We start from the raw sequence: 144,179 nt of genomic DNA on the forward strand, positions 1-144,179 counted from the left end.
TGAGGAGCCAGGCTGTTGTGGCTGTGTATGGTTCTTCCACATGTTACTGAGGCTTTCCAGCAGTGATTTATTGCCAAGAAGCATATTTACAACAAAGAGAAAAAAATGACTAAGCACTAACTGTCTCACTTTTTGTGCTCAGTTAATATTTGTAAAAATTAGACATTGTCACAATCTGGCCAAAGCAGACTGTAGGGGTTGACAAAAAGGACCCAAAACGCAGACTCCAAGAAACAGGGAACAAAACTTGAATGTTAACAAAAAGTGAGCCGTTTAATGAGGCTGATGAAAGGTAAAAACAAAGGGCAAAGCAAACCGAAGCAAAATTAACATAAACCGGGAGAACTAAACAAAGAACATGAAAAACCTGGCCATGAAACATGGCGTGGAGAACAGACGACCTGACAAAGAATGAACAGAAACACAGACTAAATACACACAAGGGTGATTAGGGGGAGTGGAAACACATGGGGAAAACAGCTGACACTAGACTGACATGATGAGACAAAGGAAGCAAAGCTGACTACACTAACATAGGACACAGACTTTCAAAATAAAACAGGAAACATGCGACGAGGACATGACAATATACTCTTGACATCATAAGACACAACTTGAACACATAAAGGGCAAAGGGAGACTAAAACACAGCTGTAGAAGACACAAGGGGAATTGAAATAAACAAATGAGCTCAGATAACCTAAAGAACTTAAACATAACATCCAAATAAACTAAAACTCAAAACGCTGGGTCAATAGACCCAGGAACGTGACAGACATGAAGTCACTCAGTTTTATGATAAGGGGTGATATTATGTAAAGGTGAAGCAAGCATTAGGTCTCCCTGCAACCCTATGGGAGGAAGCCCATGTTGCACAGGCTAGGAGAGGTACCAGGGAGGTTAGACTAGATGGCACGCTTCTGATACTCACTAATATCCAATGAAACTTGTGGGAGAGATACGAACTTCTTACTCCAATGCAAGATTTAGCCTTCTTCAAGGTTTAGTGTGATAATAAAAGGCCGCTGGGGATAATTTCTGCTGTATGGCAGCACACATGGTGTCCAAAGTTTTCCAGAATTGGACAAACTGCAGAATGCCTGAATATGTATTTATTAAAAGTGCAGTCATTTTTCACTGTTTCGCTTCAGAAGCATACATCTTTGCACAGATGATGTTTATATGTTGATTACTGACTTACTGGATTAAAATGTGAACTAAAGCACATTTTAAAGGGTTTATATGCTAAAAAATAAATAAATAAATTAGGTGAAGGAAAAGATCTACAGTCTACAGTAACATCTGGTGTAATATTCACACCTCTGATGAAATCTCACAAGTGTTAGCCCTATTTTGATACCACGATTGTTTACAGTTTGTAATTGGAGAGAAATACTCCATTTATTTTGGGCATGTCATTTTTGAGCAGGAAGCTCAGAAAGCCCTTTGGGGCTTAACAGGTTAATTAGGCCTTTATTTTTTCTATTTCACCAAGTTCTTTTTTTCCATGTAGTTTTTGTCCAATAATTTTTTTTAAATAATCAGATTAATGTTTATTTTAGAATTAAGAAATATTTATATTTTTTATATTTGCTATATACGCAAGCTTGTTACAGCCACCGAATTATTTTGAATTTTTTTGTCATCTGTAGGACAAAATGTTGAATTAAATTAGCGTTAGGGCTAATCTGAGACTTACTAACTCGAAACACTGAGAAAAAAAAATCTAAATTTTGAGATTTTGACCAACAAACATTTTTTTCAACTTCCATGCCTGTAATTATGAAGTCAGTAAAAAAAAAAAAAAAAAAGCAGGTGCTTTTAAAAAAAAAAGTGACTTGTTTTATATACAGCGACTCGGTTGGAGACTTAAAATGGAGCTGAAACATCCTTCTGTGTAGTCATGTAACACATTATTTTAAAATAATATATTTTAAACAGGTGGATGCAGGTATTAAGAGTTAAAACAGAGTCTTGTTCCATTTAAGCTATCTTTATTTCACATTTATTTGTACACAATAAATACAGTTAAACATCCATGGGTGTGTAAATACGACGCCTGGCAGCCGACGCATAGCCGACGCTGTAAAACGTGGGAGGTTTTACGTCCTTTACAAAAAAAAAAAAAAGAATGTCAGATTCTGACTTGATGCATAATCAAGACCAGTAAACAGGTTAACAAAAAATTCTCTAATGGAAAAGAAACTTTAGTTATTCTTTTAATACAACAGGGTAAATGCAAACTTCAAAAATAAGTTTGATGTCATTCAGATCTCAAGGAGATCAACGAGAGCGCAGCGTCACGGCTGACGGATACCTCTTTTCCTCTGATCAGATTCAGCTACAGTTTAATTGCTTTTGTTTTCTTAAAATCCTAATTCTAAAAACAAAAAAGGGGAAAAAAGCTGTGCCATTACTTGCACAGATATCCATCTCTAAGCTCTCTGTAAACTATCAATACGATCGACAAGTCATATCTCAATCAAAGACACTACAATGGCTATTTACGGCTAAATAACAGGAAGTATTGATACCAATACGGCTGGTAAACAAACATCAAACAGGAAATATTGAACAAAACATCCACAATACTGAAAAGGAATAAGAAGACATCAGAAAGTGCTTCACTATAGATTTTAAACTGGACAGCTAGCAGCTCAGGATGGTTTCCTCCTTAAAAATAAAAGGCATCTTTAAACTGCACATGCTCAGTGTAAACTGTCCTCCCCAACAGCGACTGTTACTGGCATCATTAGTGTCGTAAAAACAGTTTTTTTCTGTATTATGCAACATAAAAACAAAAGAGTTAGACTGTGTGTTTGTGTGTTTACGTGCTATGTTTCCCACTTTAAACTTTTCCTAAACATTAGAAGGGGAAAAAAAGATAAGGGATCCAAAACAATCACAGGTAAAAATTGCCACTTTTCCCTTGTTTGTGTAACCGCGAGCGGTCACGTGTGTCGGCGGAGAGGACCAGCCTCTTTTCGAGACTTTTGGTTTGCTCACAAGTGCAGCTCTGTTGCATAGACGTGAATCTGATGGTGGTAACAAAGAGCTACGATGTGAGACACAACGGGGGCGAAATCATAACTATAACATAAAAAATTCTTTCTTCAATCCATAAACGAGGAGAAATTCTGCAGCTAAGGCATTCATAACACGATCAGTTAGAAGTGATGTTTTCCGACGAGCTGAAGGAAGAACTTATCTGTTTTCTTGCAGAGACTTTAATGCGAAACCGGAGCCAGGAGGCAGTTTATCTTAAACATAATCGACTAATGAAGCCAAAAAACAAGTGAAAACATGTGCAATACCTGTGTGGAGCACGGGCAGCCTAAAGATCGCTCAGGTGGAAACAGAAAATTGATTTATGGTTTGCTGATGATGTAATTAGCGATTATCAGACTATTTTTGTCGATTACTGCTCACAATTTCTTTGTATTTTGACCTCAAACAACATTTTTTTGCAATTTAGTGACAACAGAGATACAGAAAAGTGGTTACACCTAAAAAGCAAGGTCACTGAAGGCAGCGGTGTGGTTGTACAATGGTGCTGTAACCTTGTCCTGTCACCAGGGGGCGACGTCAAAATATCTGCTGTTGTCTTGTTGGCCCTTGGCTTACGGTGCATTCCAGATTGAGTTGGAAGTCGGAATTCCTGAGTTTCCAGTAGTAATTTTCATCTGGAACTCCCCCTCAACTAGTATTTCCTTCTTGGAAAGTCAGAGCAGCCTCAACAATCCAAGATGGTGACTGAGAACATAAACATAATCTGCTCTTCAACTCACCTGTATTTGTGACTCGTGATATAAGCCACACGCTAAGCACTTACCACATTCTATCAATGAACGTGCTGCAGCTAAAATAAATCCCATCTTACTTTGCTTTTCTGACTTTCCTGCTGGAATGCAGAAACTCGGGAATGACGTCACTGCCAAAAAGGACCACAGACATCAGAACATTGACACAGCTGCCAGGTTGGAAAAGTGAACAATCAAAAAACCTGTATTTTATTTACAGGCCACCAGGGGGCGACCCCTGCGTCTGTAAAAGACTTCTGGTCCTATAGAGGTCTCTGGGACCTCTGTGAACAGTTCCCTGATGTGTTCACGGGTTCAGTTCTCATTTCAGAACAGCTGAAATGATCAAGACTCACTGAAGGGGTGTGAAATGTGTCTAAATCTAGGGAACAGAGGCCTGATCGACGATATGTTCTGCAGACTCGTGTCTTTGTTCATAAACAGAAAAATGAAGGTAAAACACAAACACTTCCTTCAGTTTGACCTCTCAAAGGTCAAGGTCAGTCCAGTCTAACATGTTTTACTTTAACATGAAACGCTGCTACGACCGAGTCTCAAACAACTGAAAATCCAGGGTCTGCTCGTCAGCTAACGACTCTGTTTTATGCTGTCGGTGCTCGAACTGATGAATGATACCACACGGAGCTCTCTGCAAGGGAACGAATGAGCTCGACTCCCTAAAATATCAGTCAGCGAGTCCAAACACACTGATTTTTACAAACGGATAAAATGATGTTAACTTTTCTATCAACTTCTTTTGCTCGTTATCACCTTATTAACTGTTCGGGGGTGAGAATGAAGCCTTGTACAAACTCTGGGTAAAGTAGTGTTGAGAAACGAGAACACTGAACAGGAAGTTAAAAGAAAAAGGCGCAGCGGTGTTCCTTCTCCGAGTGGGGGGGCTTCTTCCGTCTCCAGGCGTCTTCAGGAGTTTTTAAGTTTCCTTGGGTTTCCTTTGGGAGTGTTTTTACGAGTCCCTGCTCGAGGGGGTGCCACTTTCACACCAGTGTGATCTCAACCTCCTCTCGCCGCTTCACCTGCCCGCGAGGATGCTGCTTCGGGGGCGGAGGTGCGGCGCGTACCTGTAAAAACCCACCGGCTCAGTTAAAATGAAGATAAAAAAGGTCTGCTGTCATTTACGTCACCGCAGAAGGTTTTACTCACGGGTCGGATGGTGCCACCGCCGCTCTCCGGGTATTTGGGGGGTTGGGGGGAGCTTTGTGCTGGGCCTGAAGAGGGCAGAGGAGGCAGATTATTATTCACACCGGCCTTTTTTCTTACAGATAACCACTCACAGACAAACCAGGATTCTTACTGTGAAAGGGGCTTTTGTGTGGAGCTGGCGGCGGTCTGTGGTGTCCGTTGTGATAGGAGGGTGGTCGGCCAATGGGAGAGGCTGTGGCGCTGCAGGGACTCGACACTGGAGAGGACACGGTGGGGGTCTGAAGGGGGCTGCTGTGGAGAGGTCCCGGCTGGAAGGGACCACGAGGGGAGCGCTCGCACTGAGAGAGTGTGGACGGGGAAGCCTTCAACACAAACAGTGGACAGGTGTGCAAACTTTAATATTTTATATAAAATAAAAAGAAATAAATTATTTAACAACACAGGACTTAGTGTCATAAATAAGTTGCTACAGTAGATTCGTACTGCGCTGATGTAGAGGCAGCTGATCCAGGGGGGGGACGCAGTGTGTGTGCGTTCAACCAGAAGAACTTTAATTGTGTAGAAGCGGCTAAGTCAGCGTGAGCCTACCTGTGCGCTGCCGTCTCTTTGCCCATCTCCATTCTCGCTGGTCACGGTGAGATCCTCCACAAGAACCGCGGGGAACACACCAACGACGCCGTTAAACTCGCCCTCCCAGAAGCCATCGTCCTCGTGGGTCTCTCTGCTCAGGATGCGGATGATGGCGCCTTCTGGGAACGACAGCTCATCTTCCGTTTGTCCCGCGTAGTCGTACAAAGCCTTTGCGAATGAAACTGCAACACAGACAGTGGCAACGAGGGTATTAAACAAAGCAGGAAATCAAAACTCTGATATTATCTGGTGGAGGCGGATCTCACCACTGGAGTCTCCGTTGACGGAGCCGGTTGGGAGTTCGGTTTCAGGTTCGGTGGAGTTGCTGGAGGAATGGGATCGGGCGTCCAGCGCGGCCAGCGACTGCAGCATGCTCAGCAGGCTGTTGGAGGAGGGCAGCTGCAGGTATTTCTCTGGGACGTAGCCCACCTGTCCGCTACGGTTTCTGGCCTGGAAACACAGACGATGACAACAGCCAAAAATGTTTCAACAGGAAAACTCCTAATGAGAAAAAATAAAGTCAGATGTAAAGAGTAGGGCTGTAACAATATCACTGCATCGTCGCCAGAATTTAATAACAGCCACAAAGAGAATAATAGGACAGCTTTTGTTCTCTCTTCCTGAATTAACGAGACATCTAAAATCCTAAACAAGCCTCCGCTGAATTCATGAAGCTTGAACCTCCCCTCCCACTGCTTACTTATTTTCATTCAGATTGAAAACACTCAGAGGTATTGGGATCTCTGTTGGGGCATGCTGTGGGGAATCACAGCACTAAAACAGATCTATATATAATTAAAATAAATACCCCATTAAAAACACTATATCTGTATATGAAAAGATAATCACCTAAGTAAATATACATAAAATATTGGCTCAACACGTGGAACATTTGCACAATGGCTCACAGGGAAGCCAGACTTACACAATAAACCAAAGTAAAACAGCAACAATGCACAATGTTCCTTCAGGGAAATGATCTGAAAACAACCACACACAAAGTACACAATGACTACACACCAGCTGCTCTGCAGAGGCTTTTATAAAAGAATGACTTCTCACAATGATGGGAGCATCCACAGATGACATTTCTACATTTAAGTGTACACCACTGACCACCCGAAAAATGCCCTCAAAGACTTCTCAAAATTTCTCCCAAAGGTCCAGGAGCAACTTTGTAGCAGTCTGTGACAAACAAAGTGAAAATGATAACTAAGTAGCTGGGAGATCATCAAATTAACATTTTATATCCATGACCAGGTCACTCCGCAGATCTAAAACCGATCAAGAGTCCACTAACCGCTGTTAAAAAGCAGAAGCTGACAAACTGTGATCAAACCGGAGCGCTGCTGAGGCAGGATTGGATCACCATCAATCAGGTTTTGGCCCAGATTTTCAGTAGCTGCACTTAAGCTATGAATTTAAAAACTGCCTCATTCATGAATTATTGCATTCACAAACTTGGGTGCCATGCCCACCCACCTGCCTGCCCGGCTGGGTGACGAGAATCTCCCATCAGCTCTTTACGGCTGCGGGGCCAAAAAACGAAGCCGAGAACTGTGTATTTGTACATTTTTTGATTTGTCTTTATGTTCAGCAGAGCTTCTACCACCCAGGCCAACCTGACCTGCCTCAATGCACCGCAAGCATTTTAGTTGAATTATTCTCATTCCTGAAGCCACATCAGTCCAACTGATCCCAGAGAAACACTAAAACATCCAGCAGATAGTCTGTACCGGTGCGAGTTCTTATAAAAACTGAAACTAAATGTTTGTCAAACAGTCTAAGAGCCAGAGAGTGAACTAATACACAAAACAACCAACCCTCAAACATGAGAGTGCTTCTGCTACACAACTGTGTTTGTGTTATTTTTGTACCTTGACCCAGTCCTCCATGTCGCCATCATCGATGACCTCCAAGATTTCCTGCTCCTCGATGGTCAGCTCGTCCGGCTGAGAAGCCTGCAGACAGACAAACACGTTAATTCAATTAAAGCTGCGATGCAACAGTTTAACCATCTTTATTTCATCCGTGATGTATATTTTTCAAATACCGCCACACTGGTGAACGGACAAAAATGCTCACTGTGGCTTCAATGACATCAGCCAGAACACTGAAGAAAACACTGAGACCATGCCTGCATTAATACCACACTTTACTCAGGACTCAGGTAATATAAAACAACGAATACTCCAAAGCAGCACAAAACTCAGACTTACACTAGAATTTCTGTACAAATTCAGAGAGCAGGTGTTTTAAACCTGGACACGGAATCATTAATGCCACAAAGTTTGGGAAAGTAAATCCAAATGGGGGTTAAACACGACTGGAACTGATTAAAAACAGCCAAAACAAAAAGTGGCTTTACTTCAAAGTCAGAATTATAATTGGTGACATGTTAAAGATCTACGTCCAATCCAAATATTTAAATCATGTGTGGAGAGGTTAACCGTATTTACATCTTAATAGATTTTATGACGATATCCATCCAGCAGGGATGGAGGAAATCCCAGCCAGCTTTGTAGGCTAACACAGAGAGCATCCACATTATAATGCACCACACAGACAGCAGACTTCAACCACACTTTTAGAAAATATAACAGGAATGAACACTCAGCCATCGAGTCTCCAGCTGTCTGTGTCAGTAACAGAAGCTTTAATCTAACAGGTTTGTCTTTTACTGAAGGAGGAACCTGAAGAGAACCACAGAGGCACAGGAGAACATGACAAGACACTTAAAAATATTTAAATATTAATCATATAATTACCAGAAAATAAGGTTAAACCTACAGAATCCTAAAAATACCTTTCCTTTCACTTCCAGCCGTTTTATGTATTCTGCATGAAAATGAGGTTTACGGAGGACAGAAAGTGTAACTCTGCAAGTCACTGTTCTTCCAAAAACACATTTTTTGTGGCTCCTGAATCTTCATCCAACAATATCCAGCTACGCCAGCTTCCTGCATTTTCTAATAATGACTGCTTCTGTAACTCCCAACAAACACTCCCCGTGCCTCGAGCTCGAGGCAAGGCCGGCCTCTACACGTTAACGAGTTGTCAATACAGAAAGCGCAGAGATGCTGCAACAGCAATCAAACAGTATTTTTTTCAGAGCAGTGACACTGGTGGTTTAGAAGACTAAACTCAGACTCGACTCGCTGCAAACACATCAGGCTTTGTAGATGTCACCATTTCTCTGGGCACTGACCGACTCATCGGCTACGACCCTGCTTAAGCGTGTGTCGTTACCTTGTAGGAGTAGAGCACTTTGCAGGTGAGTGGATAGTTTTTCAAGGTGCTGGAGGGGCTGGAGCTGCTGTCGTCCAACACTTCACCGCTGTCCTCCATCTCCTCTTCGTCCTCTCGCTCCAAATCTGCTGTTACCTACGGATGTTAGACCGACATCTGCGTGAAGGGCACAAATCTACAGCGCATATACTTCAAAACTACAGCACTGTGGCATCGGAGTTTTTGTCTTACGGAGAGTGAAGGATCGTGGGTACTGAGGTTGTTCCAGCGCTCGTTCTCCAGCTCCTCCATCACCTGGTTCATCGCACTCTTCAGCCACGTTTCAACCGGGACTCCCGCCTCCCTTAGCAGGTCCAGCCGGGCCTCGGCTTTCGCTTTCACCGTCTAGCAGCAAAAAAAATAAATAAATAAAGGTGAGTTAAAGACCACCAGACTTTCACAACCCACTGACAAGCCCCCCACCCCCCAAAGAATAAAGAAAACACAATGAGATTAGTATGAAAATAAAATAAATACTTGTGTAATGTGTTTTAAACACCTCTGCTCTCTTCTAACAGAACATTAATCCTTTAAATCTGTCACTTCACCTTTCAAACCAGCAGGTGGCGCACTGGGGCAACTTTAAATAAGGAGAAACTGATTCAGAAGATGGAGAAATCGCTGATCTAGAAGTTCAAAGGTTACCTCTGCCCTCCGGAGACTCTGCCTGGCCACCTCCATCTTGGTCTCCAGCTCGCTGTTGTTTGGCTCCGAAGCTTCCTGGGTCCCGTACTCCTCCAGGGCCTGAAAACAAAACAATTACAACCATTGTGGTGACGTATACAAAGGAACACACGGAATAGATGGAAACGGTCCAACAATAAAGCGATCAACATAACCAGGGACATCTGGAAACAGGTCGCTGCACGAGCTGTGCTCACTTATCTTAAACCGGCTTTCGCAATAAACCAGTGAGACGGAGCTCTTATCACTTTTAACCTTTCATGCTGCTGTAAAATATGGAGGAGTTTATGATGTCGAGGTTTATTATTATCATCCAGCTGACCGGCTACGCTGCATTAAAGGCCAAATTCCAGTTTAATGGGAAAAAGTGACACATCAGTGCATTTTGTACACTTCCTGCAAAGATTTTCCAGGGATTGTGTGAGTAAGGGGTGACAAACCACATCAGAATAACTCCAAACCCAAACACAGACACAACACGCACGTTTAGATTCAGAGACTTAAACTTCCCAGAGGATTTCCTTCTCTTTGCAGAACGTCACACTCATCATGTCCAAAGGGTAATTTTGACTCCTCTGGAATTGTAAAAACTGTTAAATTAAAATCCCGTGATCATCATATTTCGTGACTTTTCCTTATATGGGTTTATTCATTATATAGTGAAAGCAAAAGTAACAAAAATTACCACCACTCATACCTTTAACTGCTGAGGATATCATTTTGATAGGCATCAAAATTTATGTCAATGCCAATTTTACTTATAGAGCACATTTCATTACATGCAAACTGTGCTTAAACAGAAGAGGCTCAAGGCTGTGAGAACAAGAAAATAAAATTTAAAATAGAGATTGCAAATGCATTTTGATTAGAAGGCTACAGTAACGTGAGCCAAAGCTACCTAGACATGACTGATGGGTAAATATATTGCCTCAACTGCTGCTGTTGCAGGATGGGGGCAAGACTAGCATTACATTTTTTCCCCAATATGAAAACATGGACCAGCTAATTTTAACATATTTTTAAATCCACAGATTCTCCAAAAAAGCTACAGGATCTATTTTTAACAATAGAGGGCTCAACAAGTAATCTGTAGCTCTAAAACTAGCAGATTTTTACACCCTAAAAGAGAATTTAAACATCTTAAACATAAACAACTTTGTGGAACTTTATTTTTAATGGTGTTTTATGTTTAAAACCAGAATTTGCCAATTTTTTTGCTTCGCTTTATGAATCTAACAAAACACAGAAAAGTTGTTTCTGTTGTGAAACAGCAGATGGTGCTACGCTGGCACTGACCGGATTGTAACAGATGGACTTTCAGGACGTTTCTGTGTCGAACAGCCATCCAGTCAGATCGTCTCTTACACAACAAGAAAAGAACATGCTTATGTCATTACAATAAAGAAAACCTATCTGCTATGTGTGTCTGCTGTTTTAAATATAACATCTTATTTGACTGACTGATTGATTCGATTTGAACTAATTAGATTACTGGATCGCTGTGAATAACGATTACACGCTTTACTCGGAGCACAAGGACCAGTGTTACCTGCTGTGTTTTCAAATATCAACACCGTGCTTTAATCATTTACATACACCATGTGTAACTTAATTCACTGCACGGTGTCTGGACTGTTACACCACGTCAGCATTATAAACCCTTTCTTAGTCGTCTCATGAATGACATGGTTATATTTGTTTCTATTTTCTTCTAATCAATAAAAATATAATTAAACAATTTCAGCCCCCCCGCTAGAAAGCACAATAAGGACATGAAGCAAGGAGAAGTTTCTATATATGGCTATTTTACGTCACACCGTGGCACATCTTTCACTCTGGAACGAGTTTATATTTTTAATTCTTAATTAATTTTTTTTTTATTGTCAACATCTAACTGTTTGCTTGGTGTTCGAAGTGTCTCAGGCTGATATTTGCATAAGTCGCATTTGATCTCATTCTGATGTTCCGGTTCAAACTAGAAAGGATATGATGAAGTGTTTAACATGACAACATGATTTATGTCCTGACACTTTGCCTGTAGAGTCAACAGCAACAGAGTTAACAGCCACGAGTTTAAAAGTGTTCATTAAAACACCTTTGAACTTCTCTCAACATTAACAGACCACAGAAAAATAACGCAAAAAGAACTCAATAACAATTACTACCTCACAGCAAACATGCACTACAACTGTAACACTGCATGACCTGCTGCATTTTATGACCCATTTGCACCAGATGCATACAGAACAGAAAATTGTACTTATTGTTTTATTGTAATATAAGGAACTAATTGTATTACAGGGAGAAGTTGTGCACTGGATATGTGCACAATGAAAATAAAGTACTTCAGTAAACACACAGACTGACATGGTTACACCATCTTTGTCCTGATGCCTGCAGAAACTGTCTGTGTTTGATGAGGTTCTCACCTTCTGAGTGTGGATGATGCTCTTGTATTCTCGGGCCACGCGGCTCGCCCATTTCCTCGCCTCCTTATCCAGAGTGTGCTCCTCCGCCGTCCCACTCTCTTTCTGCAGTTGCACCACCTACAGCGAAGACAAACACACCAGCGTATAACAAAGAATGTTTTTACTAATAAGTAAATTTCATAACATTATCATTCAGACAGTTTTTGAAGTGTTTTATTCTGAAATGTAAGTTACAGCTTTTTCCCCAGTGATACAGATACAGGCTTTAAACTAACCGCCCTGATTTGCTCCAGGATGGCTGGTGAGTTTCAAGACTTCTGACGAGCCAGGTTTATATTTGTTGACTTTAAGGTGTGACGGTCTTCAGTTTTTATTTTCTTCTAAACCCCGACAAAATGAGTTAAGCCATTTCCACATGACATCAGCTGTGTGTCTGAATATGGAGGGGAGAGGCTGGGTGGAGGGAGTGTGGGGGTCAGTGCACTCTGGTGAGGCCCGCTCACAATGCCTCCTTTTCACAGATGGGCTGTTCACAGGGCCCGGCCTACCTCCTGCCCCTCCCTCCCTCCCAAACTCAGCTCTATTCCTTACCGGATCCCTCCGTCTGGTGCAAGTGGTATGAAGGGTGGGTGCAGGGGGAGGCAGGGGAGGCTCTCCACCACTAATGTTTTCTTTAGGAACAGGCTGCTGCTTGTTTGACTTCCAATGAAAACAACACCAGCGTTTGCAGTTTGAACAAATTGTCTAGTGTTGTCCGGCGGGGCAGAGGAGAAAAGGAGCGGCGGAGCTGGGCGGCAGACTCGGACTTTTTTACATCCACGAACGGGAGTCGTCACACTTCGCTTGGCAGACCTGCGGCGTCACCTTACAGCCTGATAGGAAAATATTTTTGGACCAAAGCTGACATTTACATTAATTTTTATAGTGGGCAAAGAATCCAATAAAAGCCAAATGTGGCTGTAAAATTATTTAAAATAGACTTAAGGCCACAAGCAGACACTGCGGGCTTCATGAGCAGGTGCACCTGAATTAGCATGTCTGCAATGGGACTCATAAAGGAGTTTAGGATGTGTATTTTATATACGGATATATACTTTTATCACATAAAGTGCAGCTCCCAGGGCAGATTTTGACCACAGCAGGGGTTTCAGACCTGAACTGGCACTGAAAAACAATCCAGGCAGTCAAGTTGAACTGAGAAATCCATAAAGCTGAGAGCGTAACAGATGCAAAACAGTCGGAGGGAAGCAAAGAAGGAAGGAAGAATTTAGCAACTCTGGCAAGTCATCTCAGCAGCATCATTTCACCAGCCATATTGTGGCAATCATGAGGTGAACAGCAGCATTTGATTTTCTGTAAACTTCTTACCTAACTTTAAAGGCCTGTTACATGTTACATGACCTGTTACATGTTACATGACCTGTTGCACAGGGCTATCAGGTAGAAAGGGAGGTTCAGACCTGCGGGTGTTTTATAAAATAAAAATCCTGGGTCATTCCACACACACATGACCCCACATGACCCCGTTACAATCAGCTGAATGTATATGTGTAATAACTTTAGTACATTTAATGAAGTCATGAATAAATATTACCTTCATTCTACTTATTTTTTTTATGAATTATAGGCCCAGAAAGTGCATAGTGGTGGGTTGAAATGTAAAACTTTTTCAACTTTTGAAGATTTATAATTTTGTAAGTACAGGAGATATCTATGTGAAATTAACAGGGCTGGAAAAACACATTAAAGCTCTGGTAAAAAACAAACAAAAAAAAAAACTGCAAATAATCAACTTTAACCCTCATGCCACAATCTAAAGCCAAAATCTTGTTTCCTTTAATCAACTTTGAGTTGTTTCAAGTAGTTTCAAACAGCAATTTAATCTCTATGATGTGGAGAAACAGAAGCAAACATCGGTGCTGCCGGATGTTTTGTGTGTTTTCTATTAATTCACCGGCGAATACAGCATTTTGAGTAAAACTCTCAAAGCTCTTAACATGTGTGCTACCAAGTGAGTGCAAATGAAACTTCTCCATATTGTTTTACAACATTAACATTTTTTTGTATCGAAACCGTGAATTTTGTGTATCGTTGCACCCCTAATATATATATGTACTGAAGTGCAAATTAAAAGTAGAGGTTGTGCATTTATTTAGGAAGATAAACAGTCTGATAAAGTCGGAACAAACACGAGCTGGAAATAGTCCCACGGTGAGGAAATGAGACGACACATCTGTAAATAAAAACTAAAAATGGGAAATAATCTAAGTTCCTGTGCAGGGCGAGGAGTACAGTACAAAGTCAAGAGTTCACTGTTCTGCCTTCAGGCTCATAGTTCAGACTAACAAAGATAAAGACCAATCACGCAGGACTTATTATGTTTCCTGCTTTGACTTCTTACCCAGACTGTTCCATAATGTGTGTGCAGCACTTTTGTGATTAAAATCTATTTAAATTAGTCATTTATTTCAGTGCAGACAGATTATTGACACTCAAACAATGGAGCTACTTTGTCTGTTACTTACAATTTTTTTAGAAAATTAGAAAAATTTGAACATTTTTTCCTGCTTGTGTATCAATTTAGAGGAAAAGTCATCGCCCAGCTTCTCAAGCTTCACAATCCAGTGATCATGAATGTCTAAAAACAAAAAATATTTTCTGCATCTGGTATTGTTGAGATGATTAACTCCAAAATGGTGGATCTGCTCTGCCTAAAGCCACTTTGAGCATCAAGGTCCTGAGCTGAGTCCAGTCCGGGCTTTTGTGGCCACGTGGCTCGGCCAGCTCAGCTTTCAGGATGCCCGTGAGCTGCTTGTTCCACTCGTCTGATTTTGTATTGATTGTTGTCTAAACAAATTAATCTGTCATCTGTTGAGCTTTGTTCCACTTCTCAACAATCTCCTCTGATCTGTTTTCATTACAGCATTTTATCTGTGGTTTCCAACCTGTGCAGTCCAAACCTGAAGGATCCACATTTTCACTTCACTTTTCTGTAGAAATTGATTTTCTGGTAAACTGATCAACACCTCCTGCCAACTAAATTAGTCAAACACGAACCTTATTTTATGCTACAAAATTTGTATTAAAAGCAACCCAAACACTTTGAGATTTGGATTTTAATCGTTTCAAAAATTATTCTTCAAGTTTTACTTGAACATTTTAGAGAAATCATGTTAAGTTCTAGATTTTTAAGGTTGGGGATTTCATTCCATGCATAATAAATATGAGTTTATCTTCCCCAATAATCACTAAAAGCAATCGCATGTGATATTTTATGCATTTAATAATGAATAAAAAGAGAAAAACATCAGGATTTACCGTGTCTGAGTCGACAGGCTGGAACATGAAGTCTGGTGCTTGCTGGAACGCCATGTTCTTCTGCACAAACAGCTGCTGGTGAAACTCCTGCAGAACCTGCATGCGTTTCAAGGGAACAGACAAAAATATACATATATACTTATTTAAGGTTTATCACAAGATTACAAATCAGCCCATGTCTAAACCTGCATAATTAACACTTAGTAAAGCCTTTAGGGTTCAGGCTTGCTCCCTATTAAGTTTTCATTTCTTGCCCACATTTTCTTCTATTTAAAATTAACTTTAGAAAAAAAGACCTCCAGCTGAATGAATTGTGGTCAGTGATCTGTGTAGCTTAGGGCCACATTTATAATTTTTTATTTTCCATTACTCTGTCAGTTTATTTCTGTCGTATTAAGTTATTTAATTTGCTTATAAAATGAACTCAAATCAGCTTTTTATTATTTTACACAAGTCAAATAAAAGAAAACGCCAATAACAATTAAGAGAATGACCATAAAGCCGTTTCTGGTTACTATCAGCTGATCTGAATGCTGATGACCACTCTGGTGTTTGTGGTCACAGCCTGACATTAAAGACGTATCACAGGCTCGAATTCACCGCCTGCCTATTTTCACACAGACTATTTTTAACCCTCCAGCTGCTGAAAGCTTAAAGAGACAGTTAACAAATTATATAACATATCACTGTAAGTAACACAGGTGAAGGTACAAACAGTTTTAATTCTAATTTCAGGTTTTTTCTAAAGCCAGCTAAAGAAGCCGGGGACTGGACCACCACCTGGACCACAAAGCTCTCTGCCCACCCGAGGGAGGACGAAGTACCTGTGTGGATATTTTAAGCTGAACTCATGGGGCACAGCTATCAGCTGTTCTGGAAAAAAAAAGAAACCTCCCCAGTACTGGTCCCAGGCTGGTAACTTTGGTCTTTTAAATTGTACTTAAGTTTGGCCCCTCATCAAGAACCAGTTGGGGAAACCATACCAGGGGACAGCATAGCTTCTCCTCCTCAACTGTGATCATTCACAGAAAGGAAAGGAGCCAGTGTAGGTGGTTTGACTGGCATCTGAAATAGGAGGCCTCCAGAATGTCTCCGAGACGAGCTGGTAAGGGCAGACCAAACACACACTGGACACATTGGGACACATTATGTATCTCGGCCGGCTCGCCGTGGTATCCCAGTATTCGCTGCCTGTCTGTTGTCAGACGCATTTGTGTCAATACCGCTTAAGTGGGAAAAGGAACTTCTGGACATCTCTGCTTGGACTGCTGACTCAAGTGTCAAAAAATGATTTGATAGAGGAACTTGTATTGGAAAAAAGAGGAGCAGGGTATTGATCCCTGTTGATTTACCCGTCAGTCTACAGTCATACCTTTACCTATGGCTAAAATCTGACACAAATGAGCATCTTCTGAAGGATGTCTGAGCTCTGCCTTAGAAACATGATGAAGAGCTACTCGTTTACACTGAAAGGCACCAGAGTGGTGGCTCACTGTTCTCCAGGAAGAGCAGGAGTAGGTGGCTAGGGAGGGGGACGTCTGGGCATCTGCTTAGATTGCTGCCCCATGACCGGACTCAGATAAGCAGCAGAAAATAGATGGAAGGAAATCAGGTTTAGTAATATCAGTTTTATATTCTTTAAATCAAAATCTCTGATGTATCATGACAAATGTGTCTTATTAAGGTCTTTATCCACTTTTATCTTTATCTCCACACAGTAACATTACATTATATTTTCTCATATCAGTATGAGATTACAACAACAGCTTTTTTTGGCCCCCAAACTCCAGATAAACAGGAAAAAGGAGCATTTGGACAGTCGTTTGTCACAGCTTGGGTCAAATCTGGACAGAGCAGGCGGTGTATACACAACATTCTCAGCTTACTACTGAACTGAAACTAAAGAGGAGAAAGAACTGGAGTATAAAAAATGAAACATTAATGCACTGTTGGGAGTAAACTGTGATAATAGTAATCTAAGTTCAACAATTGTATTTATCTGAGAGGCATTACTTTCCTTCCATCAGACCCATAGAATACAATTTAAACTCACTTTAAACATGCTGTTGTGCAACCCCTGCTTTAAAAAACTCAGCTTAGATCCTTCTGTGAAATGTCAAACCAAACTCCAAACTAACTTTTCAGTCTAAACTGGAAAAAAAAAAATCTTTTAGACCCAAATGAAGTCCTTCCTGGATGAACAAGCAATTTTGGAAGTGTTCCAATCTGGCACTAAAACTCACTGCAGCACTGAGTCCGCTCTGTTAAGACTTTTTAATTACATTTTTTAGCAGCTGACTCGGGTGACTGTGTGCTGCTTGTGTTATTGGACTTAACAGCTGCCTTTGACACCATGGACCATGAGATCTTTATCTATAGGTTGGTGTGGTGGGTGGGCATCACTGGCTAAGCTCTCTGGTGGTTTACGTCCTACCTCTCTGATAGAAGTTTCTGTGTCAGCACTGATGATTTTACCTCCACCTTTACTCCCATCCCTGGAGTGGGGGGCCACAAGGCTGAATTCTTGGACCTCTACTTTTCTCTCTGTACCTGCTGCCTCTTATTATTTTTCAGAAACACAGCATTTCTTTTCCTTGTTACAAGGAAGTCAAGTTTATTTCCCAGTAAAGCACATTGCTGTGTTCCCTGTTCAGCCTCACCTTGACCTCCTTATTGACATTGAGATGGACTATCATTACATATTTGGGTGATGATACCCAGTAGTAAAATACTGTCAAAATTAAGACCCTTCTCTTTAAATGCAATCTTAAAACAGTAACGCTTGCTCTTATAATAATCTCCTCCCACTACTGCAATATGCTTCTTATTGGAAGAAGCCAGGCCTCCTTTGCTGACCTACAGACGCTCGATTTGTAACAGGTACAAGTAAAGAAGAGCACATCACGCCAACTTTGGCTTCCCTTTACTAGCTTAAGGTTCATTTAAAAATACACTTACATTATTTTTAATAGTTATGCCCCATTAAAATGGGGAAAAACTATTAAAAATGAGATGTTGACTGTGACCATACCTTTCTCTTTAAGCACTCCTTTATTGTTAACTTCTACATCTCTTATGTATCTTTTACTCTCTGGCCTGTGTTTGTCTTTCATGTTTGGTTTTATTGTGTGGCCCTGTTGTTTTAAAGTGCTTTATAAATAAAAATTGGATGCTATGGTATATTTAGACCACAGAACTCAAAACAAACAATAAAACATTCATGAGAGTTTCGTCTAGTCAAATCAGAACGTCACTTTACGCAGCGCACACATAAGATCTGTTTCTGTGTTGACACAGGAAGCACATGGGCTGTAATGTAAGCCCTGCCAAAAACCGCTGCACCCACCGCTTCCCTCACTCTTCCCTCTGATTTGTTCAGATTCAGGCCTGAGCAGCAACAAGATGCCCCTCTGAAGGTGACCTGAGAGGCCAACGGGAGCTCAGCAGCGTGTAACCAAGGAGCGGCAACGTAACTCAACCCATTTAAATTAATTAGCAGTTAGTGAGGCGCTCGACTTCAGCTCTTCTAAGGTTCGCAAAGCAAGTTACTGAATTTTTAGAGCCCTCCAAAAGTGATCAAAAGAAGGACTGATCCACATTTACAATAACAGACCTAATGACTACAGCACTGCACTGGGATCAACAATAGGACTGCATGAACATAAAAAACTGGGTCATCAGAGAAAGGTCAAAAACATAGATGGTATCTGAGAGATGGACTCAAAGTGAGCTTTTGCCCTCTGCCACGTTACATTGCTGTAGCCAGAAGTTACCAAATTCGGATGAGAGTGTGGATTGCTATCATGCATATATATGTATATATATATGTACTGCTAAGTGGCAGATTAAAAACTATAGTATATAGTATAGAAGTATAAGAAGTATAGACTTCTTGGATGGTCTGTGTTAGGGTTAAACATCAATCAAACCAGTCACAACACAGTCAACTCCAGTCTCTACATGGAATAAAGTCACCCCTCCCAGAGTTCTTAGAAAATTAGAAAATATCCATAAAGACCAAACTACTTTATATACTAGGCTGTAAACATGCTTATAAGTGTATGGAGACTGACTCATTTACTTTGAGACTGACTCCAACAACCTTGTGACATGACTGGTGAGCTTCCCAGTGTGTCAAAAGTAGGCATAACCAGTGCCAGTGTTTATTTTACTCCTACATCATAAGTGTCATCATTGCAAAGCTGTATCAAACACAGCTTGTTCAAGCATAACTATGCATATTTTTGGAAAAACTGTTTTGGTTTTGCCAAAATTACGTTTGTGTCCGAAGTAACTTGTGTCCAAGTAAATTTTGAATTTTAGGACCAGATGCAGTAAACACCTTAAGGCATAAACTGACTGACAAAAAATATTTTTACACAGAAAGCCAAGTGGTTTAACAAAATCCAGTCTATTATACACAAAAAAGTGCTGCACAGGTTCCAGTTTTATTCCTGGAAAATGTGGTGGACACAGTTTATAATATAGTCTGACTCATCTTTCATTTAATATCAGTCTGTAGTCCTTAGCGGTAACTTTAAACCTTACTCTAATGACATACAACCAGAGCGGCCAGGCCTTTCAAACAACAGCTGAAGTTACAGAAAAACAAAACAAACATGCAGCTGCACACCTGAAGATACGTTGATATCTTTGGTACAAGCATTTATTTCAGGATAAAATTAAAAATCTATTTATTTACAGTGTGATTTTCTGGTCTTACTGACCCACTACAAGCCACAGTCACCCTTTTTTTGACACAGCGCTTTATCTTAACTAACACTGGGTTGTGGGAAGGCTGGAGTCTATCACAGGGTGAGAGGCGGGGTTACACCCTGGACACCCTGACAGTCCAGTGCAGTCCAGTCGAGTTTTTGCAAACCTAAAAAACGTATGCTTAGCTGTTACATCTGACAATCAAACACTCTCACATCCACACCTACAACCACAGTGTTACGGTTAATCACAGCACCACCATGCTGTCTTACTCCACATTCAGCTAGCAGGTTATGCAGGTTAAGTAACTACAAACGGGTCTGTGTACCTGCCTATTTGGTACAAACATGGGTGTGAGGTGGTGGATGTCCTGCAGGCTTTAAGACTCACCCCATTTGAGCTGTTGAGGATCTGATTGAAGATGTTGTGGACAGCCTGGTAGGCTTCTAGCTCTGTCTGACACAGTGACACCAGGTAATCCTTTACCTGCTCGTAGATCCTCCCATCTAAAATCTGTATACAGTGATAGAAAGGTTTGTTTAGATTTATGCCATGTCTCCTTTCACCCACCAATTCAGATGTATATATGCTCACCTTGATGCAGTCAATGAGGTCTGTGTTGTAGTAGCGCTGCTGGTGCGCATTCGCGGCTGCAAGCATGAGAAGGTAGTCATTTCTGGCGTGCGTGGCTTTGGAGTTGCACTCGCTCCGCTTTGCTTTCAGCTAGAAGAGGAAGAAAAGTTTAAACAGCTCATACAACAAAAACGCCACTAAACGTTGGGCTCGTGGACTCATGATCTTATACCTTTACGCTGGCCCTCTGAAGACTGGATCTGGACTGGAAGAGACTCAGCTTTGACCTGCGGAGAAGATACAAAATCATTTCTCTTTGGTTTTTAACATGAGCATCAATGTTTTGCCTCAAACATCAAATTTAGGCGGACAACATAAAAAAGGAGCCTCAGTTGGATGTTCAATTACAATAAGTAAGTACAAAAATGTACCAAAAGGTGTCAATACCTCACATGGAGGAGAGGTCAAGTTCAGGGACAGTTATTTAAGGTGAGCCCAATAACTGCCTATGTAGAAACATCTATCAATCAAACCGGCCACGCCCCTAAATCCAATAGCCAGGTACTTACAAAACAAATAAATAATTAAAACAAAATAAAACTCATTCTCTATGCTGTTAGGAAAATGAAAAATACCCACAGAGGCAAAAGCTGTGAATGGCACTTTACATTAGTTAGCCATCAAGGGTAGATAAGCTGAGGTTGCAGTAAAGTAATTAATGAAACAGAAGAGTGTTGATAAACTACGAAACAAGCCTGACTCTAGAAGGAGATTATACTCTGTGGTCATGGATGAGAGGCCTTTCGTTTTATAATTTTATCAAATCTGCTTCATGTCTGCTTGAGAGACACAGGAGCAGCTCATGAACTATAGCGCTGTATCTTATTTGTCTCATTATGACAAATTAAAACCTACATTAGAAGGAAGTAAAAATCTAAAGACAGCAGAACAATCAAAACAATGGAATCAGTGTAATGATCATTAACACTATTACAGTGACACATTTAATACCCACGTTACTCTGCTGGAACCGGATTGTTTACAAAATTAACATATGTGCATTTTGAACATGATATTCCCTTTTAATTTTAATGCTTGTTTAATGTTTGATGGTAATTACCTTTGTCCACCTATAGTAAATCAAAAATTAAATTCCATGCTCTTGTTTAATCAGGTAACTCAGTCAGATGACTTTTATCTAATGCAGTTTGAGCCTCAATATTTATTTCCAAATAATTATTGGAATTTTAACCTCATGGCACACCTGCAGTAATGTTGAAAACTACAAGAGATTTCTTTCCACAGTGTGACCATGAACAAAGATATCACTATAGTCATTTCACATTGCTTCTTTTTTTCCTCTGATTTATAGTTTGAACCCAACTTTCGACATATTGTAAACAAGAAACACATCATCATCACCTGTTTAACTCCTGGAGAATAACACGATATATATACAAATAACCAGGTCTCTCATCTGATTTTTATGCATGCGCAGGGTGGATGAAACGACGGCAGGAAGAAGAGTAAATAATCGTTTCCACTGCTGAATGTTTAAACCGAGATGCTATCATAATGCAAATCTGAGCAAAGGCTGGAACTGATTACAGACCTGCTGCTTCCAATTTAAACCCTGATGATGTGCAACAACAGCTGCATGAGTGTAAACAATTGTGAGCAGAGCAGTTTGTGTGAAATTATTAAACTTTAGTCTTCTCTTCTTACTGGAGTGTTTCATTCTGCAGAATTTCAAAAGGCAAACCTGAGAGGAGTCATCTGAGAATGTGTGCATGTGTGGACACAACAGACCAGAAAAACACAGCATTTATAGTATTATTTGTAAGTGGTGGCCCAGCTATCAATCCTCTCCGACAGCCTGGTAATAAACTTTCCTGATGAGCAGAAAAATGTCTGCTATGTGGTGAGTCAAAGTACCAGCTGTTCATGTCGTGCCAGGACAAAGTGCCTCCATCGAGTCATGCAAAGAGTCTGAGAGCTGCTTGTTTGATAAAACTGAAAAATTTTGTTTTTTAGAATTTTCTTCTCTCGACTAAAATGTGCTTTGATTTTCGTTGGAACTTTTGATCCACTCAGAGCAAAATAATGTGCTCAGATCTGAATTTAAGAGCTGATTTGGAAACTATTTCTGTTAACTTAAACCTCAGAAATTTCTCTTGTTTTCAGTGAAATAGGAGAGATTATGTCGAAGTTTTGCAAGTTTTTAATACGAAGGAGTTTTCATTGACAGAAGGAAGGCAAATCCAGATAATTGTTTGCTGTGCTTTTCAGCACATCTGGAGTTCGTTTTAATTAACTGATCTGCAAACAGGCGTCAACAACATCACCGTCATATTATTAATCAGTTTATTTCCAGTGCAGCATGGCGGTCTGCTTTTTCTGACTCCCTTTGAGTGACTTCAAGACACTTTTCAATTTAGTCAAGGAGAAATAATTGTAAAAATACACAAGAGGTTTTTATTTCTGATCTGACTGAGAAACTGAGAAACACATATTGGCTCACAGGTTGTGGAAAAAAGCAGATAGCCCATGACAATACCTCTTTCTGACTCTTAGGATCACTGTAATTTACCAAATGCACTTTATGTTTCATTCAGTGTGATCTAAAATTAGACACTGAGTCTATGAGTCTATGTGTGGATCAAACGTTACAGTAAGAAGCGCTGCCAATGAGAGAGAGGTGAAAGTTTTTCAAAATAAATGACAGAAAGTCATGAATCTGTCTGATTTTTGGTACAGAAAAGAAAGATACCATTTTTACGATTACTACCCTGATCTACTGAGGACATTTTCCACAAACAAATACTTATCATTAAAATGTAGGGTTTTTACTTTAGCATAGTCTAACAAAGAGAGTAGAGTAATTTGGATCATACTTTGCGTCCAGCTCTGCCTTCTCTCGGACTGCCTGCGCCATCGTCTCAGCCTCCTGGTACTTCTTCCTGCTCTTGGTCAGCTCCTTCACCGACTCCTGCAGCTCAGCTTGGACCACAGTCAGCTGCTCAATACACTGATGACATCAAATTGGAGACATCGAGAACAAAAAACAAAACAAATAAGGGCTTTTACATCAAATTCCTGCAACCACTGAGAAATATGCAACACATGGAGTGAGTAATGACATCATGGCACACGCTACATACAGGAGCTTTGATGGAAACTCCCAAAAAGGTGAGGCCAAACAAGAGCAGCACTGTAGGCTGCAGGCATTGGAACGTGGCCATTAGAAACCAGAACGTGGCACAGAGGCGTCAGACATTACGATGAGGAAAAAAACTCCAGACGTGCAGAGCTAACTGCAGAGCTGATAGCAGCTCTAAATGATAATAGGAGACATATTGTGAACTCTGCCCTTCAAAGGCTGACTGTTTATTACACCGTTTACAAGAACCTGCGCACAGAGTTTCCACTGGGTAGTAACACTGACCTGAAGACAAGGAAGATGTGACTGTCTACTCTGCAACGTCATCATTGTGATGGATTTTTACCAGAAAGTGACGTTGCGTTCCAGGAGCACCATAACGGCAAGCCTGTCTGAAGTTATGAAGTTTCTTTTTTAGTGACTCGCCTGCTCAGATGTTTGCTCCCTCCTGTGAGCACTCTTTTCCCATTAACCTTCATTTTGTGTGTCTTGAACAGTCCTCCTTTCAGTACATACACCCTCTCGTCTCAAAAACTGCCTGACTTTCAAAATAAACTTTAACTAGGAATACATAAAGTTATGTGAAAATACAAAGTTTTGTGTATCAGAGCACAACAAAAATTAAGAAAATCATCTGGTCCTTACCAAGTCCTAATAAATTAGATAATTACAACCTCAGATGAATAATAACACATGACATTTTCCACTGTCATTTATTTACAAAGATCTATACACACCCTTACCTCCTCTGTGCGAATTAAGAGGGTAAGTAGTAGCCAGGTGCTACTTAATCGACTGTGATCACCTCAATTAAAGCAGAAGTTTTTGAAAGTTTGCAGGTCTGAAGCTTTCAGGTGTGTGATAACACAAAGCCCCAAACTTACCAGGAGTCAGTGTTCCAGCAGAATCACCACAAGGTCAGACTATCAGCACAAACACCTCAAACCAACTGTCAGCACAGCAGTTGAAGGGTCATGATCTGGGCTTGTTTTGCAGCCACAGAAACTGGGCACTTTCCAGAACTCCTCCGTATAACAAAGTACTCTAGATTTAGAGCTGTTCAATAGCTGAAGCTTGGCTGAATTTAAATCATGCAGCAGGACAATGATTATGAGCACAGAAGTAAATCTACAACCGAATGACTTAATAAGAAATGAATCATAATGTTGGAATGGCCCATCAAAGTCCAGACCTCAACTTGACTGAAAAACTGTGGTGGGAGCTTAATAGAGCTGCACATAAATGAATGCCTGCAAATCCCAACTTTTCAAGAAGAGAGGGTTACAATTCCCCTATGATGTGAGAGACTGAATAATTCAGAAAACAATTACTTCAAGTTATACATCCACCTTTAGCAGCTACTGAATCACGCAGTGTACTTAGTTTTTCTACACACTTCATAAGCATGTTTACTTAGTGTTTACACAACGACACAGTTCAATATGATTATTTTATATTATGTTTTCTTTCAGTTTAGGCTGGACTGACATGGTCACCATATGGGCAAACCCATGTGTGTCTTAAACCACATCTGTGTGGTCCTGTGTGTAGCCACAGGTTCAGCCACTGGTAACTGATAATTACCGATGCCTGCTCCTTATCAGACACTTTCACATAATGCAAACAGTCTGACAGATTCTGTTGAAGTCGGCCATGGTTCTCTCAGAAGTGGCATTTAACTTGTGGCACCACAACCTAATGTCTCCAGACACTTGGGCTGAGGGCTGTTGAAGCCAAACGTTAGGAAGCTTTAGGTGTTATGTTGTCCTTTGATTTGCCCATAAAAGAAAGGGATTAATTTTCCATCTTATCAACCTTACTGATGTTAAACAGGGCCCTTTCATGTGTCACAATTAAATAACCCCCACCATGCAGAAGGTACATAAACAAACTGGGGTTAACATCATATTTTTAAACTATTTTTCAGGATAATTAGAACTATATAGCAATTTAACAACTTTATCACAACATTTCTTTCCCATTTTGTGCTGCAATCATAACTGATGCACACTATCTGGGATGACAGCACTAAACGAAATGGAAAAAAGGGCAGATAAAAATGACATCAGGGAAAACTGCAGTCGAGCAGTCTGTGATTTCATCATTGTTTTACAGAAACAGGCAAGTATGAAAAGCAGAACTTTATCAATAGTGTGTGGGCATGTCACACCATTTGTGTGTTGTGTGTTAAAAATAATAAAAGCCACTTTGTTCCTGTTGCTGTGCATGAAATAGGAAGCCAGCAGATCGCTTGACTTCAGCTTCCACTGTCACAATTTTCAGGTGGTTGTTTGAGGACAGAAGGCGTCTTCGGATTTAGTTCACGAGAGCCATTAACATCTGGTTAAACAGCCTCATTTAGTGTCTGAAGGTCTAAACAGTAACCAATGTGAGCATCATGCTTCTAAAACCATCAACTTCCCTTTTTCACTTTGGGGAAACAAGATAAACACCCTGCATTGCATCAGTACAGCAGTGCACGTCAATGTAAGGACAGAAGTGAGACCTGCAATACCTTCCTAAGCTGCTGCTCCTTCTGCAGTCGTGCCGTCTTGGCTGCGTCGGCCACCTGGACTTTGTAGTTGTCGCAGGTGCTTGTTCTGGACTGCGTTGCCTGGACCATACCCTCCAAATAGGCCCTCCAAACACAATACATGTTCCTAAAAACAAACAAACGCAGATTGATGCAGTGAGACATTTTTCGCCATAACAAATGCTAAGTGAGCAACTAAACAGCTAGAGATGCACTATTAAACCAAATAGGATATGGTCTGACGTCCCATCGGGCTATTGCGTGAACTCAAATGTATGACGACCCTGCAAACAAGCAAACAATCCAAAATTCCCCCTGATTTGAACCAACAATGATAAATGTGTGAGTAAATACAGGCAACAACCTGCATACAGGAAGGATGGAAAGTCAAGGCTTCATTATTTACTAACATAATTATTTAAGACTAGATGTTTAGTCTGTTTGTGATTAATGAGAAATGTGTGTTATAAATTCCCACAGGCCAAAATGACGCCTCGAGATGCAGAGTCCATGCCCGATATAATCAGCTCACTGTTATGTGACATTTGACAAGCTGGATTTCAGTGTTTCAGACGCCCAGCTGTTTTAACCGCCACCCAAATATATTTTATGCTTCTTTTTTTTTCAATAACCCGAGATAACATCGTCATTGACTTATTGTCGAACAATACCCATGCTTTTACTTTGAAAGTTCAGCCGCTGCTATCAAGCTGTTGGAATGCTGGTTAGGTCATTGCTGTGGTGGTCCTCTGTCAAATAAAGGAAGAACAACTTTAACTACAACCTGAAGCAGGTGGAGAGCTGGTGATATATCTGATACCCTGAGCTCAGAGCAGAATAAACTACTGCAAAAATTAAACATATTTACTGTTTTTTCTGTATCTTCTCTCAGAGTTATGAAGTAGAGTAAAGACAGTTTAGTGATCTAAACCAAAGGGATGGAAATAGGAGTCTGAGGCTGGCTCTTAAAGCTGGATCAGGTATCAGTGACAATGGTCAGATCTATTTAATTCAACTCTATGCTGTTCTTTGTTTTATGTGCTTACGCTGCAGGGCAGCTGAGTAAAGGATGGAGGAAAGCATGGCAACCTGCAGGTATTTCCTACCTGCTCCAACAGATTTTATTTCTCTTTTTTAAAATTTAACTGCAAACTGTGGTCGAAGCGAGCTGACACGACGTAGAAGATCTGGTGACAACAATGCTTTGGTTCGCCTTCTTTCCCTAGTTTACTTTCACTGTCATTGTGTTCGTCCAGGTAGACGTTATCTCTAGACTATATTCTCGACAACGTCATAAAGGGGGAAATAAATGTCCTATTCTGATTGCACAGAGTTAGTGTTTCCACTGATGACTTGAGATCAAAGGGTTAATGTCAGAGGTAGAATCCAGGAAGGCGTTGGCGTGTTGTACACTTGTTGTAATGCTTTTATTGCGCTTACTGTATGACAACATGTTGTCACCTCAGTTAATGCTATTTCCTTTCAGCTGTGTCTGTCAGCTTCACACCCAACGCATGAATGTGAGAAAGTTCAGGAAAGGGAGAAACCGTGTGACCGTAAATGACAGCAGTGTGCAGCAGACTGATGACTCGCTCTCTCAGTTTATTAATTTTATATATTTGGATGTATTGTTCAGTCATATCTTATTTTACAAAGTTAGGAAAGCCATTTTATGTTGCATTACATGTAAAGGAATGATTCAAAACTTAGCACTAGTTTTAGATCAAATAGCCAAAGCGAGGCGCTGGTATCGTTGCAGAAAAGGAAAAAGTTGTACTTTTGTGCACGTCTATAATAATAATGAGACCAGAAAATATTAAATTTAAGAGAAATTATTGTCATAGTATGAGATGAGCGTGCCATGTTTCATCTTTTCTTGATGTGATTGAGAGTGCACAAATTGTAACAAGGACCCCTCACCACAGCTTAACCCCCCCAACCCCACACACAAAAAAAACAATAAACAAAATCAATAAACAATAAACAGTCCAAAGCAGCATCTGTGTGTTTTGGAGAAGGAATTTACCTGTGGTCTGACGGTTCTTCTGTCTCTGGCCATTCTCTCTTTAAATACTGATTTGCCAGCTTCTGCAGGGCCTGCAAAAGAGGAAGTGAAAAACAAAAGCAGCGGTGACCTTTCACCTTTGACACCACTCCACATTTCACACGTCTCTTCTTCACAGAAGATGCACTCAGAGGACTGTGACCCTCCCTGACCTTGTCCTATAAACCAGCGGGTGAGCAGAGCACGAAGAGACAAACTCTGCTCTACCCTTCAGGCACAGATAGAGTAAACTAGTAAAAACAGCTGTGATAAAAGTCAGCCATATGAAACTGTCCACATTCACTATAAAGTATGTTCTCTATGAAATGACTTCACAGTGCATGGACTCGTTCACCTGTCAGCCAGAGCCTTGTTTGGATGCTGGATCACTTGCTGGGTTTATGCTGACGTGGGCTCCTTTTTTTTTTAGCAGAAAAATGTAATTTATTTAGACCACATTCAGCCCTGGAGATATATTAGGTTCCTCCACCACAGCCAATGGTGAGGTTAACCTTTGAAGGGCCAAAATAGCAGGACAGGGTGAGAGCAGGAGAAGACTGAGTATGTTTGGTATGTCAGAGAGGTGCGCTAACCTGAATAAACTGACGAAAAGCAAACATAAATATCTTTAGCAGCAGACATATAATGTTGGAGCGACAGTATTCGTATTAAAAATAATCAACACTTTAAATAATAAGGCTGGAGTATTAGTACTAGTTATTTATCCTACAAACATATCTGTGTGATGAGAATCTGTAGGCGAGTAGCAGCCTGAGCTACACTGAAAACTGGCATTTAAGTGAAATATGAAGGAAATTCAGCATATCCAGGTCACCTTATCTGGCTTCCCTTAACCTAACATCATGAATCAGGCTAAGTGGTCACATGTAGTTGGCTATCAACTGAATAACTCAATGCAATGTTTCCCAATTTGGCTACAAGCGAGTTAAGATGGAAAAGGCGCTGTTGGCAGCAGAAACATGGATATGTCTACTGGGCTTATATTTATTTTATTGTATTCTTTTAAACAAACAAAGATAAAACTGTAATTTTAGAAAAATATTTGGCAGTATAACACATAATACAGGCTGAAAGCAGCACAGCTGCTGCAGACAAAGCAGCAGTATGACTTAGAGGGAAAGCGTATTATTAAAAATGTTGTCTAAATGTGTGTAAGCCTTAATCAGTACGACTGGAAAAGTGCTCGACTGTGTAAGTTAGCAGTCTTATCACAGCTCTGCCATTAAAGGCAATGGATAATCTGATGTATAATTACAATTTTTATTTTGTTAAATTAATGTTTACACGACTGTTCAATCTTCCAGCTCGGTAGCATTTAACAGTCTGACACAGAGTAAAGAATAGAAAACAACATTAAAACACAGGCTTAGACTGCTTCCAAATTTAATTTAAGAGCTATGAGGCTTATAGAATAAAACTGTTTTAAAACTGCAGCCAAGAGGAGTATGAGAGGAATAAAAGACGAGGAAGAATTCATGTTTCATGCTGATGCTCATCAGGGAAAGAACCTCTCACTATCTGCACACAGTGGTCTGAGAGATCTTCCTGGATTGGATCGATATTTTCCAGAGTAGTAGGTGGTTTTGTACCTGCTGACCTCTAATCCCGAACACAACCTGTTCCACAGCAGGTTAGGTCTGCAACAGAGCTTACCATGGCGATCTAACATGGAAAAAAGTGAGCTGTTTTCTGAAAACTGAGGGTTACACCTGAAGCTACCTTCACTAAGCCCCAATTCTTGCCTTGTACTCCAAGGCTTCGGTTTTGTCCCATGTAGGTAAACACTTGTGTGGAGAGCAGAAAAGGGAACACATTTCCCAAATTACAACCTGGGAAACAAATCTAATCTCACCCTGGACACAAATGAAAACCCAAATCTTGTCTGTTGTCTCCAGATAACAGCCTCAGGTAGCCTGTTAGTGGTGTACTTGAAGCATTTGCTACTGTTTTCAAATGGTATGTGCAGACATTTATCTCATACAGCAATATATGAATCCCACAAAAGTAAAAGAAATACCTAAAATGTATTTGTATTAATTTCATGCCAGAATCAAACTCATTATTTTCAATATAGTGACACATGTGAGAACACCAGGAGGGGAAAAAAACAGCAAAATTTCATTTATAAATCAGTTATAATAGTAATAACAGGTTGGCTTCACTTCATTTAAACGTCTTATTTTGTGAGGATTACCGGGCTTAAACTGGGGAACAATACCACCAGAACAGAGTTTAGAGTGGATAGATCTGGGTGCAGACAAACCGACTTTCCACTTCATGTCAACATTTTCTTTTTATTTAACTTTTGTGACTCGTGCCTATCAAGAATGTGAGCCCGTCTATCCTCTCTCTGTCCACTGTGAAAAGACAGGCCCTGTCATGCGCTCCTGAGGCAGGCTAGGCCGGGACTCTGAACCCACTGGTCTTGGTGATCTTGGTGCCAAAGCTTCAAAGGCACTACAGACCAGGCCATTGTGAGCTGCAGATAGAGAGATTCGCCTACTGAGCTAGCATCGCAGACACGCCTGAATGGTGTGATGGGAAAAGGGACAGGGGAGGAGGAGGAGGGATGTGAGGATGGCAGAGGAAGAGCCACACAGAGGGGGACATTTAAATCACACCGTGTGGTCTGAATAGCAATCGGCTAATGGCTATAGCAGCTTGCAGGTGTAAGGGACCAAGAAAAAAGGCGCGTAAAGAAAAGAGATTTGGTAGAAAAAACTGGAAAGAGGGGGGTGTTACCAAAAGGAACAAGAGATCCAGAGACACTCTGACCCACTTTGATTCAACCATTGGCAGCGGGTCCCTAACTGATCACATAACTGAGAGGCAGCGCAACCCAGGCACACAGAACACCTTTGAACCTAATGCAGCACTCAATGAAGACATTTACTTCATTTCAGGCCTGCAACGAAAGATTAATGAGTCTGCCAAATTTACAATACACATACGATACGATATTATTAAGTGTGTTTAGTCAACTTATTTTTCTTCTGTTTAAGGCTCATTTTTGACATGTAAAGAAGCAAAAGAGCCAACGAAGAAACTTCATATGATGTTTAAACAGGTCACAAAACGTTGGACTTTTGATTATGGATGTTTTGTGCTGTGGTATTTTCTGGCATCAGTTAATCTAGGGATCATTTTCTCCATTAATTGGTTAATCCTTTAGCCTGTAAAACATCTGAAAATTTGAAAAACAGCTTATCAGATCATCTCAGAGCTCAAGGAAACGATTTCTACTTATCAAATACTCAAATAAAGGAAAATATGATGCTGTCAGTTGTAGGGATGGGTATCGAAAACCGGTTCTTGTTGAGAACCGGTTCCCACTGTTTCAATTCCTTGGAATTGTTTGCCATTTTTGCAAACGATTCCCTTATCGATTCCAGTCGCCCCGAATGACGTCACCACGTTGCGGAGCGTCATTTACCTGGCAGGAAACATGGCGCGTAAGCGGCTCAAACGCTCAAAAGTTTGGTTATACTTTACGAGAACGGATGACAACAGGGCAACTTGCAATACTTGCAAAGTAGATATTTCATTTAAGGAAGGAAACACTACGAATATGCAAAAGCATTTGCTCACAAAACACGTGATAACCTTAAATGAATGTCGTGTTTTTAATTCCGCTCCAGACTCGTGAATCTCAACCCAGCAGCAGCGGTAACGTTTGCACGTCCTCTCCCGTTAATACGGCAGGTAAATAATCAACTAACAGTGCATATTATGTTAGCGCGATCTGCCTTATTACAAAACCTGCCATTACTGTGCGTTTAGGTGACCATGATGAGAGAGACAGACAGAGTCTGGCTCAGATGCTGGCAGTTCTCGCTGCAGTCTACCGGTAGCATCTCCTTTCAGGCCAGGATAGACGAATGTCACCGAGCAGTGACTAAGTTTGTGGTCAAAGGCTTGCACCCATTTGCCACAGCAGATGATTTTCAGTAAGTGAATGTGTTTAATTGTAGGCAGGGACATTACTGGATATTCTTGTGTAATTGCTACTGAATAATTTATGTTATACTTTGTTATTGCTACAGAAGAATATTTATTTTATTATTTTACATTTACAATTTTTTTTTCCTGGGGACCCAGTGACACCCCATTGAAGAGCCGTAGGCTGTGGATCTCTTAAGATCTCACTGTTGGGTTTGTAAGGCCATGTTACTCCTAAATTTCTATCTTGTTCAAAGAGAAGATATAAAACAAAGTTCTAAGCTAATCGAACTTAATGTTCTCCTTTTTTTTTTAAAAAGAATCGATAAGAGAATCGATAAAGAATCGAATCGTTAAACAGAATCGAAAATGGAATCGGAATCGTGAAAATCTTATCAATACCCATCCCTAGTCAGTTGTCTTATTTGCCAAGTTTGGCTTATAAATAACATAAAGACACTGAGAAAAATCAGATTATGCATACAGTTAGTGAAGAACAACGGATTATCATTTTGGAGACACGGACGCCATAATTTACTCCCCTACAAACAGACTGGGTTTGATTACCGTTCTCCTGTTTATGGCTCAAAGTAACATTTCATTAAGCGTCTGATCCTTTAAATCTTTGAATACAGCAAAAAATAAATGCCAGATTCCCACGCAGACATTAATCCAACCTCTTTTTTCTGTCTGATCAAACACTTAAAGCCCAAGACATTTAGCTTACTGCCATAATATTTACAAATATCAGACAAAAAAAAATCCTGAACTTTGCACACCTGAAAATCTGGAACAACTAAGTTTTTAAAAACCCAGGTGATTCATTATTAATCAAAATACTTTCTCACAGTTATGTTATAAAAGACCACCTGATGTGCTCTCATCTGACAGAGATCTGTCAAGGTCTCGTGTTTATTAAACATGCGAGGATAAAATGTTTAAAACGTTGTGGCATGCATATCCAATAAAACACACATGCACCGGGTTACTGAAGCTCATCTGCAGCCTGAGCTCAACTCTCAGCTGGATACTCACACGTTTCTATTTGAATGTCCTCTCTGCATTTGTGTCAACAGGGATTTTTATTTAAAAGCTTCACTTCCTCTTAGTCTACCTACAGATCAGCTGATAAGTACCTTTAAATATTAATATCACATGCACATAATTTTAACAGCCTGTGAGGCTATAAGCCCAAATTCATTTTGTGATGTTATAGATGAATTTATAATTGGAGACACATTAATCTATTGTTGTTCAGTGGTTTTGAAGTTTGCTATTTTCTTGGTATAGGAAAATGTATTTTGTGTGAGGTGACGTTTCCTCTTTTACAATCTGTAAAGAACACTATATTTGAATGTGTGTGTGTTTTGTCCACATGACGGGTATTGAAGCTGTCTAATTCAGTGTGGCCCGTACACACCTAGTACATTTAAACCTGGTTTATTAAGTCAGGTTTATTTAACAGCTTATTTCAAATACTCATCTCTCACAAAGAAGTTTAAATAAATATTTCTCTTAGTTCACCACAAAAATATTCACCTTCACACTAACCCGGTTCTGTTGTCATGCCTCTTACAATCAAGTTCCTCCACAAAAGTCCCTTTTTACTTCTGCATTGTTAAAAAATTGTGTGAAGCCAATCGAGCAACTATTATGTACCCACACTGGAAGTTTTGACTGCTTCAATGGAGGAAATTGGTCCATAGACCTGCATTAACAACAACAACAAGAAAAAAACCCCCACACAAATCAAAACTTCAAACTTTAAAGCCCAAACAATCATTGATTAATCTGGTAATACATAAATAATTAAATAAAATCAAGCGTTTATGTGCCTCAACCAATCTGACCGGATTAAAGAATCTGCAGAGGATCCCAGTACGTTATACTTGTAATACCTGTATTCCAGTTAAAATCTTAAAGGCTGGGTAATTTACACATTTTCAGCTTTACTAGACAAAAATAGGTCTTCCACTTGCGAGTGAATGTGTATAAAAGCCAAAGGTCAAGATTCACTCATTTGTACGCACATTAATTAAGGGGAGAGCTACAGGTAGGGTTGACTGATTATGGGAAAAATCTAAATCCAAATAATAAAGATTAAATGTAACTTTCTTTTCTTTTCTTTTTGGGGTCAACACAAAAATCGAGTATTAAACATCGTGATCTCAGTACTCACACCTTCTGATTGTCTCCTTGAGGATCACAAATAGGATACAGCAGACAAGGGGGTGAAACTGGCCAACAGCCAGTGAGAATGTGCTTGACTCTGTGCCAAGGACACCAACACAGCTCACACTTAAGTTATACAAAGACTGATGTTGTGTAACACTGACCCCAGTACCCTGTAGCCCAAAAAGATTGCCTGGGGAACCTCACAGATCCATAAAACGCATGCAAACTGTACAGTCAAACTCCTATGACCCCTCCAGGAGTTCTGCAAAGGCAATGAGCGGGGTTCACATATATCAATTAACTGAACAGCCTTGGCTGCAAGAGCGTTTCTTTCCTTCTACAGAGTTCGACTGCAGCTTCTCATCTCTGACATACAGCGAGCAGCAAAGATGCAACAGCACAACTACGACAACAAACCCAGGTGGAGTGACAGAAAACACTTTTCTAGAGTCGACAACAGCTGTGATCACAACCAAAACCTCTGTTAATAAAAAGCCAGTGGGGTTCTTAATAAAACCAACTTTTCAATGGAGTTTAAGGGAAAAGAAAAACAGTCTTTGGTTAGATTGCCACGATCATTTTCATTGGCATTTCCCTTGTAATTTTTCCAGGCTAACGGTGTCTATCCTCTCTGCAAGTCAAAAAAAGGGGCACAGAGTATACTCCATTCATTTCAAAGCTTGATCAGCTTATTTTACCCAACAGTGTATGAAGTAAAAGAAATTAGCTTCTTAAACAAAAGGCTAGTAAAGTTGACATAAAATACTGACACTGCACTGTCTAGTGGAATGTTAACCAAAGCTCTGTAAGGACGATAAGCTCTTGAGCATGACAGAACAATCAGGAACAGATATACACACTGCAGAAAAGCATTAATTTTCTCTTCTTCTGCTGATGTTCTTTCCCTTCAGCTACCAGCTGGGCTTATAAAACAGATTAATCCTGTTTCCGTTTGTTTGACTTTTCACAATAAACCTCTTGAGCACCAGACACACATGGGCAAACACACATGTAAGGTTGCTGATTAGATAACTACAGATGAGTCCCCTCTTTTCACAGAGCTGGTGGACATTCCTCACAGGGCTGCAAGACCTGAACAGAGAGGGGATTTTCAAACATTCGACTGGCGTCTCTAGGAAGCTGCGGGCAAAAACAACAGAGCGAGGAGGAAACGAGCCAGCGGATGGCTGGTGGATGTCGTTCTTCTCTCTGTTGTGGTGTTTTTTTCTGCGGCTGGTTTCCATTCATGAGCTATCTGGCCACATGAGAACTAAAAGCTTTCTTAGGGCCACATCCTCAACCTCACTGTCATATGGTGTGTTTGGTGGGCTGCATCGTAACAAATAAATGTATTTTTAGCAACAGAAATGACAAGGCAGCACAGCAGCGATGCTAACGAGCATCAGTAGTGGCGTGAAAATGACGACAAAGAGATTTACTTACCTGGGCGTAGTCCCGCTCCATAGCTGCCCTCTTTTGGCTGAAAGTCCTAAAGAGAAGAAAAGGGAGTACATTTGTAAAACAGCGCAGCACAATTATGGATAAGACAACATACAACAAATCTACTGTTTGCATCCATAAATAAAAACAGGATTGCAGAGGCAGCATGAGTTGTGTTTACTTGAACTTCAGATTTTTTTGCCAGTATATACAGATTTCCAGTCAAAATGATCTTTCACTGTCATCTAATAACACACAGACATACATTGCTTTCATAGCGTGGTCAGAATGACACTTTGAGGTATGTGCCAGTTTGCCTTCTTCTTGTTGAGTGTATGTACCTGTCCTTGTGGCAAAATGTGGTTCTGGAGAGACCTACTACAGTGGGAATTACCACAAAGTATTATTGGATTTTGGATATACAATAGACTGATATATCAGCATGGCCAATATGTTGGCTGATATTAGCTATACGCCTATATATTGGTATTATATTGGTATCCTTTCCACTAGTAAGCACTCGGTTTGGCCTGACTCGGTTTCAGTCATTTTCCATTAGTACTGAGTACCACCTCAAGGTGGATGGGGTCGTCATAGCAACGCAGCCAAAAGTCACAACAATGGAGGACGGCAAAGCGATGGTGTATTTGCTGCTCGTTCTAAGCCTTTTTGTCAGATCGGGCGACAACAGAACACATGCCACCGAATGGCTAGTCAGTGGCGTCACGCGATGAATCATGAGAGCGTCCTACTTTTGCAGAACACAGACTCTCTTAATATTGCACCTTAAAATCTAGAAACAATAATGTAAACACATAACTTCTACTGTTGTAAGACATGTTTCTACTAGATATATCAGACAAGTTCACTCGAAAACCAAAAAAAAAAAATTCACAGCTAGACCTGCTAATTTTAGCCACACTAACATTAGCAGTAGCTCATAATCAGACATGCAATATTTGTACACATCTACAATTGAATGAGTTGACTGATTTTTTTCTTCAGTTTAATCGACCAGTCTCCTGTTCAAGACAAAGTGACAACACTTGACAATAAAGGTCCAAGAAATCATTAAGAATCTGCTGATGTAAACATATCCCACGTATCCCATACAAACCTATCCCATCTAGCATTTTTCAGGTATTTTATACCCGCATTACTAAAGTTGGGTACAGGAACCTGGTATTAGGCAGGTATTACAGACTAAAGCACTGATCATTTTTGACCTCAGTACTGAAAAATGATTGTGGATATAGTGAACTTTGTCATCCATGTGTGAAAGCAACATTCTTTTGTGATACTACACAAGAAATGCTAACATAATTGCCTCCTGAGAAGTCATTAAACCTATATAAAGATAACAGTGGCAATAACATCAGAAACCACCAGAATCTGAAAACATACTGTGATAAAAAAAAAACACTCTCAAACCAAATGACCACACTTCCTGATTATTCTTAAGCTTTTATTACTCCCCCCACTCCACGCCATCTCCTTAGCTGCCACCCTCTTTCTGTGATAATTAACATGGATGTTTCTAATGACACCACCTAGAAAAAGCCCTACATTTGTATCCTACATATCAGAGGCGCCGCTCTTTTTTTTATTGCCATTTCAATTATGGTTTTCTGTGAGATGCTCATGGAAAACCAGCATTTTTTACTCACAATAACAGGAAGTCAATCACAATTCAACTTAAGTTTATGCAAAGTCTAAGAAAAGAAGAGAGGTCAGTGCCCTGGGAAAAATTCGAGTGAAGCAAAATCATCATTAAGTCGTTAAACATGTTGAGACTTGACTTCCATGCTCCACCCTGCCTCCAAACAATCTGCTGTACTTCCTGGGAGCTTCCCTCTCTTCCTCTTCACTGCATTTCCAAGGCTCCCTTTATCTACTGACCCCCACACTTACTTCCTGCCATTTTCCCAACCAGAGCTTTTGCTGACAGCCAGACGTAATTTCAAGTTTGCTGAATCATTTCTTGTCAGTGATTGAGGAGCGACCCTTAAAAAAATCTGTACCAGCAGAGTTTCACATTGTTCCTGGCTGAGTAAAGTTGCTCACCCTCCCACAGCGAATGGTTCAGGGTAGTCAGAACATCTGGCAGCTCTCTGTGACCTTGACTTCCAGCTGTTTGGAGGTCCACAGCTCCACCACCAACCACAGACAGGAAGCGGGGAGCCAGTAGGCTGTCAAATCTAAGGCTCATGATACAACCACAACCTTTGGCTTTTAACTTTTAAAATGCCTACGCATCTGAACACAGAGCTCTCTGTGTCACTATTTGTTTACTTGGCCCAATCCTCAGTTTTATAGACTAATCCACTTTGACTTTTGGATTTGGTTTCTTTAAAAAGTGAAAAACAACCTTCAAATAGCCTCAGAAAAACGTAAGAAGAAATAATTGGTTTAATTTCTACTTTAAGGTGTGTAAAACGAAAACATGAGAATGATAATACAGAATAAAATCACATCATATTGTCATTTTGTAGGTAGATAATGGTGCCATTATCAAGAGATTAAATAAAAAAAGAAAGAAAAGATTAACAAAAACTAGTCTTTGGCTATAAATTGATTTAAATTAGTTGCAGCTTTTGGCAGAGCTAAATGTGCTTAAATGTGTTCTGAGGGCTCAAAAAAGATGAAAAAAAGGCAAATAAGAAAAGCAACACATTTTGGCCCACCCCTCTGTGCTTCAAGAGACTGTAATTTCTAAAATGTTTATAGTATAAAAAGAAAACTTGCATCCCAAGAAAAGGTCATTGTTCAGAATAAATCTGCTGATTCTGAGGAGCTTTGACTGACTTTTTATGGACACTTATTCATTCACATATTTACAACAGCAGATGCCTGAATCGGCACTGAATAATGGCTTACAGTTATGTGTTTTTGCTGTAGCCCGTACATGAAGCCAGAAGTTTGCTAACTTAGCTAAGCACAAAGCTTCACTTTGTCCAAACATAACAACAAACAGGCTAATTTTAATGTTTATAGACACCAGCTTTGACTAACCAATCCTGCGTGCCAGGAAAAACTATAAGGAAAAATTTAAAAATACAATGCACATTTGTGTTTTTAATTTAGTGCTTGAACTTGTGGCGGTAGAAGGAATCTCAGGGCATAAGAGGGACTACCAATACCAGCTGTAGAGCAAGGATGGGAGACCTGCTGGAGAAGCAGCTAAGAAGCTGAGGACCTGAGGAGTGCCATAACAGCAAATGAGCCAGATGTTAAGGAAAAAAGAGATGAGAAAGGTCACAGCAAGCTGTTTAGCCGTGACTAAACTCCCTACAATTTTTTGTTAAGTAAACGTTGAACAAATGAATTGGAGAATCATCCACATGGTGGACAATTAAGATAAACTCCATGAATTGTGATACACATAGCAAGAAAACATGTGTCCTTGTTTCAAATATCAAGACTCTTCAGTGAGGAAATGATGTGTTTTTTGGGTATATGGTACTATATATCCCCAGACATACTTGAGCAGCCTGGTCAAATAAAGTCTGTATGCAAAACACTCACTATTTCACTATTTCATACAAACTCATTTTATTTCAGTGCAGTGAGTCTTTTAGTTTCCCTCCTTTGTTGTCATTTTCATAGAGAAATATGGGGCAGAGAGCAGAGGAGAAGCTACAACCAAAGCCAAAGATTTTGACCCTTAAATACTGGAATTTAAACACACCCTAAAACTCAGGCAAGGATGTTAGAAGCTTTGTTCCCAGCAGCAGCTCTCTCGTGAATAATGCAATAGCTTCCAATTAGCAAATCCTAATAAAATACCTCTTTTTAAACTGAGTGCTGTCACTTGCTGTGATCATGTTTACTGAATTTTTTGTGCTGTTTCTAAGGTTGATGGAAAAGAGCATGAGGTGTTTGGTTAATGCTTGATCTCCAGCTACTAGATTAAAAGATTCATGGCCATGTTCATGGAAATGCTCTAATTACTTTTAGAAGACGAACAGCTTTGCATATGAGGACCAGTCTGAAACTGTTTTACCTCTTCAGAAAAATCATCTTGGCATTTAATAGGTACCCTGTGATGCACCTGTGTTTGCTTACCTCAGGTCTTCGAGCAGGTCACACTCTGTCTGGTGTTTGATCTGTAATCTGCTCATCTGCTCAGCATGAATGTGTTTCAACTCCTGGGTGACCCGGACCTGAACAGGGGAACAGAACAAGGCTCATTAGAAACACCTTAAAGCTATCTTCTTCTTCTTCTTAACCTCATACAGGTAGACCAAGGAGATTTCATCCTGCACAATCACAACAGGAGCACCTCTAGAGGGTAGATTCAGCTTAATTATGAGCTGATTCAGCTTAGCTCATAATTGGCATTACTGGAAGTGATAACCATCGTTATCAAGCAGTACCTGCGACCAGGTGAGAATTGGTCTCTCTGGGTTTCTAATTGGATGTGAATCAAAAGACCAAGAGTCTCATTACTGACCACCAGGAGTGTTTTGAACTTGTCGTATAAATACATATGAAATGAACTTATTAATATCAACTGATTTGGAGGTTTTGTCTCATTATTTTGGTCAATTTTCCACTTTTTTATTACAACTCAAAAGTGAAAATCTGTTAAAAAAAACAAATCAAATATGATCATTTTATTTTAACATTTTATGATGTTCAAAACAATATGCCCAGCCGAAATACAAGAAAGCAACAACGAGAAACCTCGGTTAGCAACACACGTTTGCTTAAAGTCAGCGTTTTCGGAGAGCTCTTCTTACCTGGCCAGGTCACCATGACAACTGAAAGCATAACCTACTCCATAAGAGGTTATGTTCAGAGTTTTGGTGTAAAACTTTTTTTTTTTGGGGGGGGGGGGTTTAGCTTACAGCATGTTCTCAGTGTGTTATAGATTCTCTGTTGCAGGACTGCATGCAACCTGTTGAGCTGTATCTTACTAACAACACATGGAGGAATGCAGTTCTGTAAAGTTGCAGCATAAAAATGTATCGCACAGTCACTGGAATCTGCATGCATCCAGTTGGTTATGCAGAAAATTAATGTTTTCATGCTTGGTTCTAATCTGCTGCAGGTCTATTTTACACAGCTGGACAGATTTCTGAAACATTTCTTTCCTGATTCATTACAGCTTTATTTTTTTGTGGCGTATTGTCTTAGATCCCTATCACCAGCTCCTCTGATAATGTTTGACTGATGTAGGTGGAGAAAGTTAAACCACCATTGTGACGCCAATTACTTTCGGCCAGGGGTGTTGGTTTTGTCGAACCAGATAATGCATAATAAAGCCTGGCCATGTTGAATCTGATGTGTTTTCCAAGCTTCTGAAACACAGGCAAACACCAAAATTTTAAAATAAAGACTTCATCCTCTAACCATCAGTGCACTTCTGGATATTTAGCTGACATCTTAGTAAAAATATATATGTTCTTAACTCAAAATATAGTGTGTTTCATTCCCATCCCACATAATTCACACGATCCATCACCCCGTTTTCATTTTATAACAAAAACAAATAACTGAAAATATCATAAGTAAGTTTAATAACACGATGCTTAACACATCTTGCAATTTAATTATAAAGAAATGACTTACTGAGAGCTAGTAAAAGGTGGAGAAATTAGTTAACTATTCCAGTCATCAGGCCGAAAAGCAATCAGCTATTCTGATGATCTATTTTTGTTTAGTCTGCGAGCAAAGAGAGAATAAAATAAGCAATCTAATGATACAATGTATGCTTTGAGGCACTTCTGATGGATTTTTTTGATTTTTTTAATGCTTTATGGACCAAAGTACCACACAAAGGTAGCGTACTGATCAATAAAGAAATCAATGTTGTGTCTTTAGTCTAAGATAATTCTTGAGATAAACTTTTAGCTAACTAAGAGTCCAAGGAACACAAGATAGAAAGCAAAGCCTCATTAGTGTCTTGTTTGTCCAAAAATGTCAAAATAATCTGCTAATAACACAATTACAAGCAGAATTAAATTTGTTTTATTATACATTTTGTGGCTGTGTGAGAATAAATCATTATTATTAATTAATATCTTCTTACAGATATGATTCAGTATCTTTAGGTTCATCCTTGGGCATGAAACTATTAAGTACAATAAAAGGGAGAGCAGGCAGTGCCTTTATTCCTTCATGAGCGAGTGCAGAGGCCAGGAACCTCAGCTAAAATAACATAAACTAGATAAAAAGTCATCAAAGATGCTTTACCTTAATAAACAATTTGCAAAAACATAGAAAAAATCCAAAATAATCAACACTGCTGCCATTGTAAATTATATTTTCAAGCTATCAGTATGTTAAACGGACTGCTTGTGTAACAGTTAAAAAGTTTTTCCCTAGGGCATCAACAGGAAAAACACAGATTTTTACAATTACATCACCCTTCATGGGGGTCATGCAAAATGTCCAAACACATTAAAAAAAATCTTTAAACGCTCCATAAAGCTCCAAATACAAAACAAAAATTAACCAAAACCTAACAGCTTTATATTTACAAAATGTCCTGTGGTTAAAAAACTGCCCTGCTGTTGAGTCTTGTTATTGAAATATGATCCCACATGAACATTTTTTCGCATAGAGGCAGACTTTGCTGAGATTTGTTTGCTTTCATGCTTATTTCTGTAATAAAACACTTAGAACTAATCTATACTTTAACACCTACTGAGCTGTTTTAAGCTTTAAATACACCCTTTTAAGCCAACGAGTGCTTTTCTTCCGCACACAGACTTTTTGTTAGAGAGAAAAAAAATTCCACAAAACTCCGTACTAGTATCTGTCAACTGACTCTCCCGGAGCTATAGGAATATTTGCATCATAGTTCTTAACTTGACTTGTAAGTTTTACAATAAGGTTAGTCCTCCTCTTAAAATCGGCACACATAAAAATACAACTTGTATCTGCGTTGGATAAAATGAGGACCTTCTTCCAGCTTTTCACCCCCCAACTCTGCTCCTCTTAACTAGCGGGTGGCAGCGGGACAGGAGGGAGCCAAAGTGGCATTTACTTGAACTTAAGCGTTGCTTAGCTGGATCAGTTTTGCGCCGATGTAAAAGAAAATCTCCGTTTATATTATTTATTGAAACAAAATAAACTTTTTCTAAGATGTGCGCACTTTTGCGGATGCATTTATTAATTTTAGCTGTCACTTTAGTAGGACCCTTTCTCCGTTCGAGAGGGAACGGGGCACGTTAACGGGGCTATTCTCCCTTAAAAAAGTGGCACATGGGAGTCTTTTAAAATAAGTTTTCCTCTTGTGGTGGTATTTATAGAGGTAATGAAAGCAAAATCGACATATAAGCAAACAAACAAGGACATATTTGGAGAATAAAAGGGGAGTTTCTTCATTTAAACCGGGCGAAGAGCAACAAAGCATAAATTTCCAACCATTAAATATGCACCAGTCCGTCGAAGTAACGTTAGCTCAGGGGGCTACAACGGCAAAAACTCACCTTTCTCGGCGGAGGCTGCATCCTTGTTCCTTGACATAAAAACTACGCAAAAGAAGGCGAAAGTATGTCTGAAAAAAGTCTGTCCAAACGCTACGACCAAATGATAACGGAAGAAGAATATTTCAGCAGGCTCAAGCGGCCATGGCGAGTCCAGCAAGTAGTAAGTTGAGTCCCGTTGAAAACACTGTGGCCCCAGGGCGCAGAAAACACCGCAGCGAATCAAACCCTGCGCAATTAAGGCACACTTCCCGACAAACCTTCGAAATAAGAGCCCGGTTCTGGGAAACATAGAGGCTACTTCCGTGCAGAATCTTGAAAATAAAAGCACGCTCGGTCAAAGTGTGGTTTTGAACAGATATTTTAAGGTTTTATGTAAGTTATTTTGTAACGAATTAACACATGCCTAACACATAAGACGCGTTATACATGGGATCATGAGATTTTTGTAGGTAGATAGATAGATAGATAGATAGATAGATAGATAGATAGATAGATAGATAGTGTTGGGGAGTAACGGAATACATGTACCGCCATTACGTATTTAAAATACAAAATATGAGTAACTGTATTCCGTTACAGTTACCGTTTAAAAAGGTGGTATTTAGAATACAGTTACTTTGTTGAAATAAATGGATTACACTGCAGTACTTCCCTGTTTCATATTGTGGCGGGTCAGGCCTGTTTGGGTTTTGTTTGACAGCTACGTTCTGTTGTTCCAGGTGGCAGCGTTATGGTTGCCATGGTTACAGGGTGACTCTCTCTCTCTGCGTGTTTCCTGGGTGAGAGAGCGCTTTTTTGTTGTTGTTGTTGTGCTAAGCTAATAGGCAGAATGCTACAGGTATAGCTCTAAAGAATGTAGCATCATAGGCAGTGTAGTCCATGCTGCAGGGAAAATGGACTGCCATACCCGTTATGTGTCTGTGAGCACGAGGAGGGAGAAAAGGGCTGTACGAGCTGTCATCAGCAGAAACGGGAGCTGGAAGCATGTAAATATAATAATAACCACTGCAGCCAAAAAGAGAGCCTGACGAGCCCAGTTGTAAGTAAGCTATTAAGACTTGACTGTATGTGTTCCTGTTTTCCTCCAAAAACAATAAGTTCCGTTGGAGCAGCCTTTCAACGCCTCTCTCTGTCTCTCGCTAGCAAAGTTGACCCAGACAACAAAGTAAAGCTATTCTTTGGCTAGGAGCCCCACACGGAACCCATCGTATTAGCCAGAGGACTACGGTTCGGAGCCGCGTACCTTCAGTAACAGTAATAAATCACAGCAATAGTACATTCATGTAGTTGTAAACAGCATGATAATATATTAAGTAATCCAAAGTATTCAGAATATGTTACTCTCATTGAGTAACGTAACGGAATACGTTACAGAATACATTTTGGGGCATGTATTCTGTAATCTGTAATGGAATGCATTTTAAAAGTAACCTTCCCAACACTGTAGATAGATAGATAGATAGATAGATAGATAGATAGATAGATAGATTTTGGGGTATCTATCCATTTATCTATCTAGCTATTCGTGCGTGTGCTATAAAAAAAAATCTGCAATAAATAATTCTTAAAAATAATACTACAGTTTGTACTTTAACTATTATTATACTTAATAATAAGATTACAAGCATATAATTATATATTTGTGTAGCAACTAGAGATGGCACATACCACTTTTTAATGTCCGATACCGATTCCGATATCATAAATTTGGATATCTGCCGATACCGATATGAATCCGATATGGCGTATTTTGTAATCAATAAAACCGTTGTTTTTTTTTATAAATATCTTGCTGCATTTTGTATAAGTTCATACTCAAGTTTTGAAAAACAAGAGACTGAAGCTATTTTGTTATGCAAAAAATACACTCCACCCAAAACATTTTATAGTTCAGCAACACTGATCAATCTTATAAATTTAAACCTAAGCCATCCTACATATTCTGGTATTTTAAAGAGTACTTAGTGGAAATATTAAGCAACCTAACTAATAGGGTTGCCAACTCCCAGCAAAAATATTAGGGAACCACCCCCGCCCTTAATCGATGTAATCAACTTTAATTTAATGCAAGTGTAAAACAAATGCACAGAAATCAATTATTTTTCTACAATATTTAAATAGAGTCAACATCTTTCTTCAACAGAATTGCAGACTGCACAGATGGTACCTTCCCAAAGAAAAAAGTACTATAGCTTACTAGGGTGTATATTAGACTTATTAGTTACTACATACAATAATGGATTTCTATACATTTAATCAGATGACCACTTTTGTTGTAATATTCAGATAATTATTTATTTAAAGTTTTTGACTGACATAACAAAGAAAATTATTTCTTTGTGCCCCCCTCTCCCTGTTAATGGCCTACCTGGCCCCCGACAAAGCTTTGCTAGACCCGCCCCTGCACAGTTACCAGCTGTCAGCTACTTAGAAAAGGATCCTGGTGTTATTTGTCTCTCAGAAACAGTTCATAACTTCCCTTTAACTCATTCATGTCACCTAAAAGGTAAACCTGTTTCTCCATCACCTGCTCAGCTCTGATGATTTAGTAAGGATCTTTCATCTTCATGTTTCCCTCTCACCACATATCCAAACGGATATCATCACCAGCAGTTTTTACAGCAGTGGCTCCAGCAAACCTCAGCTGTTACTAGAAAGTAATATTAAATACATTCTAACAACAGCTTATCACGCTTAAATGTGCTGCTGTTGTTTATCCACTGGTCTCCCCTTTCTAGCGCAAAGTGGGCGATAAACAAACAAAAAAGACGGACTTGCTGCAGAAAAGCCGATCAGCTTCCTTTTCACCTCAATATGGAACTCTGATGGCCAGTCCAGCTGTGGCTCAATATCTCAGTTGTTAAGCTTAACGTGGAAATACTATGCAAACATTCAGGGATGAACTTACACACTTGCTTTACTTCTGTGGGATAGTTTTCACCGAGATGAAATGCCAGATGAAATGTTAGGAAGCATGTGGCGAGGCTCCAAATGCTCCAGCAGACAGGTCTGGCAGACAACAGCTCTATCACGTGACAAATACTGCTCTGATGCACCGAGCTGGGTTATGCCAAGTAGCGCGTTTTGTGAGGTGATTTTGTGATACTTCAGATCGATTACATTTTTTATTCCTCTCAGATATCCGATCCAGTAATTTAGGTCAGTATCAGATCGATATCAGATCGGTCCATCTCTAGTAGCAATAGCTGGTTTGAAGGCTCTAGATAACTGTCTTTGTAAACACTGACATTTCTTTGTAATAGCAAGGAATTAAATTTCACTTTAACTGAACTTTTCCGGTAAGGAGCTGAACTAAGGGTTAAAAAGCCAGACATTTTCCATAACGGCCTGTAAATTAGGTTTAGTATCTCTGATACTAAGAATACGGTTTAATTTAACAAGCAGCCAAAAAGCAGATTAAAGCAGAGAAGGAAAACAGTGTTGGCTTAAGGGGGGGGGGGGGGGGGGGGGGGGGGGGGGGTCTAATTACAAAATATTCTAAAAGAATTCATGAGGAAGATAATGTTTCCATTGTTAGTCTAATTTTTTCAAGTAAAACTTTGATAAGCTTTAATATGCTGCAAAGACATTCGCATATCCCAAAATTTGTCTTGCAGCCAATAAAAAAAATATAAGAATGCGCTCCAAGGAGAAGAAATGGATCCACTCCCTCCTTTCTGATTGGTCCTCTTCACTCACGTGGCAAGCCACTGCCTCTTTGATGACGAAGATCGCGCCTGAGATTTCCTGTGAAGTTTTCAAAATAAAATCATGTTTTTTTGCACCATGTTTTGCAGGAGCAGCTTCAGTAATCTATGAATTTTAAAATAAGAATACATAAATACATAAATATATAAAAACAAATGTGGAGTAATATTTAAAAGTAATAATGTTTTAAAAAATCCACAAAAATACAGCAAAACTATGGTATAGAAATAAAATGTGTAAGAAATAAATATTTCAAAAGCCCTCCAGCTCCTGAGTGTGAGTCATTTTTTTTTAAACATACACATTTTGTATTTAAAATTCTTTAACAACATACTGTGCATCAGGCTGGATTATTACCATCAATGTAGACTTTAACATAATTAAAATGTATTTTAAAAAATTAAATACTGTATAGGCATGGAATGCTTCACATTACAATTTATTTAAAGACAAAATGAGATGTGTTTTATGTTTCTTTCATTGAAACAGGTGTATACCTAAATAAATTTTATAAATCTATTCAGTTATTTAGTAAATATTTGCTTTCTGATTTTACATTTTTCTACACAAAAAAGCTGAAAACATAAGATTTGAAAGTTTACTGATTAAATGTATCTAACAGTGATGACCCCAGCATGTATTTCTGAGAATTGCATTTAAGCGGTCAGTTAATTAATAGATTAATCAGTACACGATTATGCCATTTTACATTTTTGTGTTTTGGATCACTGACTGAATCAAAAAATTACATAAAAAATATTTCATAAGTACTTATTAACTATCAGCAGGGAAAAATTAGCTGACAACCTTAAATGTTATATAAAAGCTATATAAAGTTTGTATATTCATGTGTGCATGGGTTCATTTAAACACTGGCATGGGTTCATTTAAACACTGGACACAGGAAAATGTCAGCATCATGCACATTTCCTGGATTCAGTGACTTTTTCTGCTCCAGTGTGTGGATATCAGCATCAGTTTGCTGTGGAAACGCCCTCTTTAAATAGGCATCGGTTCATATTCATCTTGAATTTATTCAGTTAAATTATATTCCTTTGGACCTCCAAAATATATCATACTTTATGCCTGTGTTGTGGAGCTAAACAATGAAGCCAACAAGAAAAAAAAGGGTCTGCTACTGTTATTTTTTGCATCCTTTGCAAAATACATCTTGTTTCTTTTGTATGTGGGGTGAAATCTGGACATATATATCTACACACATACACAAATAAAAAGTACAAATCAGATTCTCCAATTGTGGAACAGTTTGGAAGATATGAAATTAATCCGTGTGATTTTTTTAAGGGGGGCAAAATAAAAGTTTTTAAAGCTATTGCACTGCCATTACTTTAAGTACAATTCAACTTCGAGCGTTTTTTATTGTTAATGGTTGCTTAGGTGCGGATTTCTGGCTTCTGAAGTGTCAGAAAAGGTGAATGCATCACTGCTTCACACACTAATCCGCTAAATGGTCCAGATTGGTTCTTTTATTTTGAAGGACGCTTAAGTGAAACCGGTCGTGCTGCGTGTTTTTGTCTTTGTTGGTAGCGCTGCAAGGTTAGACCATTAGTGCTGTTGTGATGGAGGAAGAATGAAAGTTTGCTCACGCTGCTCTTGTTTTGGTTTGCATCGTGTTTTACTTTAGCTAGCCGATTAGCTTACTGAAGCCCAGCCATGTCTGCCATGTGGCGGCGGCTGCATGTGAAGGTGGGACCGGCTCGTGGATTAATCACCTCCAAAAAGGTGACACGTCGATCCACATGGCTGAACGGACACCTGTCTCTGTGTCAAAGCTTTAGCACTGGCACATCTCTACGAAATGACTTCTTCAAAGGTGGGAGTAACCAGGAAACGACTGTTGTGCAACTCAGCAAGCCAGCTTACATTTAAAAATACTAAAATTATCAAATGGTTTGTTTTTCTATAAATATGTGAAACTTTTAGGATCCCGCTAAACAGTTTTAATACGCTACTAGAAGCCTGTCTGCAATTCGGTTGCATACAGTGTTTCAAATAACAACTTTTATAGTTCTTTGCACTAAACTACTAAACGATTTGGCCGAAAATTCAAAAGGAACAACCATGCATGTTAATTTGCGTTAAAGGGTTTGTAATGTATAAACTGTTTTATATGCCGTATTTGAGAGTGATAGCTAAAGTACCAGGAAGCATTTTAATTTCGTAGCTGAAGGTAAACATTTGCAAGTTCTTGAGAGAGTGTAAAGTTTGGGGTTTTGTGGCTCAGATCTGGAGACCCATATGGAAGCTATGCGGAAGAAGGCGATGGACGCGCTTCCAGGGAGCAGCTGGACTCCTCTGGAGATCAACCCCAACCTTCCTCCAGAGAGGGCGGATATCGTGATCGTCGGAGGCGGGGTGATGGGCTGGTCCATCGCCTACTGGCTGAAACAGAAGGAGATGGTGCGCGGAGGGGTGCGGGTCCTGGTTGTGGAGAAGGACCCAACGGTGAGGGACTGAGAGATAATGAGTGTAGACTAGCAGTGTCACTTTATTCCTTTCAAAAATTTGCATGATTTAAATCTATTCACTGTCAGGAGAAAGGATCATACTGTGCTCATGAGTCATGTCCTCACTGCTGTTCAAACTAATCCTCGGCCTTTTCCTCCTCTTATTCATAAACTGCTCCCCCTGACTGTTCGCAGTACTCCCAGGCCTCCACAGTGCTATCTGGTGGGGGGATCCGACAGCAGTTCTCCCTGCCGGAGAACATCCACCTCTCCCTGGCCTCTGCCGACTTCCTGAGGAACATCAATGTAGGTCACTGGAAATGAACAATGAGGCTTTTAATCATTAAATGTGACAGAACATGTGCTTTGTTAATATGTGAACACTTGTTGTGGAAGTTTTCCATTTAAATAAAGCCTGCAGACGAGCGGTGAGCGGTAGCTAACATTCTTTAATCAAAACACACAAAGAACAGACAACCAAGCTTGGTGGAGAGCCTACATGACCACGGGGAAGACGGTCAGCAGAGTCTCCCCAGCCTAGCATGGCTCTCAGTTAAATACCTTCTTCAGGTACAAAAGGCAGTATACAGCTGTTTCACACCTTAAGGTTCACACTCCCTTGCTGAGTCCTCGAAGAGACAAAAGATCCTTCCTGTGGAGTTGTCTGCTTCCCCCAACTTCCCTACTAGACCCCCACCATTTGTCTTACTGTATGAGTGTGAAAATGTGAAATCCAGTGGCACCAAGGCATTATACAATAAAATAATGTGATTAATACATAAGTAAAAGAAATTCCTACACAACACTTTATAGCCATGTCAGATGAGATCAAAGAGGACCTATTATACTTTTTTCTGTCATACAGTGCTGTGAAAACCCCCCCCCCCCCCCCCCCTTCCTGATTTTAGGACTTGTACATCTCAGATCATCAAACAAATTTTGATATTAAATACAAAATGCAGTTAAATGTTTTATTTAAAGAGTGCAAACTGTCACACCTCTGAATCCCGTCAGGAGCATCTCGGCATGTTGAACGAAGACCCCATAGACCTGCAGTTTAACCAATCTGGATACCTCTTCCTGGCCAGTGAGGCGGTGGCTCACATCATGGAGGAGAACTACAGCACCCAAAGGTATCAGGCTCAAGAAACCAGTGCTCACACCACAGTAAAAACCCACAGTGTGTAACGTGAAGGGCCGTGAACGGTCATTTGCCATTATTAATTTTCAGAGTTGCAGTTAATTTTAAAAATGTCCTGATATATTTACATTTTGGAAAGAAACTGAACTCATAAAACAGCCATAGGGTTTATAAATTATACATTTTTCCATTTTCAGTCTTAGAGGATTTCTGTAAGGTGCTAGAATGAATCAATAAAAACACTAAGGACATTTTTCATCTTATTCTGTGATTAGTTACATATTAGTTGCTAAGTTTGTGAGTTTTTGGGATATCAGAAAGCTAAAATTGAACTCACATTTCAGGTACGCTGGAGCCAAAGTGTCTCTTCTGTCTCCGACACAACTGAAGGAGAAGTTTCCGTGGGTAAACACAGAGGGTGTGGTTCTTGCTTCATACGGTGAGTTCAAATAAAATGTGAACTGAAGGTCTGTAATGATTATCAGCAGCCACACCAGACAAGGTCGAGACCTGTTAGCTTCTCATCACTGATCATGATTGACTGCAGCTGTTATTTTATTTTTTCTGGCATAAAAAGAATTTGTTTGGTAGCACTGATGATACTCAGAACAATTGGAAAGCCTATTTTTAAACAACAAGTCTAAGATCATTTCATAAGTAAGTCCAAGTTATTCAGATGTGTCACCACTTTACCAAGATCTGGAAAAACCAAACAGGCTCGAACGTGCCACGAACCAGAAACTGTTGGAACACAAACGCCACTGTCCATAGTAGAGGAAGTTTTACGCCACCGTGGACTGAAAGGGTGCTGACCAAGAAAGAAGCTCCTGCTTGAAACCAGACACCTTCAAGCTCAACTGAAATTTGAAATTCACCTTCTAGAGAAAAGTTTTATGGTCAGATAAAACAAAGGTTAGGCTATCTGGCCACATCTATGAAGGAGTAAAGGTGACGTATTCAAACCAAAGAACAATGTACCAACTGTGAAGCACGGTGGTGGCAGCATCACTTGGGGCTGTTTTGCTGCCAGTGGTGCTGTTTTATTACACCAACCGGATTGAATAATGAAGAACTACCTCCAAATTCTTCAACTTGAACTCAAATCAACAGTTTGATGGTTGAAACTTGGACACTGTTGGATGTTCAAACAGGAAAATGATTCCAAACATACTTCACATCTGGTTTTGGGATGGATAAAGCAGGTGAACGTTAAGCTTCTGGAAATGCCTTTCCAAAGATCAACCTCAACCTTATTGAACATTTGTGGACTGTGCTTAAAAGGCACATCTTTACTAGGAAACACACCAGAAACACTCCAGCCAGAAGCTTGTGATGGTTAAAGTACAACTTGCTAATGGATATTTAAACAGATATTAGTGGAGGTGCATGTATATATTTGAGCATGAATGCAGAGGTTTTAACCTGGTGAAATCCAAAATAAATAAAAATTTGTGCACCCAATACTTGTTTTTTAAATTTCTTAAAGGCGTGTGCTGTACATTTATCACACACTGGAAAAATAACTGTTCAAAGAAATCATTAAAAGCCCCAAATTACCATGACATTCATGCCCATGAAGAACATGTGTAAACATCTGGCCACAACTGTATATTTGGCTCTGAATTTTGTTCTTATCTGTTTGTATTTAACTGAGCTGGATATCTACAGTGTGACTTTCTCTGCTGCTGTTTCGTGTTCTGCAGACTAAAGCTAAAGTGCTTTAGCTCGTGGCACCTGTAAATCCCATTAGAGTTCTTATTAACGCCTAAAGTTTTGACTTCCTCTTCTCGGAGAGAATTTCCACTAATGTTGAAAACAGTCTGCCTCTCTGTCCTGGGGCAACCAGTGTAACAAATACACACCAAATATATAAGTGAAAAATAGGCGCAAAAGCATTCATTAATCTGTGTTTGCACACCCAATTACATCACTGGATTCCTATCCAGCCAAAAATCCCCAACACCATCATTTGGGTCACGATGTTTAAGAAATCTGCAACACTTAAGCAGAAGATTAACTGTGATATATGAGCCTATGACACACTCTCGTTTTAAGACCTTAGAAAAACTAATCTGAGTAATGCAAAGCTGCAGCCAACAGTAATTTAACTTATCAACTTCTTTCCATCTGCTAATATTAGATGATAGTGGTGTGGAGTCGCCTAATTATTCTCCGAAAGCCCAGTTTTAGATCCTGATTTGTCTTCTTTTGTCACAGTCAGTAAGAAACGGAATCTATTCACATCTCAGGAGCTCCAGCAGTTCTCTCAATTATTACTATTAGTTATGGCACATTAAAGTACTGACGATAAGTATTATTCCCTGAAGTCTGGCATCACTTATTGATATTCAGAAAACCAGAAATGTTATATTTCAAGTGGCTAATGGTCTTTATCAAATGAATCGTTTAAAAGAGAAAATGTGCCAGTTTTAGTACTTATATCCAATTGTTCATGATTTCCTTGTAATATTCAGTAATCGTGCGCACTATTGTGACTGTCTGTCTGATCTTCTGTCATGCAGGGCTGGAGAATGAGGGCTGGTTTGACCCATGGTCTCTGCTGAACGCCTTTAAGAGGAAGGCCATCTCCATGGGAGCCATTCAGTGCTGTGGGGAAGTCACAGGTTCGCTACAGCGTCCTGACAACTAAACAAACACACACACACACACACACAGGGGAAATACGTCTGCTAAGAAGTTGTTATAATCCTATTTAGTGCTTAAGATTTATAGTTTTTGTATAAGCTGAATGTTTGTTTTTGAATTATTTTGCACAAATCAGAAGTTTTCATTTGGAAAATATAAGAATAGCTATAAAATTAATAAGAATCTTCACTTATACAGAGCTTAAATTAAACAGGGTGGAAGCACTGCCCGTGGAGCAGCTGTAAGAGTGTATTTTAGGTGTTTCTAATTAAAAAAAAAATTAATCAGTATTAATAATATTGTTGCCATAGGCATGTCGCTGGGGACACAACCCAGTCATTTTCATTTATACTAGCAGTGTTGGGAAGGTTACTTTTAAAATGCATTCCATTACAGAATACAGATTACATGCCCCAAAATGTATTCTGTAACGTATTCCGTTACGTTACTCAATGAGAGTAACGTATTCTGAATACTTAATATATTATCATGCTGTTTACAACTACATGAATGTACTATTGCTGTGATTTATTACTGTTACTGAAGGTCCGCGGCTCCGAACCGTAGTAAAGGCACCTCTGGCTAATACGGTGGGTTCCGTGTTGGGCTCGTAGCCAAAAACTAGCTATACTTTGTTGTCTGGGTCAACTTTGCTAGCGAAAGACAGAGAGAGGCGTTGAAAGGCTGCTTCAACGGAACTTATTGTTTTTGGAGGAAAACACGAACACGGTGTACAGTCGAGTCTTAATAGCTTACTTACAACTGGGCTCGTCAGGCTCTCTTCTTGGCTGCAGTGGTTATTATTATATTTACATGCTTCCAGCTCCTGTTTTTGCTCGATGACAGCTCATACTTTTCCTTTTTCTCCCTCCCTCGCTCACAGACACATAACGTGTATGGCAGTCCATTCTCCCTGCAGCACGGACTACACTGCCCATGATGCTACATTCTTTAGAGCTATACCTGTAGCATTCTGCCTATTAGCTTAGCACAACAACAACAAAAAAGCACTCTCTCACCCAGGAAACACGCAGAGAGAGAGCGTCACCCTGTAACCATGGCAACCGTAACGATGCCGCCTGGAACAACAGAATGTAGTTGTCAAACAAAACCCAAACAGTCCTGACCACAATATGAAACAGGGAAGTACCGCCGTGTAATCCATTTATTTCAACAAAGTAACTGTATTCTAAATACCACCTTTTTAAACGGTAACTGTAACGGAATACAGTTACTCATATTTTGTATTTTAAATACATAACGGCGGTACATGTATTCCGTTACTCCCCAACACTGTATACTAGCGCTCTTAACAAAACAAGCAGACCACAAAATCAACAGCAACCGGTCCGTTCTCTTTCCATTAATAGTGATTCGCTGTCCTCGACTCACCTTGTTCTTGCATAAGTGAGACGAGTCTAAAAACTCACTATTCACCATTATGAAGTGGTGGATTTAAAAAAAAACTCCACAATCTTTTCCTAAAGCTCAGTGGGTAGTTTTTAGTGCCTAAACAGAACCAGGGGGGTGACAAAGGGGGAATGAAGTGATCCCACTGGGAAGTGAAACGCTGTCTCCTTGCTTTTAAATCTGGAGCATATGCCCCCCCTCAAAAAAAAAATAAATAAGAAAAACAAAACAAAAAAAACCCTCCAGCTGCTTAGCACAGGCTTTGTAGGTCTCTAAACCAGGACGTTTATCCCTTGGTGACTGATGTTGCCACAGCTGGAGCCTCAAGGCACCAAAGGACACCTTGTGTGTTACACAGAGATTGAGGTTGCGTTTTACAAAACTGTGTTATGTTACACAGGCATCTGTATAAAAAGAATTCACTCGTATCACATCTTCAAACAGAGCAGACCAATAAAATCAGAGAAGGTTTTGTCTGTCTTAAGAAGAGATTCTGAGGAAGTCTCTGACTCTGCTGACCTGATTTCCTCAGGCAGTTTTCTTCATAGCTTTGGAGAAATATTAATCTTACATCATTCATTGGATGAGAGCACTGATAGAACAAGTAAAACAAGATTAGGATGTAGAAATTTAAACTTTGCTTTAAAACTGTAGTTACCATTTTTTGTAGTTTTAAAACATAAAGTAATATGTTTATGATAGATAAGCTATGAGGCGGTAAATAAGCAATTAAAATCATCTCTATGTGCATCGTTAAAGTCATATACACATTAATGAATGATCCAATAATGTATTCTCTTTTATTCTATATAATTTAACTTGAGGTACCTTAAATGTATTTTAATTGGCGCTGTCAGCGTTAATCTCGTTAAAATGACGTTAACGCCATAACCGCATTAATACGGCAAATCTCCGTTATGGAGTTGGTGCAGATCGCCCCATGCGTGGGGCTGCACGGCGCTAACGCATTAATGACCTACCACGCTAACGAGTTGACGCCATGCAGCCCCACCATGGGGCGATCCGCGCTAACTCGCTAACGGAGTTTTGCAGCATTAATGCGGTTATGGCGTTAACGTCATTTTACGAGACCTCAGGAATTCGCATGATAAGGTGGGGCCAGGTTTCACAATGAACTCACCCGAAACCCTGGCTGATTGGGACCCACACCCAGTTTCACACCTTGGCTCAGGCGATTAGAGGATCATCAGGGGGTCCTTTTGTCCCTCTGTGGGGGGAAACTCCCACTAGGTTTATATCTGGGACTCTCCACCATTTGACCTTAGAACTGAAGAAGCTTCTCGGATGATAGGTGAAACGTCTTCAAGTAACTTAAAGAAGTCCAGACGCTTTTCTTTGCAAGCTCCTTTGAATATTTCAGAAAACAACAACTAGTTGTTTGGCAACTCCGGGCTTCCGTACATGAGTATTTTAGTTTCTACATTTGCCTAAATAGCGAAAGGTCCCTGGTTGGATCCCAATAGGAGACAAAAGTCCCCTGTGTTTTGTCTCAGGAAGGGTGTGAAAATCTGTCAAATCAAATATCTGCTGTGGTGACTCGTTGTGAATAAGGGAGCAGCTGAAAGCAACTTCTTCTTCTTTTTCTTTGTGTTGAAAATTGGTTTTAATGTGTTTCTCACACAGAATTTAAATATACGACAAGCGTGATGATGACGACTGATGGAGAAAAGCTGGATCTGAGAAGAATAAAGTCAGTCAAAGTAAGTGGGGACTGCAAGTGCTGAATGTCTGTGAGATCAGTGAAGCGTATAAATCTGTTTATTTCTTATTCTGTGTGATCGCTAACATGCCAGAGAAGTGTCTGACTTGTACCTCCCTCGGTTTGGTTCACTTATGTTAATGTTTACTAAGCTTTAGAGGGGAATTCTCAGTTGCTGTGACACTTGTGCAGTGCAGTGTCTTCAACTGCTCAAATAAAACTTTATTGTATCATTAAATATACTAAAATATATTTACTAAAAGCTCTGCTGATTCTCAATGAATGTGTGAAGTCTGAATAACAACAGATGGATGGCATGTTCTTCAAATCCCTTCAGACCATATATCAACTGCAATTTCTTCCCAGGTGACCTCGTCCTGTTTAATGTGTCCCACACCGCCTGATTACTGGCACTAAGTACCTCATAAATTTGTCTTGTGGTGCTTTTAATACATTTTTTTAGAGCACTAAATCCAGGAGGGATTGTGGAGTGCAGGCAGGAAGGAGTCAGAAAGGGAAGCCATAAAACTTGTGAGCTGCATTATGTCATTAGAAATGTGTCTTAGGACGACTAAACTGTCTGACATCTGTCCAGATGAGGCAATATTACCATCAGCATAGAGATCCTTCACTGCACAATATATTACCATAGGATTATTATAATCTGTAGACTAATCAGTCATTAACCAACGTTTCCTGTATGTTCTCTGAAGAAACCTGGAAACATATTTTCCAGAGGTCATCAAATCGCTCTCTGCAGTTTTCTGTTACCTCAGGTGAAGGTCTTGCTCTTCCCTTAAACGATACTACTTTGCAACAATCAGAACATTTTAAAAACTCTTCACAGCTATTGCTATTGGTGTCCTCTTGAGCAGCTGAAACAGTGCCGTCCTGTCTGGGACATAGTGTGTGGTGTGAGATTTCTGGCACCAGGAATTTGGTAGTTTAAAGTTTGAAGGGTCTTCAGGAATCAGAGCAGTGGTGGAGTGCACCTAACAGGAGGATCGGGACATTTCCTGGTGTTCTGGGAGTGATTTTCACCCGCTGTCACAAATCAACCTGAACATATTTCATAATATATTGAGCAGAAACAGACTGAGCTCTTAGAATCCAGGGGACGGGCTCTGCTCTCACCCTCTCGCTGTGTTGTCTAAGTGCATGTTGGTCCAATAATGCAGCTTCTCTAAAGTCACGCAGTGTCTACCTGATTCATTACAAATAACTTTTGATCAGTCACCTGGTGAGGTGAATAAAAGAGAGAGGCTGTTGCTGAAGTATGTTCACCAGTCAGACAAAAACATGAGCTAAAACACACAAACTCACACACATTAGGCCTTATAGTATGGCTTGCCACTTGCCTGGACCTCTACAATAATAAGACTTCCATAGTACAACCCTGTGGATTAGACCAGTACCAAACCCCGGGTTTGGCACCGATCCGTGAGTCGTTTGGTACCGGGTCGTGAGAGTTGAGGCTTGGGTGTGAAATTTATGGTTTTCAGGGTTTTTATCTGTTTGTATCGTTATTTTTTTAAATTGTTTTTATTGTTAACTCAGTTTCCCTGGGTCTTTTCCCGTGTGTTATGAATAAATCCTCTTTTTTTTGGTACTGGTTTTACTTTGTTGTATTTATCCGCAACACCTTACAGGCCAGTGTCTGAAAATATTGTTGGACATAATATTGTTGGTCTGTGGTTGGTCTGTGGCGCAAAAAAGGTTGGGGATCGCTGGATTAGACCACCTCCCTCTATAAATAGGAAGAGACAACAGACAACAGGGATTTAACTATATTTAAGTTTTTGGGATTTATAAATTACAGTCCACTTTTAGCTTAAAGAAGGACTTTAATTTTACTCCTTGTTAATGAAGCTTGTTTGTCCTTTGAAATGGATTCATATTATTTTAAATAATTAGTAGGGTTGTATGTTGTTTATGGAATTTTGATCTCAATTTGACAAATATTGTGTGCTAAAAAAGGATTTCTTTAACCGGCCAACCTTTACATTAGAATTATTTTGATCTGTGAAATATGCTGAGCTACACTGTAAAATCTAATTAGTTCCCAGAACTCAAAAAAAATGAGGAAACTTGTTGCCTCAAAGGAATTGAGTAAAGCTTAGCTAAAAATGACTAAATTAGGACAACTTATTTATTTTGAGTACTCTGTACAAGCTCATTTGTTCCCAGAACTCAAGAAAATTGGATCAAGTTTATGTAAGATGACCAATTTAGGGCAACTTACTCATTTTAGAGTCCAAGAATGAAAATATGGACTTCAAAATCCAGCTGACTGATTGGCACAAAATACTTCTGTTAAAACTGTGCACAAAAAAAATCAGAGAAAGCACAAACGTGCATGATGGGTAGAGGAGGTAAAAGTGCATAATTCTGTACTTGTCTCTCTCCCTGTGAAATACGGCAGCTGGACCTTTAGCTAGCAACTTGAGATGCTGAAGTACAGCGACCGCAACTTATGGACACCTGCAGTCATGCCGGTGTTGTGCCAAAAGAATAAATAAATAAAAACACCGGCCCATTTTAACGTCTTTAACTATGCCTCACAGTTTTTCCCCTCTTTCATCTCTTTTTATGCCACATCTCCTGGTGATTAATACACGAGCAGGACTGCCTTTCATGTGTTCTTGCTCAGACTCAAATCGGTTTGATGTTTGAAGGCTCACAGTGCTGTGAAAAAATAACTCCTCTCAAGTACGTCAAACCAAAATTAATGGGCCTGTTTTGAAAATGTTGGGAGTAAAAGTAAAAAGTTTGTACTTCTCTTTTTTCCCCACCTCTGATGATGGGATGTCTGCTTGTGTCGAGCAGGTGCAGATGCCAAATAGCCTGGAGTACCAGCCAGTGGAGTGCGCTATTGTGGTGAATGCAGCAGGAGCCTTTTCTGGTAAACTGACCGAGATGCTGGGAATTGGCTTTGGCCCCAAGCAGTCCATCGCTGGAATCCCACTGCCTGTTGAGCCACGGAAAAGGTAGGCTATTGACTCGAGGGGCTGCTAGAGTTTTCTTTGAAAGGCAGTGCCTCATACGGCGAATCGCATCAATACCAGACAGCTTTTTTCAGACTCTGCACCCCGAAAATTGAAAAACCAATTTCACCATCTGCAGTCTTTTCATTTTACTCTTTCTCTGCATCATTTAGACTACAGATAAAAATGAATCTAAGTAGGATACAAGCGAGTCAGTCACATAACTTTAGTCGGCATGACCTGGACTGTTTGAGTATGTTTGAGTATGTATGCCATCAGACAAGTTTTATTATTCCTCAGACTCAAGCGTTCTGTGTAAATGGTGTCTTTAGATTTAGGTAGAGCCATTGCACCCCTACTGCCAGTCCCAAACTTGGATAAATGGGTGTGTTTAATACGAAAGGACATTCACCATTAAATCAAAAAATGAGATTTCCATACCAAATCAGTCTGGGCTCGGCTTAACAAAGACCACCTCCATTGGCTTTAGCTAACAGAGTGCTGATGGAAACTGTGCTACTGTTAGCTGAGAACAAAGGATGCTCGGGATAGGGTGAGATGTAGGGAGATGATTTGCTGTGCTGAATCTTAAAGGGAGCAGTCGAAAGAAGAAAAATGTAAAGAGGGAAAGTTCGGATACTTTATAATACAGCCTAATACTGCTGTACAATTATAATGTAAGGAGACGTTAGGATTCTCTAAAATTGTAAATATACAACACAGTGCAGACTGTATTATAAAAAAGCCTACCTACCCCATTTATACATTGCAATCTAAAAAAAGGAGGTTAGGCTAGTCTATAATATAACGTGTATCCTTAATAATATTGTGTAATTACAACTTAAGAAGGAAAGGTTAGTATAGTCTATAATATAGGCCACACCCTTAAAAATTCAATGATTTTTTTGATACTTTTTTCTTCTATTTCTTCTAAAACTCCCAAATGTTGCTTCCTTCCTTTCCTGCACCCACATTTTAAGTAATCATTGGGGCATGGTATGTTTAGGTATTGAAGGTCACCTCGCATGAATTCAGAAAAGCCACATGTTAAATTAAACTCTCACCTTAAGCTCTGGGCTGTGTTTTGAAAAGCTACCCATTTTTCTGCCTTATTTAAACCTCCACTAAATCTTTCCTCGTGCCGCCTTGAACGGCTGTCAAACCATCACATAAACATTTTATAAGACAGAGTTTTGAGCTCTCTGGATAATTCTTTGTAGACACTTTTCCACGCAGAACAGAGTAAATGTCTGATCACTTTCATGCCAGAGAAACCTCACTTACATCTTTGCATGAAATGAAATATCAGCTGATATAATGTCATACTGGATGTACGACTCTGAGCTGTTTACTTCGTTACTGTTTTTCAGGTATGTGTATGTGGTCCACTGTCCTGATGGTCCCGGTCTAGACACTCCTTTCTTAATCGATTACTCAGGAATTTACGTCAGGAGAGAGGGGTTAGGTGGGAACTACATCACCGGGGCCTCGCCAGAGGAGGTTGGTTTTTATCTCTGAGCTGTTTCTCCAAAAGTTGATTCTGTTCATCTGGACGTAGCGTTTTGTGGGAGAAACGTTTCGTCACTCATCCAAGTGACTTCTTCAGTCTCAGCTGACTGCAGGTTTCCCCAATCTTATAAACAGTACATTTGCATAATGACTGAAACAATGGGCTGGGAGGTCAGTTACTTAATCTTAATTATGCAAATTCTCATGACCATTGATCAAAGACCACTGATCAATGGCCATGAGTACCATTCACAGAGAGTTGGGGAATGGCTGCAATCACAGCATTGTAAGACGGCGACAGATGTACCCTTAGGCCCCCTCCTCGATTCAGAGATGGTCTTTCCCTTTTCACATAAATGGCCTTCTTGACTCCGCGCTCAAACCAGCGTTCCTCCCTGGAGGAACTCAAACGCTACGTCCAGATGAACAGAATCAACTTTTGGAGATTTACTTTCCTGGATGATTGAGAATGCATCAAGACGTCTGAGCTGTTTCCTTATGTTAACACACAGCTGAGCAAATCATGTCGTTGTTTGCACTGATTGTGTGTCCTCAGGCGGCAGAGCCAGACGTCAGTAATCTAGAGGTGGACCACAGTTTCTTTCAGGAGAATGTCTGGCCTCATTTGGCCTTTCGAGTTCCTGCTTTCGAGAAACTTAAGGTACAGTTGGGAAAGTGTGGTCACCCACGTCATGTGGTGACTGCCAGCATTACAGCATTATTATCAGCCAGAACTGGTTTTATTTTGAAGCTTGCAGATTAATTTTATTGTATCCATATTTTAAGTGAGTTAAATTTAAAAACTTGGTACAGAAATGGGCTTTTCCAAAACAAAAACAATGATTATGAGCTCTCTTTATCACTTAGAATAACATCATTTGTCCTCACATTCTTCCCCTCAGGTGACCAGTGCCTGGGCAGGTTTCTATGACTACAACACCTTTGACCAGAACGCCATCATCGGTACGCACCCCCTGATCAACAACATGTACTTCGCCACGGGCTTCAGCGGCCATGGCCTGCAGCACTCGCCTGCAGTGGGTCGCGCTGTGGCGGAGCTGATTCTGGACGGAAACTATAAAACGCTGGACCTGAGCGGCTTCAGTTTCAACCGGATTCTGACGCAGGAACCAAAGCTGGAGACGAACATCGTGTAGCTGAGCCGAACCCTGATATCATATCTTTCACATCCTGCCGAAGCCAAATTATTATAACCTAAGTCTTATTTTTGTAGCTGGAAACATAACTTTAATGACACAAATTGATTTATCTTAGTATAATTTCTACAATCCAGACAAGCAAAATCAAAACCTCAGTGATTTAAGAAAAGGCCCGAATACGGCACATTTCCATCCTTCAGGAGCTGCGGGAATTATGTCTCCTGACCATTTGGGACTGCAAAGAGGTCAGATGTCTCAGGTTATTATTAGACATCCTGCCAGGTAGTGACAAAATAATAAAGGGCCTTTAAAAGATTCGTCTTTAAAGATTTTAACACAGTTCTCACAACAGCAGGCTGAGAGAACATTTATTTGGTTCTTTAAATTAGATTTTTCATAGTGTGATCTCTCTGATGTGTCACTGAAAGACATAAATAATTTTAAGATATGGGACTCATTTATATGTTGTTTTTTCTGATGTGTAGCTGACGTGTGATTAGTTATTAAAATTAAATTATTTGGCTGTCACAGCCTCAAATCTTCACTACACAATTATCACAGCCAAATGGTGATGATAGCTGATATTGTTAATCAATTTTACGACTTTCTGTTGTAGTTTATAATCTGATAATAAGGAAAAAAATGTATGTATTAGTGATCCTACTTTTTCAATTTTAAAAATTACAACAACAAAAAACAAATAAATTAAGGTATTAATGGATATTACCAAAAAATAATGAGTCAGTATGCCCTAAATTTTACTTTTTCAGCCTGGATTTTGATACATTTATTTATTATTTTTAAAGATTTTGAAATTTTTCCAATTCTCAGGCACACACATTTTCAGAAAACACTATTTAAGACCTTAAACACATTAAACACAAAAAACGCAAACAGTAAAACGGTTACAGACTATGTTATAAACCATAATAGTAAAAGTGTCATATTTAATATAACAACCCTGGAAATGACTTCCTACAAGATTTTGTTTCAGAATCAGAGCACCTACTCTGCTCAGGCTCTTTTATTTTGAAACTGACTGGGTCCTCTGTGCATTTCAATTTGGTAAACTATCAAGCGTTGAATTGAGTGGGCACCGTCAGCCGGTCACGTGGCCACGCCCCGCTTATTGCTGTGATGAGACCAAAGGTGTGGTGAACTGAATTATCCTTTAATTTGGGCTTTTTCTGTGCATATAGAACATGTTTTAAATCAAGAGTTGAATTCTTTTAAATGATCATTTGATTTCATTTAATAATGAACCTTACTGGCAGCACCAGTATCTTTTATTAGTCTGATTTCAGAGATTTCATGTTGCTTTCTAAAGAAATCAGCAGGAGGAACCACTGAGAATAAAGTGGAAGGAAAAGATGCTTCTTCATTAGAAGACAAAAAATATGCATGGAGGTGAGCCAGCAGCTGACTCACTCCTGATACAGAATAACAGGAATAACTTCTGCTTTCCAGATTTCCACTGAACTCGGCTGTTTGGCACCGTTACGCAGTCGGAACGTGCAAATTTAGAGTGAAACATCATCAGATGCATATGTGCTGTCCCATGCAACGGTTTAACTGTGGTACTTTTAACGGCTTTGTATACTTTTTGTATATTTTTCTAATTTGATCAATATACTGTAAGTGTGTTGTATTGATCAGTGTAATTAAATTTTTATCAGTAAGACATTTTTTCAAGAAAAACGTGGAGTTGTTGCCTGACTTCCTGTTTCCTTCATTTGTTGCCGCTGCTCCTCTTTTAAATCTCCAGAAGGAATAGGCATAAAAAAGGTGCAGTGACTCATTTAAGTTTAGAAAGAAGAAAAGCTAATTTTCCAAATAACTAATTAGTGACAGGACCATCAGATTATCCTGTGTAAGCTGAACTTTGCAGTTTCCATGTCTTAAAAAACATCATTAAAAAAATGTCTTTGATGATCATCTGCTTAGCGAAAGTGAAAAACTATATCTGTCATACACTTAAATGTGTAAATATATATAAAGTGGTGTTATCTGCTTTCTCTCAGTGTGATTTACTGTCAGAAGGTTTACTCTGTATTGAATTTGTGTGATTAAACAGCGCACAAAAGGCGGCACAGCAGGTGGTCAGTACGATCATAAATATACAGATACTGAACCTTTTCAAAATAAGACCTTATCATATGTAGACACTCTCAAAGCATTTCATTTCTTAAAAACATCCGCCTTACTTTCTTATCGAGCACTGCAAACGAAACTATAGTCTTTTATGCAGGAGTTCCTGGTGTTTTACACAAAACATGCAGCAGATGGAGCCATTTCAGTGGGTAATTTTAAGCTTGGAGCATCATCACTTCTGACAAGTTTCATGTAAACTGTATAGATTTAGAACCCAGAGCTAGGTGATTAATTCAAGTCAGTACCACAGCTGCCACTTGTATATTTTGCCTGTGATTATCATGCGAGTTAATATTTCTTCGGGGCACACATGTAGGCAGCAGGAGCTGCGGTCTGGATGCCAGATCGGAGTCTGAACGTTTCAAAACAGACTTTTCATTTTTCATAACAAGACTGGATCTGTTTATTCTAAATATATTCAGAAATTAACCTTTCAAACTGGAAAATGTCACACTGGTGTGGATGATAAAAAAAAATGAATACTGCTGTAAGGTCAGGGGAAAGAATTCACTGGCTACAATGATGCTTTTTAGGAAGAAGGATGTACACCACAGTGATGAGGTGCATAAGAAGGGGAAAAGGTGAAAACTGGCCCTAGTAGGTCTAAGGGACAACCCCCACTACCTTGGACTCTTTACCTTGTGGTTTTAGAACTGAAGAAACCTCTTGGATGAGGTGAACCATTTGTTGTTTTCAATTAGTGGTAGAGATAGTGATAGAGAAATCACTTACGTAAATACAAAAATGGTAAATGGCCTGTATTTGTATAGCGCTTTACTAGTCCCTAAGGACCTCAAAGCGCTTTACACATTCAGTCATCCACCTATTCACACACACATTCACACACTGGTGATGGCAAGCTACATTGTAGCCACAACTGCTCCGGGGCAGCTGTGGCTACATTGTAGCCGCAAGCTACATTGTAGCCACAGCTGCCCCGGGGCGGCTGTGGCTACAATGTATTATTTGGTGTGTCATAAAAATGATAGGTTATCTTTCCCCATTGGACCATGTTGTGAATTTGATCAAAAGTGACACTAAATATTAAAAAACGTGCTGGTGAAGGGCCCCGATTGACTTCAGGGCTCCGTGCAAGTACCCACCGTTCCCACATAGTAGTCCATCTATAGTTTTTAAATGACAGAAAACTCTACAAGCTTAGGTCAATTTATCACAACTAAGACAGGCACCAGATCGTTCAGGATGGCACAGCTGCTCCCTCTTTAAAACCAGTGAAGAGGACTGCCAGGTGCTGCAGAAGAAGTACGAGCAGCACACAGCGACAAGTTTGGGACTAATTGCACCTGCAAGTGTTGCCTTCCATCGCTGAAAAACAATTTTGCATTATTTGTGGTTTCGCCTTGCAACTTCAGAGGAGTTTATGAACCATCCTGCTCCCCACAGACCAGACACCTCCGCATCCTCCACATCTCAGCTTCCTGCCGCTCAATGCAGCAAACCAGCAAAGACTGAATCATTTTGCACGGCAGAGTCAGTCACCGGCAAAACCCCACCAACAGGTTCCTTCACTGCCTCTGAGGTAAGTATGAAAGCAGAGCTGTGACAAAAGCCCCTCTGCCAAAGTTACAGGAAAGCAGTTCATAAACTGCCTTGAAAGTGGATCGTGTTTTCATCACAGAGATGGTAATGAGTGAGCTGTCGGGCTGAACTTAACCCCCTCCGTCATCAAATCAGCTCAGGGTACACACGATTAAAACCATTGGGGTTTATTTTACAGTTAAAGGATGTTGTGAAAGCCGCTCATTAAATCTGTCATGATTTATGTGGAAAGCCAAAGCAGACACAGAACCCAGTATAAATAAATTAAATGGTTTATTTGGATTGTCTGTGCTCCTTTCCATTCTGACTGGTCTGGTCTGTCTTGTTTTGGTTCCTTTCAACTGAATTAAATTCAATTTTATGTTATTTATTTCGTGCCAAATCACAATACCAGTCACCCCAAGGCACTTTATATTTTAAGCTAAAGACCCAACAACAATACAGAGAAAAGAGAGAAAAAAACCTCAACAATTACATGACCCCCTATGAGTAAACACTTTGGTGACAGTGGGAAGGAAAAGCTCCCTTTTAACAGGAAGAAACCTCCAGCTGATCCACGCTCAAGGAGGGGCGGCTATCTACAATGTGACCATCAACACTCCCAGGCTCCAACCTTCGCTTGCCATCTAGCTCGCTGTGCACCCAACCCCAGTGCCTGTCCTGGAGGGTGGTGAACAGGGTCCACAGCTCCATCCAGGCCTGGCCATTAGACACTGCCTTAAATGCTCTCCTCCTAGTTCTGGCTCCAAGAGGAGACCGCGGTTTCCCACTTCCAAGCAATGTTGTCCTGCACTTGGATTAAGCGTTTTGGATTGAACTCTTTCTGCTTCCTCTTCCTCCCTCTTCAAAGATCCACTTTGTATCACATTTAGAGTGAAAAATGGTGTAAAAATAAAAATAAAACAATAAAAATAAAGTATTTTCTCTGAACAGTTGTAGTTGACGTGCTCTGACTTTGTTGGTCACAGCAGTTTCTTGGAGTCCTGCTGGGAGAATGTGATGATTGTTAATGGTCTGCACTTATTCAAAGGAGCTTGCAAAGAAAAGCGTCTGGACTTCTTTAAGTTACTTGAAGACGTTTCACCTCTCATCCGAGAAGCTTCTTCAGTTCTAAGGTCAAATGGTGGAGAGTCCCAGATATAAACCTAGTGGGAGTGTCCCCCCACAGAGGGACAAAAGGACCCCCTGATGATCCTCTAATCGCCTGAGCCAAGGTGTGGAACTGGGTGTGGGTCCCAGTCAGCCAGAGTTTCAGGTGAGTTCATTGTGAAACCTGGCCCCACCTTATCATGCGAATTCCTGAGGTCAGATGGCCCAGGGTGTGAGTGGGCGTTAAGGCGTCTGGGAAGGGATCTCAAAACTGGATTATAGATGGCAGAGAGTTGGTGTCGTAAACCACCGCCTCTGTTCAAAGATGGCCGCTCACAGTGGACATAGATGGCTTCTTTCACTCCTCTTTCAAACCATCTGTCCTCTCTGTCCAAAATGTGAACATTGGCATCCTCGAAAGAGTGTCCTTTATCCTTAAGATGCAGATGGACAGCTGAGTCTTGTCCTGTCGAGGTGGCTCTTCTGTGTTGTGCCATGCGCTTGTGAAGTGGCTGTTTGGTCTCTCCAATGTAGAGGTCTGGGCATTCCTCGCTGCACTGTACGGCATACACCACATTGTTAAGTTCAATTTCAATTCAATTCAATTCAATTTTATTTATATAGCGCCAAATCACAACAAATGTCGCCTCAAGGCGCTTCATAGATACAGAGAAAAGCCCAACAATCATATGACCCCCTATGAGCAAGCACTTTGGCGACAGTGGGAAGGAAAAACTCCCTTTTAACAGGAAGAAACCTCCGGCAGAACCAGGCTCAGGGAGGGGCGGCCATCTGCTGCGACCGGTTGGGGTGAGAGAAGGAAGACAGGATAAAGACATGCTGTGGAAGAGAGACAGAGATTAATAACAGATACGATTCAATACAGAGAGGTCTGTTAATACATAGTGAGTGAGAAAGGTGACTGGAAAGGAAAAACTCAATGCATCATGGGAATCCCCCGGCAGCCTACATCTATTGCAGCATAACTAAGGGAGGATTCAGGGTCACCTGGTCCAGCCCTAACTATATGCTTTAGCAAAAAGGAAGGTTTTAAGCCTAATCTTAAAAGTAGAGATAGTGTCTGTCTCCTGAATCCAAACTGGAAGCTGGTTCCACAGAAGAGGGGCCTGAAAACTGAAGGCTCTCCCTCCCATTCTACTTTTAAATACTCTAGGAACAACAAGTAGGCCTGCAGAGCGGGAGCGAAGTGCTCTAATAGGGTGATATGGTACTACAAGGTCATTAAGATAAGATGGGGCCTGATTATTTAAGACCTTGTATGTGAGGAGCAGGATTTTGAATTCAATTCTGGATTTAACAGGAAGCCAATGAAGGGAAGCCAAAACAGGAGAAATATGCTCTCTCCTTCTAGTCCCTGTCAGTACTCTTGCTGCAGCATTTTGGATTAACTGAAGGCTTTTCAGTGAGTTTTTTGGACATCCTGATAATAATGAATTGCAGTAGTCTAGCCTGGAAGTAATAAATGCATGAACTAGTTTTTCAGCGTCACTCTGAGACAGGATATTTCTAATTTTAGAGATGTTGCGCAAATGGAAGAACGCAGTCTTACATATTTGTTTAATATGTGCGTTGAAGGACATATCCTGGTCAAAAATGACTCCAAGGTTCCTCACAGTGTTACTGGAGGCCAAGGTAATGCCATCCAGAGTAAGAATCTGGTTAGATACCATATTTCTAAGCTTTTCAGCGCCGAGTACAATGACCTCAGTTTTATCTGAGTTAAGAAGCAGAAAGTTAGTGGCCATCCAAGTCTTTATGTCTTTAAGACATTCCTGCAGTTTAACTAATTGGTGTGTGTTATCTGGCTTCATGGACAGATAGAGCTGGGTGTCATCTGCATAGCAGTGAAAATGTATGCTATGTCTTCTAATGATGCTGCCTAGGGGAAGCATGTATAATGTAAACAGAATTGGTCCTAGCACCGAACCCTGTGGAACTCCATAATTAACCTCAGTGTGTGAAGAGGACTCTCCATTTACATGCACAAATTGGAGTCTATTAGATAGATATGATACAAACCACTGCAGTGCAATACCTGTAATACCTACAGCATGTTCTAATCGCTCTAATAGAATATTATGGTCAACAGTATCGAATGCTGCACTAAGGTCAAGAAGGACAAGCACAGAGATGAGTCCACTGTCAGAGGCCATAAGAAGATCATTTGTAACCTTCAATAAAGCTGTTTCTGTGCTGTGATGAACTCTGAAACCTGACTGAAACTCTTCAAATAAACCATTCCTCTGCAGATGATCTGTTAGCTGTTTAACAACTACTCTTTCAAGGATTTTTGATATGAAAGGAAGGTTGGAGATTGGCCTATAATTAGCTAAGACTGCTGGGTCTAGAGATGGCTTTTTGAGTAAAGGTTTAACTGCAGCCACCTTGAAGGCCTGTGGTACATAGCCGATTATTAGAGATAGGTTGATCATATATAAGATCGAAGAATTAATCAATGGCAGGACTTCTTTGAGCAGTTTTGTAGGAATGGGGTCTAAAAGACACGTTGATGGTTTGGAGGAAGTAATTATTGAAGTTAACTCAGAAAGATCGATTGGAAAAAAAGAGTCTAACTTAACATCAATGGAACTAAGAGTAGCTGTAGATAATATTACATCTGTGGGATGATTATTGGTAATTTTTTCTCTAATGATAAAAATTTTATTTGTGAAGAAGTTCATGAAGTCATCACTAGTTAACGTTAAAGGGATGGTTGGCTCAACAGAGCTCTGACTTTTTGTCAGCCTGGCTACAGTGCTGAAGAGAAACCTGGGGTTGTTCTTATTTTCTTCAATCAGTGATGAGTAGTAAGCTGTTCTGGCTTTGCGGAGGGCTTTCTTATAAAGCAACAAACTATTTCTCCAGGCTAAATGATGATCCTCTAAATTTGTGACACGCCATTTCCTCTCCAGATTACGAGTCATCTGCTTTAGGGTACGTGTTTGAGAATTATACCACGGGGTCAGGTACTTCTGATTAGAGACCTTAGTTTTCACTGGAGCTACAGTATCCAGAGTCGTACGTAGTGAGGAGGTGAAATTATTAACAAGATAATCGACCTCTGTTGGGGTAGCGTTCAGATAGCTGCTCTGCTCTGTGTTGGTACAGGGCATTGACGATGATAACAGTGGCTGGATTATATTCTTAAACTTAGTTACAGCGCTTTCAGAAAGACATCTACTTTGATAAAGTCCACTCTCCACTGCTGCGTAATCAATTATTGTAAATGTAAATGTTATCAAGAAATGATCAGACAGGAGAGGGTTTTCAGGAAACACTGTTAAATGTTCAGTTTCTATGCCATATGTTAAAACAAGATCTAGAGTGTGATTAAAGTGGTGGGTGGGTTCTTTTACATTTTGAGAGAAGCCAATTGAGTCTAACAACAGATTAAATGCCATGTTGAGGCTGTCATTTTTAGCATCTACATGGATGTTAAAATCACCCACAATAATTATTTTATCTGAGCTCAGAACTAAATTAGATATAAAGTCTGAGAAATCAGACAGAAACTCTGTGTAAGGCCCAGGTGGACGATAGATGATAACAAGTAAGACTGGTTTCTGAGTTTCACAGCTGGGGTGGACAATGCTAAGCATCAGGCTTTCAAATGAATTAAAAGTCTGTCTTGGTCTTTCATTAATTAATAGACTGGTGAGTCTGTGTTTTGGCGTTTTGTCTTTCGGGTGAACCAGTTTTTGTCTGAGTGTGTTGCTGGGTCTGAAGTACACCGGGATGTCATGCTTGGAGAAAACCCTCCTGAGTTTCTCTGATACACCGGCTACATAGGGGATAACAATGTTGTTGCAACAACATTGTTATCCCCTATAAATAATCCAGTTTTGAGATCCCTCCCCAGACGCCTTAACGCCCACTCACACCCTGGGCCATCTGACCTCAGGAATTCGCATGATAAGGTGGGGCCAGGTTTCACAATGAACTCACCTGAAACTCTGGCTGATTGGGACCCACACCCAGTTCCACACCTTGGCTCAGGCGATTAGAGGATCATCAGGGGGTCCTTTTGTCCCTCTGTGGGGGGACACTCCCACTAGGTTTATATCTGGGACTCTCCACCATTTGACCTTAGAACTGAAGAAGCTTCTCGGATGAGAGGTGAAACGTCTTCAAGTAACTTAAAGAAGTCCAGACGCTTTTCTTTGCAAGCTCCTTTGACTACGATGACCTGGATGACTGAGAACCTTCACAGACAGGTCTGCACTTATATATCACCTTTTAACCTCAGTTTGCTTCATAGTGTTTCACATTCACACAGTTCTCCTTTTGTATGAATCAACGTTCATTAGTGAGATGTGGAGGACTAAACCAGGGTGTGCTCCTCTTGCCGTTTCCATTCTTTTTGCACAGCTAACTCAGTCGAGGGTCGTATTTCCCTCATATCGAGCATACAGACATGCTTTTTCTAACTCTTGGCAAGAAACTTAATGAGCTTATTTCCCCAAATGCTGAACTTTCCCTTCAATAAACCTGCAGAGTGTGATGTGCAGATGTGTTCTTGCAGCACGTTTAGAAATGCACAGCGCCTGGAGCTAAACACACTTGGGTGTGAGATGACTTTCTTAAGCTGCTACAGGAGCCTGTAAGATTGCAGACCCTCTGCATCCACTTCCTTCTCCCTTTACGTACATGCAGCTGTGGCATTTATATTCATCACTGCTGGGGTTGGATCAGCATCACAGATCATGGTAATCTGCTCCACCGATATGAAAATGGTCCTCCTGCAGCCAGCAGAATATTGCAAAGCCACTCTTGCCCTGCAGCTCTTCATTCTGATGTAAATGGGAGGCAGCCTTGCAGGTTCAAAGAGGGGGAGGGGAACCAGGGGAAATGCAACTGAGGGAATTCTTTGTGAGGCCTGACGTAAATCTCAAATGTTCTCAGGGCTGAAAACAAAACAGCATGAGTGCTTGCACCGGTCACTGAGGCCTCTTCAATAGACGCACCTTCAGCCACACAAAGGCATCGAGGCCTTTTACACCAAACTTCCCGAACATTCCCCCCTCCTCGTGCTGGTCCCCAAATCTACACTGTCAAAAGCTGCTGCAGCCGAGGCGAGCCCACTCCCGATGAAGCCCGAGGTTGTGTTATTAAACTTTTTTGATGGGTTGAAGAAGAGAGTCCTTCTGTCGGTCTCAGAGGACTGACGGCCACTGGGAGCTCCCTGGCTGGCTCTTCTGAGTGTATGGAGCCAGTGTACATGGTGGCATGTGGCTGGGATTAGGAAATTTCACTGTGGATTAAAATCTTTCCAACGCCTCCATGGCCACTTGCTGAAAGAAAGGAGTCTGAAGGTCCTGCAGAGATCCAGTGAGCACTTTGGGCCCATGGTCTCACGGAGCAGGTATGTCCCAACAAAACTTTTGTATTTCTCTACAAAACTGAAGATCTAAAGCTTTACTTATTTCACATATATATATATTTATCCATAGTGTTTTTAGGGCGACTGTAGCTGCTTGGAAGAAAATTACCTCCGTTTTCAGTCAAAAAAAACAAACAGTTGTTAAAACGGTTAAATGTTGAACAAATAGCTCTTAAGATACAACCTGTGGTTATTTTCAATCTGGGGTAAACTTTAGTCCAAAAATATGTAACTTTTAAAGTTTTGGGTCCTTTTTGCCATCTATTCAGTACGTCTTATGCAACACTCAGAGTGGACCACGCGGTACACGCTGCATGGTACATACTCTGCTATTTAACGACCATTCAGATCAGTTAATAAGTACAATGTATTTGTGCATACATAGGTTGTGTATTATCTTGTTATGCTTCTATTCTAATGATAAAAAAGGAAATTCTCTACCTGTTATACCCTCAATCTCTAAATTTTAGTCCCCCTTTTCTGTCTTGTTCTTACATTTGTTTACTGGTTAAGGCTGTATGGTCAAGGTTGGACGAGCCTGGTGCAGGTTTTACATGTTTTATAAGAAGACCAGAACAATGCATCTGTGAGTGGTCTTTTTTTCTACTGAAGAAAATATTGGGGGGCCAAAATGTAATTTACAGTGCAAGAAATGAGTCTGGGTCACCTTACTTGACAGGAATCTATACATTTTCTTCATATATATATATATATATATATATATATATATATATATATATATATATATATATATTTTAATATACTATAATATCTCATATTTGAGTACATAAAACCTTAATTAACAAAACTGGCTAAAGCTGTATGATCATATTGCTCATATCTTTCTGCTCAAAACCTGTTTTTTTTTGATTGCTCTATTTGTAAATCTTCATAAAGAAAGTGTACTTTATTGATCCCTGTGGGGAAATTCCTCTCTGCATTTAACCCATTTACTCAGTGAAGCCCGAGGGCGCCCAATGGCTAAAATCCATAAGATGCATTACACTTTTATTTTTAAAAAAAGGTTCAGTAGTTTGCTGTGCATCATAGTTTTTTTTAAACAGTTAAAGGTGTAAATGTGGATTTGTGGACAGGCTATTCTCAGTTACAAATTCCTGTAATTAGTATTTACAGCAGCAGGGCAAGTGTATGTGTGATTAAATCTAAATTAAATGTAGTGTGTGTGTTTGTGGTAATAAACTGAGTGGTTAATTGATGTTTCTAATAGATTTATAATGAGAATGGAGCTCCGTGTCACACGGGAATGAGCAACAGGCCAGCGCAGAAAATACTTGTTAATCAAAATCGAATCTTTGTTTGTTTTAGTCTTTAAATGTGATTTTCTTGGTAGTTAGACATGCATGGAAACACAGATCACTAGTGTAACACACTGACTTTTGCCCTGTTTGTCTATGTGGACATTAAATATGTCGAATGCTTTTTTAATATTATCTGTGTAAGGTCTCAGCTAATGTTTTCCTCATTCTAACAATAACGTTAAACGATAGTACACTCAGTTTCTGTCCCAGCGGAACAGTGAACGTGAATCTACTCTCTTGGGCTAATTATTTTACCTTAAAGTAACTGTGTGTACCTTTTAGTACAGTACCATTTCTTCTAGATTTTAGGTGCAATATCAGGAAAGAGTCTTTGTTTGGTCAAATACAAAACATTTAATGCTTAGATTTTAAGATTGTACACTCTGACAAGTTTCATTCTGTATCTGCTTTGTAGTTGTGGGAGCTTTGAGCCATCAGTAAGATGAAAAAAGCACATTATAAAATAAGGGGCAGCATGTACCTAATTTTGCAAATTTTTAAACTAGTTCATTAAAATACAAGTTTGACCTTTTAAGGTACAAAAGACAATACTAAAAACAACCCCTGACAAAGGTAGAATGACATCTACTGTCTAAACGTAAAACAAAGGTAATAAAAGTAGAATTATAAAACAGTAGAATAAAGGTACTAAAGGTGGAATTATCTGAAAGAAGATTAAAGGTATTAAAGGTAAAGCGGGTAATAAAGGTAGAAATATGTAAACTGAGAGGGTTTTTTTTCTGAATGTGTAGGTGTTGCATGTGTGATTTTGCAAGCATTAACTTCCCTAGAGGTGAGTTTGTACTTTCTAATACTTAACTGTATTTGTTCCTCCAGCTCCAGGATGTTCCAGCTGCTCCAGGGTCACAACCAGCCAGCTGGACAACGAAACCACAGAACCCGCCTGGTCACCAAAGACGGGCACTGCAACATTGAGTTCGGGAACATCGAGTACAGTAACCAGTTTGCGTACCTGGTAGACTTTTGGACCACCTTTGTGGAGATTCGCTGGCGGTTTGTTCTCCTTTTGTTTGTGGCTGTGTTCACAGGCAGCTGGTTCATTTTCAGCCTGCTGTGGTACTGGATTGCAAAGAGCAACGGGGATCTGGCTGGACAGAACCGCACTGAAGGACACATCCAGTGTATAGACAACGTTAACGGGCTCACAACGGCATTCCTGTACTCGTTAGAGACCCAGACCACCATTGGGTATGGAGGCAGGGCACTGACTGGCCACTGTGCTGGCACGGTGGCTCTAATTGTCATCCAGTCTCTAGTTGGTGTCTTCATCAACTGTTTCATGTGTGGTATCATCCTAGCTAAAATCTCCTTACCAAAGAAAAGGGCAAAGACTGTAACCTTCAGCCGCACAGCTGTCATCTGCTTGAAGAAAGGAAGTCTGTGCCTTCTGATCAGAGTGGCCAACCTTCGAAAGACCTTACTAATCGGAAGCCAGATCTATGGGAAGTTGCTGAGGACAACGACCACACCGGATGGCGAGACCATCATCCTGGACCAGGTGGATATTGACTTCATGGTTGATGCTGGCAAGGATAACTTGTTTTTTGTTTGCCCCTTGACCCTGTACCATGTGATTAACAGATCGAGTCCTTTCTTTGATCTGTCGGCTGACACCCTTCCTCAGCAGGACTTTGAATTGGTGGTCTTTTTGGATGGGACAGCCGAGTCCACCAGCTCCTGCTGTCAGGTCCGAACTTCCTACATCCCACAGGAGATCCAGTGGGGATACAGCTTTCTGCCGATTATCTCCCGCACCAAGACAGGAAAGTACCATGTGGATTTTTCTAACTTTTCCAAGAGCGTCCGAGTCACCACTCCACACTGCGTCCACTGCTTTGAGGCCGACGTAGACCAGAGAAACCACAACAACCACAGCCAAGAAAATCACAATAACCAGCTAAAGAGGGGGATTGATAACCCGGGCTTTCAGGTGATTGACATACATGACTCTGTGGATGTCACTACAATGTGAGCTGGTAGAAAAGGAGCCTACGCTTTCATTGAAACTGTGAATCAGAATGTGGGAAGTAAAGTGGTAAAAATTGGCGCCTATCACTTCCTTTGAACCAGTTTCACTCTAAGTCAGACTGCACCGGCGAAGAAATATTTGGTCACGGTGAACCATTCAGCATCTGAATTGTTGTCAGCTCTTTTTCCTTAAACAGAACGAACATCCACAGCTGTTAAACTGTTTGAAAAAAAATCAGACAGAGTTAGAGTTGCTCATTGCAAACAAACCTCTGTTGGGACTTTGAATAGGTAACGTCAGAAAGATGGATTGTAGCTCTGACGCACAGAAAATGAAAGGGGGTAAAAGAGCAGATGCACAGTGGGTACTTCTTGAGAAGATTAGGACCTGAGCCTGTTATAATGAAAAGTGTGTGCCTTAAAGGCTGCAGGAGGAAATAAAAGGTAGTGCCTTTTGAGTTTGCATATTATTTCTATTCCAACACTAACTTTGTGGTGTTTTTTGTCATTTTGACAGATCCTGTATGCCTGAATAATTAGGAAACTGGGATTTTAACTGTGACCAGTCTACATTTTGTAGATCATCCTGTGTAACGCAGTACGCTAACTTCTCAGGGAAAGTAACATCCTTAGTTGGAATAAAAGCTTTTTCACAATTCACTGACTTACATTTGATTTTATTGCACAATTTTTACTTCACACATTGAATATTTCATCAGTGTGCTATAAACAGAACTGAAATATACCACAAGGATGTAGATAATATAACTTCAAATTGACTGATTTATGCGAAATGGGTGTATCATGTAGTAGATGCATTGTGCAGTACTGTGCATGCAGAGATAGGACAACCCTTAGTAGTTTAGGAGCTGGTGATCGGACTCCCAGGACCTTTGCCCTTGAGTGCCACCCCAATCCACAGTTGAAAGAGGCCTTATACCCTCCTATGAGTGACGGGTCCACAGGAGAAGCAAGCTAACGTAGTTCTGGTACCCAACTGGGGTGTCTCCCATGTGAGGTCTTTCATGTAGCCAGGAGGAGGCCCCCTGGGCAGACCCAGGACATGCTGGAAAGGTCTTGGCTGGCTCTGAAACACCTCAGTCAACCGAGAAGAGCGTCGACTGCCTCCCCCTTCACAACCCAGACCCATGTAAGTGCCAGAAACTGGATGGATGTAGGATGTCTATCATTTGCTGACAAAAATTAAAGCTTTTTTGTATTGCAACAGCTTTTGATAGTAATCTGCATTAGTGCATTTTTACCTTTGATTTGATTTACCTTGATTTATGAAACATAAATGAAATGTAAAACATAAGAGGCAATGAGGACTCATCCTGATGACTCTGTATAAGATGTTCGTCACATAGTCATGTTCTCCTAAATTGATGTCTGTTTTCAACAATGCATAAAGATGCCAAAAAAGCTGAGACAGCTGGCCGAACCACCAAAGAAGATCAGACCACGGCTAGGATCAGTGCCATCTTACATTACAAAGAATTCATTCAGCAATAAAGACGTTTTTTTGTTGTTTCTTTCTCTCCCAACTGTCCCAGTTCTGCCAGCAGTCTCTCTTTCATATTCTCAGGGATGCTTGAAAAGGTTCATCCAACAAACTTTTGATGTTCACACTTTTCCCCAATGCCCCACAGTGTACGGATGGCAGAAGACAGAACCGACAAAACAACATCTGATAACATTCATCCACCGTTTCGGGGTGGATTGATGGACCTTGTTATGGCAGCGCCGCGTCTCTGCAGGTGTTCCAACAGCAAGGCAGGCTGTTCATTTAAGACCGGCATTCAACATTTTTGTCAGTGAGGAAGTGAGAGACTTCTGAAATGGCTTTCATCCCATTTGGATTTACAGAGGCAAGTTTACTGGGCTTCATCTGCATAACAATGAGCAGAACTGCTGAAAGAGATCGGCACAGTGAGTCTGAAGCAGCTGAATAGAAAAAATTAAGTAGACAGAGATGAGAGAGCTGAGTGGAAGGTGCAGAAGCTTTTGTTAATCTGGTAGAGGCCTGATTCGTTTATAACGACGCACTTTATCCCCCAGTGCCATGGAGATGGAATAATTACACAAAAGCACTGCTTTCCTTGGTTACTGTTGCTATGTTTGTCTAGTTTTTATTTAGAGAATGTTGTTTTAAAGTTCTGGTCACAGAACTTTGAAGTTCTAGAACTTCTGAGACCTACATAAGGCTTTAAGACCAGACCTGGGTATTGTACGGCTACATCCTGCCCTTTGGTTGTCCCTGACACTGAACAGACACTGAATCTGACTTTAATGCACTTGTTCAAGGCCAAATAGGCTACATTTCTCTAACCGAACAAGAAAAAAAGAAGTGAAGACCTGCAGAAGCAAATAAACTACAGACAAAATAGTAACAACACTTGTATAAAGTTAAAAGTCTATTAAAATTTGCAAAACGTGGACAATTTTATTGCAATTGTTGATTAAATAGTGATAAAATTTTGGCATTTTTAACAATAGCTGTTTCACATTTTCATCATTGCCTAATTGTAACATTTATTCTTACCAGTCTCATCTCATTGGTGCCGTCCTCCACAACAGTCCCAGTTTCTACTGACTTAGGAAGTCATGCAAAGACATTCATGCAACCTGTAAAATCACAAAGTTATGTAACACAAAATGCTAATGTTATCAGTGGGCTGTTAGCTTGTTAGCATCAGCTTAGCATACATTTGGCTAACTGTTGCTGGAGTTCTAATGCAAGTTGGAGGGTGGATTTAAAAATGTAATTAGGAGGTTAAGTAATTTAATTATATATTTTCTCATTAATCTTTGGTTTTTTAAATGATGTATAAGAATTAAGAACATGCAGCTGTTCCCAAGAGTACTTTGATGCCTAATTATTTTTGATAGGTCATATTTATACAGTAGGAGGCGGGGCTTAACTGACATCAGACTAGTAAGAAAAAAATGCATTGAGAAAGCAGTGAGGTTATAAAAACTTTATATAGGGATTTTCTCAAGAAAATGACATGAAAATTTAATACCAGAATGTAGCCTTTAAAAAAGTGGGAGGTCAATGTTGAGCTCTATGGAAATTTATGGGAAAACCTTTTAAAATAACTTTTTGTTTTCTATTCATTTGATAAATTATGGTTTTATTTAGTGTGTGGGTCGTTATTTTAGTGGTTAACACATGCACCTAATATTTTGAGAGCACGGTAGTGATGTTATTTATATGAATTATCACAAATTTACATTCAAGACTGGCTACAATGTGCAGATGTGACCCATTTTTCTACAACCATAAGTAATGCTCGCTTTATTCATCTTTTGTCCTGATTTATTTCCTTTAAAATTTGCATTTTTTTTCTTATTATGCTATAAATTTGCTGTGATGCAAAACAGTGGATCTAATATTCCACCATCAATCTGGATTCTGTTAGCACAAAAGAATTCAATGTTCTGACTGTAGTCAATGAAGCACAACAAAAGAAATTCAAGAAACTGTAATTAAAAAGTAATAAAGTGAAGGACAGATTCACTCCGAATGTTAAATGTATTTTATTGTCAACTCCTCTGGATTCATGTGGGAAGCAAATGGAATTCATTTCACATGTAAACATGTTGTTTAAGGTCACTTGGATGTTGGAGTGTTGGCAGGAAACACACTGTAGCAACAAGAGATGTCATCCCACTGCAATTCTTCAATAGTATGTCAGCACGATCGTATTAGTAGATTTCTTATGTAAAGCTCAGCATGCACAAGAACTTTCCCAGCAGCCTTTATTTCACTGGATGAAATGAAAAAAACTGGGTCGGAGAAAAAATATGGATGGCTGAGCCTTTACTAAAGAACATTTCATTATTTAATTATGTTTAAAACAACAGAAGCCTCATAATTAAACTGTTTAAGTCAAGATGATCCACATTTGGACAGTCACGATATTGATTTGATAAAAAGGCTCAGTATTCTTGCTAAACTCAGAAATCTGATTTCCAACCATGTTTGTAAGCTTTTTAAAAAAAGAATTAATGAAATTGAGAGACTCTCATATGGTCAGTAAATACAGCTCATAAACAGTAAAGAGACCAGGAAGCCCCATCATCTGATGCTTTTGAACTGTGGGAGGAAACAGAATGAGCAACTTGCTATGTGATCAGTGCCAACCACTGTGCAAGTGTGCTTCCTTTTAATTAACTATTTAAGAACTAATTAATTAGTGAACCTGATGGAGCTGCCTTTCATTTAGGACCTATTTCTGTGTTTTAATTACAGCTGTGATTTAATTTCGCCACCTTCAGTTTCCAACAAAACTGAGAGCAGAGCTGCATATTCATAATTTGAAACTATCTGTTGGCTCTCCTGAAAAACATTGTCATTTTTAGAATTTACTATACAATAAATTTGGATTGGTACTGAAATATGCCACAAGGACGGACAAATTGGACATCCTTGTGGCATCTGGATTATTGGCATTGTCAGCATGGCTTACAGCACCTTTAGTCTCTTTTAAAACAAATAAAAGCAGCTGCAAAAGGGGGACCCCAGCAGCTTTAGTAACACATCACAGACAAACAGTCTTTACCTACTCAACCTGTTATCTAAACCCCACATCAGGTTTTTCCACAATCTTGCCAATCAAAGGCAGTGGCATTTCATCAGGGCAAGCAAAACAGGCCCTGCTTGCCCCGTAAAATCTAAAAACTGTTGAGCAAAACAGGCCCTGCTTGCCCAGTAAAATCTAAAAACTGTTGAGCAAAACAGGCCCTGCTTGCCCCGTAAAATCTAAAAACTGTTGAGCAAAACAGGCCCTGCTTGCCCCGTAAAATCTAAAAACTGTTGAGCAAAACAGGCCCTGCTTGCCCCGTAAAATCTAAAAACTGTTGAGCAAAACAGGCCCTGCTTGCCCCGTAAAATCTAAAAACTGTTGAGCAAAACAGGCCCTGCTTGCCCCGTAAAATCTAAAAACTGTTGAGCAAAACAGGCCCTGCTTGCCCCGTAAAATCTAAAAACTGTTGAGCAAAACAGGCCCTGCTTGCCCCGTAAAATCTAAAAACTGTTGAGCAAAACAGGCCCTGCTTGCCCAGTAAAATCTAAAAACTGTTGAGCAAAACAGGCCCTGCTTGCCCTTCCATAAAGCTGCTATTTGCATCGTTGTTTGTATTACTGTCATCTTGTAGCTATTGTCCCTGGAAGCCCAGACAGTGGGGATGGAGTGTGTGTGTTTTGTGTGGATATAGACCAAAACTTTTTATTCTGCAAATTCTTTATTTGGACGCAGCCTCAAGTGGCCATAAAAGGAACTGCGGTGTTTAATACTTTGCGGTGGATTCATTTTTCAGCCCGTGGTTGGCATGCTGCTGGAATGAATGGCAGTGTAGGTTATCTACATTTATCAATTACTTGTTCATGGTAACACTGCTAAAAGGCAGACACTTTCCAAGGTAACCATGGTTACCATGCTCACCATGTTAGTCCACTGTTTCAGTATGCAAACACAAAGCTAAAGCCATGGGAAACATCCACTTTTTGTCTGCATTTAAACTTGATGGTGGTGCTACATGAAAGCTAGGAGATCAAAAGGGGAATTGAATCTCTAAACCAGGAGAAAACTTCATAGCGAACCTCGTGAAGCAGTCAGGGACCACTAAAATTCAGGATTTCACTTGAATTTATGTATAACTATTAGCGCTCCCCCCTGCAAGTTATCAACCTAATTATTTAAGTCTGGACCAAAAATGCCAGATCAGTCAGCAAACATACCGATCCCCAGAGTGAGAGTGGCTAATGTGCTAAAAATACTGATTAAACAAAGTTTAAATATGACCTAAGTGACACACTCTCCAAAAAAAGATGCAGGAGTCATGAGTGGAGCAGCTGCTTCTGCTTTAGAAGCTGTCCTCGAGGGCTGGTGTGCTAAATCCAGATGTGACAACTGCAGTGAAGAGATTGTGATATCTCAGTGTCAGGGGGAGGAAAATGATGCACAGAGCTTTTATGCTATCATTCCTAAAGTTATGCCTTTACCAAACAAATTCAACAGGGATGTTGCTCACTGTGTTTCAGCAAATCAGATGTGCAGACAGCCTCTCTCAGTCAACCAGCTGTGCTGCCAGCAAAAATATTCATCACATACATGTTTCAGCAGCTCCTCGACTGCACAGAGAGGCTGTGTATGGCCTAATGTATTTGTTATAAATAATTTATGATGACTTTCCTCAGCTTTGCCCTAAAGAATGATTTATAAGAGAACAATAATGCATCATTGTTCGGTGTGAGGCATTAGTCTATTAGTTTTTTTGCCTGGCAGTTAACAGATAGATTTATGAATGCCCGTATTTCCTCTCCCAGCTGGACCAGTGATATAAACCAGTGACCTTTCAGTCACACACCTGCTGGCACTAAGATAGGTGCCTTTATTCTTTTGAACTAATGGGGAGCAGAGTCTCTCATTTTATAGATTGCCTTCCCTGCAAAGGAATTACGCTTAGATCTTCATGGTTATCAGGGCGAGATTGAAACTGAGGTGAATTTAGTTTTAAAACAAAACTTAAAAATTTAGTAGCTGTTTGATTTGAAGACGCTTAACAACAGCTTCTGCAAATGCAGACGGTTAAAGCATTTCTGAGTCAATTATCCAGGTCCTATAATACATCCATGTGCTCCCTCTGGAGGACTTCACCCAGGAACACAATGGGTTCATATGTGGTTTTGGCTTATCACACTGGAGCAGTTTCAAAAGCAAAATGTTTAGTCTAACAGGACCCTGTATGTTGTTTTTGCATCCAACTTCCTTCCCGCGTCAGCTGGTCTGCTCAGCACGACGTGATTTCCGTAAAAAAATAACAGACGGAGTCGCTAAAACGAGGGCTGAAGGTAAAGCTGCTTCTGAAACATGGTGTGGTGCATTTGGTGGAACTGTAAACTTTACGGACAGTTTGAATGTTTTTGCAGACCTTGCAAATTTTTGTAACCTGGTGTTGAAAAAGCACCGAGTGGGAGGTCGTTGCAACTGATGGAAAGATCAGACTTTGAAAAGTTTTCTGGGTTATAAAACCTGTTGTTTAGAAAAAGAGATTTTAATGAGTCGCACAGGTATTAATAGTTGTTCTACTGTCTGACCAACACAGCGCAGCTTTGGTTAGCAGAATCAGCTCTGAGCCTAGTTTAGAAACCATCCTCCTCCATTGTACTACAAGTTAAGGTGTAGATGTATTATCATCAACCAAAGTGGGTGCCTTAAATCTGCCTTCTTTTTAATGGCCACAAAGGGGCGACTCCTCTGTTTGCACAAAGACTGGTCCAGTATATATCTTTTGGGAGAACAGCCCTCAGCTCTGAACTCTATAAACATATAGAGTTGGGCCGCTCATTTTAGGTCAAAATAATTAAAACATTAAGCACATTTTATAAAATTTCAGACATGCCTTGGTTTGAAAACTCCAATATAGCGACAGCAAAATTCCTCATCGGATGGCTAAAAACTGAGATTAATACCACCGTAGCTATGTTCATTTTTTTATACTGTCCATTATGGTGATGTTAAGTGGCTATGTCAATAAATACATTAAGGTGAACATGTGTGGAACCCACTATCCTGGTATCTTACAAACCAGATGCTTTTTAACCTGAACTATTACCTACTGTTCTAAAACAGGATGTTTTGGTACCAAACCCTTAAGAGAGAGAAAGTGAAACCTGATGTTTATATGGCATTTCAGACTAATCGTTTAGTTGAAGAATTGTTCCTTTCACTTAAAAACAGTTTGGCTTTTATTACCTCAGGACCCTTCAACTGTGGCCACGTGTGGGGTTCTGACCTACATGTTGGGAACCACTGTCGCTCTACTACTTCCCAGTTGGGTTTTTGTTTCGTTTATTTTTAGTCATTTTTTTAAAAATGTTTTTCCTGTTTCCTCTGTGCAGCTCTGAGGTAAACTTGACTTCTCCTGTGTGCTTGTAACCTACTTAACTTTCTGTGAACAACTCAAAGTACTCACTTCCAACTGTAAGAAAGAGTCTGGATTTCAAGTTTCCGCATCCATGCAAGAAACTTCTGTTTAACATAACGTTGAAACGTCACAGCTCCATCCATCACGCCGGGGACTGAAACGTTTCCATCTTTGACAAGCTGCTGCGACTTGAAAGCTACCAGAGAGGCTGGAAAATAGAAAATTGTGTCTTTAGATCGTTCAGCTCAATTATTTTGGGTTGGAAAGTAGCCGTCACAGCAAATTAAACCCATGTGGTGTGCTGCACAAAACCTGCTCTGGAGATTTTACGAAGCAAGCTCGGACTCAAATGACAAAACGTATTTACAGAAATGGCACAGCTTTTCTCCCAGACTCGGGACTTTTAATGGCATGTTGCCCTTTCACATGAATGTAATGATTCACTATCTGAATCATCATCTGTTTCCCTGCTGTGGGAGTTGACATGCTTTGTTGTGTATTCCCACAGTTTAAATATGAGGCTTCTGCTGTCATTTTATTTTGAAAAGTAAAAGACCCTCAGAAATCACTCAAAGAAAGAAGTTTTTTAAAGCCCACTCTTATTGTTTCTTCTCAGCAAGGTGACATTTACAGCTTTCAGCTCTTTGAGTGCTTCTGACAGCCACGTGGATCCAGTCACACATACTGTACTGTACCATAAGCTGACGCAGGCATGTAAATGACTCAACTTGGATATTATTAGCTCATCTTCACTCACTGTGGCGCTGATCAGCTTTGACGTCACTCATAATCATCTGATGCGGGCGCCTGCAGCCACAGCTCCTCCACCGCGGATGCTGCGATGCAAATCATCTGAAATGTTTTGAGGCCGTTTGGCACATAATTTAAATTATAAAGAGACATTCATTTATCTGTTTTATTACTCTTCTTTTTTGTTGTTTTTTTATTTGGGAAAGGCTGCTGGGATGAGTCCGAGTTAGAAAAGAGACACACAATAACCAAACAAACAAAAAGCACGGGCTCAGAAACAAGAAACAAGCACTTTACATCGTTTTTGAGGATTCTCCAAACACATTAAGCAGCCAGTCTTACACAAATCATCAGCATGAATAAAATCCCAGTGAATTTGGAGGGTTGAGGGGATTCAGACAGAGAGGGGGAGAAAAAAAAGGGGGGGGGGGGTCTCTAAGCCTCTGAAGCCCCAGAATCTTACTGCAACTATGGGATGTGCTTGGAGGTGATTTGGTATCGTTGCTCTGGTTATGGATAAGGGGGGGGGGTAAAGCAGTGGTTCTCAAACTTTTTATGGCATGCCCATCTTCAAAACGCCCACGGCCCCATGTCACAAGCTACAGCGGACAACTTCAAATGTTGAGTTTTTCACCCTTTAAAAGTGAAAAATATTAATTGTTGGTGTTTTCTATTATGTAATTTGTCAGTAGAATCACACTGGGGGAAAAAATTAAAGGTGAAAGCCGACAGAAATGTAAAAAAAACAAAAAACAAACCAAAAAACGTAAAAGTTTGTATTCTGAAACAACAGAAAACGTGAAAAACTGCAATTAGAAACAAAAATAAGACCCCCCCCCCAACAAACAGATACAATATTTAAAAATTATAATGTGTGTCCAGAAACTCAAGTAGAAATCTGAACATCAGAACAAACTCTATACTACTATACTTCTATTTTCTCTACAAAAATCTTCCTGATTTAGTTTCATCCCATACGTCCCCTCTGGACATCCACGCCCCACAGCTTGAGAACCACTGCCGTAGAAAGGGGCAACATGAGGTCCATGGCTTCAAGCTCGGCGTCACCTTGGGTCCATCTGTGCTACAGCTCAACAAGCAGCACCACTTTGCCCCGCCCCCCCAAAAAAGACCCTGAGTGGACACACAACTGCATGTTTGTTGAAGCCAGCGCCCAGTTACATCAGCAGTTTATACTCAGATGTTTTTCAAATGTTAATTTTCTGTAAATGTTGCAGCTAAAGGAACATTTCAACAATTCAGGCTTTTTCCATATTTTTAGTTCTGCAGGAAAAACAGCAGAGAGGGATTAAACCATCTCCTTTATACTGATCATAGAGACATTTGATTAATATCTCACCTCGAAACGAAAGCATATCAGCATATTAAAAGTTTCTAATTATTAAGGAATTTGTGATTTATTATTTTTATTTTTGCACATTAACAGGATACTTTATCATTTAAGTTGGTGTGGCCCAAGGCATGAAGTCACATGTGGAAAAAAAATAAAAGTAATGGAAAGACGAGGTGAGATTCATCCAATCAACAATCAAAACAGAATCCTGGTGGGTCCATCTTTTAAATACTTATGTTTTTCTGTTTTCAGATCGTTCTGGATGTTTGAACACCTGAACACAGACTTTAAAATAAAAATCTGAGTTATTCCCACGATTTTTATCTTTCAATAACAACAACAACAACAAAATAAGACCCGTGAACACGTGAGGTTAAAACAGAGTGACTGCTCGTGTTTTTCTCCGACTTCTCGTCTGTTGTATTTACTTTATTGTTTTCCCAACAATAAATAAAAACACAAACAGCATAAAAAACAAACAAACACAAACACAGACACGTAGAAACAACAAACAGACACACATTAGTTCATAAAAGGCAAACATTAAAATGAAAAGGCGGGTTCATTTAGATCAGATGTAATGCACCATCTGCAAGTTGCCTTTTAATAGCAGGAATACAAAAGCAAACCTTTTAAACCATTTAAAAAAAAAACTAAGATCTCAGGATACAAAAGGTGTTTGCACTCTTGAAGCAATGACCGGTATTTTTTACCCAGACATTTTGAGTCTAATGGTGTGTTCAGAGTAAGTGCAAAGCGAGGTTTTGCCTCATGAATGAAGTCACTTTAGCATGTTTTATTATTTTTCTATGTGGACAATGTGGCCACTAGCAGCAAGCAAGACAACTACTTTTATCCAGACTGCAGCAGATACAGATCCCTCCCTTTTTTCTGTCTATATATAAAAGAGAATCTCCAGCTGCTTACAAACGATTCGATTTTCCTCCTTTTCTGATCACTTGTGGCATCAGGAGAACACATGAGAGGGGAGGGGTCGAACGAATAGGGTTAAAATTTGCTTTAATGGACAGCGTTTAAGATTACGGTCCTCATCTTTGAGGGTTAAAGTACCGCAGAACTGACGCTGGCTCACTTGTTTACACTTTCGCCATCATAAAGATCTGCTAAGTTTTAAGGGGCCTTCAAACAGGAAGGGCTGCTTGCAAGAGTGCGGTCCAGGCTCCGGTTGCATGTACCACCTCCTCATGTCAACCAACAGTATCCTTTACTCTTATTGGTACATGCTTCAATTTGCCTTGACTGCAAAGCCTAGAAAAGTTTTAATCTGGTATCTCTAAGTTTAAGTGGCTTTCTATGATTTCTGGTCGCAGTGACGTTGCTGCTAGTCGCTTCCTGGGTGGACGCCCCTCGAGAACCAGCGGGCAAATCCTGTTGTACAGCAAGGGTGGCAACGCTTACACATCTAATTGATTAATCGCTCGCATGCCCGTTACAAACATACAAGAACGTATTTTCGCCTCTCTGAGCGCTACAGGGTGCAAACTTTGCTTTGCGTTTACCCCAAACACACCACAACCTTCCTGCTTCTCTGTAGTGAGATAAAACCGTTTTCAGATCTCAGGAGTCGACTTTTTTGAACTGAATGCTAGCGGACAGACATGATGTGCAAAAAAACAAAAAATAATGTAAAAGATGTAAAAAACAAAAACAAAAAACAAAACACACAACCTTTAACCCTCAAGCAACCAAGCTCTTAACTACATGGGAACACATTTTGTACGGCTCTGTCCAAGTTTGTGGGGTTTTCTTGACCTGTGATGAAAATTTCTAATAATTAATTAATAATTATGGTTTTAAATCACTTTTATCCACTTAAAAAAATGCAAGTCACTAGTAGTAGCCACAATGTGGAGATTAAAAGTGAAAAATTCTAACAAATAACATTAAAAAACAAAACTCTACATCATCTTTGCAGCACCAGTTCCAATAAAGAACAATGAAAAGTTGCAGAAGTAGATGGACGAACCCGTTTTCCCACACATGTATAAAAACACAGCACTCGGTCACTTGAAGGTTAAAGAACTCAGAGCCTTGGAATCCATTCACACTTCTAGTGCAAAGTGTATATAACGACTCTTCCCAAACAGTGACACGCTTCATGTAACTGGGCGCCGGGCTGTAAAAAGGCATTTTCATGTACTTCGTCAGGCTTTAGTAAGCGCGTACTTTTGAGTTATTCATCAGCGAAATGTATGTTGAAGAGCAGAGTCATTACAACTACAATGCAAAGCTTTTCCCTCCTTTAAATGATGCAAAATGGCGTGATGAGAAAATGAAGAAGGAAACCTCCTCTCATTTTACTGAGGGCTCGCATTCTCATAGAGATCAAGTCTGCCTCACTCTGCAGCTCAGTTTGACGGAGAGAGAGGAAAAAAAACAAAACAACAACAACAAAAATGAAAACAGCGGGCTGCTTTGAAAAGGAGAAGCAGCTCTTCATTTAGCATGGTAAACAAGAAGCTTTGAAGTCAGCCATTTAAAATAGGATTTACATGAATAAATAAATCGCTCACTGATGTGAGGCAGAAGGCTTTGGGTAATCGTCTGCGATTCTAACACACATGACACTGCAAATAACACTGCGAGGTTCAAGTCTGGGAATTATTAATAAATACCACCTGCTCTGGTCTGCGCCGCGCCTTTGCTCAAACTTTGCTCGGCGGTCGCGAAGAATGAAAGTCGCTTTATTCGATGAGGCGACAGATGACGAGAGTTTATATTAAACGCCACTTTATTGATGTCATCGTTCACGTCGGTGACAGAGCGTCTCCGGCTGTCCTCGGCTGTACAAATTAACGACGACATACTCGTCCGTCTCCCCCGGCTTGTAGATGTGCTTCGCAACTCTGTGCTTCACCTCGATCTCTTTGAAATATATTAAAATAACAGTTAAAACTCTCGCTAGGGACGGGGTTCGATAGCGTTTCAAGTGTCAGATCTCCAGTAACGAAAAGCTGCTGTTTTAGTGGCAGCTTGATTAAATAAACATGAGCCGAGCAGCATAAAGTATGAAATATTAATTAAATGTATGTGACACATTTAATTAAAAGCTGCGGGCTACTGTACTTCACCAGCGACTCTAAAACGCTCGGGGTGATTTAACGAGGCAAATAACAGCACCGACTCCACGCTGGCGCGTTGCAGAGGTGAGAGAACGGCCTGTCGTATAAATATGTTTGTTTATGAGGGAAATTCACGAGTGGCCCGGATCACTGGGGATAAAAACACCCATCTGAGCTGAACTTGAACAAGTTTGGCAGGTAAATACGAGACTATAACAACATGACGCTAACACAGCTTTCATGAAACTGGACTGGACTGGACTGTGTAGTTTTACTGGTGTTGTTTGCAAGTTTCAGCCCGAAGCAGAGTTTAAAATATCGAATATCACACTTTAACTGGTGCCCGTGTTCTTCCTGCAGGTCTCTATCCATGATCGCCCTCTGCTCTGCTGCTGGCTCTGTTTTTCAGACATTTCTTTTACAGAAAGTTGAAAAGACGACATAATTTGCAGGCCAAGCAGGACGTTCACGTCGCCGCATGTGGCTCAACAACCAAAAAAGCCAGAAAAATAAGATTTGAAACAGAGAAAAGCTCATGTTTTATTGAGCACCATAATCTTAGGCTATAAAAGATTTAACACCACACTATCACTGCTAAAGCTCGCTGGGTGTTTGGTGCCCTTCCACAGAATCCACAAGTGGACTATTTACTGGCATCTTTTATGTTGTGGAACAAAACGAAGAAAAAGTGTAAAGCTCACGTAAAACACGGGCTTTAATTTGAGCTACGAAGAACCGGATGTGCAAACTCATTTCCAGGTTTGAGACTCGTTCCTGTGGCTGTGAAGGGGAGAAGCACCTATCATCCACCTTTCTAACACAGCTGTGTTGATGGCAGTGTTAATTTTTATAATTGTTTCAGGCTCTCCGATTTCAATCTAGCGATTTCTTGCAAACTTTTGCAGTTGCTCAAGTGACTTGGGTAGATCTCCAAGTTGTCAGGGCCTGTGAAAATTGTTATCCCAGCAGGTGGGAGAAAAACAAATATACCACCTAACACGCTTAAAAAAAACCCAGAAAACAAATTATTGTTAGTTTTTTCTTTAAAACAGAGTTAGGCTACTTATATCTCACAGGGTTAGAAAGTTTGGCACAAAAAAAATCAAAGTACGAGAAGTTTTGGATAAGAACCTGAAAATGTTTGAGTGTGAAGCTAAAACTTTGAACAAACGCCGAAGTTTTCATTTCAGCCCCCATCAAATCAAGTTTTCCTCCAGCTGAATCTGCAGCCGGCTCCTCTTTCTGCTTTTGTTGTTCTTTAATAAAAAAGGCTTAATGAGAGATTTGTTTACCAGCTATCACAGCCCATCCCAGTCCCCCTGCCTCGCTCCCTCTGCTCGCCTTCCCTCGATGTGTTACGTTTGAGTGTCATGGATGGAGAACAGAAACGGACGTCTGCAGCGCTGCCCGTCTCTCGATCAGTCTTTGCTTACATGATTGTGACAGCCACCGTTTGCTTCCAACGTCTCGGAAGACCTCTCGGCTTTTCATCCTCCCCTTGCTCCTCCTCCTCCGGCTTATCGGTACGGCGGTTCGGGCTGTTGAGGGTTCGGCCTGTAAAGCTGCTGCACTCGCACGGGCCGCCCGTTAGCCGGCCAGCCTCCCGATAGCTGTCCGATAACCCTGAGGCCCACCGCGTGGCCGTGTCCTGGAAGTGGGGCGCTGGGGCTGAGGATGTGGGTCTGTCCCAGCTGGGGCTCAGCGGTGGGGGCGCTACTTTGAAGGCATGGCGCCGAGGCGGGCGGGGAAACAGGGTAATGAGGGAGTAGAATGGCAGGCGTGAGGCCATAGCGCACTTGGAACACTCTAAGAGGTCCCTGCGCTAAAAAGCCGTTCGGCCGCTGAGGCTCCTGCAGCTTTTCCGAGTCCTTTACCTCCGGGGCTTTGCACTCCTCCGCTCTCTTGGTTTTCCCCTGCTGCTTCCTGGCCTGAGCGAGATCTTGCATCTTCTCTGCCTGAGCCCTGCGGACGTGATACGTCTTCCTGGAGCTTTGGAAGGAGTCCAAGAACTCGTCCAGGCTTACGTTTCCCCCCATGAACTTCTCCAGGAGCTCCTGTGAAGCAGGGTAGACAAATAAAGCGGCATCAGCAGACAGGACGTCACACTAAGCAGAGCGGGACTCGTTCAAACAAGCTCAATCTGATCAGGGATGTTTACCGGTGAACTTTGTCTGACTCAATATTTCACTGCAACTAAATTTAATACTACTACACATGTCCTTCTGGCAAATCTTCAAAGACTGTGTGTGTGTGTGTGTTCTCAGCACCATACAAGCATCGTCTGGCTGAACCGAGCACTGACAATAGAAGTTTTATTTATGGAGTAATCACTGAATTAATCACAGTCAGGTTTTTTTGTTTTGTTTTTTTTACACATACCGGAAACCAAAACTCAGATTTATTCCACAATACTTACGTAGCTTCCTTAGAGTTCACCAAATTAAGTTTAAAACTTGACGATTAAAAGCAAGCTTACCCACTTCTTTACAAGCCCGGAGTTACTCCCGTTTGGTTTCCACACACCCACACACCCACACACACACACACACACACACACACACACAATTAACTGACTCAAATCTTTGCTAAAATTGACACTTCCTCCTTTCAAGTTGTTGAGCTCATTCTGCTGTGCAGCTGACAGTGTTTGATGTGCAAACTGAAAGCGTGCGCACACAATCCACTGTCAAACCACGCTCGGTTGTTTGTAGGTGTTTATTGTCTCCTGAGAGCACAAAAAAAGAAAAGAAAAGAAATCACACAAAGCAGACGCCACTGTCTAAGAAAAGCTAGAGAAAATGTTCGACTTTCGTGAGTGTAATCTAGGACATAATACGTTTTTCAGGTGCTTAAAGACGTTCAGATACCTCTGGTACGCCGTCCTGCTCCGTGCAGCTTTGAGCATTTAAAGTTGATGTAAATACGGATACTGTACATTTGTTAGACTTCTCTGTCACACATGCATTTTCAAAGAAGCGGTATAAAGGTGGGGGTCATTTTCATGGTCATATATACAAATAATCAGGTTCTAAATGGGATTTTAATTAAACATGTGCATGGCAAAAGCTACAAATGAGCAGTGAGGAGTGTGATCAGATGATAGTGAAGATCAGTGTGAAACTAGAGTTAATCTAACTCACAGCTTAGTGAGGACTGAACAGCGAACTTTTTTAAAATCTTGGCATATTAAAGAAATAGATTCTGTTTTCAGGGACTGATTACTAATTTTTGGCTACATGTCTTTATTCTTTGACTCTACTAGAGCGGCTCGGTATGATCCAAAGATCAAAATAATCCTTGTGTATCTTACACAGCTCCTCATAAATCCCCTGTTTTCTTTTAATTGGCTTTAAAACTGTGAACTAATTAACAAACAAACAAACAAAAACAACAAAAAAAACCCTGGAATTAAATAATAATAGAAATCGTCACATCTGAAGATCTGAATCTGGTAAATGTTTCGCTGTTTTTGCTTGAAAACTAAATTTGTTAATAAATTTGTTGCCAGATTTCTCTGTCAGGTGGCTGATGGATATTTTCAGGTCTAAATGTGTCCTCTGATGTCCCCTATAACCTGATTTCTACCACTGACCTGGTTTCTGCCACATGTGTCAAAGCACAGAGTGATGCAGAGAGCACAGGGTGACTGAACTGGACATCAACCAGCAATAAAACCTTCAATAAAACCAGATTTTTGATTCAAAACCTGCAATCTTTATTATCAGGTATTTGCATGTTCTTCTTTATTTGCTGGTATGTTGTGCATTAAAAAAAAAAAAAAATTGGATTAAGAAAATAAAGTAGTACAATTATGTACTGCTGTGGTGGTCCTGGTGTTTATAGCCTTTAATTCCCAATTTAATTTTTGTTCGTATAATATATAAATTTTATCCTTAATACTGTGATATATTTGTTGTCTAGTTCCTGTTTTATTTGTTGGTTTTGTCATACTTTAATGTTAGATATTTGTCTATCGGTTAATTTTATTTTGAAGGCTCTTTTTCTTGTCTCATATTGTCTTTACGTCCTGCTTTTGTTTCTTTCCCTCCTTTATCGATATCCTGGTTTTTCCTAAATGGTTTGCATTAACCTCCTAGGACCTGGCGTCCACATATGCAGACATCACATTTTGGGTTGTCTAGACCAAAATACAAAGTTTTGCTCTACAAGGGCCTGATATCCACCTACGAGGTCATTATACAGCCACTGTTCTATCAAAATTTAAAACAAATGTCCTCATATGTGGATCAAATTTTTCTGAGAAACAAAAATCAGGTTAAAAAAAAAAAGAAGAAAAAAAAAAAGGTAATTCTTTTTTTTACATTCATCAGCTCCTAATCAGCCAAAATAGCAAAGAGACATTAAAACCCCACGCCATGAAAGAGTTCGGGTCTTAGGAGGTTAAGAATGGAAAGAAGTGGAGTCACCAGTGAACTGATGGACAGATGAGGCTGATGTTATTCTAATTAACTCTAACTTTAAACTTTTCAAGATTTAAATGTTCAATTTTAAAGTGACCTGAATCATTTTATACATTTTTAATTTTAAAATTGCTTCCCACCATGAATTTGTCACGAATCTACTTCCAACAGCTCTTCATATTCTGTTTTTAAAGTTAAGATGAAAAAAAAAAAAAAAAAAAAAAGTTAACATGAACTGACCCACTGTGGAAATATCGTATTCTTCAACAGTACATTTAATTTTATTTCAATTTCATTTTTGATCACTATATTGTCATGCTCTGTAGTACGCCATGGCTGACAGGCTTAAAGTAGCAGAATAAAGCAGATTTATTCACAAAATCCTTGTCTCGTCTTTAACCCCCCCCCCCAAAAAAAAGAAACAAAAAAAAATCTTTTTAATAATAATAAATAAAACTGAAGGTACTTTGGAGCAAATTGTGTATTATAATACATTAATATCATTTTAGTAATAAAATAGTATTTTTGAATGATGTGCATCAGGGTTTTCTATGCTTTGTTCATTTTATTTTTTTTTAACTTTTAAGTTTTTTGAGGACTTAAACCCCTACACTTCTGTGAGTACTTTGTTAAGAAATGTACTGTGTAATTAAAGTTTATTTTTATTATTGCTATTTGACTGGATAAAAGTGAAGACAGTAAGGGATTTTTTAATCATTATGATCATAAAACAGCATAGGTTTTGATTTTATTCTAACTTGCCACTTGCAATCACTGTATTAAAATGTTTTGCTGCTAGAGATGCAGCATTTACTGCTGCAGAAGTCTTCACTTTTAGTGTCTCTGCACAAAATATTTGAAATAGAAGATGTAAAAGCAGAAAGAAACTGAAGCATGGAGGCAACGTTTAAAGAAATATTCCTGTATGAAATATAACTGGGTCATAATTGACCCCCAGTTGGTGATTTGAGTTGCCAGAGCAGCTTGGTCACGTGAGGGTTAAAAATGGGTCATAAACACTGTTTTTAATTTATTATTTTCACAGTAATTTTCTCAGTGGGTCAGAAGAGTTTGATACACAGGCGCATGAATTTGTGACAGGGAGGGGTTAAATCACAAAAACAGCTGTTGAAGCGGATGTTTACTCCTGCAGAGTGCCCTCCATTAACAGTCACTGTCATGTGACTGGTGGATTTTTGGGTTTATTACGTTTCCTCCCGCTGTGTCTTCCCCCCACTGCGACTTGTGAGAGGTTCTCCATCTGGCGTGGACACCGTGAAACAAACAGAGCCACGGACCCGGGAATACATTGGCCTTTCTGACAATAAACAACAGCTGCTACAGGCAGAGTGCTTTTAATTTCATCCGGAGTGAGCAAACTATACGTGACATTTTAGTTTAATGTTCATACTGAGCAGCACACGTCCAGAAACCAAAGTCAGGACAGGAAGAAGAGCCACGACTTTGACTAACACGCAAGTAAAACATCATGTATGAGCTGCACACTTATCTATAATAAAGCCTGGCATCTTTCCTGGTGTTCCCAGCTTCTTAACCGTTGAACACTAACAGCAGGTGATTTCTAACCACATGAACAGCTTCCATGGCCACAGTTATATAAAATCAAGCACCTAGCCTTACAGATTGCTTCTACAAAGATTTGTGAAAGAATGGTTCGTTCTTAGGAGCTCAGTGAATTCAAGCGTGCTATCGTGCTAGGATGCTACCTGTGCGACAAGTCCAGTCATAAAATTTATTCGCTAGTGAATATTCCACAGTCACATGTTAGTGTGTTTATAACAAAGTCAAAGCGATTGGAAATGACAGCAACTTAGCCACGAGGTGGTAGGCCATGTAAAAGTCGGAGGATCAGTGGATGCTCAGGCACATAGCGCACAGAGGTCGCTGACTTTGTGCAGAACCGTTATCTACAGACCTCCAAACTTCACGAGGCCTTCAGATTAGCTCAAAAACAGAACGTAGAGAGATTCATGTAGAGAAGCACATCGCAACTGGACTCTAGAGCAGCGGAGATGCGTTCTCTAGAAAGACAAATTGTACTTCTCTGTCTGGCAGTCTGATGCACGAGTCTGGGTTTGACGGTTGGGTTTCAGGAGTTGGGCCTGGAACCTTAGATCCAATGAAAAGAACGCATGCGTCCAACTTAGTGGGAACAATTTGAGGATGGCCGCTTACTGTTCCCACCTGACTGTGCAGCAATGCACAAAGCAAGGTCCACAAAGACATGGTTGAGGAAGTTTGCCGTGGAACACCTTGACTGGCCTGCACGGAGTCCTGACCTCAACCCAACAGAACACCTCTAGGACGAATTAGAGGGAAGACTGTGAGCCAGGCCTTCTAGTCCAACATCAGTGTCTGATCTTACAAATATTCTCAAACACACTCCTGAAGAAGCCTCTCGGATGAGAGGTGAAACGTCTTCAAGTAACTTAAAGAAGTCCAGACGCTTTTCTTTGCAAGCTCCTTTGACCACACTCCTAAACTTTGCACAAAGCCTTTCCAGAAGTGTTGAAGCCATCATAGTTGCAAAGGGTGGTCGACATCATAGACGTGCAAAGGCAGACAAGGCTTGTATACATTTTTATGTGAATTTTGTTTAGTCTTCTTTAGAGCACCTGTCGGACCCCCAACATAGCTGAGCCAGCGCTTCTCCCTTCCTTGCTCTTACTTTTCTCAGGTGCGACTAACTTGCTGCCGTTTGTTTTATATGAAAGTGACAATCACATATTCTTAATGGTCTCAGCCCAGTAGTTTGCACCTTCACGAAGGTGCCTCTTGTTTGTGGCACACATTCAATCCAACATCTGTACCTGTTACAGGAATTATGGTTTGTTTTTTAAGTACAGTTGGTGTGGTAAGACATGGAAACCTACAAACATTTGCCACTAGTAGTCATTGGGCCAATGATAAGGGTTAGCTGGAATTCAAATCCTACAAATTTGCTCACTTTTCTCCAAGCCATCTCTTTTTTCCTGTCTAAAATGTTTGCCACACTTGAGTTTTAGTTTAATGTAATAACCTTGGTGCCACATCTCCTTATATAATGCACAGTTTTTGGTTGTTATCATGTATTAGTCTTTATAACAGCACAATACTGCTTAGGTAAGTTTTATTTCTCATTTGTTTTAGTAAAAAATAATAACCTTGGTCTGTATGACAAAGACTAAACATGACAAGAACCAATGTTTCCCTCTGGGCTTTTGTCTGACAGCTTTTACACTTTACCAGCAGGCCTTTGGGAAAATGGAGCTGTGAACTAGCGTTGTCAACTTGAAAGAAAAATCCCAAACCAGTGTGTGCTGTGTTCCCTCAACTCAGCAAGTAAAACAAGGTTAGGTCGGAGGCTGACAGGTGATTTAATCTATGCGAGCGTGGAAGCCAAGCACATGTTTGGGTTTTGTTTCCTTCATCAGATATCCATCTTCATGTCGGTACCTGACGAGGAATCTTCCCTATATGGAAGAATGTTTGACTTAAGGCGACAAAATAAGAAGATGATGCTGTGCAGAGTCTTCGAGGGCTGGGATCCGTTTGTCATGGTGGCCAAGAAAGAAAAAAAAAAGCTTTGAGAAGTTTTAAGGCCACAGAGAGACTAGTGTGAATTAATCTGAGAGATGATGTTGGAAAACAGCTGTATCTGATGTCAGCTCTCCTGATGAATGACCATGAAAATCAAGATGGCTTCCCACTGAACCGGCCGCTCTGTGAGGGCTTAATCTGAAATGAGATCCACACAGATAGCCGTGGAGACATAAAACAGCTTCATCTGTATGGATTCGAGCCCAGTAAACTGTACAGCTTTTATTCAACGCCGACTTGAATATTTTTACAAATTCTTTCATGTGTTGCCAAATATTTTAAAATCCCGTCAGCTGAAGCTGTTCTGAGGCTGTTTGTAAAGCAGCAGACCGGGATGTTTACCAATGTGTCTGCTCTCAGGTGTGCTTTCTCATTCCGTGAGGCTGCTTGGTTTGTGCTGGGTGTTGCTTAATCAATCAGTGAGCAGCCGATCAAATGACTGAGTCGTGCTAGTATTGATTGCAGCCACACGAGATGGGGGAGGGAGGCGTGCTGGGCGGATCAATCTGAGCCGGGTGCAGAAGTGTGGGTTTGAAGGTGGGGATGAGACTCCCTCGGAGTCCTGATTGAGGCCAGAGGAGCGTGCAGGATTTAAACAGGGCCGCTGTGTTATCGTGGCACGTTGTGTATGTGCTGCACACCGCCATGACAAAGATAAATGTCAAAACATCGCTGCTGATGCTTTATTCCAGCAAAGGCCTTCCTCCAGTCTACTTATAAGTGTTTTATGTTTACACAGAGCACACTCTGGATACTCCAAGCACTCATAGTTTATACAGGATTGAGCAAATGTTTAGGCGCTACAAGTAAGATCTTTAAAAGAAAAGACCAATACCAGTCATATAATCAAAGATTTGGTCATTAATTTCACACTAAGTGAAGGGAAAAGGAAAAACAAGCCTCCAACTAAACAGCAACCAGAAGAGCTGGAAAACATTTTTTTTTTTTATCAGTTTGACTGTTTGGTGAAATAAGATGAGAATCCAAATACACTGCTCAAAAAAATTAAGGAACACTTTGAAAACGTCACATCGCAATTTAAAAAAAACAAAACACGCTGATATCTACACTGATACGTACTCGATAATGTATTAGGAAGGAAAGGATGCCATATTGTTTGATGGACATGACTGATTAAAAAGTGTTCCTTTAAGTTTCTTTGAGCAGTGCATATGAAGTTGTTGAAAAGCCTTCCACACTGACAGGAGCCAGCTGACGTGTTTTGGGCATGTCGTACCAAGAGGAACCCCGGGGTAAACCCGGGATAAACTGGAGAGATTATGTCTCTTGGCTGGTTTGGGAATACCTCCGAAGTGCTGGAGGAAGAGGTCTGGGCATTTCTGCTGGGACTGCTGCCCACACAGCCCAGACCCAGATATGAATCAGAAAATGCACGCATGGCTGGTTTTATGGTGTATTACTGTATTAGAATAAATTTCTATAATGCATGAGATTATCACTGGTATACCAGTGCAGCTGGTAACTCATAGCTCAAACTAATCTTTATTTACCTCATACTGTACTTTGATGCAGCTTCTCACTCTTTACCTACGTATTCAAGCTATATCCTCCATCTAAAATGAGCCGCTTTAGCTCTTTTCCTCTGCCTCTACGTGAACTGTCTGCTATTTCTTCCCCATTTGAATTATGTGCATAAAGCAGAAAAAGCCTGTCAGTTTAATTCCATTTGGGCTTTAAAAAATGACTGATGTGCTGTTGATAAACACTGCCTGTGAAAAATCCTCCACTAATCCACGATGAGCCGGCCAGGCAGGCGAGAGAAGTACGACTCCAAAAATCTACCCAGCACATGCACGGCACTGTCCACTGTTTAGTAATCATCTTAAATTGGACAGTCATGATGATGGGATGAGCTGAGCGTGCTCACTGGGCTGTGGATATTTGTCATGCCAGTGGATAATGAAATTACACAGTACAGGCCTACACGCAGGTATTATTTACTACAGTGATGAGCTCATCTTGATCATCCATTCACAGCCTGGTTTACTCCTGCAGAACAAATCAAAGGCACTGGCTAAATTATACTCTAGTGAACAATCAATTACAGACAGTTGTGGCTGTGGAGTCCTGAGCTGCTGTGATCAGACTGTCCAAAAACATTGTTGTCAGTCTCATTTCTGCTGCTCATGCAGGCGTGTGGTTTGTTTGGATGTGGCAAATCTTTTAAACTAAAGTTTTTACTTACACATTTTTATCAAGTTTAATTTACAAGACAGCCCATTTCTCCTTTTAAAGTCAACAGGCAGCTGTTTGGGATCACCCCACCAACACAGTGAATTTAGAGTTATTTGGAAATTATTTACATTTTAGTGAGTCATAGGATTTGGCCACGCAGAGTGAGGAATTAAGTAGGAACAAGCATCAACTTTTTGGCAATTAAGGAGATTGATCCCTTATGTTTGGAACAGACGTACACTCACTGGTCACTTCCTTTAGGTACATCTCTTCATTGCTCATGCAAATATCTAATCAGCCAATAACATGGCGACCTGCTGAAGTTTAAACTGAACATCAGAAAGGTTATTGGTGATTGGCTGATTTACTGGGACTTTCTGTGTAGAGAAAGGCAACATGAACTCATGAACACTTGAGTAACTGCATCTCTGAATGCACAACATGTCAAAACTTGCAGATGGGTTACAGCAGCAGAAGACCACACGAGTGCCACTGCTGTCAGTGAAGAACAGAAAGCTGATGCTACAGTTCACACAGGCGCACTAGAGCTGGAGGAGACAGAACACTGGGGATATTTTATTGGCACACGTTCCGCCCTTCAGTATCAGTTGAGCATTGTTAAAAAACCACAGCCTACTCGAGTACTGCTGCTGCACATGTCCAACCTTTTATAACCACAGTGTACCCATCTTCCGATGGCTGCTTCCAGCAGGATAGCATGCCATGTGATAAAGCTCAGATCATCTCACATTTGTTTCTTAACACCATAATTAGTTCTCTGTAGTCAAATGGACTCCACGGTCACTAGAGCTCAATCCAATAGAGCAGCGGTCCCCAACCCCCGGGCCTCGGACCGGTACGTGAGTCGTTTGGTACCGGGCCGCGAGAGTTGAGGCTCAAGTGTGAAATGTATGGTTTTCAGGGTTTTTATCGGTTTTCAGCGTTATTTTGTTATCGTTTTTATCGTTAACCTGGTTTTCCTGGGTTATGAATAAATCTTTTTTTCGGTACCGGTACTAATTTTATTTTGTTGTATTTATCCGCGACACCTTAAAGGCCGGTCCGTGAAAATATTATCGGGCATAAACCAGTCCGTGGCGCAAAAAAGGTTGGGGACTGCTGCAATAGAGCACCTCTGGGATGTAGGGGAACAAGAGATTCACATCATGGATGTGCAGCTGACAAATCTGTACGATGCTATCGTGTCCATGTGGACCAAAATCTGAGAAATGTTACCAGCACCTTGTTGAATCTAAATTAAGGCAATTCTGAAGACAACACGTTACTATCACATGCTTCTTTTGAAGTGTTTGAGTTTTGGATGTTTTCTATTAGAATTTAGTGCCACCTCGATGTGGGTGGCCCAAAAGTCCTGTGATGTCATTTTTACGCGACACAAACAACACAACAAGGGTGGACATTGAGGTGATTGGAAAAGATGCTAAAGGTGTACCCAATAAAGTGGCCAGTGACCATACATGATAGGTTTAGGTGTATATTTGTGATGGACTGAGGTGAGACAGACCTGTACGTCTCCTGCAGACATGTCTGCTCTGTTTTCTTAATCCTTAACTTAAAAAAAGTCTCTGCAAATCTCCAGAAAGGGATCAAGACAACGCCTGTTCTGCAGTGGCATGGACTGCATATTCTAGTCAGTGTTTTCAATGACAGTCAGGTTAGGATAAACAAGAGGGTCAGGAGAAAGGTCTGGAAAGATGAAAACATTTTCTGTCTTTCCTTAATCGCTTTCTGAAGCCTCACATTAATCTTCACACTGATCTATGTTGAGCTAAATTCTGTCTTTTCTCATCTAGGATATGGTGCTTTTTCCCTTCTTTCTGCCTGCAGCTAAATGGATTTGAGCCCTGTCTTCAGAATTCAATGGTGCAAGGACACTTGGTAGTTATTGCAGAAAAATGGCAATTAACAGAGAGGCAGCAGTTTGAATGCAGTGCTGACTAAACACGTGTACGTGGGGGCATCGCTGCTGAGGCTGCTTTGGTGAAGTGGGTAGAGCTCACTGTATGTACAGCATGCCTCGTGGCTTTCGAGATCAGACTGTACAGAAGAGGGTGGGCTGTCAGCTAGACTAAAGGCTTTTGAGAAGCAGCCGCAAGAGTGCTGCCAACGTGATGAAAGACTGTTTGATTCTCTGCAAGAACAAGAGAAACCAGCTCAGTTTTCACAGCTTTAGCGCGTCTGTGTGTTTTTACCTCTGAATGCTCCTCTGCACGTGCCACCTCTTCTTGCAGGAGGTTCTGCGCCGTCTGCAGGCTGTGCTTCTGCACATGAGCCTCTGCAACGACAAAGAGAAACAACACGGATGCATGAAGATTACTTTAAAGGGAGCTGGAAAAGAAGAAAAAAAAAGATCCAGAAACCAAGAAACCGCAGTAGAGAAAATTATTTTTCCAAATCACAAAGAGCCTTTAGGGTATGTGCTGACGAGGAGACGCTGGTGATGGGGTGGGCGTTTTCTGGCTAGTAAAAAGGGAAAACAGCGGCTGTAAATATTCTACTTTGAGCTATTTTGGGAAACCGGTTGCAGTTTGGTTTGACCACGAGGTCAGGCTGATCCGGGGGCTCATTCTTGCCCTTCTCTCATTTTCTCATCTGCATTTTCTTAGTTAACATCACAATGAGCTCGCAGATGGGCAAAAATACCTGCATTTCTATCATATTGACAAGTACATAAATGATTTAAGTCTCTGTCAATATGATAAAAACAAATGCAGGAAACTCTTAAATAAAAAGATGAAGACAGCAGCTCACAGAATCGTAAGAACTGCATCACAAATAAATGCAAATGCCATCAAACAATTTAAACTGGCTCACATCAGCATCGCATCTAAGCGAGTAAGCGGCGACGTGATGGCTGACAAGATTATGTTTCGACATTTTAACGTGTCAGCAAACTGTCAGACGCTGATGAATGCTCAACACCCCTTTAATGTTAAAAATCTAATAATAACGCTCTAATTTAATGGTTTGACATCTGGAAAAATCTCAACAATGACAACGTCAGATGATCGGACAGGATGTAGGCTTAAATCACTAATATGGACTTCAAGGTGAAGCCGAGTGTCTAATGAACCACAGTGGTGCCACGCTCACGTCGTGCACGCGTTTGAAAGGCAGAGATGGGAAAAGACTACCATGTTTACAACCTTAAAAATGAAAGAGGACAGTGCTTTGATGACACAGCAGCACTGCGCAACAGTCATGCGAGTGAAACTATCACGAACACCAGACTGGTGGGTGGAAGGATGACGTCTGCTTCCTTTTTTCGGACAGAGAGCAAAGAGAGACAAGTTGCTCCTCAAGGGAAAGATTCATTATGCTCGCTGTTCTTCTGTACGGGTTAGGGTCACCTCTGCTGGCACTAGCCATCAGTTTGGTATTGTTCTGGGGGTTTGTCGACCGCTTGGATTTTTGTAACCTGGCACATACTGTCACGGTTCTGGGTCGGTTCGACCCAGCATTCTGTGTTTATTATATTTTGGTTTATTCTTGAATGATCGTTTTGTTACCTTTGTGATTTGCTGGTTATTATTTGAATTCTATGTTTCTGTTTATTCACGTTTAAGGATTTGTTCTTCGGTTGTGTCTCCCGTTTAGTTTAGTTCAGGTTCCATGTGTTATATTCTGTCTGTCTCTCGGTGTCGAGTCTGCGTCTTTGTGTAGTGATTTCTTGTTTCCTGTTTTATTGTGAAGGTCTGCGTCTCATGTGAGTGTGTTCAGATTACCTCCCTTGTCTCGTCTTGTTAATTACTCCCACCTGTGTGTAATCTACCTGTGTTTCTCTGAGTGTATTTAAGTCGTGTCTTCTGTCATTATAGTCGCTGCTCCTTCTTTGTGTTCTCCCTGCTGTCCGTCATCATTCTCCGCTGCTCATCCTCCTTCATGTTCATGTCCTGGTTTGTGTTCACTAGTTTAGTTGTTTTCAGTTTAGATAGCCTTCTGTTCCATTTGCTGTTTGCTCATTTTTGCTTTGTGTTTAATAAACCGCCCTCACACCTTTACAAGTGCCTGCGTTTGGATCCTCCTTTATTTCTTCCATGCAGCTCATCTCACTCGCCGTGACACATTGTGCTGCTGCCGCTGAATATACAAAAGGTACGGTTGGTTCAGTTTTTGCTGCCATATTAAATTAATCTATCAGCACAGAAGCTCTGATATTTATATTTAAAGATTATACAGCGGGAAACATTGCAACAGTTTGAAAACTCCATAATTCATAATCCATGCCCTAAGTGCTGGTATAAATGGTACACAGCTGTGATGACGTCACCGTTGACTTCCAAAGACCAGCATGGTGGTTATACTGGAGCCAGTAGTCTGCATATATTCAAGACCAAATGTACAACTGTTACATTTGGTTGGCATTACCATTTTTTTTTGTGCACATAAAAAACAAATAACAAAGTTATAAAGTTTAACAACCAGGATAAATGATGATTCTGTTCTTATTCTGTTCTGCTTGTTAAGATGATATCCATCCTGAACCACTGACAGAATAAAAGATGGATGTCAGTCACTCAGTGAAGTCCTGCGGCGCTTTTTCTGCATTTCCATTGGTGCTTTCACCTCACATCAAGTCAGAGGCGGCTCTGAGAGGCTCTCAGAGGCGGCTACCCAACTAATGGCCAAACATCTTGTGACCAACAAGCTACTTGCCAACCAGCACGCCCCCAGGATTCTTCCTTTCTGATTAAAGACTAAGAAACTCGTGAAGAAAGCTTTCCCCACTGACAGCAGTCTTTTTCCATCCAGATGACTGGTTCCTTGGCGGCCATTGAAAAATAAAATAAAAAATAAAATAAAATTGCAGCTTTACAGCGCTGTTTATGACTTGAACAAATGCCATGCATATCCACATTACAAACAGGAAACCAGAGAATCAGTACATCATCACAATCACCTTAAACGTTTCTCAGTTTGGAGTTCATAAAGCAGCATCTATTGCTTTGCTGAACTCCCCCAAAGACTCCTACACTCATTTCTTCTCTCTGTCCCAAAGGTTGACACTAAATCTGGAAAAACAGCTGCAGAATGAAATAAAACTGAAGGAACTGATCTCAATGAATTTCAGGTGATTTTAAGTGACTTGGATGTAGTTACTCCAGGCTTTTAATGTTTTGCATGAATGTTATCACCTTTGTTTCTGGAATAAAAACCATGATTAAAAATGAATAACTTACTAGGCAACACTGAAGGTCATAAATTTGATAGTTGCTGTATTTCATTTTTATTGCCTGTACTTAAGTGGTGTATAGATTTGAATGTGGACATACATCCTACTAATTTATAATATTTATGACTGTACTACTGTCCTTGTTGACCAGGACACTCTTGTAAAACATTCAAGTCTTTTTTCTTGGTTAACAAAAAACCTACTCATAAATCTCTCGGTGCCCCGTCTCTCTCTTTTAATGTCTCTTGTATTATTGAAGGGCTGCACAGTTGTGGTTTGTTTGCCTCGCGCTTCCAAAAACTACAACATATTGTGCACAGTGTTGTCCATAAAATCTTCTTATTTCCTCCAGTTTCCAACTTTTGGCTGGCAAAGTTCACATTTTCCTTCTGTGATGGACACTTATGAGCTAAAGTTACTCAGAGGTTAAAAGGAAATGTGCATGCAGACGCTTTAAAACCAGCTACTGGTTACTGATTGTAGTTTGTGCCAAATGATTTCCCCCTGCCTCTGAACAGCAGGGGTTGTGACACAGACGGAGGTAATTCAGGAATTTGGGAGTGTAGCTGCCAAAATCTGCATAAAACGACACTCCTCGCAGTCAAAACTCAACACACAGAACTGATACACTTATTTTTAGATTTGGCGCGACTCTCACTTGCCAGAGGATGTCATTATCTTTGAAGCCGATTGTGAATAAAACTCCTTAAATCTCCCGGAAATCAAAGAAAAAAAACGAGAGGCTCATAACTGTAACACTTGCCTCAGAATAATCATTTCTCTTTGGCATCAAAGCCGTCTGCATGTCTATGAGCCTAGTGTAAACAAGGACTGCAAACAGCTAATCTGCCACACTTCTAATGGTGCCAATTTGCCCAAATGAAAACAAAATGAGGTTCAGATCGCATCCCACAGACAAACTCCTCGTTTTATTTGAAGATGCCTTTAGTAATAAACACAAAAATGTCTAAAAACTCTCAAATTAGAGGTTTCCATTTGAGTTTTGATTTAATATAATTTGATTATGTAATTAAAAAAAGAGAAAGTATCCCTAGTGGTACACCCAACTGCCGGCCATCATCACAAACGGGTGAAGCATGCAAACATAAATAATCATGTAGTGCCGCTCTCTTGCAGCATGTGTTCACCTCCTGGGGATCACAGTCGGTCGTCACTGCGAACACAAACTGACCCAGCTGACTGCAAAGCGTCCTGTCCCTCCGAGAGACGATATGACAGCCACGCTAATCCCCCACCACACAAGTCAGACCGGGTTCAGTCGAAACCAAGGGGCAAATAAAGGTCACAGTAATAACTCCGAGCCCCGCGGGAAAATCCTACCGCCCATCTAGTAGTATGGGGTGGGGAGTAGACAATGAGTTCAAGGCCGTCGCTTCCCCCTCGCTTGCTCTTACTGAATGTCAGCACAGTCACGCAATCTTTAAATGCGATAATCATCGTTACTGGGATTCTGAAATGAAAAGCTTCATCAGAGCTAAGCTGCCACTATTAGCTGATTCCGGGTCTAAACACTCCCTGAGTTCCCAAAAGCAAACACATGGCGAGGCACTTCTGGTGGTTAGAAATGGTCCAAATGGGCACAGAGAGATGCCATCATATGGCAGGAAGACGACGCCGGAAACTTCAGGCCAAGAGGACGTCTGAGCCCATCGACAATGAGGTTAGTCAGCAACTGTTTTTCAGCATGTTTTTGGATTATTCACAGTGAAAAGATCCAGATTCTAAACCTAGTCGGCCCGAGAGCGACTATTTTCTTTCTAGGCTGAAGATGTCCTACTCATGAAGTACGCTTGAGTCTTAAACTGTTTGAACATCACCGGAGACACTTGGACCTGAAAACGGGGTCTTTACTCCATCGCTTAACAGACGGATACCACCGTCACTTCCGCATTAATAATCTATCACGCCACGCTACGTTCTAGTGCTCGCAAACATCCGCTCAGGTGTAGTGAAAAGCAGGCATTGCCCTGCTGCTGACCCCACGCTGGGGGTGCAATGAGAGGTGACAGCCAAGCAAACAAATGCTCTTAGAGCAGCTGTATGTGGCCTACATTCAGGAGCTGATGAGGGGGGCGGGAGTGGACCTGGAGGCTGCTGTCAGCTGTACTAACGAGTGAATGGTATCGGCGATGGAGTCGCACGTCGTGCCTGGGAGCTGATGTGAGACAATGAGGCACCGAAGCAGTCGCACTGTGACTGTTTCCCAAGCGTCCCTTTTTTTGTCCTCCTGTGGACGCTTCACACTAAAAGCAAACAGAATCCGTCTATCTACTATTCATCTTGTGTGATGCCGCAAACAATTTCCAGTAAAATTAAGTCCCTCCGAAATCGACATCATGCCATCTGTTAGTAGATGTCTCCAAATTTCTTCCAGCTAAAATGGCGATAAGGCAGAGATACGAATCATACCTCTGTCAGTGCACAGCTCAATTATGAAACGCCACTTTGCAGGAATTTCAGTGTCATCTGTGGATGCTGCTTCATCTGAGATAAATCAAACTGCTGAAAGGGACGTTTAGGAGTTCAGGCTGAAAGTGAAAATCATTTTACTCCTACTCCCACTCCCAAACCTGAAAGCAATTTAACATGTAAGAGCCCTAGAGGTCAGGCTGGTTAATAGAGGGAAGCGCAGAGGTGAAAATCTTCTTCCCAAAGCTAAAAAGAAAGGAGCAGTATGTTTAACTCAAAAATGTCGTCGTTTTAGCTTCTACTCTTCACTCATAACACCACGTGATGAGCATTTAGAGGAGTATAACTGAAGGCTGAATTCAGGTTACCGTAACATTTTTTGAGAAGTTACCAAGAACTCCCACGATGTCACTCTGTTTCTCCAGGCCCTAACTCTTTTTTACTGTTTCTATAAAAAAGTGGAGTTGAATCATTCGCACCCAGCTGCCTATAAACAGCAAGACTGTCCTTAACCGTGCTGTCAGGACAATCTATGGGAAAATCCAAGCTGATGGGCTTTTAAGACCCGACATGTAGCAAATGGAGATTGCAAATTTGTATCCATTTGCATCGCCTGGCATGGGTTCACCTCAGTACAGATGCTGTATGTAACCATGTGAATACATCAGTGTGTATTTGCTGTGACTGCTCTGCTATAGTAACTCTTAATCCTCTGTCTACTTCTACTTCTCTCATTTCCAGCTCCATATTTGAATTCTTGGATTCTACTAGATCATGTTTCAGAGTTCAAAATAATCCTCGTCTGTCTTATTCATGGACTTCAGTTCATCCTGTCTGAAACAAGCCATCTTGTTTGTTTTGGCACAAGAAGCCTGAAACGCGAATGGCTGATCCACAGGAAGGAAGCGGAGGTGGAAATACTCAAACGCAGGTGAGTTATGAGGGCGAGGCAGACAATCAAAGGAGGGAGCAGACAAAAGCAGGAAGTAAAAGACTCAAAAGACTTTAAATGATCTCCTTGAAGTTATTCGCGGTGCCTTTGATCAATTTAAAAACCCAACCCTCGTTTTTATCACTTTGTGTTTTGATTTCTTTACCTCAACACTGCAACTGTGCTCTACTGAAACTGTCACTGGAAACGTGAAGCTGCCTTTACCTTTTATACTTCAGCCAATATTTGCAAATTGAATTTCATTAAATTTTTTAATATGTCTGAAGGTGTAATAAGCACAATTTTTTTTTAAAATTATAATTTCCGGCCATTATTTTAACGTTCAGGCTTTGAAAAGGTTCACTTCTTTTATTTTTTCCTGCATGCTCGGTGGTAGTTCACACTTTGTGCAGCACACTGTGCTCCATCTGGAATTTAATGTTATGCAAATCAAGTTTTGCTTCCTAATTAGACTAAACACAGCAGAAAGTGAGATAAACCTTTAAACTAAACATTTCTTACTTAGCAGAGTCTCTAGTTGAACCGTAAACACAGTTCAGCAGGTCACCAAAACATTTTAAATCCTCCTCTGGAAACAGGCGAGTGAACAGAGGGCTGGGCTCACAGATGGACAGATGGACGGACCGGCATGACCTCGCTTTGGCGTTTTGCTGTTAAAGGGTCAGTTCACAAAGATCACACTTCCCCTCTTCTTCAAATGAAGAAATACACATTCAAGGCAGTTTTGGTTTCATTTATTAAGGAGATAGAATTTAAAATTTTTAATTTTTTCCTTGGGGTCATTTTCTGTGGTGTCAGGATTAAACTTCCTTCACTTCCACTGTATCGGAGAGGCGACTGAAATCTCAGTCTACTTATAGACAAAAAGGAATAAGCACACTTTTCACTAAGGATAAAACTAGTTGGTAATTAAAGCTGAAGAAAATTCATTTTTGCCAATGCTGAGTTATGATTACGATTTTTATTTTGCCCCCCAAAAAGATCACCTTTTTCAAAGATGTTCAAAATTTATCACGACTTCGTCTCTAACAGGAACTGGCATGGCAAGGATAACAGAAGTTTTGTGGGGTCATTTATAACATTAGCCTTTAATTTTCCATGTCTCCATGTCCATTGCGATATTCTGCAGTGAACCGAGGCTAACAGAGCTAAAGTCGGCAGCTTTACGGCTGCAGAGGCCTTGAGGCAGACACTTCGTGGCCCAAGTGAACAAAAACAGCAAAGCTGATGTTGGAATTTGTCTCGTTAACGCCATTATGCATAAAAATGATTGAAAACTACGATCATTACATGAAATAATTTCTGAATATGTGTGGGCAAGATAAATACAAACAAGAGCCTTTAAAATAAGGACTGTTGCTTGAGGGTTAATCGCTAACTGAGGACGCAATCAGTCATTAATTAAAATGCCTAAAAATATCTGATTCCAGTTCTAATTTTTATAATTTGTTCTTTTTCCGTTAAGCAAGTTAGACGGTTGGAATTTTAAACTGCCGGCCAGACAAGGGGAGAAAAAAAAAGCATTTTTATAGTAAGTTTTGAATCTGGAAAAAATGTTAACGGGCAATTTTAACTGATGTGATTTGGATTTAATTTGAAAGCTGAACAAGACTGTGTAACAGATAGGGATGGGTATCGAAAACCGGTTCTTGTTGAGAAACGCGCGATAACCTTAAATGAATGTCGTGTTTTTAATTCCGCTCCGGACTCGTGAATCTCAACCCAGCAGCAGCGGTAACGTTTGCACGTCCTCTCCCGTTAATACGGCAGGTAAATAATCAACTAACAGTGCATATTATGTTAGCGCGATCTGCCTTATTACAAAACCTGCCATTACTGTGCATTTAGGTGACCATGATGAGAGAGACAGACAGAGTCTGGCTCAGATGCTGGCAGTTCTCACTGCAGTCTACCGGTAGCGTCTCCTTTCAGGCCAGGATAGACGAATGTCACTGAGCAGTGACTAAGTTTGTGGTCAAAGGCTTGCACCCATTTGCCACAGCAGATGCCCCCGATTTTCGGTAAGTGAATGTGTTTAATTGTAGGCAGGGACATTATTGGATATTCTTGTGTAATTGCTACAGAAGAATATTTATTTTATTATTTTATATTCACAATTTTTTTTCCTGGGGACCCTGTGACACCCCATTGAAGAGCCGTAGGTTGGATCTGTTAAGATCTCACTGTTGGGTTTGTAAGGCCATGTTACTCCTAAATTTGTATCTTGTTCAAAGAGAAGATATAAAGCAAAGTTCTAAGCTAATTGACCTTAGTGTTCTCCTTTTTAAAAAAAAAAAAAATCGATAAGAGAATCGATAAAGAATCGAATCGTTAAACAGAATCGAAAATGGAATCGGAATCGTGAAAATCTTATCAATACCCATCCCTAGTAACAGAGCCATGTCTTCTGATGGCAAATGGTCCATTTCAAAATTACTAAACCTAAACAAACATGATATTTAAAATATGTTGTGCAGAAACAAAAAAAAAAGAAAATTGAAAATATCAATGAAATGAAAGCCTAAAAAAGTTTATCCTGTTATCAATGGGCCAAATCCTGTAAAATAAACTATGGGAAGTTGTAGGAGAGGTGGTTTGATGAATTAATGGTCAAAGATATAAATGACTCCTGGTCGCATGAAGGTAACATTTAACTGAATCTTCTGTTTTCAGCATCATTTTTCATCTCCACACAGTGTCATGGCTCCGTCTGCACACGTTTCAAAAATCACCGTTTTATTTATTTATATTCGGTCTGGAGTGGTCTGCAGTTCAACAGCCAAAACAAATTACCCAGATCGACTCGACTCGACTCGTCAGGCACCGATGCCCCTTAAAGCTCCGACTACACGGACGCCCACGGAGTCGGGGCAGGTTCGCAGTCAGCATTAAAATCCTCTACACTGATCTGAGATGATGTGCAGTCAAAACCAGCATCGTGTTGTTATCGGCCTGGTGCTGCGGGAACACTGATCGATGTGACAGTTACCGTGAAGGCAAAGAAACAAGCTCTCAGCAAACAGCTGATGTCAACATGTTAACAGACCCCGCTGAGGCACCGCCGAGCAATGAGGTACATTAAACAGAGTTAAATCTTCCCCGTAAAGTGGAGGAAGAAGCTGAAATCAGTAGGATTAGAGGATTAGTAAGCTAACTTCAAGTTCAACCTTCAGTATAATGAAGGTGGTTAATTTTTCACTGTGTTATCTTATGCTGCAGACCTAACCTGCTAGAAGGACACTTTTAACGAACGTCCGAGGCGAATCAGGAGAGAAGAAGGATGACTGCTGCCCAGGCAAAAACCAGTGACGATCCTTTATGTGTCAGTATGAGAACAGCTGAGATACTGTGTCTCTGTGTCTTTCAAACCCCAACACAAGCTACCACCCCTGGGATCGGGTCCCTCGGTGCAAACAGAGCAATACAGTGTACGCTGTTGAGTGTAAGTAGGACTACTGTGAATTATAACAACGACTGGCTAAGCATCAGGCCAGGACTCAATTTACACCCACAGGCTCTTTACAGTCACTGTGTGCACATCCTGGACAGAAACGCTGGTTTGAGTAGGCAGTCAAGGTAGTAACCATTCAACCGCCATTGCCCAAACCTCTGTGAATAGCACTCACAGCCACTGATCAATAGTCTTGACAGTTTCCATATTACCGATCGTGAAACTGCCTCATCGCACATGGTTAGTCGGTGGTGCTAGTTTCGGTCGTTCTGCAGCTGTGCCATCTATAAGGTCGCGCTCAGCTGAGACTGAGAAGGTCACACAGATGAGTGATGAAACATTTCTCCAACTGAAAACGTTCAGATTAACAGAATTAAACAGATTAACAGATCTTAAGAGCAGCTATACATCTTCGAAGTCCACGGGCTGGGCGTGTGTATAGTTTGTGAAGTCAATTCTCTGCAGACAAGTGTGCAGTCACAAAAAGCACTGCTGCAGTGCAGGTCGCCGCTGTGATCGGCAGGCAGAAACATGCTTAACGCTGCACATGAAAATGAGAGATCAGTTTTATCTCTCCTCACCTGGAAACTTGTTTTCACTCTCTGAAAGAGACAATCAGACATTTAACCTAGACTTCACACTTCTCTCTGACATTCTTTCTGTCTACAACAGAGTGTGACACAAAAGGATGCCTTCAAGGAGACACCGAAAGTGTGCATCGTTATCATCACGAGTATGATATAACGCATCGCGGCAACCAAAAGTCAGAAAGTCCCTTCTCTTGCTGCACAAGCACAGTGATCTGTGGTAGGTCCTGCGCTCTGGTATTGTGGGTGTGATTAGCAGCTTCTATTTTGGTTGAGGAAGTGCACCAGGGCAAAGCGCAAAAGACCCGTGGGCTCTGAAAGAGCAGTGAGTCAAAAAGCCCACCTGCTCCTCTAACCTACCCATCAGACACATGTAGAGGTGTGTGTGGGGGGCGGGAGTGGACCTGGAGGTGTGTGTGCAGCCGAAGGATCGTGATTCTGACCTTTTCAGCTTCATATTTTTAATCTTGGGCGTCTACCAGAGTAGCTTAGTATGGTTCACAGTACAAAATAATCCTAATTTGATTTATAATAAGCACCAGTGCAGCTATGTCACCATCTGAAACAAGCTGCTTTACCTACACTTTAAGTCAGTCTGCTCAATGGCTTCCAGAATAACTGGCCCACAGCGTCAGTCCTGCTCCACCACATCACTGCAGAGATATAAGCTTTAGCTTAAAAAGACTCAACTGAAAGATCAGACTGATCTTTACGCAGATTGATCTTTATTTTAAATTCATGCCATAAACGCAATCTTTGATTCTAAGCCCTGTAAATCCATTTTTGAAGAATCAAAAGTGATTATACGTGATTTTGCCAATCAATCAATCACATATTTGGTATGGTTAATGATGATTTAAACACATTGAATAGTTGAAAAGTGCTGGATTCATATTTGAGGGATTGTTCTCAGATCGATTTTAAAGCAACTCCATCACAGAGACTTCTGTGAGACTGTCAGGGCTGAATTTAATTTCCATGTATTTGCGTGTATATATGCAACTGCTATTGATATTAAATGAATATTATTATCATCCTATTTATGCAGTTTTCTTATTTGCTGTGCCAGATTCCATTTGTATCTTTACAGTGTTTATTCTCTTTTGATGATTTCTATTTAACCTTTATTTCTTTGCTTTTATCCCCAGAAATAAACGAATAAAACCCAGTGAACCATGCTAAAAATAAATAAATAAATTTGTTCATAGCTTTGGTGTGCATGCCGAAAAGCAATACGTTAGCTCGGCCGATCGGTGAACTGGGAATGCACATCCAGAGTGAACCGATTTACTCTATATGACCAACAGAAATGGCTTTTATTACAGAGTCTATTTATGCCTTTAAGCACGACACGTCCGCACACTGCACGCCTGTCCTGCTGATAATGTCCTCTCGGGTCGAAGGCTGTGGAATATCAATGAGTACGACTAATGGAGCAGCAGCTGGAAACACAAACATGTGGAAGCCAACGCTCCACAAGAGCTAATGCAATCTTTTTCCCCTCGAAGGTTGCTAAATTTGCTGCACTGACACAAGGAATGAAGTTAAGAAATGCAGCTCAAGATGTCGGGGAAGTGATCTGTCGCCGATCACACACAAATAGGTCACGGTATTGCAGATGGGGCCCTTGCAGGACTTGCATGTATCAGAGGATTGAAAATTAACTAGCAAGTCAGCAGCAGTGAATTAGACCCCCTGCAGCACATCAGCCTTGTGTTTGTCCTCTCTAATGCAACAAACTGCTACACAAGTGTGATAACAGCTTCACAGCTTCTTCTAAAAATGCTCAAAACAGAAACTAGCACTTTGCTGAAAGCAAAAGAAACCAGATTTGAAGTGTAAAGATGATTTTCCATCCTCTGCTATGGTGTGGCCCTTCGATCACATCTTTTTCCTGCCCCCTCACTCTCTGCTCTTTGAGTTTTTGAGGGTTAACGATGTTTCTCCAGCCTCCACGGTCAGCACAGCTCATGGGATTAAACTTGGCTTTAAGACCGCTCTCTAATGCTGGAGCCCGACAAGTTGAAGACCTCCGCTTGCAGCTTCATATTCAATCTATTTCAAGGATTTTGCCCATTTCGAACACTCCTGCTGCTGTGCACTTGCTCTTTTGTTACAATGATACAGATGCCATTTTTTAAAATAAATACAAACCCAGCAGGAATCAGATCCACCTGCAGACAGACAATCTAAAACTGCATTTGATGGCCTGCAAGGACAAAACAGGTTTTTAAATTACTTTTGTTAAATAGGCCCAAAATGTCTGTCAGATGAGCCAACTCTGACTCCTACTGTATGCAGAGTCACTGTGCTTATGTGCCTAGTCACCCCACAAAAGGTCCAATCTGTGCCAACAAAAACCCCACCGGCAAAAAGGTCCAATCATATAGACCTCTATGAGAAACTGACCCATCAGCTTTCATGATTCATGACCTCAGTATCCTTCCTTATGAGCATTCGTGGGCTTGGTCACTAGTTTCTAATTTTAGTAAAGACAAGATGATGTTTGCTTTGATTTGTCCCCACTAGTGTCACCATTATACATCGAGACATACGTTTAGTTTTTCACGTCCCCTCCAAAAATCACCAGCTCACTGTGGTTGACACAATGTGGTGGTGCTGAATTTTCCCAGAAGCCTTAGTGGCCCAAAGCAAAGTGTCTTGGATAAGAGGCCAGACTGAACACGTTTGAAGAAAAAAGAAAAACAAACCCCTATGAACAAATAATCTAGGGGCCAGATCCTGGGACAGGATACCGAGGTCCATGGGTGGGTGCCTGGTGACGGGTTTTAGCTCATATTTCTGGCGTCCTGGGTGTTTGAGATGATTTCTGTTTTGAAATTAGTGGCATTTGTTCTCTCGTCATTTCCTGCTCTACTTTGAAGGTTAGTTTTCTCTTATGTCTAATCTAACTTTTCCCTCCTTTGTGACCGTCTGCTCCGCCCTCATTTGTTCTCCAACTGTGGTCGTCTGTACCTGTGATTTGCTCCCACTTGTCTTTTGTTGACAGTTAGATTCCTTCATTGTGTTTGCTGTTTGCTTTGTGCATTGGAAAAGGGAGGTCTGCATATCTCTGCTCAGAGTGCTGCCCCTGTGAAAATCAATATGCACATTAAGTTATATCTGAGCTGCTAAAGAAAGTGTTTGAACACCACCCAGTCAGTACAGGGCAAGTGGTGAAGTAGCCAAAAACGGTCACACCGATAGCCTGGATTAAATACTCGCACATGCAGCCCTCGAGCTGAAAGTTGAGGTAGAAACATGCACCCAAGTTGAGTGCAACACGCTCAGCATCTTCACTTTGCTCTGCATGTCCTCTGACACCACTTCACTCACTCTGAATCTCTAAAATATGCAACAGACACTGAGCCAACTAACACAGTCAAAAAGTGAATGATATCAGAATGCCAAGCGCCTCATAAATGTCTAAATCCACACGCAGAGAAACCCGAAGAAACGTTCAGCTCTTTTAAATCATTCAAACCCACAAGTGACTTGTTGACTTTCAGTCAGAGGGTGTAATCCTTTTTATTTAAATCAGAGTATGGAAAGTCCCGAACAAAAAGCTTGGTTAGGCACTTTGTTCTCCAGCAGCAGAGGTGCTGGATAGTCTCAGTCAGCTGGGTCCACAAAGGAAGGGAACATAAAAGCCCCGTCTCACAGTTCCCATTCATTTAGATCTGCTATGATAGCAACAAGAAAGCCAATAATCCCATTTTAATGACCACACCCAGCTACAAGTATGAAACAAGACACAGCAAGTACAGTCCCGTCTAATGCTGACCTCTGATTGTCCTAAACATGTGGGTGTAAAGAGAATTTATTGAGAAGCCACTGCTTTTATAAATTGCTTTATGACGGGAAATTAATCTGCACTTTCATTCTTATTACTCTGTAAAATTAAAAAAAAAAAGTAAAAAAAAAAGCGATCGGCACGTCGATATAAAAGAAAAAAGGTGCAGTCAGGTCGCTGTTAGTAAACCACAGAATTCAAACAGCTGAAAACATTCAATGGCATCAAACGATCCGCAACGATTCGACTACCTACAACGGTTTGATTAAACTGGTGCCAGCAACCGTTCCGCTCGCAGCACTGACAAATGGCGTTACAAAGCTGCCATGCCTCATTTTCATGTTTTCAGCTATGGCAAAAGTTTTGATATCTCTTCAAAATCAACCCTCATATGAAGTCTACATAGTTTATAGCCATAGCAGTGGGTAAAATGGTTCCCAGTTGCAACAGGCAAGAACTATGAGATCATCCATCGCTTTCCAGAGGACCATTGTGTGCTCATGTGCTCCTCATTTACTATTGCTACAAGTCAAGATTTGGCACCTTACGCAACATATTTCCAGTTTGCGGTAATTAAGGTGGCAGATCTACTGTGAAACCAATCAGTAATCATTAAAATAATGGGCCCTTGATTCCAGAAAGGGACAAAAGCAGCTTCTAACCATTTATACTAATGTTGGCAGCAGAAATCACTGAAAAATAAAGAAATATACACACAAATGTTCCCACCAACTACTGACAGACTGTCCCTCCATAGAGACACCAAAAATGTTAGATTTATGTTTTTTATATACACTTTGCTTCTACGGTCCTGAAATGAAACTAGTACAGTCTTTATAGTTGGTTTCTCTCCTCTGCTCTTGCTTTCACCACATTTCTCATGTGAAGACTGTGCATTACTTTTGTTTGTTTTTTTAAACATGTGCACTAGTTTCATTTCAGGGTTGCGTCTCTAATGTGTTTTGTCCTCGTTTACAGTTTCTCTCCTCTGCTCTCGGTTTGTCACTTCCAACCGATATCAAAATGATCACAGACATTAGATCCTTTAAATTGAAGGTTAAAGTGTGGTTAAAGGGAAACCAAAGTTGTAGTCATTTTATCTGATGATTTTAATTTTATTTTAAATTATTGTCTATCAAGTGTAATTGTATTTAGGATGTAATTTGGTTTTATGAAAATGTATGTTTTATTGTAATATGTATTTATTTAGATTGTAAGCCCAACAAGGGACAATTGTTGAAAATTAGCAGTAGTTATGAACCGTGCGGTACATCAGTCTCATGTCTTGCACCTGAACTATGTTTAACTGCACTGTCCCTTTTAAATTAAAAAAAAAAATTATCACGGTCTTTCTGTCTTTATCACAGAAGTCAAGATAACATATTACATGTGTACTGTTTATACTCTTTGTGTACTAGTTTAACTTCACCGCAATACAAGAGTCTCTCCTGTGCTCTCGATTTCACCGCATGTCTGTTTCACTCTGTGCTTCTAGTCATTAGATGCAAGCAGGAAGCAGAGACAACCGACATAAAGACAAGGTTATTTTAAATAAAGATAGCCCGTTGCGTTACTGTAGGAGAGAGTGTTTCTCAAAATGTACCATGGACCCCACCAGCAAACTGTTGAGCCACTGCAGGTCAGTTGAGGCCAACCGGGTGAAAACTATAAGGTGAAACAAGAGTTTGGTGGCGTTTGGCAATTGCAACAACCTGTATTTAATGTGAATTTCAACTTAGACCATTTAAATTTAAAAATCATTGGTTCTGAATTCTTTAGGCATCTATAAAAAAGGAGAACTACTGCTCTAAGAGCAATAAAGTCTTCCATATATGGGTTAAACCACATAAATCAATGGGGGGGGGGGGGGGGGGGTGACTCTTGCTCAGCTTTGAATTTGAAAAAAAGAGCAGCTGATAGGCAAAAGATACCCCACCCCCAACTCCCTAGCTGAGGCCCACCACAAAGCTGTCAACCCAGGGAAAAACCACTGAAAGGTTAATTAAATATGCACTCGATGGCTACATACATGATACCACTCTATAAGACTGGAGCTAATGTGCCTCGGGCAAACATCAACCTCCTCAAAAGACGACGACCCACACAGAAGAAGAAAACAGCATTGTTCTTGTGTTTCAATGCAGAGCAGTATGGAGCAATAAGGACAAATATAGCTCTTGTCGAACGTCCACGTTATTGTACCCATAATTCAATCTTTCCCTGCTGTGATACCCAAGCAAAGCTTTTAATGCCTCATTTGAAAAACCGAGAAAACAAAGGCAGGCCGAAGGGAACATCACTACCAGGTAGTGTTTCCTTGCAGTAATTATTTTCTCATTAACGAAAGACTATGAGGATGCTGAAAGAACGATGCAGTTAATGGAGCAAATGTTTCACTTGCTTTTGTGACATGAAACTGGCAGCATCCAGACTGTAAAATGTAAAAAAATAATTTCAAGTATTATGAGATTCAGCCCAAGAAGCCTATTCCCCAACCCCAAACAAAGAGAATTGATAACACAGCCGATCGACAGTTTCAGAGATTTGTTCCCCTCAGATGCAATTGATAATCCAGGAAATTGGAAATGCTATCAGCTGATGCTTGAGCTTGATTTCAATGTGACTTGACTGAGAAATCCAAAGTTTGAAATGCTGTTCAGTACGGTTACCTGCCTCAGCTGGTCTTCCTCTGCTTTGGTAATAGGAATCCTTTTCAAACTAAAATATAGCAAAGATACCACTTCTTTTCACGCATGCGCCTGTAACTGTGGACCAACTTCCAACTAAAAACAACTTACAGTTACCGCGGCTTCCACATATCGTGACCGATTGAACCTGCTGTCATTTTAATTATCTGTAAATAGCAAACAGACCTTTTCGGCTCAGGTGTTCATATGGAGGTGTGAGCGACTGAAGCACTGACCTTTAGAGTAGCTGACAACTCCCTCCATCTCCTGAGCCACCAGAAATTCATCATGGAAAACACGCTCAGAAAAAACTGGCCACAAATGTGTTTTTTAATAATTTGGTGGCTTTTTAGTTTGGGGAAAAATAAAGGTTCAGTGTGAAAATGGTTATGGAAGGAGGAGGCAGCCAAGGGGTCTGTGTTTACGCCCATGATCCACATTATTTATATTTCACATCATATTTTAATACATCCATCCATTCTTTGCTGCTTACCTGGGTTGCAGAGGGTGGCAGTCGCCAACTCTTACGTATATTGAATGCATCTAAGTGTCCCTTTAAAGTTTCTTTATGCGGCATCTAAATATGAGGTCAGAGAAGTCAGTGGCGCCACAGCTGCAGCGATCTCATCAGAAGATAGTCTCTAGTTACACGCCTGCCTGTCTGTGCACAGATACAGTAACAGAAATCGAGTAGCAGAAATCAAAACTAAGGCGGAGTTCGAACGTGGTTGCGGTCCAGACACAGAGTGCTCAGTACTTGTTAAATAATGCATTAATGTCTTATTGTTGGGCCTCAAGGTCAGAGGTTCTCAGTCTGAAAAGTGAGTCTAACACATGAGTGGCTCAGCCTCTAAATATCTGCCAGTTTCCCAGTGACCTGTTTAAGGTTAGGTTCACGTATACTGATTAATATGTCATTTTAACCTATATTGGTAAACGCAAAAGGAAATTCTATAACAGAAATGGAAATGTGTTAACCTAACCAAGCCTTGTGGTTTCCTTTGGCTTGAATTGTTTGTTAAATGAAGGGGTTAAAGCTGTATTACTTCTACTGACCAGCAGGGGGCAACTCCTCCGGCTACAAAAGGCGGTGGTAAACTGACCCTCTGCACACTTGATCTATGATGTTAACACGGTAACAGCTTGAGGCTGCACAATGGGACCTCAGTAACCAATGGATGATGTAGAGTAGTGGTCTCTAGTAGCCGTCAGTAATTTCCCTCTTTTTCTCTCTTTCATGGTGACTACTTTTAAATTTGAAACAGGGCTGTTGATTGAGTGTGAGCATGGCTCTATCTCTATAAGTATCCCATCAGTGCTGTGTACCTTGTCACTGTTTACTAGTTAAACACTACATAGTTTGTGCAAAGTCACACCAACACTAGTTTCTATTTGGGCTCATTTGTGTTTTCAGTGCAACTGGAGACTGGTCCAGGGATTAGTTTTCACCTCCACACCTGTCACACACAGGTAACTTTTATGTTTACAAATATTGCCGTTTAAAGAGGTCCAACTAGTAAATCTTACTGGTCTGGTTAGGCAGTTAAGTTGGCGTGATCTGCGAACATTAATCCCAGCTTTGGAGTCTCTTTTGGCAACATAGTCCTCTTTTGTGTCACATTCCACCGATCTCAAGTTTCCCTTCATTTATTTCCCCCAGCTCATTAGTGTTGTTCCTCCTTTTCTCTAGAAACCCGATGGTTGTCATAAAAGAACATCTTCAACAAATATTTCTGAACAAGCCACAATATGTTCATGTTTTTAGTGGGTTTCCATCCCATGGACGTCAGAGCTCTTGGTTTCTAGTGTAACAGGAGAAGGCAGCAGTGGAAAACAATGCCAATAATATTTGTGAGAAACCGAAGCAGAAACACTCAAGGCCTCAGCTCCACCCGGGAACTACAACTACAGCTCACCCAGGCCAGCGTTCCCTACACCAAACTGCAGGATGTATTAAACAATACAGCTGTCTGCCTTGATCCACTCCGACGTTTGTCTCCGCTACGATTATTCGCCTCATTCATCTCTCCCCCCCCCACTCCTCCAGCACCAAATGAGAATCAGATGTTTTGGAGAGGAAGTACGGACCCCCGCCCATCCTGCTTTGCAGGGGAGGTGGGATAGCATCTGTGTAATAACGTGAACACATTGACAGGAAGTTTAAAATTCCACCCAAGTTCCAACTTCCACCGCTGGCCGGCAGCTGTGTCAGAAACCACGCACTAGACCTGATCCATACAAACTCGCACATTAGGTTTACAAATAAGCAGCAGCCGCCGTTACCTATGGAAACTCATGCAGCAGGATTTATTTTATCAACTGCTCTTGGAGGAATGTCTAAACTCGTTCACGAGGCTTAAAAATTTAGGAGCATGGCTTAGGGGACATCCTCTGCTGCTGCCGCGCCGTCAAAAGCATGACTTCCCTAAACAAAGACAAGGCCCCTTTCACCCCACAAATTCCTTGACAACTGCTGCAAGCTTCCTGCTGGCATTTGATATGCTCCATTTCGTTCCCATGACCGAACTCCAGTCACGCCGAGGCGGTTGAAGGCTCGTCTCGCTGACACTCTGAAGCGTTGCTGCACTCTTGACGTGAAACTTCCATCATCTCATCCTCTGAACCAGCGAGGGTGTCGCATCGAGTCAAACGTGATTTACATTTAGTTTTGCTTTCTGTGTCTCAAAGTGTGCAACAGCGAGTGTGTGTTTCTTAGTGCAATCACATGGGGAAGAGACAACGAGGAGCCGCTGTGGGTTATCGTGTGTAATTAGTTTCAACCTTAAGTGGTTGGGATGAAACCTTTCCTTTGGATTTGAGGAATTTTTTTCTTTTGGTTGAACCTTTTGAAATCTCTGAGGCTATCATCAGAAAAATGAAAAATTCAGTGCTGCACTCTCACTTAGAAAGCCCATATTTACCCACCCGGTTTTGGACCAGTGACCCTGTCATCACAACCACACTCGTCTTGACTTATGTCTTGACAGTGATTCTGCGCTGGCACCCCATCCACGCAAAAATAAAAGGAAAACCCCAAAACTGGCCTCCCCCCTCCAAGTCTTTGTCTCCTCGGCGGTGGGGGCAAACTTACCAAGCTGACTCTGTTTTTCCCAGCATGTGGTTGCCAGGTTGGACAGTTCCCGGTATTTCTCCGCCAGTTGGAGCTTGCCGTTATTAAGGCGAGGTCGCCGAGCGAGACTCTCCTCGGCCAAACTCCGGTTAGAGGTCAGCAGCATCTCCCTGTCAAACTGGAGCTCCTGAAACTGTGAGGGGAAAGAAAAACAATTAGTGTTAAATTAGCTGACATTTTTCCCTCGTACATGCAAAGACTCTCGTGACAACCGGCTCATGAACAGCTGTGCAGCCACAGTGCTGCACAGAACAGTGAAAGTATTTGGGCAATGACACAACTCTTGCAATTTTGCTTCCGACTTTGACTGTGCTGTGTATAAACCATCAAAATGCTAATTGCAGACTTTGTGCTGTAATTCAAGAAAGAACTGCATCACCTGCATTAGGAATTACAGACGTTTTTATACATAGCGCCTCATTTTCAGAGACTCAGAAGCAAGTGGACAAAAAATTTAACTAGAAGGATGTTTTTAACACGTCAGTGAGAGATCGACTGATTGTGGACCTTAAAAATGATACACCTATTCTCTCAGGTGTTCTTGACAACACATTAAATATTGTGAAGGTTTTTTTTTCTTAGAAATTTAAATAATAATTCTGTGATCATCCACTTTGTCTTCTTTGATTCCTTCTAAATAATTCGATTATTTGGGCTCCTCAGTCTCCTGATGGCCACCTTCACATATATTGACATCCCTTTAGCGCTCCTGTTGCAATTTCAGCACCTGATCGACTTAATTTGTCGTGAATTAACAGAACGAGGGGTCTGGTCTTCTGTGGCCATGATGCTGCTTATCAGTTATTAGTCTGACTACTTCTGAGTCCCTGAAAATGATGCCCTGTGCATAAAAATGCCTCAAATTCCTAAACAGTTAAAGTGATGCATTTCAGTCACATGTTCATTATTTCACCACAATATTGTTACACCGTCTCTCATTAAAAAGAAAACATATTTTTCTAATGTTCATGTTTTTCTGGGTTTTTTAAATTGAACAGTGTATATTGTTTTTCTTCCTCTACAGTTTCTTTGTGCTATGAGGGAAAAGCGAGGATCAGCCACTCATACTATCACTAATCGCAAGCACAACAAATGGCTACCAGCAAAAACTGCTGTGTAAAGAAAGAGGAACATAAAAACGAAAGCTAACGCCAAGGTTTAAAAGAAAACAAAAAAACATCAAGTGTGATAACTATAAAACGCTGTTGTTTGCAGCCGTAATGTTGATAAAGGACTAAGATCTGGGTAAATGGGGAGGAGGAGTGGTAAATGTGATATTGTCACTGGAGCATGAGACCACCATAAATTATTAAAATCAAAGCCACTCCCTTTAAGTCTGGTCCCAGCTGGCGTCTCAAACACAGACACAATGCCACTTTGTGGGTTTCACAAAGTTAAAACGAGTCAGTGTCACACATTCCCGCCACTTTCTTTTTGCTCAATTGCTCGCTTTCAGCGGTCAGCCTCTTTGGGCCTGAAGCCCTCTGCATTGAGCCCATGCTGCACGGTGCATCTGTCTCGCATTTTCCGGGTCATCAAAAGGATGGATGAGTCTCAAAAAATTTGCAGAATTTGCCCTGAGGTCGAAAGAAGGATGACTGTCTGAGCTGCTGAAAAACAGGATGTCAGATCTTTTCATTCATTCTGAGGAATCAAAAGATAATACAGCTCAACTCACACTCACACTCCAATAAAGCTCCTTTCTTTCCTTAAACAAGAATCCGAACGGACGCATTTCCTGCCTCGGCTGGTCCGCCCAGTTTACCAAACAACAACTGCTGCAGTCTTCAGCGAGGGAGTGCTTTCTGTATCCTGATGCATATGCTGGCGGTGTTTACCGCCCAAGACAAATGACACTTCAGAGTCAGGAACTCTGCACTGGAGAAGACGAGGCGACGCATTGTTGTTGTTTTCTGCCACGTAAACTGCAATAAAAAAGGTGTTCCTGTTGTCTTAAACGAGGCTCAAACCGCCAATTTAACACTCAGTCTGTGAAGAAATCGAAGGCCTTAAAAGTCTTTTCCATTAAAGAATTCTTCACGCAACACCAAGTAGTACCTGCAAGAAACGAAGCAGTGTTGCGCTGACAGTCTCCTGTCACGGAGCCAGCTTGTATGATTTTGAAGACTTTCATAGAGGAGATATGAAAAATATTTTTATAAAAACAATAATGGCTCAAACGACAGTGTGTAAAATGTGGCGTCGCCCCCCTGCAGATTTTGTGAACCCACTGCGAATTTCGCCCACTCTTCTCAGAGCTTTATATCTTCTTCTAGCTCAGTGGTTCCCAAACTTTTTTTGCTGGGCCCCCCTTGTTTTACAAGAAAAATGTTCGCGCCCCCCCCCCCCCCTCGCGCGCGCGCGCACGCACTCAAGAACACGTCCTCCAAAGGCAGAGGCGTCACGGTGTAATTATTTTACATGTAGTTGGTTTTTTTTTTTTTCTGTGTAATAATATTTAACATTGCTATCAATACATTTTTCAAAAAATCCCTCTGCAAAATGGGTTCAAAAACATAAACAACTGTTGGATGCTGTTTGTCCGTGATTTGAACCGGGGGAACAAATTGTGGCAGGATCAGCCTGATATTATTTGTATCCCACTGTAATTTTACTGTATAAAGAGCTAACATTTCCAAAATGTCAGGAGTAGTTAGTCATTACAACAAGTGTTTGTGAACTACAAATCAAGAATGTGGGATACTGTTTGTCCGTGATTTAAACAGCCCAGCGCTGCTCCCGACGAAGGGAAAACCAATCCTGCAGGGAGACCTACCTCGGCACTTGTGCAGGTGAAACCAAAGGGCAGATGTGCTTCACCATATTTTCTAGTCTTTGGCTTAGAATGAAGTTGGTTTGGAAACATATTCAGCTATGCTTCATCTCCTGCTTTGCGTTTGTGTGGGCGCCCGTGCTAGCAGTGTCCAAGCGTTGTTGGTTTTTTTTGTTTTTTTTCCCTTTTCATGCCGCGCCCCCCCTGCAATGGCTCTGCGCCCCCCCTAGGGGGCGGGCCCCACACTTTGGGAACGTCTGTTCTAGCTCATTGTTTGGCTGTCTTGCCTGAAACTGTTTTGACTCTGACTTATCTCACAGCGTGCGTTTTTTTTCTTGGTCACAGCAGGCAGCTGTACTAATCTCCACATGTAGGAGAAAAATATCAAATAACGCTGCTTGATTATTTAAAAAGAATCACCGTTATTTTCTCATTTATTCATTAACCTCACAAATGTCATGCATTTAATAAACCGTAAAAAAAACAGCTTTTAGTGATGTCACTCCTGCAACGTGCTGACGAACAAACAAACTGCCATCGTTGCTGCGGCAACCCCAAAGTAATCTTGCGCGAGGTTACACAATGCCGTCTGCAAAATTTGTAACACAAACTGCAAAGCTGGTCTTGACAGCACATCAGACACTGAATCAAACAAAATCTAACCAAAAGGTGAAGAGTGTACTGCGTTTCATAGCCTGAAAAGTGACTCCATGAATGAACATGATGCAGCTAGTGAGACATTGGCATCTTCTTCTTCAGGTTGTCAGATTACATCTCTGAGCTGGCTGGGAAACACCTTGGTATTCCCTCTGATAAAGCTGGAGGAGGTGGCTGGGGGCGGGAGGTCTGAACTTATCTGCTTAGGCCAAAATAAGCAAAATGCTAATAAAATAAATACTCAAGGGTACTAGCATTGAATTCCAGGTACTAGCATCAGTTCAAGCATTAACCCACCCTTCCCAGTGCAGGTCCAAATTGTATCCCAGTATCCCAAAAAGTGATGATGCAGTGAATTATGGTTCAGTCCCAACAGTAACATCTCCTCAACAAATGAGAAACCAGTGTGTGTTTAGTGTAAACAGATAAAGGGGATAACGTTACATCTATCTGCCTCGCTCCTACTCCACATACAGGTCTATACACACTGCTGTTTTTGTTATCAGATGACTGCATGGGCATTAAGAGTCATGTAAAATCATAGCTAAAGTCCTGATTTTATCACCCAACACAAGCATTTTATAAAATGTATTTCTCAGTTATATTAATGCGTTAAATGGAAGTTTGAAGCTACATGGTGGCAGCTACACTGATGCTTCGCGGTTGATGGCACTTTAGAGGTCTACACCAGCAATGCAGCATTATCGTCATACCAATTTTCTGAGGAAGAGGAGCTGAAACTAAGCTTTTAGATTAAACAATAAAGCTTTCAAACCAGCACTAGCAGCACTCTCCAAAATACCCTGATGAATGTGTAAATGATAAGTACACGAGATATTAAAAAGCCCTCCTTTTATTTGCAAAAGAGGGCTCTAAAGCGTTTGAATTTTTAAATACAAGTGTACACCTCTGTTTTTAACCTATGACTCATGTACTGACAGTGAAGCTTTTCCTTTACTAAGACTTTATCATGTGGGATTTGTGGTTTAATTTAAGGGGAAATGCAAAGATTTCTGTCAAACAACAATGCAGACTCTCTGCAGACCACCCGAGTTTAATGATGTTCCACTGAAGGCCCACTCTGAGCCAGGAAAACCCTCAACAGCCTTTAAAAAGGCAAAATGGAGATTAAAATTCAAACCTTCTCTCATCAAAGAACTAGGAGGATTCTCAGGGAGAGCAGTTCACCCTGAGCACCAGTGCCTTAGCCCAGTTTCAAAGTCATCCAGTCTGCACCAGAATGTAATGGGTTACTCCTTCACCCAAACACCACCACCTCACCAATTTTCATGAAATTTTGTCAAGCAAATTTTGAGTAATTTTACTCAAAGACAAAGAAGGTAAATGAATCTATTGGATGCCGGCGCTCTGTACTTGACAGCTTCCACGACATAAACCCACCCCGACATAAACCCACCCCCCATGTTTAATGTACAGCTCTCATCCCCTCCCCCACGTCTTCGGCTAGTTGTGATTCTCATGTTCACACAGAATCACTGGGAAGATGACCTAGATCTGAAGGTTAGAGGTTACGTGAGGTCTGTCTCTACCTAGTTTCCCCTCCGGGGATCATTTTTACCAGTCTGCAAGATTAAAGAGCCCAGCAAAGTGGAAAGATCTCCAGACACCAAAAAACTGCATCCGAATATGAAGTAATGAAGCGCAACTGAAAATACAACACAGCATGAAGCTTGTTGTGTAGCTGATTATAAATAGAGTGGTCAGGTATCCCATTTCATGTGGGACTGTGTGGCATTTTTATCCTGTGTCCTCTTGTTTAAAGTGAACATTTCTCATGCATAACTAAAATAACTGCTGTAAATGGGAAAAGGTGTTCTGAGTCTTTGCAGGGGACCATAAACACTCAATGCCATATCTTTAACATTATATCATTTGGACAGATCAAACTACCCCTAAGACAGGCTTAAAATGTGTTTCTATACAATCTTTACGCCAGCTGAGATATTACATTAACTGAGATATGACTCTGAAGAATTTGTTTAAGCAGTTTCCTCTGAACTAACCACTAAAGACTGGCTCAGGTTCACACTTTAAGGCTTCAACAGATGATGCATGGCAGTAAAATAAAATGTCAGACTGATTATTTATGTTTGTTTTCTTTTAATGATTCGATTATTTAAGTTCTGTGTCATGAACGTGTCTAAATCACCATGGCAACTCGTGCTGAACACCTAACCTGTTAAGGAGCAGGTTGCATTGCAAGTTTTGGCTGAACGCTTCACGTTTTTTACCGATTCTTTTATTTATAACATGCTTTAAGTGTAATACGGATAATCTGCTGGGCAAATATGTTTTATATGTGCAAGCTGCTAAGTTGTACGTCAGTAAAACTGCTGGATAAAATGCAAAATCTGTAACATTATCACAGGATTGTGTTTGTGTTAATTTTGTGATGTAGAAAATGTATGAACAGTAATCTGTTCATATCTAATCTGCTGCGAGGTCCCTTTTACGCTTCTGAACTGCAGCTACAAGAACACAGACACACAGTGAAAATACCTGTGTAATCATTCAAATTAATTTCACTTTGATCTGCCAGGAAACTAAAGCTATTTCCATGACTCCTTTATTAGGCTATGAGACAGTAACATTCAATGCTTAAATGTGTCCAGTCCCAAGTTTCAGAGCTCTAATGTGCAGCTGTCATCTTAAAAATAAAACAGCAGCACTGATAAAAATCAGCATTAACATAGAAAACTCGATTTCTTTGTTTTATCACTCTGGGTGCTAAATCACCAGATTAATGACCTTCTGCAGCATTAATAGCTTGTCTCATTTTCAATGTCGTTGCTTTTCACTGTTGCATTTTTCATGTTCTTTACAGATTTTTAAATCACCATTTTATCATCATCATAATCTGATAACGTCTCTCGCGGGGATCATTTTCTGAGGAAGAACAGTCATGTGATGCCTGACACGCCCCTTTTTATGTGAGCGTACACAGAGCCTGAAGCAGAAAGTCCAGCTAGAGCCAGCTAAAGCAAAGAAACCCTGGCTTTGTTGAACTATGTTGGCAGCATATCCCTCAGGTTCCACATAAACACCACCCTCGCCCCACATTTAGTCTGAAGAGTGATTTAGATACTGTTCCTCACTGATAAGGGTTAATGAAACAGCAAGCAGTGATTACGGCATGTGTAGGCTACAGTTTATGTTTTGACATTTTATCAGCTTTCCAGTGGGTCGCTGTGTTGTTGTCACATCGTGTGAGCGATTTCTGATGTTCCCGCAAGCTGTGCGCTCCGAACATCTTTGCAGTCGTTTCTCCTTTATGTCATACAGTCGCGCACACGTGGGTCTTGTTCAGCCTACCAACATCGGTGCACTAATACCTGCTGAAGATGTCAGAAACTGTTAAGCATCCTGCAGTAATGCATTACACAGCTGGTATTCAAACACGTATCACAACAAAACAAAAGCAGGAACAAAAGAGGAATGAATGGCTCTCACAGATGTCAATCTGACTGGTAGTCAGACTGGTAGCTGCTCTTTTTTTTTTTTCAACCAATTTAAGCTCCACATTATTATTGTTATTAACTAATCCCATACATCAGTGAAGCAGCAACGTTCAGAGCTTAAAAACTAAGCCAACCCCAAAAATACCCCAAACAGCAGTTCCTCTAATGGCCACTTGAGGCTGCTCCCAAAGTGACCCTACTCCCACAGAGCCCTCCCAAAGTCAAACTGTCTAACAGCACATCAGAAATAAGACCTGTTGGCACGAGTCTAGTTTCATTATACCAACTTGCTCAAAACTCCAGGTTTTAATTATATCTACGACACAGAGCCAGGGTCGTTTCTGATGATGTGACTCTCAAGCTTCTCCTGTCTCAGTAATACTGCGTTTTATGCTGCTACAATGCAGAGGGTTGCAAACAAAGTGCTAAATAATTGCATTTCTTAATTATTTAGCTCCATCGATTTAAGCACACTTGCAGTGTTTGAGGATGACTAATCCACAATGGTTACGTTTCAGTGAACACGCTGTTGTTGTTACTCCACCCGTGGCTGTGAAAAAGCACTGCAATTCTATAGCTGCTGAATTCCAACTGAGAGCCTTTTCTGTTTGAGCAACCCTGAGGCAAAACTCATCCGAATGGGGCCCAAGAAAAAGACGTCTGGATACAACTGGTGTAGATCTGTCTGCAAGTGTCTGATTCATTAGATCCTAATGCATCAGCCTGATCTCACAGAAAAACACACAAAACCCCCAAACAACTGGGCTATGGATGCACACTCTCCATGGCAACCACTGGCTTTAACCCAACCAATGCTCTTGTTCTAAACTAAACTGATTAGTGTTTAATCCCTAAAATAAACCAAGCTGCCTTCCGCAACCAAGTCTCCAAACCTTGCTTTCCTTACACCTGGTCCCTGCACCTACACCTAATCTACCTACCTTTCATCACATGAGCCAGCTCTTTCCCTTTAAAGCCCCACTTTCACCCCCATCTCTCTCGCTGCCTTCTAACACAGCTTCCCAGTTTCCTCTTCCTTTGTCTTCAGCCAACAGTAACACAGCTTCCACCGGCACCCTGTTGGACAGCAGCACCAGCGGTTGTTAACCCAGGCCTCTATCCGGTACAGAAATCTAATTTTTGACAATCTGCATGTTTGTAACCCTATCCATTTATCTGGGCTTGGGACCAGCTCTAGGAGTAGTATTTAGTCTATTAAACCTAAGAGATAGGTGTGTTTAGGCATTAAAATCCAGTTTCTTTTATATTCTAAACTAAAATGAGCAGCTTGGTCATCTCTATACCTAAATGGTTTGATATCCTAAACGTTACTAGTGTGTATTGCCTAAACTGAACAGAGCAATTTTTTTTTTTAGTCCCTGAACCTAACCCAGAAGCTTTAATAGCCATGTGAATCATCGAATGGTTGGCTTGGGTCAGAGCAATGAAAATTTTGTCATCAGAGGGTAACTGTGTTTTGTCCATGGTGAATTTACATTACAATGCACCAAATAAGCATGCGCCCCAGGCAGTGGACTTCAAAGGAGTGTAACAGGAGTTTTAGCTGTTCCGTAACAACTACAGAGTTTATTTTTATTTAAGTCTTTAACCCTAACAGAGTAGGTTTCAGTGAGAATTAAAAGCATGTTTTATTTGATAATTCATTTCATTTTTCCATATATTAATAGTGTTAAACTCTGACATGTGGGACTCAAATGGTGGTCTCTGATGTGAGCTGTAAATGATTCACTAAACCAACCAAACCACCCAGCCTCCGAGTGTGGACTTTTTTGACCTTTAGGGGAAAATGTTAATGTCATGTAGATGGACACAAATCATTGCATACCAGACTGATCAGGTGTCTTAAAAAATAATGTTGGAAAATGCATGTTCAGAAACACAGGTCAGGAGTATTTCAGGAATGGTGCGAAACTGTGTTGAATATGCGGATTTCTTGAAAGCTTGGGTAAGATAAGACGCGCTAGCTAGGTGTACATGAGGTTTACCGTAACTCTAAGTGATGGAAAGATGAGTATGAGCGTGTCTGTGTGTGAGTGTCAGGGAGAGAGAGAGAGAGAGATTTGGTGTCAAGCGACACCACAAAAATCACCATGCAACCCCCCTGGAAATGCGCCTCTCTAAAGTGCAGAGTGGTAACTCCCTTTAGAAAATGTCCAATTTATATTTACCACGGTTTCACGCAAATTTACAGAAACCTACAAACACGACTTCGGGCGTTTTCTAAAGATTGGCTACCACTCCTCAATTCGGCTTGAATGCAATACACCAAGATGCAGTTTACTGCAGTAACACAACTCTTTAATGAAGTACTGCCGCTTAACTTAATTGTGTCTCTTGAGCGAAAAGATTAAGCATATCCAGTTTTAAAAGTGGGAATTTTACTCGGATGTGTAACGTTATGTACATTCAAATATCGCCGAACTAAATAGCATGTAATTATTTTAATTCTTCTCTCAAAGTCATCTTCCACTTCGAGTTTAACCCCACATGCAAATGAAAAAAATCTGCAATGCGAGATTTCTCAAAGGGAATTCGGAGCGAGGACTCAAGCCACATGACGGCGCGTATGTGGGGGGGCTTCAAGACCACGATACGAAGCTTCCTGTCCAGTGAGAAGGTTTACAGACTGAAATAAACCACTTGTACGAACAAAACACAGAGATATCCCAGAGTTTTACATTCGCTTCAGTAATTAATCATTCACCGCAAATATTAATAGCGCGGAGTTTAATGAGAACGAATTGGAAATCCGACCGCTCGCCACGCAGACAATCGATGAGCCGTGCACTGAAAGCTGGGTTGTTTCACACACCGCACACCAAATATGAGGACCACAAACAGCAGAATATTCAGCAATGACCACAAACAAACCCCCAAAAACTGTGCTAAAAAACAGGAGGTACCGCTAACGAAGCGCCAACACAGAGCAAATTACTCTCGGCACTTTGGTTCTTGGGGGAGCACGGAGGATCCCTACCTTCTCATTGAGGCGAATGATTTGGTCCATTTTGTCGTCGTTTTGTAAAAGCTCCCTCAGCTCACTCGCGCTTAAAGCCCTGTAGCCGTCAGGACAAGTGCTGGCCTCCTTCAAGTTGGACATTTTATTCCTTGAAATTGCGGCTGAACACGGCTGGGAAACATAAAGTCCGCACAGCGGTTACATCTCTGCTCACATTGGAATGCGCTACAGCGACCGTCCCGCACACAGTGTCTACCAATCAGCCGTCACGCTTCCTGTCAATTCCTTCAAAATAAAACACCTCCACTGCACTGACATCAGGGGCGTTTACAAGGGGGTGGCACAAGGGACCTCCAAAGAAAATTAGATTAATTTTGGTAGACCATCTTAATCATTAATCAGATTAAACATGAACTAATTTAAGAACACATAAGTAGTAGGGGTGCAACGATACACAAAATTCACGGTTTGGTCCGGTCCAATACTTTGGTGTCACGGTTCAATATTTTTTTGATACAAAAAAATGTTCATGCCTTTTTAATTTGTCATTTATTAAAATTAAAAATATATATTTTAACTCAAAAGTACAGTTTTTAAATTTAATGTTGCTGAAACAACAAAGTAATAAAAAAAATAAATCTATCTGATCGAGAAATCACTAATCTTTGGAAAAGAGTTTATTACAGAAAAATGGCTCTTTTCAAAATAATAGCTATACGCTTCTTCTGGGCTATATTCTCAGCAGCACATTAAACATATCAGGTCCCCATAAGAAGAATCATGTGCTAACGGCTGTCTGGGTAAAGTTTGTAGCATGCGTGCTTGTTGTTTTTGTCTGCTTCCACTTGTCTTTGTACTAGGATGATGTCGGTGTAAATGTGCAGTCATATTCGTTGTTCCCACTAGTGCTGTCAGCCTTAATCTCGTTAAAATGACATTAACGCCATAACGTGGCAAATCTCCATTAACGGGTGTCAACACGTTAACAAGCTAACTGCGCTAACCACTAGTTCCCACCAATTGAGCATTATGTGGCACATCCGACATACTGTTTTACTTTTGTCCATGACGCGCTTACCATCAGGGTCATGCTTCACATGAAAACCAAGATAGTTCCAAACGCCAGATCTGAATGAAGGTGGGGGAGATTCAATTTCGGGTAGCGTTGAGGCAGTTGCTATGTTGCAACGAGCTTAGCTTCTGTCTTGCTAGCTTGCGCCTCGCTCAGTGGATCTGCACTGGACAGTGCAGCCTAGGTGGAGTAGTCGAACGCAGATCCACTGAGCGCTCAACACAGACAGCATCGTCAGAAGAAAAGTTGATAAAATAAATAAAATTTGTATTGTTCGATACATATGCATACCGAATCAAAAGCACTGTACGAACGGTTCAATATCAATACGAGTATTGTTGCACCCATAATAAGTAGGTCCTATAGGAAGTCTCCACTATGAGGCACATCGAAAGGAGACCAGAGTTCATATGCTGTAGCACGAGTGTTCCGTAAGAATAGGAGGAAGTGTGGCACAATTTTGGCATTAGATGGCATAAAAGATGGACGTAGCATCACACACTTGTTATAACGTCTCGTTATGGAGCCTGGTGCTGAGAGTTTTTACCACTGTTGAGCCCACCCTCGATAATCCTCCTTTCTGACTTGTAGAATGAACCAAAGGAACATAATGAACTTTGTGCTCTACTAAATATGACTTCTCATTTTCGCAACCAGATGAGTCGCCTCCTGCTGGCCGTTAAAAAGAATGCATGTTTAATTCACTTCCGTGCTGGCTTTTGCTTTTTTGAGAGCTGGAGGCTATGTCCATCTTTTACTCCATCCATGTTTCAGCCCTATTATCAGCTCAGGTGTGGTTGCTCGGGTAAAATCCTTAATAGTATTTCAGCTCATTTTTGTTCGAGTGGTCTGAAAGAGAACTAGACTCCTGCACCTCTTGTGAGCTTTTAGGCTTTAGAGGATTTATCCATGACAGGAGACTCTGTGGAGCAGAATCCAGCAGCATAAAGAATATTAGAGGAAAAAGCTCAGATAAGACGGATTTGTAGCGGTGGTGTTTCGCCTGGGAGATTGGGATGGATGTGGTTTGAATAGATTTCTGCCTGTTGCACCTTAAACTAGAGTTTGTTTACCAGAGTGTGCAGTCTCCCAAAGCCAAACACAGCACACCTGGCATGCACAGATACCGTAAAAAGCACACATTCAGAATACAATACAATCAATACAACAACAATCAACTAACCCTTTAAATAATTGAAAGTAGAATCGTAATAAAATAATGAGGGCGTTAAAGCTACACCTTGACACACAGCCTGAATATCAGGCAGCTGAAGGCCACCTTATCACTTTGTTCCAAAAGACACAAGCACTGCATGAAGAAACATGGCCTCGTCCTCATTCATTTTAATGAACCCTCTGCATTGGAGCAGCGCTGCAGACGCAAAGGGCTCTGTTAGAAAATAAAATGAAAAGCAGAGTGTTGCTGCAAAGAAAGCTGGCTCAAGTTTTGCAACATGAGAACATCCAGAAACACTTTATCTATCTAGTCCACACAGCACTTTGCCAAAAAACATTTGCACATTTAGAAGCATAAACCATTTCATTGGTTATTGATTAAACATTTTAATGATTTTCACTGTTTCCCAGGAGCTGGTATACAGACTATATTAATATATACTTTTTAAATGTAAAACAACCTATAACCTCAATTTGATATGATTTTCTTCCAAAATTATTTGTCTGTGTGAAACTTGCGCATTTAGCTCTGATTTAACTTCCGTTTCAGACCTTTCAACATAAAAGCTACTCGTTTATGGACGACAATGGCAAACTTCATATAAAATACAAACACGTCTCTGACCAGATCATTAAACTTGGGTTTCATATATTTAATCAGATCTATTTATGATTTATAAATCTACGTCAAAGCTTTTAGTAAAGGATTTATATCACACTACAAATTAGATGTGAGCAGATGAATTTTTAACATCACAGCTATAACATCTGCTTTGAAAGGACAGGTGGAAAATAAATAATATCAACTTAAAACAGGGTGATAAAGATATAAAATGTATCTGTAGATTAGAAATTAAAATTATTTACAAACACTACACATTAATAAACACTAATACCTATATGGGAGCTTATAGCATGCTAACTAACTTCATGTTAGTCCAGGTGTTTTAAATAATTGTAGTTGTAAGATTCTAAAACAAAATATGATTTTACAGGAAAGACTTGCATCTTGCATTTGGCCTTTATACAGAAGCTTTTTTTTCTGCATTTGTTTTAATAAACTGTTTGTGCCACCACATCCTTTAAGATCCTGTAAACATCTGAGACAACAAGTGAGCAGTGACTGATGTCTGAGATATCAGCGTCTGTGTGTTGTTTGCGGTTTCATTGCAGATAAACTTGTTTCGTGGTTTCAGCTGCATAAAAACTTGAAGGTTAAACAAGGTTAAAATTACTTACTCTTTAAAAAAAAAACCATGAAGCCCAAAAAGTAAGTCTGCGTTTTTTGGTAATTACTGTAATCACTGTCTTATAGACATTTTAATTTGTCGCTTTATTAACTGTGTGTAAACCATTTAGTAGTGTGTTATAGATCATTTGTGAGTCACTTTTAAAGCGAGGCTTTAAATCATCAGGAAGAGCTGACTGTTTGATCTAAAAATGCTTTTCAACCTTTAAGGGACCGAACCCTTTACTTACTAAAATCACAAACCAGGGTCGTTTGAGGTTAAAGTAAGTACTTCACCCAGGAAGTACAAAGCCCTACCATAGGCTGTTACATGCTTGTTAAGCTTCGGGGTACTGTATGTTAAAATAAACAGCCTATCAGAGGGCTATGTGCTTCCTGAAAGGCTAGAAAAATGCTATGCTCACCACTGCCCCTAGAGGCTGAAGAAAATGGTGCATGTGATTAGTGCTGCACAGGCATGGCGAGTGAGGCTATCAAGAAGCTCTTTGTACCTCTGCAAGCTCGTGAAAAATAAAGGTCTTTCAATACTTTTACAAATCTATCCTTAGTGCCTGGATTGTGATGTTTTAAGATACTTGTTGTACAGTACTCTGCAAAGTCTTGAGCCATCTCTCATTTCCCTAATTTCTTCATATTTTGCTAGGAGAGTTCAGTGATTCATTGAAACATCTGCAAACATACATAGAATATATTTATTAATGCAAAAACAGAGTTTTTACAGTTCTAACATGCTTTAAAGTCAATATTTGATATGTCCACCTTTATTCTTCAGCACAGTCTGAACTCTCAAAGTCACGTAGTGTTCAGGAATAGTTCTCCAGGCTTCTTGAAAGACATTAAAAACTCTTCTTTGTATATTGGCTGCCTTTGTTCTGTTCTCTGTCAAAATGATCCCACACTGCTTCAATAATGTTGAGGTCTGGGCTCTGGGGATGCCAGTCAATGCTGAAAAATAGAGTCGATGCCACTCAGAAGCTTTCTAGATCCACGGTAGATCAAAATCGGATGGTACTTTTCCGTATTCATATTTCCATCAATTCTGACGAGCTGTCCAACGGCACTGTCTGAAATCCAGCCCTAAACCTTGACAGAGCCTCTTCCTTGTTTTCCAGATGTTTTCCAGTAGTTGAGGTCTGTTAGCCATGACAAAACAGGAGAAGTTACAACAAAATTGAAGAGTCACAGCGGAACCCAGCACCCCTGACAGCTACGGTAGCTGGCTGCCACTCTTTGCATGGTGAGTTTAACTTTCTTCCTTTTGGATAAAGTTTTGTGGCCCCAAAGTAGAGAACAACAAACTTTAAATAGAGTTTTGTTCCAGCAGCGATCAGTCAAATGAAGAAATCATAGTTGTGCGGCATAATGCTATGTGGCCTCTCTGTTATTTTATTTAATTATGTATTTTCAGTCTATTGTATCATGTTTATCTTATTGAAAATGTGCATGTATGGATGGATGACCCTCTGTTGCAGACCAAATCTACCTTTGTGTTCAACTAAAGACACCTGAACCTGAAATCAAAGCATGCAATGTTACAGAAACATACATTTCTACACACATATCACCACTATGCATGGAAATATATGGCAATCAGTCACTTAAAAATATGGAAAGTTATGGACTGCCCTTTATTGTTAATGATTTCTAAGAGACTCACAGCCAACACAGGCACTCCAGTAATGAAGAAAAGAACTGAAACACGAGCACACACTGCTGGCTCATCATCGTCAAGCTCTCCTGCATGGATGCACTGATTATGATCCTTCTGAGAGAAACAATAACTGCTTTCTGTCTGTGGCTTTCTTGTCTTCAACACATTTTCTTAAAACCACAAAAAAAAGCGCATGAGCTTTGTCCACTGAAACCAAAGTTTGTGCGTAAAACCGCTGTTTGGCAACAAATGGCGCAACAGTCAGCAAAAATGGTGACGCTAAGCTTGCTGCAGCCAACTGTAATGTCAGGAAGCAAAGTGAAACCAAACCAAACTCATTTCCTGACTCATCAAAATCAAAGTGCTGTCAGAGTGGTCAAACTGAGGGCTTTTCTGGAGAGAGGGGGGGGGGGGGGTACATCAAAATTGCATAAAATGCAAAGAATAAGACAATGAATAAGAACTCAGCGTAAAGAAAACTGCATTTAAACCTGTTGTTTGAGGTACTGTGTCAAAATAAAAGCACTCATGACTGTTGCTGGCATTTTACGACTTGTGATATTTAATCAAAATAAAAATGCTCACTGATCAGGGTTCATATGATTGTTGGGTCTTCTCTGTATGTATTATTGTAGGGTCTACCTTACAATATAAAACACCTTGAGGCTGTGGCTACAATGTAGCTCGCCATCACCAGTGTGTGAATGTGTGTGTGAATGGGTGGATGACTGGATGTGTAAAGCGGTTTGGGGTCCTTAGGGACCAGTAAAGCGCTATATAAATACAGGCCATTTACCATTTAGAGTCGCTTCCATGCAGACACTGCACTAATGTGCACCTACTTCTGCGGGACCTGCAGCTGTAAGCAGGTATAATTGTGCTTTGTGCTGGTGGAAAAGAGAGCAGGTGACATTTGCTCAGAGCCTCACGCTCATTTGTTTTGATGGTGAAATTTTATATCATTCAGATCCAAGGGGAACTTTTGTGCAGGTGCAAAGAGTATAACACCTGCAAAAGTCTGTTCAAAGACAAGAGTGGACTTAAATCTGCAAATCTGCAAATATTTCAAAAATCTCAACTTTCACAATAAAAAAAAAAAATTAGCTGACTGCTGTGTTGCAAAGGCCTGTTAGAGGCCTGCTAAATTCTATGATTCTGCTTTACTTTTCATCTACATGGAGACAGAACATAAAAGGAGAGGGGTTGGAGAAGATCGAGCAAACTAATTGGACCTCCTATTAAATCCTGAGAATATGTTACAGTTCCTTGAGTCCAGCTAAAGTTCCTTCACCTGCTGACAAACACCTGTGGGTTCTAAAAACATTTCAGGGACAGTTTTTGCTTTGTGTTTGGTGTGAACTGAACATAATACATCATCGCAAGAACAGACTGGAAAACTGTCTGCATGAGGAACCTCGTCGCAAAAGGTGCTGAATCCTTATTATGAACTTATTTTCTGTAAAGTATAATAAATTGCATTTATATTAATATATATGTTGGTATGGTGCAAGAGTCATATAAACGTATTCATTCCTTGCATTGGAAAAATTAAACAAAAGCTAAGGGTCACAATAATTAAAGAATTTAATTCAGTGATGAAATAGGGGTGGGCGATATACGAGAAACGATATACGATAGAAATGATATAAATTTGGCCAACGATAGAGATTTTGACTCTTCCGCTCTATCGTGATAGCGCATGTTGATGATGTCATCAAGCTGCGCCTGTTTTGGTCGAAAGCATAGCTACAACCATTATCATCTGCAAAATATGCGACAGTCATAGCAAAGAGATGAAGCACTTTTGAAATATGGGGAAAGCCAAAAACTGCGCTTCCTCCACTTCCGTAACATTGATTCATTAATGACTTTTATCGAGTGGAAAAAAGTTGGCGTTCATCCTCCAGCTGTGCTAATGTTATGCTAACATAGCTGTGTTGCTAGCAATCACGTAGCACATCATTATATACCAGGTAGTCCAACTTCAGTAACCCTGCAAACGCCACTGCTGTTTAGTTTTCTGTCTTCATTTATGTTGGAAGTGGTAGCAGAGCTGTACGTTTTAATTAGTTTCAAAAATCTCTCAGTCAGAGCATGGTATGAAATGTTTTGGTGTAAACTAGCAAGCTAACTTCCTGCTAACTGCTAAATTTAATAAATTCTGTTTTCATGGATGCCTGGATGTTAAACTTAATTGTTACACCCGATAAAGCAGCAACGCTGATGATTTAATTAAAGATGAAAGAATTTAGACCGTTTTTAACTCTTAGTGTTCGTTTGACTTTGGGACCTGAAGCGGCGGAGTTTTGGACCCAGATTACTCCGCGAAGCTCCTCACTACGGCAGCCGTAATGCTCTGACAATCCATCAAGCAGTGCTGTTTACCAAAGTTGTACTAAAACATTTTTAACAGATTTCTGCAGCCAAAATCGGTTTGAGGTCAGTAAGCACAACCAGAATTCATACATAAGGCACACTCTCGATTGAGAAAATGAAAGGATTTTAAGTGTGCCTTATAGTGTGGAAAATACGTTATACAGAAGAACAGAATATATCGCGATATATATCGTTACCGCACATGCTTGAAATTATATCGCGATATGAATTTTAGGCCATATCGCCCAGCCCTATGATGAAACAATACTATACTGTCCAAAAGTGTTGAGCCATCCCTCATTTATTTATGTTTTGCTATGGAAAGTAGATGCAATGCTTACTTTAAATATGCAAATGCATATAAATGTTGAGGTCTGGGCTTTTGGGGAGGCCAATCTGGAACTGGTAGTGCTTCATTGTAGGTTTTTCTTTCCAGGTATGTTTTTACTGCTTCGTGTGTTTGGAACTGTTGCCATGCAGTAATATAAAGTCTTTTGCGATTCGATGGTGGCTCAAAATGTGATGCTCATTTTTGACAAGATCACCATCACCAGTGGTTGAACGGAATGACAGAGCCTCCACCGTGCTTTACAGAAGGCTGTAGACATTCACTGTTGTAGCTCTCTCCTCCTCTGTACTTACTGATGATGTTTATATTTAAATATTTCAAATTTGGGTTCAAGACTTCTGCATAGAACAGTGTGTTTTATTATGCCTGACTCACTGCACCATCTTGTGGAACAAACTGGCATTACTGGAAAGTACAGCTTGGCTTTAGCTCACCTTCAGTGAATGTCTCTCAACACAGTGCAAAGATATTTTGGACGTGCAGCCACAGATGTCATTTGTTCACAGTCTGTTGAGAGCTTTAGTTAAATTTGCAAAGTTTCAAACTGCTTTAAGCTCAGACCGTGGCCGGAGAGATGAACTACGCCTTCGGTGAGATGACTTGACTCTCACTGTGTCCCCTGTTCCTGTGCTTGGTACAGAAAATAGCCAAATTGTGTAATCTGGTCGTTAAGTCTGACGTCACTAGCCGTGTCTGGGCCTAAACTCCGCTGCTTGTCCATATATCAAACGATCACTATGGCATTACTGAGAGTTGAAAAACTGTCTAAAGTCTTTCATCTTTAATAAAATGATCAGCGTTCTGTACTACCAGGTGTAACAATTGAGTTTAACATCCAGGCATCCATGAAAACGTAATTTATGACATTTAACGGTGTTAGAAGTTAGCAGGAAGTTAGCTCGCTAGCTTCTATCTAAATACAATATAGCATGTCCTGACTGCAGGGTTTTGGAAACAAATTAAAACGTACAGCTCTGTTATCACTTCCAACATAAATGAAGACAGAAAACTAAACAGCAGTGACGTTTGTAGGGTTACTGAAGTTTGGCTAGCTGGTATATAATGATGTGCTACGTGACCGCTAGCGACACAGCTATGTTAGCATAATATAAACAAGCTAACTTTTTTTCCACTGGATAAAAGTTAACGTGAGTGTTCTCGGTGGTCAGGAACAAATGTAATCGCATGGCAGGATGCTGTAAAAGGACCAAACTACAGCCAGGAGAACAACTGAGATAATCCATCCACAATACGAGGTTAGTCATTCATATACTGCTGCATGGGATGGGCTGTAGTTACATCCTAAGGTTTTAAAAACTGAGCTTAAATAAATGATTAGTGGTAATAAAAGCTGAGGGAGGTCAACAGTGATCACTGACTGTTTTAGGAGCTTTATGAGAATAAATAGAAGAAAATACAAAACATTAAACATGTTAACGACACAAAAGCCATATTAAACGCAGACTACTTTAGGCCCGGAAGTAGGATTCGTCACGTCATCACTTAAAGACCGGATAGTGGCTTGTTTTGCTCATAATAACGCTACAGAAAACAAAGTAAAGCTACAAAACAAAGTAAATTTCCACCTTGTGCCACATTCCTTTAAAATGATGTAAAGCCATGCTGTTTCAGGTCCTGACCTCTGGCTTTCACACTTCCCTCCTGCTGATCCTGATTTTCATGTCATTAGCTGAGGTCTGAGTCCTGCAGCCAGTGGATGCTCTCCAGGGCCTCTATAAGCTGACTGAAGCTACACTTCAGGGCCTTTGGCCATTTTTTTAAATGGTTGTCAGAGTATCAGTGTTTAACCTTAGCTTTGCTTGCCTGTTTTTTGTTCAGCTTATGTTTCTGGCTAGCTTGATTTTCATTGCTAACCTGATTGATTTGCCCTTTTTTGCCTTCTGTTACTGTAACCTGAGGAGTTTATAGGGAATTGAGGTGTAGGCTTGTAATCTTTCTGTTAATCAGTTATGTGAAATGAGGTGAAATGGGGGACCCAATGTGCAGACTCCAGGAAGCAAACGTGAACTCAAACTCAGCTTTATTCCTGGATGAGAGGCAGAACAGAAAACTAAACAAACTCAAAATACAGATAACAAACTGCCAGGCCACTGGACAGCCCCCACAGCATCGAGTGATGGCGATCCCGACACAGACAAAGGAAAACACAGGGCTTAAATACACAGAGGGAGCAATCAGGGAATGAGAGACAGGAGGGAAACACAGCTGGGATAAATCAGGGCTGACGGGACCATGGAAGCAAAACAAGAGACTTTAACATAAGACACAGACCTTCAAAGTAAAACAGGAAACATGACACAAACGCCGACTTGACACAGGGGAGACAGCAACTATGGATCGCAGACAGAAAACCAGAAGACTAAAACTCTAACAAGACCCACACAGACAACCTACACTTAGAATAATCCAATAACCCATAAGACAAAGAAAGCTAGAATATAATGAAATAAACATAATCAAAGAACCAAAAATACAAAACACTGGGTCGACGACCCAGGCACCCTAACATAAATCAAATCAAATTAAAATGTATTTCTATAGCACATTTTAAAAACAACAGTGTTGACCAAAGTGCTTCACAATCAGCCAAAAAGAGAATGAAAATATAAAACAAACCATTAACAAACAAAACAGACCAACAAACAACACAGGTAACAAACATTAAAAAAAACAAGCCGGATGATAGTCAAACCAGTTTTATTCAAAAGTCAAAGTTAAAAAATGAGTTTTAAGACGTGATTTAAAAGACTGAATAGACTCGGAAGTACAAATATCAACAGGAAGGTTATTCCAGAGTCTGCATTTGCAAAGGCACGATCATCTCTGGACTTCAGCCGAGACCATGACTAGAAGATCTTAGTGCTTTTTTGGGGTTATACAAATAGAGGAGTTCAGTTAGATAGCAAGGTGCCATACATTCTAGTACCAGTTAAAAGGTGTGCAGCAGCGTTTTGCTGCGAACGACAGAGAGAAGAGTGGTTGAGGCCCAAGTAGAGAGAGTTGCAGTAGTCCAGTTTAGTGGTGATAAATGCATGAATAAGTTTTTCAAGGTCATCGATCTGAATGACCTTGAAAAACTTAAAAATCTTGGCAATAAAGCTTTTCAAACAGACCCAAACAGCCTCCTCGTGTTCCCACATCTAGTTTTATGTTATTTCCTTCAGCCCTATATCTTTTTGGGTTGTAAGGAAATTATATTTACAGTCAATTAGGTGCTAAGACAAACCTCCCCACAGGGGGCAGTGTGGCTACAGGAGGAGAGGCATACACCAGAATGCCTACAGGCTTTCTCCAGTAATCAGCAGGCATTAGTTATCCAAAAGTCTGGGTTAAAGGTAACCAACATGCACAGTTTGACACGATCTGTAAAAGTAACTCTGATTAAACTTGCAGTTTCACTTTGACGTTGATCATGTGTCTGTTACTTACAAATTATTTTGTTGATGTCAGTTAAAATGCCACCACTGCTGCTGTTTCCCTGTGCTGTATAACTCTAAACCAACAATAGCTCAGTATTGTCATCTTTTTTTCATTTTCAAAACCCAAAACCCCTTTGCGGGGTTTTGGGTGTGTAGTTTTTTTTGGTCTTCAAATGTATTTATTTCATGTTCAAGTGAGTATTTAAAGCAGCAAACCACAGCGTGTGTGTTACAGTGTGGCTTACCATTTTGGTTATTTTAAATAGTTTTTTGATAAAACTGAAGCTTCGTAGCACAAAGTAATGATAAAAATCAGGCTTTAAATAAACAATTACAAACTTTTAGGGAAACATATTCAGTCACTATTAGATTGCCATATATTTGTTGGTTATAAGAAATATACAGAGCATAATAAAACAAATGGTAATATTATCATAGAAAGATAAATCGTGAAGTATTTTAGTATGTTACATGACTCTAAAGTGACAAAAGGATCAAATTATAACAGAGAAAGGCTTTTCCGTTATATAGACAATTACCCACAATACTACTCACCGAAAAGGCTCAGTCATTACAGATCATATCGGATATAACATTGAGTCCATTTTGTACATTTTAGTCATTCTAAGTTTTAGAAAGGAGGATTACTCGGGGCATTGGCTGACAGGTTTGTTAGTCAGTGAGGGTTCAGTTTAAAAGTTAGAGCCACAGCTTGCTCGGTCGTCACATCCAGTTTCAAAACAGCAAGATTACAAAGTCAAAAACACCTGAGATTTCATAATAGGCCTTGACACACCAGACCCCACGCAGAAGGTGGTTGAGACCACAAAGTTTTTAAAGGAGTGTTTATGAAGCAGTTCTCAAGGCTGGAATGTGTGCAAAGAAGTGACATTTATTAACAAAAATCTTATTAACAAATGACAATGAATTAAAGACAAAAGGCAACCTCAGAGCAATCTACCACCTCCTCTCATTGTTTCTTATGTCTCTCCAGCCTCACCTGCACCTCTTGCCACCTGCACGGGTAAAGAAGCTGGTAACTTCCTAATCTGTGATGAGTCACCCAAAATATAAATACACATAAGTTTATAATCCTGGTTCCTGCTGACATACAGCTTAAATATGGGTACGTATTACACAGTCATGTAGGACTCTAAGCAGTCCTGTGAGATACTGAGTAAATCTTTACTGCTTCCACATGAATCAAATGGTAAATGGAGTTATACAGCACGTTTCTACTGTAACTGGGCACTCAAAGTGCTTTTTTGCTACCTCATTCACCCAATCACACACATGCTTTTTCTGTACCCAAACACCTTGTCTAACATTCACACACTCACATCCCAATGGATGTATCAGGGGAAACTCCAGTTAATAGACAGCCAGGAGAGTGAGCACCTCTACAAAAGCAGACGATTTGGCAGTTTGTTGGTCTGGAGCATTTAGATATGTGTTAACATAATGCCACGATATTCCCAGGAGTAAACGTCCCAGGAAATTCAGCCAGGGTCACACGGTGCAATGCTCAATGAAACCGCAACAAAAACCCAGTGCCAGATCTCGGGCGACAGATAGCATGTTAAATGTTGAAGTTCATGACAGTACAGTACTGTAACAGCATCTTTACAGGTCTACCTAAAAAATCAGTCAGACATTCAGACACTACAGCTCATTCAGAACTTTGCTGCTCGAGTCCTCACTAAGATCAAAAAAGTGGACCACATCAGTCCAGCTCTGAGGTCTTTACACTGGCTGACTGTCCGTCAGAGACTTTAAAGTTCTGATGCTGGTCTATAAAGCTCTGAATGG

General features: G+C 40.6%; 4 protein-coding genes and 1 long non-coding RNA gene across 6 annotated transcripts; 2 read left to right on the forward strand and 3 right to left on the reverse strand.

Moving 5' to 3' along the window:
• Positions 1 to 2,117: 2,117 nt before the first annotated feature.
• Positions 2,118 to 43,759, reverse strand: LOC146510407 (F-BAR and double SH3 domains protein 2-like). Its single transcript, XM_085174134.1, has 20 exons — positions 43,354 to 43,759; positions 39,980 to 40,077; positions 35,918 to 35,963; positions 28,322 to 28,392; positions 26,278 to 26,422; positions 23,497 to 23,630; positions 20,835 to 20,889; positions 20,624 to 20,752; positions 20,420 to 20,542; positions 15,314 to 15,409; positions 11,996 to 12,112; positions 9,528 to 9,626; positions 9,075 to 9,227; positions 8,844 to 8,978; positions 7,472 to 7,555; positions 5,861 to 6,044; positions 5,553 to 5,776; positions 5,116 to 5,326; positions 4,965 to 5,029; positions 2,118 to 4,882 (listed from the first exon to the last, which is right to left on the reverse strand). Exons 1-20 carry the CDS (start codon positions 43,372 to 43,374, stop codon positions 4,799 to 4,801), a joined length of 2,274 nt encoding a protein of 757 aa, XP_085030260.1. The 5' UTR covers positions 43,375 to 43,759; the 3' UTR covers positions 2,118 to 4,798.
• Positions 43,760 to 48,460: 4,701 nt separating this feature from the next.
• foxred1 (FAD-dependent oxidoreductase domain containing 1) lies at positions 48,461 to 62,871 on the forward strand. The gene is made up of 11 exons (XM_085174149.1): positions 48,461 to 48,895; positions 49,307 to 49,527; positions 49,725 to 49,835; positions 50,544 to 50,662; positions 51,015 to 51,109; positions 53,193 to 53,294; positions 56,371 to 56,447; positions 59,273 to 59,433; positions 60,801 to 60,930; positions 61,496 to 61,600; positions 61,842 to 62,871. Exons 1-11 carry the CDS (start codon positions 48,736 to 48,738, stop codon positions 62,094 to 62,096), a joined length of 1,536 nt encoding a protein of 511 aa, XP_085030275.1. The 5' UTR covers positions 48,461 to 48,735; the 3' UTR covers positions 62,097 to 62,871.
• LOC146510409 (uncharacterized) lies at positions 62,708 to 66,603 on the reverse strand. Its single transcript, XR_014876385.1, has 2 exons — positions 64,914 to 66,603; positions 62,708 to 64,880 (listed from the first exon to the last, which is right to left on the reverse strand). It is a non-coding gene; the product is annotated as an uncharacterized LOC146510409 (long non-coding RNA).
• Positions 66,604 to 71,754: 5,151 nt separating this feature from the next.
• On the forward strand, positions 71,755 to 79,731 carry kcnj1b (potassium inwardly rectifying channel subfamily J member 1b). The gene is made up of 2 exons (XM_085175884.1): positions 71,755 to 72,282; positions 74,457 to 79,731. Exons 1-2 carry the CDS (start codon positions 72,266 to 72,268, stop codon positions 75,610 to 75,612), a joined length of 1,173 nt encoding a protein of 390 aa, XP_085032010.1. The 5' UTR covers positions 71,755 to 72,265; the 3' UTR covers positions 75,613 to 79,731.
• A 3,756-nt stretch (positions 79,732 to 83,487) lies between these two features.
• On the reverse strand, positions 83,488 to 132,279 carry vps37d (VPS37D subunit of ESCRT-I). 2 transcript variants are annotated; one of them, XM_085175887.1, is made up of 4 exons: positions 132,136 to 132,279; positions 121,130 to 121,301; positions 101,158 to 101,240; positions 83,488 to 90,781 (listed from the first exon to the last, which is right to left on the reverse strand). In XM_085175887.1, the coding sequence occupies exons 1-4, from the start codon at positions 132,145 to 132,147 to the stop codon at positions 90,245 to 90,247; spliced, it is 804 nt and encodes a 267-aa protein (XP_085032013.1). In that variant the 5' UTR covers positions 132,148 to 132,279; the 3' UTR covers positions 83,488 to 90,244. The 2 variants fall into 2 exon arrangements, with proteins under 2 accessions (XP_085032013.1, XP_085032012.1); XM_085175886.1 differs by lacking the exon at positions 132,136 to 132,279 and adding an exon at positions 131,076 to 131,334.
• Positions 132,280 to 144,179: the final 11,900 nt, after the last annotated feature.

This window comes from Neolamprologus multifasciatus, chromosome 10 (assembly GCF_963576455.1).
Source record: "Neolamprologus multifasciatus chromosome 10, fNeoMul1.2, whole genome shotgun sequence".
In the NCBI taxonomy this organism is placed as follows: domain Eukaryota; kingdom Metazoa; phylum Chordata; class Actinopteri; order Cichliformes; family Cichlidae; genus Neolamprologus; species Neolamprologus multifasciatus.

Bases quoted from the DNA above. Each gene is read 5' to 3' on its own strand.
- LOC146510407 (XM_085174134.1), bottom strand. From the start codon at position 43,374: ATGCAGCCTCCGCCGAGAAAG. The intron at 5,777-5,860 runs GTGAGATCCGCC...TCTGTGTTGCAG, and splicing joins CGTCAACGGAGACTCCAGTG to TTTCATTCGCAAAGGCTTTG. The intron at 5,030-5,115 runs GTAAGAATCCTG...TGCCCTCTTCAG, and splicing joins ACACAAAAGCCCCTTTCACA to GCCCAGCACAAAGCTCCCCC.
- foxred1 (XM_085174149.1), top strand. From the start codon at position 48,736: ATGTCTGCCATGTGGCGGCGGCTGCATGTGAAGGTGGGACCGGCTCGT. The intron at 50,663-51,014 runs GTATCAGGCTCA...CTCACATTTCAG, and splicing joins GAGAACTACAGCACCCAAAG to GTACGCTGGAGCCAAAGTGT. The intron at 61,601-61,841 runs GTACAGTTGGGA...TCTTCCCCTCAG, and splicing joins CTGCTTTCGAGAAACTTAAG to GTGACCAGTGCCTGGGCAGG.
- vps37d (XM_085175886.1), bottom strand. From the start codon at position 131,198: ATGTCCAACTTGAAGGAGGCCAGCACTTGTCCTGACGGCTACAGGGCT. The intron at 101,241-121,129 runs GTAAGTTTGCCC...TTGTCGTTGCAG, and splicing joins GGAAAAACAGAGTCAGCTTG to AGGCTCATGTGCAGAAGCAC. The intron at 90,782-101,157 runs GTAAAAACACAC...CCTGCTTCACAG, and splicing joins GTGCAGAGGAGCATTCAGAG to GAGCTCCTGGAGAAGTTCAT.